This window comes from Gobio gobio, assembly GCF_949357685.1.
Source record: "Gobio gobio genome assembly, chromosome: 15".
In the NCBI taxonomy this organism is placed as follows: Eukaryota; Metazoa; Chordata; class Actinopteri; order Cypriniformes; family Gobionidae; genus Gobio; species Gobio gobio.
The window spans coordinates 9,410,999-9,528,014 of NC_137108.1; the positions used below are offsets into that span (position 1 = coordinate 9,410,999).

Genomic DNA, 117,016 nt, shown 5'->3' on the forward strand with positions numbered 1-117,016 from the left:
CGCATATTACACAGACACTTGCTATTTAATCTCATTAGATGATTATTTAACTGCATTTGATAGATTTTAATTTCAATAAAACGTTTGGCGTGTGTTTGTAAACGGGGTTTTATGCACGTTTGGCATGAGTTTTGTTGCATTTCTACTGTTCTGACCAGCAGGTGTCGCCAGCATGTGGCGTTTCGAAAGCTTCGAAACAGTGAATCATTTTGCGAAGCAATTGGTTCAATTGATTCGAAGCTTTAAAAAGCTTCGTTTCTCCAGTCTGAGGTATGGATTATGGAAGCCTATTTTAGAGAGAGAAAAAAAACATCCTCTGGTAAATCTCAATTATGACATATAAAGTCAAAATTATGACATACCGAAGTCACAATTATCGGTTTTAAATGTTTATTGTAAAGACTTATGACAGTTCTCTCGTTTGAGGGAAGGGGTTAAGTGAAAAGTGCTCAAAGAGTGTTTATGTTTTGATAACAGATCAATATTTAAGTATTATTATTTTAATTATTGCATTAAAAAGCAAATATTATCACTCAGATTTTATGTTGACTTCAAAGTAAGTTTAACGGTACTTGTAAATATAAAAAAGTAACCAGTAACCAATCGCAGTAGCCCCTGGAGGTCACATGACTCCACGCGGAAGAGACTCTCGAGTGGCATTCCTTCCATTCTTTGAAAATGTCTTTGCGTGAAATTCTCGATCTGCATTCCGATTCAGAGGGTCCCTTCCCTTCCCACCACACGGGGCTGAAGTTCACTGGCTTTGACAGCTTTCAATGGTCCACTATCCGCCGGATTATGTGGAATTATGAATTATGTGGATAAATACACTTTAGCATACTTAGAAAAAGAGTAGCCTACTTACTAATTAGGGACACTGTCAACATGTATTGTTTTTGAACACTTAATTACATGTATTGCAATTAAATTAAAATGTATTATAATTTAAATGTATGTTATATGGAATTAGCTGAATTTTAGTTGGATAAGTTCACTTTAAAATGAAAATAAGCACATGATTTACTCACCCTCAAGCCATCCTATGTGTATATGACTTTTCTTCTTTTTGATGATCACAACCGGAGTTATATTAATACATATCCTGATGTTTCCAAGCTTTATAATGCCAGTGAACAGGGCTCACGAGTTTGAAGCTCAAAAAAGTGCATCCATCCATTATAAACATAGACTACTCCACGCGGCTCTGCTGAGTTAATAAAGACCTTCTAAAGCAAATGAATTTTTGTAAGAAAAATATCCATATTTAACACATTATGTAAAATATCTAGCTTCTGCCAGACCGCCTCCCATATTCAACTTGCACAGAAAGTGTATCTGGCGCAACGTATGACATTGAACGTAGGCTACGTAGCGTAAGCGTTTTGAACTGCGAAAATCATAATCAAATCTTTTTCTTGTGCTTTAGTATGAAGGTGAAATCAGACAAACACATCAGGTGTGACTCGCATTATTTTATTGTTAACATTCTCCACAACAATATCATCATATTACAAAACACAGGAAAATAAAAATAAAGATAACACTGTAATCTGAATTTGAAACAATGTACAGAGGACAATGGGAGGAATGATGAAATCAGAGAAAGACAAAGAAATGCAATGTGAATGAGATGCTCAGAATAAAGCAGGTTAGTCGGAGGTGTTGACAGAGCGTTGTCCATGATTGAATCTGTACACAAATGTAGAGAATACTGGCCGCTTTGAGTGAGAAGAACCTCTCAAAAGCTGCACCACAGAGAACTGAGAAGTAGTTCATCTTAAGAAAGCACAAAGTTTCAAGGGCAGCAAACAGCTCAACCTCACACACTTTCTCGTTCTTTCTATCTTTGGTTTGCGGCTTGTGAATATTCAGAATCTGTGAGACATCGAACATGCTACAACTTTATCCAATATGTGTTTGGAATAATAATAAATATGGGTGTAATATCATAAATTGGGGAGTTGCTTAATGGTAGTGGCTTGCTATATTATGGCAGTGTACGCATGGTTTTCCTTTGGTTTACACTGTTTGTGTGTAACATTTGGCACAATAGCCATATTTAAAGGTGCACTCAGTAATCTTTTGTTTATAATGTGCTGGCTGATATGGCAGTCGTCTTTGGGTTATACTGACACTTTGTGAAATGCAATGAGGAAAACATACTGAGAGCACTTTTAAATGACATAGAACATGGATGGAAGTATTTATAGAAGTCTCACTGTCACATTTACTGTTGTACGGCAATTGCTTTTTGCTTTGTGGGTGAAATCCAGTCATTTCAATAGGAATCCATGCGGTCGGGAGTTTCGCATGAGGGTGAGAGATTTCAATATTGAACATGGATGTTGACCAAAAGAAATCTGCTTGATTTAAAAGTGACTTCTGCGTGAGCTGTTCATAAATCACTACGCTATTGACAATAGACAACGGAGCTATTTTTGCCAGCAAAATTTCGCTAGTGTGAAAGCACCTTAAAGCTAAAACGTGTCCACTTGGTATGTGCTTCAGTTGTGACTGAAAGCGATGTAGATACATAGTCATACTCTAGAAAGTATGTAAGCTTGTTTCCACCACAGAATATACAAATGTTTGTTAATATCTCATAATGGAGTGCAGCAGTCTGGTTCCGGAAGGGAAAACTCCATTCATTTTCTCCATAGGGAAACAGATTCTGAACAATAAACCTTTAAAGACAGCCCTACTGTGAGCTACGAGGTTGTTAATCGATGGTATTTGATTAAGTTGAAGCCGTCAGTCTGCATTATTTCAACTTAGTTTTAAAAAAAATCATGTTTAACAGTGGAATCTGTGATGAAAACTACATTTCCCATGATGCTGTACAGAAAGTGCCACCAATCAAAGCAAAACAGGTCAATAGAGCTCTTTAGCTCACTCCAAATGATGCAATCGAATCTCCATACAATCAATACTTAAATATTTGTATATATGTATACACATATTTTGCATATTAATATATATATATTATATATGTTTATTAGTGCTGTCAAACGATTAATTGTGAATAATCAGGTCCAAAATAAAAATGTATGTTTACAATATATATATGTGTGTGTACTGTGTATAATTATGTATTTTTGAATACACACAAATGTATATATTTAATAAATATTTGCATGTATATACTGTATACATATTTATATCATTTATATTATATATAAATATTTTATATATAAATATAAATATTTTTTCTTAGATATATGCATGCATGTGTGTATTTATATATACATAATAATTATACACAGTACACACAGATATTATGTAAACACGCTTTGCGATTAATCGTTTGATAGCACTAATATATAAAATCAACATTTGTAAATGAGTACATGTAAATTTGTACATGATTTGTAAATGTATATTTCTCTGTCATTTTTAATTTGATTATGCTGTTCGCAATGCTTCATGGGATTGTAGTTCTTTCTGTCACTAAAGCTGTGAAGTACACAGTCTTATACCTTTGCATTTTTGTCCGATATTCAAAAACGTTTGTGCTTAAAATGAATGTGTGTAATGTTATTTTTCACCCCATAGCTGATTGGCTTGGTTACAATAAGCGCTTATAGCGCTTTAACAAAGACATTTTGGGAATGAATGGAAACAATATTTCCGGAACCAGCGCTGCTATTCTGAGAAAACATAATTTGCAACTGAAAGTTTATGTCTCATAATTCTGAGAGAAAAAAGACATTGTGAGATATAAACTCGCAGTTCTAACTTTATTTCTCGCAATTTATAAAAAAGTCAAAATTGCGAGATACAAACTTGCAATTGGGAGGAAAAAAAAGACAGAAATGCAAGTTTATATCCCGCAATTCTGATTTGTTTTTCCTTTTTAATTGTTTTTATTCCATAGGAAAGAAGAAAAAAGAGAAAACAAGGCACGAAAAAGAGCAAACGATAGCAAAATAAGGCACTGTTTAAAGGGACAGGTCACCTAAAATAAGTGTTCTGTCATCATGTTGTCCACAACCCATATGGCTTTTATATTTAGGACATCAAAAGAAAAGTTCAGCATAATGTCTGAGCTGCTCTCTACCATACAATAAAATTAGCTCTAGAATGCGCCATAAAAGAAGTCCGCACGTTATGAGCGCTTCATTTCAAGTCGTAGAACAGCTTCGAGACTACTGTGGTCACCACTGACTTTCATTCTATAGGCGAGAGCAGTTTGGACGTTCTGCTATAAATAACATCAAGAAAGTCATAGAGGTTTGGAACAACATCAGTGAATGATATAGATTTTTAGGTGATCTGCTCCTAAGGCAGCATTGCTCCCTGTTTGGCACTTGTGACCGATGTGCCTGTGTTCATGTGATGACTCTTACTGTATATGTGTGCGTGTGTTTGTCTGTACTCTGTAGTGTACAAAGCGATTATCTGTTCGTAAAACTGGGGTCGATCCTCTGTTCTTCACTCCTCTCTGATCTGCTTCAGGAGAGTCTGTGTGTTTTTTGAGCATTTCTCCTTCCTGTCCCCTCAGGACGTCACTCTGTTTTAGAGTGGTTGTTGTTATACGTAGCGTGACCATTCTGAGCGGGTCCGTTTTTCTTTATCTCGCCATTTTTCATCTCCCCTTCCTCCTCTGATTCATCCGTCTCATCTCTGTCGGACCTCTCGTCTTCTACCGACGACTGTTGAGTAAGAACAGGAGAGAATCTCTTCAAAATCACAATCAAAGGCAACCGATTTAACCCCTTACCAGACACCCCATTTTGCCATTTTGGCAAGTGGGGCATTTTGACACACCCAAAATAAAAAGGCTGTTGCTCATAAGTCATTCTGAATAGACACATAACCAACATATATTTAGAAAGCCAACACTTGAGAGTTTACAGCTGAAGACTCAGAATTATTATTCATATGGATTTATATAAATATATAGGCTCAAACATAAAAACGAAAATAAAAAATGAAAATGAAATGTATAAAAATATTATGTGGATGTAGTATAACAACTTATAACCACAACTAAAGTGAAGCCATGAGTGTGGTCATGCTTAATTTCAAATCTGAGGATGATATCTATAAAATTATGCCTTCTACGAATAATATTGTAAGACCTTGTCGGGAGTTTTTACATAGGGCTGATAAAGATGCTAATGCAATATGTTATTGCCCTGTAAACACCCATTTACAGTCTTTTGTCTAATGTCTGGCGAGGAGAACTGCTCAATTAATGCTCTATTGTTCTCAAGCGACGAACATTTTACACCTTTGTCGGTATGAGACTTAATCCTCATTATTCTTTTATCGTTATTCTTTTATTTGTATTGAGCCATTAGCCTTTTTTTTCTGGCATGAAGGCTTGCCCATTAAAACCACATACAGTAATCCACATATTTTCTGAAGTCTTTCTAGAAAACAAACCAACTAAAAAGCATATTCTTGAGACCTTATGTGAATTATTGTCACAAAACAGATTGTGAAATAGATATAGCTCCTGGCGCAACAGGTGCATTAGAGCTACAGTAAGCATCAAGCTACATAACACAATTTAAAAGATTAAAATTACACTTTCACTCAAAATTTCACTTTAGACCACCATTGAGTGTTTGTATTAGCTTCCAGTCGCAATCTAATGGGGATTTTATTCATATGGTGATGCATTTTATATGGAGCTAATCGCTACATCTGCTTAGCATTTATATTATTTTGTATTCCTGACATAAATTAATCAATTATTGTCACTGCAACCCAGTTTTATCATAAACTGTTCAAATATCGAAGCTGGAGTCTTTAATCTTTCTACTGATACTCAGTTTGTCCAGATAAAGTTAGAGTGTGATGTTTTTACGAGCAGTGAATGTTGAACAACAGTAATCTGGGGCCGTCGACGATCTTTGACACTAAAGGGGTTAAATGGATAGTTCCCCCCATAGAAACTTCTGTCATCAGTTACTCACCTTCATGTTGTTGCAAACCTGCGATGCGTTTGTGCAAGAAAAATATTCATATTTAAAACTTTACAGACGAAAATAGCTAACATCCGGCGGTCAGCGGTGCGTGAGTCGACTTGCGCTAAAAGAGTAACCCCTGACGCTATGTTTTGTTTTGCTCATTTAATCCGATAACTGCACTTTATTATGCATTAGATCGCATTATCACAGAGAATTCAAATGTGGTAGGGTTTAAACTTTTATTTTGAAATCGCGATTCGCATATTTAGAAACATAGTGATGTATTCTCCTGTGTCGGCGTAGGTTTATTAAAAAAATTACATTACAAATCTGGTGAAATTACACATTTTGCATTTCCAGATGAATGTTATAAGCAACCCAAACTCACACCATATACAGATATAGTTTTTAGCCGAGCTGCTGAGACATTTTCTAAGCATTTTTCAAGATTCAAGAGTTTTATTTGTCACATACACAGTTATATACACAATATACAACTGGCAGTGAAATGTAAACAGGTCCGCTCCATGGACAGTGCAAATAACAGTTACAAGAAACACAAGGGGAAATTAAAATAGAAATAGAATAAAATTAGAATAAAAAGTATTAACATAAGTAGAATTATAAATAAATCAAGTAAAGATAAAAAAATAGGAAATAAGATAAAAATAAAAATATAAAAAATATAAAAATATGTGGATATGATAAGTGAGATAAACTGTAGACTTAAAAATAAGTGGTTAACATAAATATATATATATATATATATATATAAGAAGTATGTGTGTAAGCAATAGGTATAATTGCAAACAGGAGTATGATGTGCGAACAGGTTTATTACAGGTTGTTACACAGTAACAATAGGAACGTAAAGTGCAGTGCAATGGCAGTATGTGGATGTTAATGTTTAAACTGGATGTTTATGCGTGTGCGGGGTGAAGTGAAGTCATGTGACTGAGTTCAGGAGTCTGATGACCTGGGGGAAAAAACTCCTCCTGAGTCTTTCAGTCTTTGCCATCAGGCTACGGAAGCGCTTACCAGATGGCAGCAGGGTGAAGTGAGAGTTTGCAGGGTGATTAATGTCTCTGATGATTTTAGTAGCTCTACCTCTGCAGCGTTTGGTGTAGATGTCCTGCAGAGACGGGAGAGCTGAGCCTGAGATGCGCTCGGATAAGCGCACCACTCTTTGCAGGGCTTTGCAGTCGTGACTGGTGCTGTTCCCGTACCACGCTGTGATGCACTGAGTCAGGACACTTTCTATCGCCCCTCGATAGAAAGTTTTCAGGATGGCTGGTGAAACCCTGAATTTCCTCAGCTGGCGCAGGTGGTACAGTCTTTGCCTGGCTTTTTTCACCTGTGTCTGGATGTGTGTAGTCCAGGTCAGATCCTCGGAGATGTTCACACCCAGGTATTTGAAGCTGCTCACTCTCTCTACCGGTGTCCCGCTGATCATGAGAGGGGAGTATGACCGATGCTGTCTCTTCCTGAAGTCCACAATCAGTTATTTGGTCTTGTTAACATTCAGAGAGAGACAGTTGTCCTGGCACCATGATGTCAGTTGCTCCACTTCGTCCAAGTATGCCGTCTCATTGTTGTTGGAGATGAGACCCAGGACAACAGTATCATCAGCAAACTTGATGATAGAGGTGGAGCTGTGTGTGGACAAACAGTCATGGGTGTAGAGAGAGTAGAGCAGGGGACTCAGCACACAGCCCTGTGGAGCTCCAACACTCAGGGTGATGGAGGTGGAGGTGAACTGGCCTACTCTCACCGCCTGGGGTCTGCCAGTGAGGAAATCTTCAATCCAGAGGCAGAGAGAAGAATTCAGGCCTAGATCCAGGAGTTTGTGTGTTAGCTTAATGGGAACTATGGTGTTAAAGGCTGAGCTATAGTCAATAAATAGCAGCCTGACATAGTTCCCACTTTTGCTGTCGATGTGAGTGAGGCAGGAGTGAAGGACGTGAGAGATGGCATCTTCAGTCGATCTATTGGGACGATAGGCAAACTGAAGAGGGTCCAAAGTGTCAGGAATGGAGGAGCAAATGTTGTTTTTAATAAGTCTCTCAAAGACCTTCATGACTAAAGATGTGAGAGCCACTGGACGATAGTCATTTAGGCAAGAGGGTTTACTGATCTTAGGTACAGGGATGATGGAGGATCGTTTGAAGGAGGTGGGGACAACAGATGTAGCAAGGGACTCGTTAAATATGGATGTAAAGAGCCCTGCGAGCTGATCAGCACAGGACCGCAGAACACGACCAGAAATACCATCCGTCCCAGCAGCTTTCCTGACATCCACACGTTTGAGTGCCCTCCGAACCTCGTCCTCCGAGACAGAGATCACGTGACCGTTGCTGCTCTGAGGGACTCTCTCTGACGCGTCACTCGCCGGAGTCGCGCTGCCGCGATTACCATCAAAGCGAGCGTAGAAAGAGTTTAACTCGTTCACCAGCAACGGATCAGCTCTCACCTCTGCAGAGGATTTAGTTCCAAAAGCACAGATGGTCCTCAGTCCCTGCCACATCCGCCGGGAGTCGTTGAGTTGGAAATGAGATTCCACTCGGTCTTTATATCGGAGTTTTGCGGCTTTAACGGCGCGCCGGAGGGCGTAACATGAAGCTTTGTACTCCCTCATATCCCCCGTTAGGAGACCGGCATTGTACGCGATAGTGCGCGTGTTTACTGCAGTGCGGATTGAACTGTCCACCCACGGTTTCTGATTAGGGAAGGACGTTATAGTTACTGTTTGAGTGGCTTGCTCTGTCAGTGTGTTGATAAAGCAGAGCGCCACTTCTGTGAACTCGCTGACGTCTTCAGAACTCGCGCGGAACATGTCCCAGTCGACGTCATCAAGAGCTGCCTGTAGCGTGATCTCTGAATGGGATGACCAGCGTTTGACTTCCCTCCTCACCGGGGGCTCTTGAACGAGCCTTTGTTTGTATTCCGGTGTGAGAAAAATGGCGGCATGGTCCGATTTGCCAAAAGCTGGCTGTGAACGAGCTTTGTAGGCGTTCTTAAACGGAGAGTAGCAATGATCCAGTGTGTTTGCTCCTCGTGTGGGACAGGAGACATGCTGGTGAAAGTTTGGCAATACTTTCTTTAGGTTTGCTTTGTTAAAATCACCCGCGACGATGAAAGCAGCGTCGGGGTGTTTGTTTATGAAGCCGCTGGTCACATCATGGAGGGCAGATAAAGCCAGCCCCGTGTCTGCCTGTGGTGGAATATAAACGGCAGTGGCGATGACCGAGGAAAACTCCCTCGGTAGGTAGAAAGGCCGGCACATGAGAGTTAAGTGTTCCAAGTGAGGCGAGCAGGATCGCGAAAGAATGGAGATGTTCCTAGGATCGCACCATTTCTTGTTTATCATGAAACACACTCCACCGCCTTTAGATTTCCCGGCCTCGGCTGTTCTGTCCATCCGAAAAACAGAGAAGTTCTCGGACGGCGTCACGGCTGTATCCGGGACCGCTGGCGTGAGCCATGTTTCGGACAGACAATAGATGTTGCAGTCTCTCATGTCCCGTTGAAAACTTATCCTGGCTCTAAGATCGTCCATCTTATTCTCCAAGGATTGGACATTTGCGAGCAAAATGCTCGGGAGAGGAGGACTGAATGCTCTTTTTCTCAGTCTGTTGCGGATCCCAGCGCGTTTCCCGCGGCGTTTTTTGAATCTTCGCCGTCGACTCGAGTGGCCATTGTTCAACTCGGCGTCCCGGCGAATCTCAGATGGAAGATTGGAGAAAGTGTCCTGAAACAGGTCAGTGTAGCGGTAACCAATTTCCAGAAGTGTTTTGCTTTCGTAACAGATCAAAGCAGATGATCCGTTGGAAAAAATAGAGAGTAAAAGAGAGTAGAATAATAAATAAAAGCAAAGTCTTAGCGGAGCGACCTGAATGGCGACCGAGCACGGCGGCGCCATCGTAACGATTCGCCATCGTAACGATTCATGTAAATGATAACACTCTGATATGAAACACAAAGTGTGTCAGACTTTATGCGTTCCCAAATGCACTTTATTGGAAACCTAAACAAACTGCACATGCAGAGACTGAGTGTGTGTGGAGCAGCATTTACTGTGAACAGAGCCGTTTTGAGACACTAAAGCACTCTTCAGACGGTAATTGTTTCTCACGTGGAAGTCCGTAAAAATAAATATGATTGCCACCTCAGTGATAAAACATTCGGATGGTGATTTATTCACGGTGGAGGAGCGAGTTTTGTGATCCTGCGCAGCTGGGAACGCGGCTCACGTGGTCAATAACATGATTGTCTGCTGTACATAAAATGTCATATGCTTGGTATAATGAGAATAAATTAATATTTGATTTAATAATAGGAAAATAATATCCGAATTATTATTTAATTATTTAAATCTGTTTAAAAATAGGGAGATATATAGACGCACATAACAGTAAAAATGGTTTTCTGTCTTGTATTTTATCTAAAAATAAAGGATGTCATTTTATTCCGCATGGAAATGAGCAGAAATAAGGGAATACAGCCTCTTATTTACATGAGGTAAACATAATGCTGCAGTTATTTTAACATATATAATTGCTGCCCTAATAACGGCCCGTTTCAAACGTGTACGTGCTTTTCTTCCTTTTATTTTTTGAGCAGTGATGAAATATTGCTCTTGTAAATACTTGAATTTCAGTCATAAAAGTCTAGATCCTTAAAATGCATCCAAATTAGCTCACAGTCGGGGGTAATTTCCTCTATTGTCTTTAGATGCTTTGATTAAGCGGTCACCTCTGAGCAACACCTTTAAAGACTGCCCACTGAATGCCGATAAAATACAACGCATGCCTGCCTTAGTTGCACTTGATGATTGCAACACGTTCAACAACACAGCACGTTCTCAATAAAGAATCCTCCTGAAGGGTCCCACTTTATGTGAAGTGTCTTTATTATGTATTAACATTTGAATTATTATTGTGTACATACATGTTTTTACTTTGTACTTATATTTAAATAATACTTGCATCTAATTACAGCTGTAATAAATGACTAATTACATTTATAATTAAACTGTTGACTGTTCCCTACACCTTAACCCTCCCTTAAACCTATCCAAAACACCAAACCGGTCCCTAACATTACCCATATCCCACCTCACTAGCAGCACAAGTGATTGCAATACAACATCAACACAATAAGTACATTGATTGTACCCATTGCCGAACTTTGTTTTAAAAAGTGGGTGGGACAGGAGTGTATAATGTTTCGAATACAAGGCTATTTCAGAAATGTACAATAAGTACATAGTAGTTAAAGAGACCTAATATAAAGTGGGACCAAACTGGTCATTGTCAGTCATACTTTACCAAGCATTTGTCTTTCTCAAATTTGTATTTAGTCACCCCTGGTCTCCCATGGGATGTGTACAACCTTATACTATTCTCAAGAGATAAAATGGAAAAACTGTTTATCTGTTACTTGTAAAAATATGTGTAAAAGTGAATATGAATTCACACAGACGTACGTTATTGCTCAAGAAGCGGAAGGCCAAGCGTATGATCAGCGCGGCCCAGAAGATGTGCAGACACAGCAGGACCATCAGCAGCCCGTTAAAGAAGTAATATCCAAAGAAAGGAGGGTACAGGGTCACGGGATACACCCACGTACAATACATGATCCTGTGAGAAAGACAGAAACACGTGAGTTATATGCAGGGCTTGACATAATGTTTTTTGCTCACCAGCCACTGTGGCTAGTGGTTTTCCAAAGTCACAAGCCACTCAGCATTTTCACTGGCCACAATTTTGGCTGTTGGAAAATTACATTTTATTAGGGGTGTGACGATATACTTACGAGACGATACACACGAGAATGAGATGAGATATGATATTTTAACGTTTTCTTTTACAGAAATCTTCAATGACAAAATATTACTGGAAAAAAAATATTTTATTCAACTAATTGTTACCAAATGAAAAAACAATGCAGGTGCATTTTAAATGTTTTAACTAATCTAGGGCTGTCACTAATGATTATTTTGGTAATTGAGTGATCAGTTGATTAATTTGCAGATTAATTGAGCAATCAGATACTATTTTTTGTGTGGTAATAAAAATAGACCAATGAACCATTGCCTTTAAAATGCCCACAGAGAGCTGCATTTGTTCTAATAATTTAGCAGCTGGCTTTACTTATATAAAGTATAATCTAGCTTATAGCCACAGAAACACATCACAACTGTATCATAATCGAAACTGGTGATGGCAACGTGTGTGGAGAGAAACAGAGACAGAGAGACAGATGAGATGTACCGGAAAGGGAAGATGATGAGGCGTGTGACGATGAAGATCGCAGCAAACAGGATGAAGATGTAGTCGCATGCGTTCTTCCATCTTGCGTAGTTAAACATCTTTGCTGACTGAGAGAGAGAGAGATGATATGAGGGAGAGAAACTGATGTGTATAGAGGAGAGACAGAAATGGTTTTTCTACTGATATACATCATGTCATGGTTTCTTGCACCCAAATTCACATCATCTGTACTGTACAGCATGCAAGATTACAGCACTGGATGGTATATTATTCCTGGTGGATTTTTGAATTGTGCATTTGTGCTGGATTTTAGGGCAATTGTTGCTCACATTCCCTAAAGTTATGATAGAAGTTTGTTCCCTTTCAGCCATTTCTATTCGGAAGCTGGAGCTGCTTTTAAATGTATAAACATAAACATTTTCAAATAAATAGGGGAACTGAATTTGAATGACAACTGATAGATCAATTATTTTATATTTTTCTTACTACTTTAGCAGAAATGTTTAAATTTACAAGTGTAAATAGCGATAGATGCTATTTACTAAGTGAAAATAGTGATATATTCTATTTACACCATCACCATATAAAAGTACCAGTTCTTTGCAATATGTGTAAATAGTAATTACATGCAATTTATACTTTATTTTGACAGATACATACTATTTGCACCTCAGTATTGTTGTACATAAACAGGATGCAATAATAACAGTGTAAATTATTATATTTATTACAATTATTAAATGAATGCCGCCTTGATGTGTCAATAAAAGCCCTCCCTACACCGACCCCTAACCCTACCCAATAAATGCTTTTATTATTATTAAACATTTTTGGTTAGGCACTTTATTTCCACATTTAGAACATTTTCTTAATTTGTATTAAAAGTAAATGCCTTTCCGATGCGATGGGAAAAGGGATAAGAGCGAACTCTGCAAAAGGCGGATTCGAACCTGGGTTTGATCGCGTCAAAACCAAGATCCTTAAGCCTTAATCTTTATTGATTGGGTCACTGAAGCCGTTGATATAGGAGTGTCTTTTTTATTATCTTGTTTGGCCCAACCAGGCATTGTTAGGCGGAGCTAGTGCGTATAGCACTTGCCAACAAGGCACAGTATTTGCATTGGTGTGATTAAAAGTGTAATAAAGTGTAATTTATTCCTGTGATCAAAGCTGAATTTCCAGCATCATTAATCCAGTCTTCAGTGTCACATGATCCCTCAGAAATCATACTAATACACTGATTTGCACAATTAATCTTTAGATTTACACAACATCTATACTAGTCCACTCTCTTGAAAATATCACATAGACGTCCCGTTGTGGCTCGATCTCTGGTTGTTCTTCTCACCTCTAGTAGATAGTCAGCTGAATCGTGCATGAACATGATGAGTGTTCCCGCTCTGATGTAATTAACACACCAGGAGAAACTGATCAGCATGATGGTTGCCACATGATGAATGATCTGCTCTTTGAAGTCCTGGAAGAGAGCGTAAGATAACGCTAATATCATTATACCATTATGAGATATTTTTTACAACGCCTCCCATTCTATTGTGATTCATTATAAAGAAAACAATGCAATGAAAAGGAATTCAAACATGATCCCTCACTGAAAAAACAGGAAAATACATTTTACACCAATTTACTCAATCATATTATTTGCTATTTACGCGACAAAATTGTGTTTCTCTTCTAAACTTGATTTCTTTGCTTTCGATTAATGTAATTATTTAAAATGATCTACTAGGTTAAATTATTTAGGGTGAATGTGAACCAATCAAGTACTTGAAAATTCTTTTTGCTGAAACGAGTTTCCTAGGTAAGAATTGCACATAAACGCCCTCTTATATCGTGTTTACCACTGGGAAGTTCGGAAATAATTTTAATACCCAAATTCCTGAGATGGGCGTGCCATAAACTTTAAACATGTGTGTCAGGTAGGATTTATCAGTTTTTCCCCCAAAACCGCCAGATCGTCTTGTCTTGTCATTAATGTAGGGCATATTTACATATAGGAGTAATCATCACATTTAGGAGTAATCATCAAGTGTATTGTATGTTTTATACACAACGAAAAATAGCCTGCATTTAACCGAAATCAAAAATAACTTTTTTCGAATGAACAAATTATGTTTGTTTGATTTAATTGATTTATGTGGAGCCGATGTACAAGATTAAATCTTGTAAATCCAACACGCTTTTTTTTCAATGCTGACTCACCAGTTCATATTACACACAGCGAATACATTCCATGTGTTTAAACACAGTCATTTAATTGGTTTATAATTTATTCCCTTTCCCATGAGGTCCAGTTATAATGTTAGTCAAGATATCTTTTATAATTTGGTTTATAGTGACCCTTTCCCACCCTCCTTGTGTGAATTTTAACATATAGTTGAACATTATTTGAAAGAACTCAATTGACTCTGTTTTCCAGCACTTTAGACATTATTGCACATTATTGTTCCTAAAAAGAGGAAGGAATATAGTCCGACACCATGGTATAATGAGCAGCCCTCAACAAAGCAGCCCAAAAATGGAGCGCAGCTGGAAGAAAAACTAAAAAAAAGAGGTATTTCGCATTTTGTGGAAGGAAAGTGTTATTGCATTCAGAAAGGCCTCAAAAGCGGCTAGATCTGCTTACTTTTCAACTCTCTTAGAAGAGAACCTATACATCCCTAGGTATTTATTTGACACAGTGGCTAAATTAACGAGAAATAAAGGTTCAACTTCTGACGTTTCCAAACAGCACAGCAGTAATGACTTGCAAGAATGATACTATTAGAGAGAAAATCATTACCGTCTACAACATTATCGCATCAGACATCATGCTATAGACCCCTGAGGAACAATTACATTCCTTCTTTGCTATGGCTTTAGCCTTGTCTATGAAACCATAGCGGTCATAGCCATAAATGGTTTAGTACCTAAGTACTTGAGCAAGCTCTTAACGCATTATAGTCTTTCACGTCTATTGCAATCTCAAAATTCTGGCCAGAATATCAAAATCAACTGCAGGCGGTAGATCATTTTCCTATTTAGCACCCAAACTCTGGAATAGCCTTCCTAGCCTTGTTCAGGAAGCAGACACACAGACAGTTTAAATCTAGACTAAAATCACATCTCTTTAACCTGGCACACACATAACACTATGAATTTCAACTGAACCAGGAATACTTCCTGTAATACTTGGTTACTTCCTGTAACACCCAATGTACTTGTTACATTGTAAGAAGAATGGCATCTACGCTAATATTAGTCTATTTCATCCTTATCCCGAGGTTATACCATAGTCAGCCGGACTCCATATCCAGATCAGATGGTGGACCTACTCCTAGACACGACCAAAACGCAGCCCTGAATGTCAGCAGAGACAATCCCTAGACAATCCCCTGTGAAGGCTTCGTCTACATGGCAGTCGACAGCACAGATCCTCAGCAGAGACCACAAGAACCAGACAGGTCCTCCGCACAGACCCTATTGCCAGCTTCCGCTCCATACTGGCGTGATGAATCAATCTTCAAGCAAAAGGAACTAGATGAATGCAGCCTAAATCATAATGACACACGTGTTCATTCGTTGGCCCGTGGAGAACCCCCCATTATGTAATATCTCCATTATGTCACCTGAATGGAGTTTGGGTTCTTTGCCACTGTCGCCTCTGGCTTGCTTAGTTGGGGACACTTAATATTAAACAATATTATTGGTCTGACTGTACTGATGCTGTTGTATGTGAGCTAAACTGAACTGAGCTGAACATTGACATAATTTTCTGCAGAAGTGCTTTATAGATTAAATGAACTAAATTAATAATTGATGATCTTTACAAAGGAACTGAATCAACATTGAATCAACTTCAGCTGAGCATGAATCATTTTCCTGTTATTACTATAAAGCTGCATTTGAAACAATCTGTATTGTATAAAGCACGGTGTAAGTAAAAGTGACTTGACACTATAATGAACCCTTAAAAGCAAAGGTGGTGGTCTATAAGTCCCAGTTTTTAACTGCCATATGGAAGTAAAATAATGACAAATGTCTTTGAAAAAAAAAAAAAAAAAAACGAACAACTTGCATCATTTTCGAATCCATTGAGCCGATCCCATGTCTGGTGGTAGCACTTTTAACATAGCTTAGCATAGTTCATTGAATCTGATTAGACCGTTAGCATCTCGCTCATAGGAACTATACTCTCACTCCTGCGTAATAATCGAGGAACTTTGCTGCCGTACCATGGGTGCAGCAGGCTCTATGATATTACGCAGCGCCTGAAAATAGTCCCCAGTTAGGTAGCTTCCAACATGACCAACATTAAGTTTGTGTAGTTGCAGCCAGCAAATTAGGTAGTGTATTTACCTGTGCGATTAGCCATGGTTCTGCGTGTTGTAAAGGGCTGTGATAGTAAGTAGAAGCTGTACTCTACCATCATGTTTCACAGAATACCAACGAAAAACAAGAAATGAAAGAATCAATGGTTGGCTGCTCTGAACATAGATCTCAAAACACCGGTTGAATCAATCAAGAAATGGTGTGTTGGCTTAATTTGCAGCATTTTGGACCAGATGACTATTTGGAAAACATGGACAGTGTTACCCGTACCACGGTACGGCGTCTAAAGGATATGGCCATCCCAACAATCTTCGGAGTACAGACAGGACCCATCACCCATGGTTGTAAGTATAACATGTCTCCAAGTTATAATATAATTTCGCCGCTGCACCCATGGTACGTCAGTAAAGTTAATTGATTATTACACAGGAATGAGAGCATAGTTCCTAGCCATATCGGCCTAGAAAATCACAAAATTTCATTTTCTTGTCTTAGTACACAATGTAACTACAGAAGAGTCAAGTTTTAAATAGGAAAAATATCAAAACTCTTTGGTCATTTTTTGAGCGAGATGCTAACGGTCTAATCAGATTCAATGATCTACGCTAAGCTATGCTAAAAGTGCTACCGCCAGACCCGGAGATCGGCTGAATGGATTTAAAAACGGTAAAACTCAACTGTTTAACTCTAGGGGAGTTGGAAAGTAAGCCTATTTTCAAAAACAGTGGCGTGTTCCTTTAATGTGTATAAATGTTTTCATCATTCGGATTTCAGAGAGTGGCAGAGGAATAAAAAAATATTTTGCAGCTACTTTTTTTAATAAAAGTTAACTTCCACAAATTAACTTCCACAAATTCAGGTTCAAATGTTAAAGGAACACGCCACTATTTTTGAAAATATGCTTGTTTTCCTAAAATGTAAATTTTTACTAAAAGTAGCACATGGAAACATATTCTAAACATGTCATCAACCCCACCGCAAAAAACAAAACAGCCTGCAGTGATTCCCATAAAATGCTGCTTTGAATAATGTGCTGCTCAAAAAACAAAGTTCACATCAACTAGGTGTTTGAATAAAACGATTCATTGAGATGCAAAGATGAGGTTTGGAGTGTGATATGACCACGGTATGACTGATGGTAGACTTACTTTACGTTTGACATCAGACGCCACACTGAAAAGAAGTGAGGTGTAGAAGCCCAGTTCCAGCATGTAGTACCAGTACTGAGACGGCAGGAGGGTCTGAATGAGAGAGAAACGGTACACTGACTCAGAACTTTCAGCAATCTGTCATTGGATGACATGAGCTTTACAAATAATGTGTAAATAATCCTTATCTAATTGCTTATGAACATACTTTATTGTTATTACTTGGCTGCACATTCAATTAGATGCAAAACATATTACTTGAGTAGAAGTGGGTGGTTACACTTACATGACTATGTTTCTTAACACACTTAACCCTCTAGTGCTCTTCGGTCATTTCTGACCGGAAAATTTTCTGTTTTGAAATGTTCAAAATCACAGCTTCATCAGAATGATATGAAACTTGGTGACTTTTCTAGCATTAGGTATGTAAACGCACTAAAAAATTGGGGTCATGATTCGAGCATGCTAATTGGTCGTAAAAAAAAAAGTACCGTTCATTGTCTTTGAAATGAAGGAAATTAATGGGAAATCGGCAAAAACACAAAAATTCACTGAATATTTGTGTGCACAATCTACAAATCGGCCACGATGCTGAAAAAAAGTACACAAGCAGTAAAGGGGTGACACTCTAAAACATCAAGAGTGTAATATTGACACATCCACTCACACACACACTCACACTTATACACACATACACCTATGAAAAACTGAACCTATGAACCACATTTTGATTTTTTTTTTAAATCACAGCTTCATCGGAAAAATATGAAACTTGGTGACTTTTCTAGCATTAGGTATGTTAACACAAAAAAAATTGAGGGCATGATTCGAGAATGCTAAGTGGTCGTAAAAAAATACTCCCACTTGTGCTCTTCGGTCAAAAATGACCACCATATGAAATGAATGGGAAATCTGCAAAAACACAAAAATTCACAGAATATTTGTGTGTACAATCTACAAATCGGCCACAATGCTGAAAAAAGTACACAGCAGTGAAGGGGTGACACTCTAAAACATCAAGAGTGTGATATTGACACATCCACTCACACACACACGCACACCTATACACACACACCTATGAAAAACTGAACCTATGAACCACATTTGGAATTTTTAAAAATCACTGCTTCATCGGAATGATATGAAACTTGGTGACTTTTCTAGCATTAGGTATGTAAACACACAAAAACAAAAAATTGAGGGCATGATTCAAGCATGCTAAGTGGTCGTAAAAAAAAATACTCCCACTTGTGCTCTTCGGTCAAAACCATAGGAAATGAATGGGAAATCTCCAAAAACAGAAATTCACAGAAAAAAATCTATATTTCTAACAAAAAAAAAAAATCTAAAACTTTATAGTAAATAGTCAAGTTTACATAGTCAGTAAATTGCATTGGTTTTTCTGGGGTGGAGGAAGTTTAATTTTTAAGTGTCCGGTCACTTATGACTGGGAAGACAACCAATGCAACCCCTAAACAAAGAGCACCAGAGGGTTAAATGCATTTTTAAAAAGTCCACTTTGCAATAAATGTGAAATTAAATGTTTTCATTTAAAGCACATTTTTAACATGTTCTAATAATCTTTTGTCATGCTTTAAAGACGTAGCTACACTTATTTTGATGTGTTGACTAACATACAAAAGCATGGTGGCATGATGGCATGTAGAGTACTTTATAATTTTAACTGCAGTGTGTTATTCAAGGTTTAAGGTTAATATATTTTAAATGTACTAATTTACATACTTCACAATTAACTATGTTCTTTTAAAGTATATTATTTCCACAATAAGTACGCTTTTTAAAAGTATGCTAAAGCGAACTTCTTTTTCACAAGGGTTTTTCTCTTTATTTTGAACTTATAATAAATGATCTAATAATTGCCTCATCGACACGACATCTTCAATAAACCCGTCTCTGGCATCATGACTTAGAATATTCCGATCAAATCTGACTTCTGACCTGTAATGTTGCCAGAATCATAATTATAAACTGATTGTTTGTTAGCCAGAGGAGAACTGGCACCCCGACTGAGCCTGGTTTCTCCCAAGGTTTTTTTCTCCATTCTGTCACCTGATGGGAGTTTTGGTTCCTTGCCACCGTCGCCTCTGTCGCCTTTGGCTTGCTCAGTTGAGGACACTAAATTTTCAACTTTATTACTGATCAGCTCATTTAAATTATCATAAAGTCATTATTAAGAGATACAATGTTGCAAATATGATTTTAAATGTCCTCATTATTATAAAAAGTCAAAAATATGACATGCTAAGTCATTGTGAGATGAACAGTTGAAATTAGGACTTCTAAAAATTCAAAATTTTGGATTTAAAGAATCAAATCTAAATTATGATTAAAAGTCCTAATTATTTGATTAAAAAGCTGAAATTAGATTTAAAAAAAGTCTAAATGATGGCCAAAACACACAGACATTTAAGAGATGAAATCATGCTTGTTTTTTTTTTAAATGCACACTTATAATAATATTTGTTATAATAATAAATGTTTTCATTTTGTGCAATATATTTTTTTACATGTGTTTTTACATTTTGAAATCAGTTTGTACAACAGAAATTAATCAATAAAAAACTTACTTTAGCTTTTCATCTAAAACTAAATTAATTTCCTATCATCACTGTAAAACTGCTTTGAAGCATCTGTGTATAGAAATAAAGGTGACTTGACTTGAACTTCATGGATGCTAACAAAAAGATCAAAAAGATCCTATTCAAAGTTATTTGCCTACAGTATGTAAATGCTTGGTTCTTATTCACCAAATTTGCAGTATGTGCTCTAAGTATGTTTCCAATCGTTGTACATTGTCTACATTATATTCTATTAGCTGGAAATGACAAGTTGCCCTTTAGAAAATGAGCAGCTCTACATGATGTCTGTCTTTGGTGCGTCATGTTTTTAAAGGAGACATAACTCACCAGAGTGGGGAAACCTTTCCACATCTCCTGTAGATCATACAACCAGGGTTTCTAGAGAAAGAGACAGAGGAAGGATTGTGTTATGCAATAAATCAACAGAGGAAATCAAATCAGAGGGTTAAAACAGGCTGAAACGGCAAATGACTTACATCTATTAGAGCAGCAAGACCACCAATGAAAGCGAGAAGATAAAAGGCGAATCTCCAGCTACAAAAGAACAAAAGGGTAAAGGTTTAGTTAGTTAGTACGGCTCAGTTATTCGCTGCTGGAAGATGCTGTGACTACACCATTGTGGGGTCCTTTTTTCCATTTATAGTCAAAAGAACTTTAAAAGAAAAGCTGTGTATACATTTTCTTCAAGTAACATATAAGCACAATATTTCATTATATAACAAGTTAGTGATGCACCGAAATTTTGATAACTGGAAATATTTGGCTGAAAATGTATACTTAGTTTTGGAGGGATGAAATCATTCACTGAAATTAGGACGTTTACAGTTTGTTTTTGTTTTTTACGATCACTAGGACTTGTTTCAGCAGTTCAGAATCGGTTCTTATTTTTAGGAGACAAGAACTTTTTTTTTTGTGAACTTTGATCTTTAAAACTTTGCAGACCATTTACATTCACAAACCGATATATTACAAACTGCATGGAAGGTAATATTCGAAAACCATAACAGGGTCACTTTAAAAGTTTATATACAACTCAGCTTTAATTTGAGTGTTGATTATTAAATAAATGGGTTTTAAAACTTTAATTTAATTTTCGGTGCTTCTTTAAAAAAAAAAAAATGTCAGTGCATCACAAGATTTTTTCTCCACTACGTGATCAGTGACATTATCTAGGGTGTTCCCACACTATTGAGATGAATGTGAATGCTACGCATAGAGAACATCCTTGGTTACTATGCTCATCCTGAATGCACTGTTTCTTGCCATAGAGTTCAATGCATTGGTCTTTAAAACCTGAGCTGGGTGTGTCAGAAAAATGTACAGTGCTGTGGGCCTCCGGGACCAGGATTGAAAACCACTGCATGCAAAAGAGCCTTTAAAAGTTAAAAGTAAACATATGAATAATTGAATAAGTGGGATCAAACACCAGTGCCTTTTATTCAGAACAGACTTAAGCTTTTAATCTCGCACATTAGCAGCTCATCTCATTGGAAATGGTCCATGGTAACAGGACTATAGAAAGGGCATGTGAAGAACAGGGAACACTGTGTTGTGTTTGTACCTGGCCTCACAAAACTTCTTGAGAAGGTTGGGTCTGTCCTGATTCCTGCGCCGCCTGAACCAGCGCTGGACCTGTCGCTCTGTCCATCCCGTCTGCTTGCACAGTTTCTCTACTGAACTCTGGGTAGTAAAAACAAAATAATAGCTGTTGTGGTAGTGTGGGGCAATTTGTGATTCATTTCTAAGGGCAGATAGCAGTGTACGCACCTGTGGAGGGTTTTTAGTTGTTTTGCAATAGTAGGACTCCAGTGTTAGGTTGTGTGTAACTCGCCTTCTGACCGTTTCCTTAACGCCCAGCAGAGAGGCTAGTGGTGTAGCAACATATCTGAACATACAGGGAGATTTAAAAGAAAAAGAAATTAATACTTTCATTCAGGAAAGATGCATTAAATTGATTAAAAAAATAAAAAATAATTATATATATATATATATATATATATATATATATATATATATATATATATATATATATATATATATATATATATATATATATATATATATATATATATATATATTTGAACTTTCTATTCAACAAAAACAACAGTCCAACAAAGGAGGGAGGGTGAGGGCTCTGGAGGAGGACGTGGAGCTGGAGAGAGGCGTGACCAACGGGGGGCTGACAGAGGGAACCACCACAGAGGAGATGATGGAGGGAGGAGCCAGAAAGGAAACAAAGACAGTAGGAGCCAGGAGGGAACTTATAGAATAGCCAGGATGAATGCCCACAGCAGAACCGATGGTGGGAGGAGCCAGGGTGGAGTCAGAAATCGGACCACCAGCAGTGGAGCCAGGAGAGTTGGAGACCCAGGCGAAGCCATGGTGACGAATGGCCGAGGTGGAGCCAGGGTGTCGGAGGACTGAAGCAGAGCCAGGGAGACTGAGGACCAAGGCGTAGCCTGACGGAGCCAAAGGGGTGGAGGAACGAGGCGCATCCGAAGCCCCGGAAGTCAGAGACGTACGCAGAGCGACAACTGACCAAGGCAGAGCTGGAGTGAGCTGGAGGGAAGAGCCAAGGTGGAGCCGGCTGGTCGAAGGGCCATGGTGGAGTGACGGGCTCAGTGGCTAGTGGCAGAGACAGGGGATCCAAAATGCCAAGGCGAACCTGGAGACTGGAAGACCCGAGGCGTGTCAGCTCTGGCATGGGCTTTGTGGTGGGCTCAGGCTCCGGGTCTGTGGTGGGCTCTGGCTTACTGTTGTTTGCGGGCTCAGGCTCTAGGTCCGTGGAGGATTTGGGTGAGGGCCTGAGGAGGACTGGAGTAGACAATTGCAACCAGAAAAGGGGCTGGATAGTCTCAAGCATGTTCCTCATCCATTTCCTCCACAACAAAATCAGAACCATCCAGCCATAGAACATAATTGATGTACTGGGTTACTGATATTCTATCATTTCCTGGTGATAATGTAGTAACTGCACATAATGTAAGAACTGCACATAATTTAATAAGTACTACACTATTATTGTACAATAATAATGTAATACTTATTACATTATGTGCAGTTATTACATTATGAGTTGCTACAAGCTGAGTTGCTATGAGTTGCTACCTTTGAGTATGTCTACTCCAAAAATTCCTCCACGTACCTCTCCAAGGGGACAACCATTTTGACCATTTAAATTGTAATATTTTTTTTTATACAATATTCCTGTTTTTGCTGTATTTTCATCAAATAAACGCAGCCTTGGTGAGCAAAACAGACCAACTCTAAACCTTTGAATGGCAGTGTAGTATCTGTGTATAGATCACTTAATTATCCATATTTATAGTCTATGGACCATTGTTTTCTGTTGCTCCTGTATTGTTTTTTGGACTATGTATTTTAAATGACATTGCCCTTTTGACCCTCATTTGATTAATACATAGTGACTTGTGACTTTGGCTCGGTTTCAAATTTGATTGAGCTCTTATGTGTTTCTGTGTATTTTAGTGCATGGATCCTAATTCAGTCTCTTATTCCTTAACTTTGATACTCACAATAATAAAAAACGAATTACAGGATTAATGAGAAAGCAATGAGATGATGCAAAGACAGCTTAGGATAAGAGAGACAGGGATGGGAGAGTAAAACGAAGGGAGTGACGCAAGACATAAAAGAAAAAGCATGTTGACACAAATAGAACTGAAGACCTATTTATAAACAAGTCAGACAGAGGCAGAGAGAGAAAGAGACCAAAATGAAAGGCATGTAGTACATACAGTTAAACAGAGAGCAAAAGAAAGACGTGTGTAGAGATGTAGCTTTGGACCCACCTCTCAAAGACCTGTCGAATAGTCATAAACAGGATGGCGATTGGCAATGCCACCCACAAATCCCGTGCCTTCGCGTAGACCCGCCCATCACGGTCCTCCAGGTCAGCCCATCCCAAACCCTCTGGGAACCACAGACGCTCCTGCCAGAACACTTCACTCAACCACTGCAACATCCTGTAGAACACAAAGATGATGAGAAAGATGTGCGGGTGTGTCTGTCTGTCCATCTATCCAATTATCCATTTAATTATCCATCTATCCAATTATCCATCCATTTATCCATCCATCCATCCATACGGTCTCGGACAAAGTGGGGCCTTGGAGTCAAAAAGGTTGAGAACTACTTCTCTAGATATGGCTCATATCTTTCCCCCCATTTTTTTGCTACAGCAAGTGAAAATAGAGCACTTTTTATCATTTGTGTCTGGAGCACAAACACTGCAGGACGACACACACATTGAATGTTGTTTGTTCTAAAACTCTATCCCTCAGTATGAACAAAAATAGTAGTGTTGCCTTAGCAAACACAACTGTGTTATAAAATCTGATATGGGTACATGTACTGGGCCATGTTAAACAGTGACATATGTCACAAAACCAGTCAACAATACATTGTATGGATCAAAATTATTGATTTTTCTTTTATGCCAAAAATCAGTACTGTAAAAAAAAAAAAATATTGTTGGTTTAACTTAAAAAAGGTAAGTAACCTGGTTGCCTTAAATTTTTGAGTTCATTGAAATTAAACATTTTTTTTTTTTTTTTTTTTTTTTTTTTTTGACAAAAAACAGCAAAATACAAAACTCTCGTAGGGGAAAGAGAGTATACACATACCAAAATGTAGTCAAAATACAAAAGTGAATAACTAAACAGAAAACAACAGAACAAAAAACAAACAAAAAACAAAACAAAAAAAAAAGGAACGGGGCTATTTATAAACACAAGTCATTGTCAAAAAGGCAAAACATTTTCCCCTTTTCCATTTTTTCTCTTTTTTTTTTTTTGACTTTGTACACATAATTCTGACTTTATACACACAATTCTGACTTTATACACACAATTCTGGCTGTATATCACACAATTCTGACTTTATATCACACAATTCAAATCCGACTATCACACAATTCTGACTTTATACACACAATTCTGACTTTATACACAGTTCAAATCTGACTATCACACAATTCTGACTTTATACACACAATTTTGACTTTATACACACAATTCTGACTTTATACACAGTTCAAATCTGACTATCACACAATTCTGACTTTATACACACAATTCTGACTTTATACACGCAATTCTGACTTTATATACACAATTCTGAATATATATATACACTATATATTCTGAAATTAAACATTTGAGTTAATACAATGAAGGAAATTGGTTTAATAAATAGAAACTCAAAATATTATTGTATCTGAACCACATAAAAAAAGTGCTAAATCATGAAAATAGCACAATTTTGCAGTTTCACTGCATTATTACAAATAAAACACAATTACGTAATATGCTTACAAATTTTTTTCAATAATATTTGAATAAATGGTGATGTCGATTCTCAAATGTTCATATTAACTCAAATTTTAAATTTCAATGAACTTTATTCAATGAAAATTAAGGCAACCAGGTAACTTACTTTTTAAATATTTTTTTCTACAGTGTAGGATATTAAGTAACGATCATGTTCCATGAAGATATTTTATAAATTTTGTACCGTAAATATGTCAAAAATGTATTATTAGTAGTAGTAATATGCATTGCTAAGGACTTCATTTGGACAACTTTAACCATGATTTTTTTTTGCAGATTTTCAAATAGCTGTATTTTGGCCAAATATTGTCCTATCCTAACACACCATACATCAATGGAAAGCTATTTATTCAGAAGCTATATACATCTCAATTAAAAAAAAAATACCCTTATTACTGGTGGTACTTTGTGGTCTAGGGTCACATATGACATTACTTCGTACAATGCTGTTTTAAAACATCTTTTAAACATACAGCAGCTTACAGATGTTTTTGGCTCCTAGACAATTATACTGATGGATTTACACTCGACTTGCAGATTATCCACAGGCTTCAACTAAGTGGGTGGAGTGACTGGTTAAGTTACAACCTCAGAACAGACCACAGTTGATCTAGATAAGCTAAATGTTGAGTTAGAGTGCTTATTTTCATTTTAAGAGAAAGAGCATGTGTGCTTTATGACAGGGCAAGGGGGATTTTAAGGCAGATGTGTTGTGTGTGATCTGCCCAGATGCACCTGAGGTTTGTGTGATGCGGTGACCAGTGGTCTCCTAATTATTACTGGTGCATACTAAAGACATGATCTAAGGGGGCAAACTCATTTTAAACGAATTTTCAAAGTCACATTTAAAATCCACCTGTGCTTTTGAATGTACACGATGCTTCTGGGTATTACTCATATTAAGGGTTAACAATTTTTCAAAAGCTCAAATAGAAAGTTTTAAAGTTCGTCATCCTGCAGCGTTTGAGCTCCAGATATGAATGATTCCTCGAATCACACGTCTATAGTCTGAGCTTCAACCGCAGACCGTCACCGCATTAACACATATAGTCTAATTAAAAACTGTGAAACTACATTTAATGTTTTACGTATTTCAGGGCTGAGTCTGAAACTGCACTCAACGAATTTACCAAACGGAGAACTAAGATGGAGAACAAAGAGTGGAAGGATGTGGTCACTGATGCAACTGACTGAAGCACTGAGGGTTGTAAAAGACACAGCTGGGAGGATTTGTTGCTCCTGAAAACACCAGGTTTGAAGTGTCATAGTAACAGACCACTCAGGCAGGAAAATGCAGCTGGACCAAAGCATTAAAACAACCTATCGCAGTTAATTGTTTGGGTTACACTTTATTTTAAGGTGTCATTGTTATAGTGTACTTATATGTTTAAGTATTGAGTAATATTAATTAACAACATGTACATACTTTAGGGTTAGGGTAGGAGTAGGGATTGGTTGAGGGTTAGTTGCATGATGTGATCATGCATAATTTACTGTTATTACTATGATAAGTACATGTAACATATGTAACAAGGACACTATAAAATAAAGCATTTTGTTACATAATAGTGCAGCAGTTTCTGCAAAGGGTTGCACATTGGAAAGAAGCAGAAACATGATTGGGAAATGTGCATTTGTAGTCAGATGTGGAAATATCTCAGCAGTAAATGTAATAGTTGATGACGTCTTATGGCAACCACATAAACGAGTTCTTCCTCAGAAATGCTAATTATAGCAGCCTGGTTTTTCCCCTATTGTTTTCTGATAGATTGATGGAATCTGTGAATCTGACCATCTGATGCATATTGCACAAATAAACTGAAAAGCATCGACTGGCTTTAAAGGGTTAGTTCACCCAAAAATGAAAATTCTGTCATTAATTACTCACCCTCATGTCGTTCGACACCCGTAAGACCTCCGTTCATATTCGGAACACAAATGAAGATATTTTTGTTGAAAGCTGATGGCTGAGAAAGGCTTCAGATAGGCCTCCATTGGCATTCAGTACATTTACACTCCCAAGACCCATAAAAGGCACTAAAAACGTCGTTACAAAGTCCATCTCACCACAGTGACTCTACAATAATTTTACGATGCGACGACAATAGTTTTTGTGCGCAAAAAAAAATCAAAATAACACCTTTATCCAACTTGTTCTTGTCTCCTGTGTGTGCATCCACGACGCATGCGCGAGAATATGACGTAGCGCCAGCGTTCGGGAATCCATTAAATGCACACTTAAGCCCCATTTTGAGAACTACGCCGAGACCTAAAGCACGATCAATGTAGAATTCAACAGCTTAGATACGCGCGTCTTCCTCTGCTTGTAAACAAATCGCTTCTGGGTCATGTGTCCGAACGCCGGATCTGCGTCATATTCTCGTGCATGCGTCGTGGAGGCACACACGGAAGACCTGAAATAGTACCTGAAAATAGTCCCCAGCACGCTCCTTGTGCAAGCAGGTTGTCACGTTGGTTCATTGATTATTACGCAGGAATGAGAGTAAAGTTCCTAGCCATATCGACCTAGAAAATCACAACTTTTCATTTTCCGTCGGTCTTAGAACACGATGTAACTACAGAAGAGTCAAGTTTTAAATAGGAAAAATATCTAAACTCTATCAAAACATTTTTTTGAGCGAGATGCTAACGGTCTAATCAGATTTAATGATCTATGCTAAGCTATGCTAAAAGTTCTACCACCAGACCCGGAGATCGGCTGAATGGATTCGAAAACGGTAAAACACAACTGTTAAACTCTAGGGGAGTTGGAAAATGAGCCTATTTACAAAAAACATGGTGTGTTCCTTTAAGTTCGCACTCAAGTATGTTCTTTTAGTCTGCTTAAATCCCGCCACTAATTCAATTTTGAGTGCCACGCCCACATTTCAAAAACCAATCAACAACCAATGGTATCAATCAAAGAGGTTTAGCATTATTTTTGGAGCCAATCACCAGAGCAGTAAATGACATGTGACTGATCCCCCTACACTAGAGCTCCATGCACTGTACAGCGAGACAGACACTGATCTGTGTTTCACTGACTGTATTTCCTCTCGCTGACCCCTCTGAGAGGGCAAGCTCAACCAGATGTGGCCTTCATTGTTATTCTCCACTCACACACCCCATCACAGAATAATAATACGACACCGCTCAGGAGATGAGGAATGAATTCACAGAATTCAGACAAACGTAATGAGGTTCTTTTAAGAAAATTAGTGTCGAATTTTCCAAATGTTTACTGCTCATTTAAAGGGATAGTTCACCCAAAAATGAAAATTCTGTCATCATTTACTCACCATCAAGTTGTTCCAAACCTGTATGAGTTTCTTTGTTCTGCTGAACACAAAAGAAGATATTTAGAAGAATGCAAAGCAGAAAGAGCAACCGTTGACTACCATAGTATTTTTTTCCCTACTATGGTAGTCAATGGTTGCTCTATCTGCTTGGTTACAAACATTCTTCTAAATATCTCCTTTTGTGTTCAGCAGAACAAAGAAACTCATACAGGTTTGGAACAACGGAGAGCAGGCGGACTTTTGTGGCTGTTTGAACACATTCACATGAGAGTTCACACTACGAAAAGCAATCCGTTTGAATGCGTTATCAACTACTTCTGGAAGAGATCGAAAGTGAACAAGCTCAAAACGTTTTCGACCCCGTTTACACCTGTATTTAGTGTCGTCCACATGTGATCCGATCGACCAAAATGCATCTTAATACCAGGTGTAATCGACCTAAAGATGCCATGTTTCATTTGAGAGCTGCAGCAGAGAGAAAGATGTTCAATTGTAACAACTTAAATTTCTGTGTTCTTCATCCCTCATACTTTGGCTACTTTAAATACATTTATGATGCTTTATGGAGATAGTAGGTTCATAAAGGCTAATTTATACTTCTGCGTCGGACCAACGCCGTATCCTCTACGCCGCAAGTTACGCGTTGGTTTTCATTTATACTTCTGCGTTGTTGTCAGCGTCAATGTGCAATTCCACATGCAGACCACTAGTAGGCAGTGTCCACGGGCATGTTGATGGTGTAATCCAGTATCAAGGCAAAAGCCGAAGAAGAAGCAGCTTGTTTGTGTACATTGTCGGAGTAAGCGACTTTTCTTGCATCTTGAGTTGTTGTATCTAATACAAATGAAGCATCTCTGGTTGATTAGTAGAGTTACATAAGAGGCGATCTGGCGCTGGAATGCGTTTCTGAAATCATGCCGAGTGCTCGTGGCCGCTGTTTTCAGTATCGGTGGCTCGTGCACAGACAAGCACTTCAATCGATTGCTGTTGCGGCGACTTTATTCGTTCCGTTGAAATCACAAAACGAACGGCACCCAAATGTGTCCCTGTTCTTGATATACAATCACTGATTAACATCTTTGGTTTTAATGAGAAAATAAATAAACTATACACAGCGGATCTATGTATTTATTCACTGGACTACAAAATATTGTGTTATATAGCAGATGTAAGGATGAAACTATCATCCCATTTCTGGACACACACACATAAGAGTTATATTTTTTTATTTATTTATTGACCTGAGGGAGGGGTCCTGGCAGACCAATCACAGCGCTTGCGGTCCGCGTAAAAGTGACGCGTTGTTACATTTTTGGAGAGGTGCACGTCAGGGTACGTCGTAGGCTACGTGTGCAACACAGAGCCTACGATGTAGAAGTATAAATTGGGCTTAAGTCACTATGAACTATGAACTTACTGTCATAAATTCTTCCAAATTTCTCACTTTTGTGTTCCACAGCAGAAAATAACAACATACTGGTCTGTAATGATATTAGAGTGAATAAATGAACAGAATGTTAATTTGGCTGAACTTTTCCTTTAAATCCCATGAGTTACATTTAAAGGAACACGCCACTTTTATGTAAATAGGCTCATTTTCCAACTCCCCTAGAGTTTAACAGTTGTGTTTTACCGTTTTCAAATCCATTCAGCCGATCTCCGGGTCTGGCGGTAGCACTTTTAACATAGCTTAGCATAGATCATTAAATCTGATTAGACCGTTAGCATCTCGCTCAAACAAAATGACCAAAGAGTCTCGATATTTTACTAAGACCGTGTACTAAGACCGACGGAAAATTAAAAGTTAAGATTTTCTACCACCAGACCCGGAGATCGGCTGAATCGATTCGAAAACGGTAAAACTGTTTAACTCTAGGGGAGTTGGAAAATTAGCCTATTTTTTTTTTAAAAAGTGGCGTGTTCCTTTAAGAGATGTCAGTTTTACAAGAAATTGAACCATTATCACTGTAACACACTTCTATTTTAAAGTTTGGGTGCTGTTTTATGGCCAACACTTTTACACAAACACTGATCAAAATCTCGCTCGTCATCTATAGGATTGAAGAACAGAGCGCTGCAATTCAGTTCCCTGTGCCTCACTTCAAATTGTGCCTGTAATATATGTAGCAGAGAGTGCCCTTGTGAAAAATAAGTGCACTTAATTGTATTTATTTAATGTGCACTTGTAGTGTACATCAAATCTTAAATGTTCTTTTTTAAAACACTGTACTTACAGATAATATATTAATTAAATAAAAGGCCACTTAAAGGTATGGTTCACCCGAAAAATGAAAATGTGCCGTTAATTTACTCACTCAGGCCATCCAAGATGTAAGTGTCTTTTTTCTTCTTCAGTAGAAGATTTTTAGCTGAAACTGTAGTCCTTGTTGATTCATATAATGCCATATTTGCCACAAAGTCATGTTTGAGAGTCAAAAAATATATATACAGGTAAAACAAAATGAATACCTGTGGCTCCTGACGAAACATTGAGGTTTTTTCTGTACATGTTAGTATTTTTTACTCTCAAAGTGACGGTAGCCATTAACTTATTATATTGACTGCATTATATGAATCACCAAGGACCACAGTTTCAGCTAAAAATCTTTTTTGCAATTCTACAGAAGAAAAAAAGACAGCTACATCTTGGATGGCCTGAGGGTGAGAAAATTAACAGCCAATGTTCATTTTTGGGTGAACTATCCCTTTAAGTGCACTTAAAGAGAGTACACTTTCAGGACTGTTTAACACACTTATGTACACTTTAAAGGGATAGTTCACCCAAAAACGAATATTTGATGTTTTTCTGCTTACCCCTAAGGCATCCAAGATGTAGGTGTCTTCGTTTCTTCAGTAGAACACAAATGAAGATTTTTAACTCCAACCGTTGCTGTGTGTCACTCATATAATGCTTGTCAATGGAGTCTAATTTTATTAGAGTAAAAAAAACATGGACAGACAACTTCAAATTAAACCCAGCGGCTCGTGACGACACATTGATGTCTTAAGACACGAAACGATCGGTTTCTGAGAGAAACCGAACGGTATTTATGCAATTAATTTCACCTCATATCAGACGAACGCTTCAGCTCTGCAGACTGCCATCACTTCCTGTGTGTGAGGTCAAAATTCCGGCCGGGTCATAGATATGTATACGTAGATTCCTCATTCGAGCGATCCACGCCATGATCCACGCAGGCACTAATGAGGTCTCTATGTATATATCTATGACCCGGCCGCAATTTTGACCTCACTCACAGGAAGTGATGGCAGTCTGGATTAAAATGTTGTCATAATTTACTCACTCTCAAGTTGTTCCAAACCTGCATGAGTTTATTTCTTCTGCTGAACACAAAAAAAGATATTTTGAAGATTATGGTTAACCAAACAGTTGACAGCAGCCACTGACTTAATGACATTCTTCAAAATATATTTGTTTGTATTCAGCAGAAGAAAGAAATTCATACAAGCCTGGAAGGAACAACTTGGGGGTGAGTAAATGATGACATTTTCCTTTTTGGGTGAAGTATGCCTTTAAGTGGGTCAAAAAAAGCACTCTGAAGTTCAGCTAATTGCATTTAATATGAATTATAAAACATTTATTTGCAGAAAACATTACATTCAGTTCACACTTAAGCATGTTATTTTAAAGTATATAATTTCCGTAACCAGTGACTCTTTTTAAAAGTATAGAAAAGTGTGTTTAGAAGTGAAACGCATCAATAGTGTGCCAACATGCCATGAGTCATGCCTATGGTCAGATAAAGTTCAGCTTAACGCTTTTGCTGTGTTGATTCAGAACTTGTGTTAATGCAAGCATTCCTTTTCAGCAGTCAGACACGCCTGTGAGGGTCAGACGCCCTGTCCCGCTCATGGCAGCTAAACCCTCATTGGCTGCTCAGGTCATGTGACTCCACTCTGGCCATTCTCTGCTGAACCTATCAGTGCATTGTGTGTGTGTCTAGCAGGAGCCTGAGGAAGTATGTAAAGCGTTTTGTGAGGAACATGGTTTTGTTGATCGCTGGAAACTCGGCGGAGTGAGTGTGTGAATGATATACTATGTGTGTGCCTGTGCATGTGTGTTGATTCTCAAGGGTGTTTAATACCTTAGCAGAGCTATCCATTGACATTCCCATTCATCTCAGAGCACTTGCTCAACTACAATATAATTAAATAATTCAATATAGCAGTTTTAAAAGGAGAGTATGTTTTATTTGTATGTTTGTGTCGTTTGGAAAAGAGTGTACTGTGTATTTTACAGCACCAAAGACTACTTATAGTCTATTTATAGAGCACTAATGATGCCTAATGCCACTCGTTTGACTCATCAGACAATCTCAGATATGCGTCAGACATTATAAATTATTTATTCAACTAAGTCAAATGCTCTGACACTGGCCGTCCTCTGAAATTACACCAGCTGATTGGACAAGATTAAGATAAGCACTGATTATATTATCAGTTGATCGGATAGATGAGAAAGAATCTAAACTGTGTTCCTCTCACCAAGAAACAATCACAGGGCATGAAATCGATCGAACAATAAGTATTGATTTGTAAAATCTGAAAAAAAAAAAAAACCCTGAGCTAAATCCAGCCTAAGTTGGTTGGCTGGTCTTAGCTGGTTTTTAATCTAGATGTATCTGGTTTAAGCTGGTCTCCCAGGCTGGTTTTAGAGGGGTTTGGACACTTTTTTCAAGCTGGGAGACCAGCTAAAAAACCAGCTGAACACTAGCTTGGCCAGCCTGGGAGACAAGACCATCTTAGCCTAGGCTGGTTTTAGCTGTTTTTTTTTAGGCAGGGATATCAATTGAATAAACTTCAAATTGCACGACTCTTGTGAACATGCTTTTCTAAGCGAGTATACTCGTGATTTTGTGTGGTAGAGAATAAAAAAAGCTTTAAAAAAATCCCCCGGATTTCCACTGAAAGAGGGAGCTGAGTCATGTATAGAGACCAGAAGTTTCAGACAGCAAGAAACCACCTAGCAACTGCATAGCAACATGTCAACAACCACTCAGAACATCACAGTAACACATAGCGATGACCTGCAAACTACTCACAACACCTTACCATTGAGGCACTGGGGTTTGCACAGACAAGCGCCACATCATTTGCTTTAGAAATACAAAGATTACTATTGCTTATGAATTTACATAATTATATTCCTGGCACATTAACATCACTTGTGTCGTAATCAGTGGAATCACAGCTGGTTTAACAAACTCAGTGATGGACGAGTCCAGGTGGAGGAGCTGTCAAATTTCCACTGGTTGAGGTTTTGCTTAGTAATGCTGTGGTGGGTTGTTTGTCATTCGTGCCGGGCGGTCAATGACAAGCCAAGAACTGAAAACGTGTAAACGATTCAACAGCAGCATGTGCAGTCTGGTCAGTGTTTGTAAAGACAGCAACAAATATTTGGGAGTCAAATGTCTATCAGTGGCCTTGTGTAAACGGGTTTGTTGTGTGTAGTAATTACATTGCCTGTGTTGCGGGATGCTTTTTGCTGATGAGATGTCTGTTCGGGCAGCTGAACCAACACCAGTGTGTCTGTATAATAGCATGCCCAATGTCAATCAATTAAATCATCGGTTTCTAATTCTATAGTCCACAAGGATCCTGTGTCAAAGAGTTTTTGTTCCTGTTCTGAAGAATCAAACCCAATTTCACCATTATACAAATGCATTAGAGCTCAGTTAAAAAAAATTAGAATACATGTTATATGGCAAGCCGTTTTGACATTTATTCATTCCTAGAATATGAATTCTTGATATCAACCATTCACTTATCACTATTTCACTTTTGATATTAGGAATTGGATAACAATGGATATTTTTGATCTCAGGAATTACATCTCCACTAGTAAAAACGTGAATTCCTGATATAAAAAAATAACGTCATTACCTGCAGAAATATGAATTCTTGATATCAAAAATGTATTCTCACTAGTTAAATATCACCATAGGCTGCCATTCAAATTCAATCTTTGATATCAATTGATTTCTTGTAATTATTGATTTAAAAACATTATGATTTTTACTGGTAAGAATCATAATTTTTTTAATCAATAATTACATTGTTACTAGTAAAAATAGTGATTCCTGATATCAAGAACTCAACTTTCACTAGTTGAAATGTTAATTCTTGATAATGTAACTGTAATTATATTTCAACATGTTACATTTGTTATTTCTGATATCTGAAAATGTATTTCTGATATTAATAATTAGGAGAGTAATTTCAGATATATAAAAAGGCTTTCTTACTAGTAACACTCGCATTCATGATTTCAGAAATTAACTGTCATATAGTGACAATCAAAATATTGATATCAAATATTGCACTAGTAACCACAATTATTGATATCAAAAATAAAGTTTTTTACTAGTAAGAATTGTATTTCTGATATGTGAATTTCAACTAGTAAGAAACATCATTAATAATATTAACAATTGAATCTGAATGGCAGCCTATGGTGATTTTAACCAGTGAAATACACAGATAAATAGTTTAGTATAGTAGTATAGTTTTTCCTAGTTGAAATTCAATTCTTGATATCAAGAATTCGTATTTCTGCGACTGATGACGTCATTGTTGACATCAAAAATTAAAGTTTTTACTAGTGGAAATGTAATTCCTGAGATAAAAAATTGCCATTATTACAAGTAAAAATCCAATTTCTGATATCAAGAATTAGTATTTTAGCTAGTGGAAATACAATTTTTGCTATCTAGAATTCATATCCTGGGAATTAATAAAAGTCAAAACAGCTTGCAATATTTAATAACTTGCAGAAATACGAATTCTTCACATCAAAAATTAGATTTCAACTAGTAAAAACGATAATTTTGATATCAGTAATTGTATTTTCACAAGTTCAGAGGCGGAAATTCAAATAAAATTTTTGATATCAAGAATTGATTTCTTAAGGCTGATTTATACATCTTCTTCGGACCTGCGCCGTAGCCTCTATGCCGTGGGCTATGCGTCAATTTTCATTTATACTTCTGCATTGTTGTCTGTGTCGACGTGCAGTTACACATGCAGAGGGAGTGTGTGTACCCCTGAGGGAGGGGTTCTGGCAGACCAATCACAGCGCTTGCGGTTTCACATATCAGACATACAATTCTTACTAGTAAAATATAATAATTTTTGATATCAATAATTACGTGGTTGGTTACTCACATTTTTACTAGTGGAAATGAAATTCCTGACATCAAGAATTAGCATTTTAACTAATGAAAACTGAATAGTTGATATCAATAATTCATATCCTGGGAATTAATAAAAGTCAAAATGGCTTGCCATACAAGTTCAACTCAGTTGATACAAAGTTTGGTGAACTCTGATCTGCAAATCTGTATTAGGTGAAGACGTGTTAACAATTGAAGATTGATTTGTCACGTTGTGACCACAGAGTTAGACTTAAAAGAACGCAAACTTTTACTCTGTTTGCATGTTCAAAGACTAAACTTTGAACTACTTTAGAATAATAACACTGCACAGATTGAATGTATAACTTTGTTGACATTGCAAGCCTTAGTACTCAAGTCTGATTTACTGCTCAGATGTGCTCAGATTTTATTTGTTTGGGTGTGTATTTTTTTTAATTGAGAGTTTGAACAGATCATGGTCTCGAACTGACCCGCATTCACAAAAGAACAATAACAGACGTAAAGATGGAGGACACTGAAATCAGTGTTTACGTGTTCATTTATAAGCTGATGTGCCGCAGAAGCTCGTGAATTTGTGAACGTAGCCTTTTTAAACTCTGAATACTGCTGTAATTGAATCAGACATTGGCAGTCCTTCATATCAGGAGGTGGTTGAAGTGATCATGTTGAAAACACAACACACACACAACAAAAAATGCTCCTATCGGATTTTTATCAGCCAATGATCATTTTAAATACTCTATAAAAGCTCATCAGAAGAAGCAAAACTTTTCTAAGTGTAGCTAAAATTAATTCACTACATTCACCGGTCTGGCAGTTCTACCAGATGTCTGAAAAAGACGATCAATTTGCATTTTGAAGGTTTGTCACATAAAGGAATATGAGCAGTTTTCAAAGTACTAACGTTTAGCAATTCAACTGTCAGTAACGGAGACACTGCAATGACAGCAAGAAACTAGGGCTGTGCGATTAATTGAATTCTATTATCGATCTTGGCATGTAACGATTATGGAAATAGGATAATCGAGGTAAAACGATTTTTGTGCCACATTCCGTCTAGTGGACATTTCTTTCCTTCACAGCGGTGCACTTTTGTTCCTCCCTAAAAGCCCAAAATGAATGCACAAATCAGTGATAGACGTAAAATGCAGTCTACTGCTGCTAAACTACGAGATATGCTTGATAATCAGAAGAGTTAGGTTACACTTCATTAGGTAACCATTTATTTTAGTGTCCTTGTTACATATGTTACATGTACTTACCATAGTAAAAACAGTAAATCATGCATAATTACATGCAACTATGCCTCAACCAAACCCTAACCCTATCAATCAATCAAACTTTATTTATAAAGCACTTTAAAACAACTGAAGTGGACCAAAAAGCTGTACAGCAAAAAATCCATAACTCATAATACATAAAATACAAATAAAACATATTCGAGACAAACCACAATACCATAGAAACAATACAATGAAACTAAATGTCAAGGTCAGGTGTCAAAGGCCAAGGAGTAAAGGTGGGTTTTAAGATGCAGTTTAAAAATAGACAGCGAAGAGGCCTGTCTAATGGGCAGTGGCAGATCTTTCCACAGTTTAGGAGCTGCCACAGCAAAGGCACGATCCCCTCTGAGCTTACGCTTTGTTTTGGACAAATTCAGGAGCAGTTGATCAGTAAGTACGTCGTAAATGAATATTACTAAGTACTTAAATGTATAATCACACTGTAACAATGACACCTTCAAATAAAGTATAACCCTTAAAGGGTTAGTTCACCCAAAAATGAAAATTCTGTCATTAATTACTCACCCTCATGTCGTTCGACACCCGTAAGACCTCCGTTCATCTTCGGAACACAAATGAAGATATTTTTGTTGAAAGCTGATGGCTGAGAAAGGCTTCAGATAGGCCTCCATTGGCATTCAGTACATTTACACTCACAAGACCCATAAAAGGCACTAAAAACGTCGTTACAAAGTCTATCTCACCACAGTGGCTCTAAAATAATTTTACGGAGCGACGACAATAGTTTTTGTGCGCAAAAAAAAAATCAAAGTAATGACTTTATTCAACCTCTTCTTGTCTTCCGTGTGTGCCTCCACGACGCATGCGCGAGAATATGACGTAGCTGCGGCGTTCGGGAATCCATGAAATGCACACTTTAAAGGCCAATAGCCCCATTTTGAACACTTCGCCGAGACCTAAAGCACGATCAATGTAGAATCCAACAGCTTAGATATATGCGCGTCTTTCTCTGCTTGTAAACAAATCGCTTCTGGGTCATGTGTCCAAACGCCGGATCTGCGTCATATTCTCGCGCATGCGTCGTGGAGGCACACACGGAAGACAAGAACAAGTTGGATAAAGGCGTTCTATTGATTTTTTTTGCGCACAAAAACTATTGTCGTCGCATCGTAAAATTATTTTAGAGTCACTGTGGTGAGATGGACTTTGTAACAACGTTTTTAGTGCCTTTTATGGGTCTTGGGAGTGTAAATGTACTGAATGCCAATGGAGGCCAATCTGAAGCCTTTCTCAGCCATCAGCTTTACACTAAAATATCTTCATTTGTGTTCCGAAGATGAACGGAGGTCTTACAGGTGTCGAACGACATGAGGGTGAGTAATTAATGACAGAATTTTAATTCTTGGGTGAACTAACCCTTTCAGAGCGGTCATAGTTAATGATATGCTAATCCCCGCCCACACGTTAACGTGATTGGATACAAGGTAGTTTGTGACGTAAGAAACACCACTGATTTCAAACCGTGTTTTTGAGACTGTCTTTGGTTCACTGGACTTTTTAGGAGAGAGTATTTTCAATGCAATGGGGTTGATATGATTTTGCACATGATTTGTCTTAAAGTATATTAAAAACACCACATAGACATATAAACAACATTAAAAACTTGATTTGCACCACACGGGGTCTTTAAAACTCTGAAAGAGATACTGTTACCCAAGAGGCTTTATGTGCACACTAGGGCTGCACGATATGAGGAAAAGCTGCGATGTGCGATAACATTGTTTAATATTGCGATGACGATATGACTTGCGATAAATATTCAAATGTGAATATAGCTATAGCCTACTGTTCCCATGTCTTAGTGCTTTAATAGGTCGTGTTCAGTGTTGGCAGTAACGAAATACATGTATTCAAACAGCATTTCATATTAAAGAAAAAAAGAGAATGGAGAACGAAATATAACACGGCAGTGCAACTGTGCAGTGGCGCGGTGGCGGATACACACGCACGCACGCCTAGGCCAATATATATTTTTAGCCTATATTATAAATTCGTTATATATTCGTTAAATATATTATTCGTTTATATTTTTTCTTTTCAAAATGTAGGCTATTTAATTGAGATTGAGGTGTATATATATATATATATATATATATATATATATATATATATATATATATATATATATATATCTCAATTAAATAGCCAACATTTTGAAAATAAAAAATATAAGGCTCAAACATGCGTGTTTATTTTAGTAGGCCTACTTCCGTCAGTGAAACAACATAGCCTACTACAGCCTGTAAAACATTTAAATAAATATCTGTAAATAATCGAAATATAAATAATATATGTTAAATATTAGTTAAAGAAAAAAATAGTTTATATTTCCCCACAGACGTGCGTCATATGCCTTTGCGCTGAAAGGGATGACACGAGCAGGAAAGAAGCATCGTTTTCTAATATCTTCATGTTTTCTTCTGATGTTCCAAAACTGATAGGCTACTTGTAGTAAAATGTGAAGAACGAAATTATCTTCCACAGGGTCAAGAACGTAGGCTTTGTTTGATTATGCGCTGTGAGAGAAAGCGAAACGAAAAATCTCCGGCGTGTATGAAATGCGCTATACACAAAATCTCACAAAACCAAGTCTAATAGCAGCACAAACTGTGTTAAATAAAGTCAAGTTTGAAGTAAAATGTATCTGTCCTACCTTTTCTACTTTACCACAGTAAATGATGCGAATATAGCCTACTCCTAAATAAATCAAACAAGGAAGAAATGTTTAATCCCCTGCCAGAGACGTAAATGAGGATTTGGGAAAATAAATAAGAGATTCCATGTCCAGTAGAATAAAATGGAGTAAGCCTATTGTTAAATTCGGGGAAAATCGTGTGACCAGATAGCAAAACGCAAGCAAACTTAAATTTGGCTCACCACATAAAACCTCGATCGGCATGAATCCATATGTTTCCATGGCTGTGATGTAACATTTAACTGCGAACCTATTATTTATTTTGTAAATAAAACTTTGTGCTTCACTCGTGTCTTAATATTCACGTAAAACAGCTTCACATACAAAAAAAAAAAAAAGTATTTTGGCCGACCACCGCCGGTGCTCCTGCTTAGTTGACGTGCAACGGCTCTTGGGCTAGTAAATCAGCACATAATGTTCTCCTATGCGCTGATTTACAAGCCCAAGAGCCGTTGGCCCCGTTTGACGTTAGCTAAATATTTTATAATAGTAAGCAGGATTTGATGGCCGCATTCCTACACTTATAAAATGCAATTCAATGTGGAAGTAATCCAAGTATTCATAATACGTTACTCAGATTGGCGCATGTAATAAACTGTATTCCCTTATTCATTGTGTCAGGCTGTCTGTTGCGATGTGTTCATCGCGCGAGTTCATATCGCGATGACGATGAAAATTAGATGTATCGTTCAGCCCTAGTGCACACCCTCCAAAACGGACAACCAAAGTATGGTCAAAATGCCCGGCGTGGTGAGTACCAGGCTGAAAAATTCAGCATACACTTTCTCATAATCAATAATAATATATATAAAAGAAAAGCTGAATAAATAAATAATACTACATGAAAAATAGAAGGCTTCAAATAGTCACGAATGACACTGCTTCAAGTGGTCAGTGGTCAGTGATCAGATCGGAGCAGCCTTAACTTCAAACAGCAAACCATGAAACCAGAGGTGATTAATGGAAGATTTAAAACAGCATTTACTCCATGAGAACTGATGAAAGATATGCTTCACAGATCACTGGCTGTAGGAAAAAATGTGTAAAACCCATCTGAACATCTAACAGCAGATGCTCTACCATGAAGATGGAACATTTTTGCATTGCTGTTGGCTTCATTTGGGTATTAAAATCAGACTCATTTCAGTGTGGCTGTGAATTCATTTTAATGCTTCACAAATGTTTTATAGCTCACATTATGCTTTTAAACGGAAAACATTGGAGCCAAATAATGGCAGGCATTTGAATTCAGAGCTGACGTTTAACAGCTCTGGCACTGCGATCTTCATAATGATGGGTTATTAGTAATAAACTATAGACAAGAGTTGGTAACACTTTACAATAAGGTTAGTTCATGCATATATGTTATTAATAAAAAGACTGTTTGTTGTTAGTTAATGTCAGCTCAGGTCCATCAAATTTGGTTTAAATTATGTATTAGTAATTGTTGAAACGTTTATGTGAACTAATAAATGTAACCCACAAGTTGTCATATTTAGAGCTTGTGAATGATGAGACTTAATGAAGACTTTTGCCTTTTCATAAATGTTGTATTATTATTTTTGTACACTATATATTTGGTTAGACTTCATTTGAAGGTGTCTTTGTTACACTGTAATTACACATTTACGTACTGAGTAATATTAATTAACAACATGTACTTACTATAGGGTTAGGATTAGGGTTTGGTTTGGTTTAGTTGCATGTAATTATGCATCATTTATAGTTATTGCTATAGTAACTACATGTAACATATGTAACAATGACACTAAAATAAAGTGTTGCCATATATTTATTTAGCAAGATCCCATTGTGACAACATACCCCATGCAGTGTGCCAAAATGCCCTGCTATAACCTAGCCTGAGAATCATTCTCTGGGGTAAAGTGTGACAACTAGCCCCGGCCTTTTTTTGTATTTGTCACTTCTAATCAGGTCAAAGGTAAGAGGAGATGTTTAAAGTTATGACGTGTCGTGCTGGTCTTTAGCTGGTGGTTTATTAGTCACATCATTAGTCACATGTTTAAGTCTTTTTTTTCCACTTTCCACTTTAAGATGAAATCTCAGCGCAAACGTGTGCTGCAGCCTCATGAACTGAAAATGTTGGGTAAATGTTTCATAGCAGATGGACAGAAAGAGCTGACAAAAGGAAAACACATGGACTCTTGAACTGGGGTCCATCATACGATCCAGCTCAGTGGACATGAATGCTCACACATGCACGTGTCTATCTGGCTGTCTAAACGGGGATTCCCATTGAATTCCCTTTAAAGTCACTGTGAAATCAAAATGGACAATTATAATTTTTTTTATGGAATATTGCAGTATTAATTATAAATGATTCCCCTCGTAATCTTTAAAGGGGGGTTACACTGCCATTTCATGCATTTTTTACACTGTTAAAGACTTGGATTCCCATGCTAAACAGGGACAAAGTTTCAAAAAGTAAGTTGGACGTTTGATGGAGTATTTCTGTGCCAAAAATACTCCTGGTTTCTCACAAGTTTTTGTTCGAGTATGGGCCGAAGTGACGTCAACAAGGGCGGAATTTCCTTGTACGGGCACTTCTCCTGGAAGGGGGCGGGCACATGTCGACCAGGGGTGCGTTTCCCGTAAAACGACGTAACTCACTGCTTAACTACCATAGTGCATCGTTGAAGAAATCAACTAGCTAGACACAACTGTTTCCCGAAACCGTATTAACGCAAATCTGTCGTTCAACCACATTGGTTAATGATGTCACTATGTTGATAACAACGGAACTTGCGACTATAGTTGGCTAACGATGCGTTTGGGAAACGCACCCCAGAGCGAGAGAGCAAACGCACGCCCATCAACGTGCTCGGCTTTAGGGAAGTCGTCAGCTGCGCTGCACAGGTCACAGGACTTCACGAAATCAACAAAGTCACCAAAGAAGTGTGTTTTTGGTTGTCAGGGCAAGACAACCCTGTTCAGCTTCCCAAAGAACCCAGTGTTAAGGGGACAGTGGATGGAGTTTGTTTTTGTTTGTTCCCTGCATTTCGGCGATGATAGTTTTATAAACAAGGCCCAGTTCAGCTTCGGATTTGCAGATCGTCTAATGCTGAAAGATGCAGCGGTCTCAACGATAAATGTTCACGGTCATGCGTTGGAACCGCAGGCGGTGAGTAAAACTTCTTCAAATGTTTGTGTGTTGTTGTCTATCGGCGCAAGTGCACATCAAGTAAACAACATGAACGTATAGTTAATTTATCAATGGAGCATACGATGTATGGTGTGTGTTTAAATACATTTGTTTAGCTGACCACTATAGGTGTCTGTTTGTTTGTTGTAAAACCACTCCTAACAACAATACACAAAGAGAGGGAAAATATGTTGAATTATTTCATATTAAACCTAGGAGCCGTTCACACAAAGTGCACTTCTTCATTCAAATGCGCTACTATTCCATTGTTTTTCTATAGAGACAGAGCTCATTTAGGCCACGCCCACACCGGGGGGGGGGAAAACAATCCAACGCTCGCCATTGACTTTGCATTGCGTGAAGCAGCCTCCTTGTCATTTCTGACTTTTAATAAAAAATAGAACAATGTTTAAAAGCTGATATGTGACAGGGTGTACAGCCAACAAGCTAAAGAAACACAGAAGTACGTTTTTATAAGCTGTCAACCCAAAAAAACGAGCGTTTAAGGACACAAAAGTGGATATAGGCAATTTAGGCAGAGCGCCACATGTTATATTACACTGAGAACTACGCCCACTAGAGGGGACCATGATCAGCGGCAGGAAATATAATATATAAAACTGACATTTGGATATTTGACTTAAAGGGGCTATATGCAACTTTTCACCCAAAATAAACGTAACAATAGCCTTTTTATTTGACCATTTATGACTCAGACATCTCCTGATGAGCATACTGACACCTTGTCCGCTCACAGTGGGTGCACCTATAAGCCTGTATCCTATTTTTCCTATTTTCTGGCGGGTAGGTTTTTCCCGCGCTGTCTGCGGATGTGACGTCACCACCGCTGCGAGAGCGAGCAGAAAATAAGAGCAGTTCTATTTTTTTTGGCCACAGGTGTCAGTGGTGTCTCGAGTTTAAATTTCAGAAAAACGCATATAGCCCCTTTAACAGTGACAAAATGTTTACTGCACACGTAGGCATACTGAGTGCCAGGATCCCAAAATGTACCCATTATTCCTGCTGATGCTTCACGTCTTATTGCCATTGCAACAGCTTATAAAAACTTCTGGGTTTTTGGTTCTGTGTTTTTTAGCTTGTTTGCTGTACACCTTGTCACATATCAGCTTTTATACGTTGTTCTGTTTTTTGTTACAAGTCAAAAATGACAAGGAGGCTGCTTCCCGCAATACAAAGTCAATGGAGACGGTTTGATTGTTTTCCCCCTGGTGGGCGTGGTCTTCAGATTATGACGCGTGTCGCTCTGTCTCTATGTAAACACGCACTGCACGTGCTCCTGACTCTTTAGCTCTTTAGCTCCGCCCACACGATACGCCTCCAGCCGCACTTTTTTTTTTCCGGAAAGACTCAGTACAGCATATCTGTCTTTTATAAATATGATAAAACTAAAGACTTTTCGGAGCTATGAAGGATGCAATGCTACTCTATGGGTACTCAAGATAAACATGAGATTGACAGAAACTGTGTGTGATCCCCCCCCCCCCCCCCCCCTTTAATCAAAATAACTTCTCCCTCTTGCAGCATTATCTCATCTCTTCTCTGATGATGTGTTTACTGGCACAAGGGCGGGGCAACCTGTCAATCACATGAGATCCACCAATAGCAAACCACAACCATCCAATCAATTCCTAATGGACAAAATCAAGCCCCGCCCTACATATTTTTCCTGTTCCAGAAGCCGTTTCACTCAGATATACGTCACAATAGGGCAGAAAAGACAATCACAACTTCCTTTTCATGTCAACTTTAAATTACTATAACTATAATATCAGTTCATTATTTAAATTAAAAATACATATTTTATTACATTTTTAACTGTAAGGTACACCTAAAGGCCTCATGTAGTAAACTGCCCTTTATTTTCCCACCACCAAACACCATCACAGCACTCCTGGACACCTGGAGATTTTGAGACAGAAGCCTTATTGATGTTGGGAGTAAAGACACACCAATCTAAAGGCACAAGCACCAAAATAAAATGAGAACCAAAATCACCAAAATCATGCACGAGGGAAGATTGATTATCTGTGGAGGCTGAGAAAGTGGACTCATACTGACTGATAATATCACAGTGATTCATTTAGGAAATATGCATGGGCGTCGGAACCATTGTATGTGGGTGGGACTATTATATCTTTCTATTATATTATTAATTTTTATTGGAAATAAATGCCTTTCCGATCTGTGATGGGAAAAGGGAGTAGAGTGAGTTCGGCAAAAGGCGGATTCGAACCTCGGATTGATTCGCGTCAAAACTTGATGCCATGCGTCTTACCCCTACACTATAACAGCTGTAAAGGACTTTGTGTTTTCCCTAATTTTGTCTGGCCCAAGCAGAGGTTTAGTGAACAAGGGAATATATTTGTACTTAATGTAAATGGCATCTACTCCAGTAAGATTTTTCTGGGAGAGGACCCACCCACATTTTTTTTGCTTCCGACGCCCATGGAAATATGCAGAGAGAAATTGTTGCTTGAAGATGTACACCGTTCATATACTAAAAACAGAATATTATGTGAGTTCTTAGAAAATACTAGATATGATACAATCGCAAAAGTGATTAAATAAAGAGGAAAAATTGGTCACACTTTATATCATGTGTCTTTATCTACTATGTACATCGATTTAAAAAAAATATATTGTTAGATACAATGCACTTATTGTGTTGATACAAAACACATTTGCTGCTATTGAGGTGGGATACGGGTAATGTAAGGGCAGGTTTGGTGTTTTGGGTAGGTTAAGGTGTAGGAACGGTCACCAGTGTAATTATAGATGTAATTACAGCTGTAATAACATGAAGTATTTTTAAATATAAGTACACTGTTAAAAGAAAATATGTGTACACAATGAGTGCATTGTATCAAATGATTAATTTACATGTTAGTACATTAAAGACAATTAATATAAAGTGGGACCAAAATTGATTCACAATTTTGCTTCCATTATATTTACATGTTGTTGAAACTAACTTTATTCACTATTTATGTTTACATAAATTATGTTCAGCTCATCCATATTCAATATAAAATGAGTTTTGAGTCATTGAGGCCAATACAAAATCTAATTTGCCTTAAAGGAGGCATTTAGCCCCATTGTCCCCTCATAGTCCCTTTAAGGGGTCGTTTAACTAAAATCGTAAAACATTTTATGCGTTTTGGCTGTTTTTTTAAATGACAACGCCGTTTTGGGGGCCTGAAAACGCAAACTTTTGAAAACGGGATTCAAAGAACAAGTTTTTGAAAACAATACGTTATTGTCTTTGCGTAAACTACAAAAATTTGAGTTTGTGCAGTCTATAGGCGTGTAAGTGACATTGCCAACTACTGGCCTGGCAGCATTTTTACGGATCCGTGTGAACGAGGATAGTTTTGACAACGTTGTCGTCTGTTCACGAAAAATGCAAAGAAGTAGCGCAGGTAAAGGATGAATGGGACATAAAGTCAAATGGGACAGTATATCTATACAGAGTTTATTTTCTCGCCTATTGAGTGAAAATACAAATTTTTTTGCTGAGCCCTAGCTGTGAGACCACATCATCAAAATTGGATGCCCTCATTGGTGTGACATCATGTAGGTGGGCGGGGCAGGCATCAAACAGGAAGTTGAGAGCTTTTGCTGGTTTTCTTAATAAGATCATAAAAATGTCATAAATACTTTTTTACACAAACCTTTGATTGAAACATGAATATGATGCACAGCTGCAGCAAAATCAGTAAAAATGTGTTCATTTAATGTTTCGATTTTCAGAATTTTATTTTGTCCCATCCACCCAAACACAGATAGGACAGCATGATTTCGGGTGATTTGGACACTGCTCAAAGGCTTAGCTAATTCAAAAGACAGCTGAAAACCCATCTCTTCCGAGAGCAGTCTTTATCTTTAAAAAAAAAACTATTTTCCTCATTTCCCTCCCCATTCTAGCTTATGCTAAGTAATATCCAAAACTTAGTATTTCGGGCACTTTTTGTGATTTTTCGCCCCTTCTTGACGGATTGCTTCCTGTATTCCTCAGTTGTAAGTCGCTTTGGATAAAAGCGTCTGCTAAATGAATAAATGTAAATTAAGAAAATGATTAACCTTGCAATAGAGGATCATTGCGTATGTCCGTTTAAATTGGTTGTTCTAAATTGGTGTTTCCCAAACTTTTCATTTGTGCAACCCCTAATCAACCACAAACATGTTCATGAACTTGCTGGATTATGCTCTTTTTTACTGTTTTTGTTGCATTAATAAACCATATTCATGTTTCCATTAAAGGTTTGTGCTGGATAAATGTGTTGTGCTTCATCCAAATGTTACCAAAAGTAAAAAAAAAAATTTAGATTCATTTTGGACCTGAATTTTTAGTTTTGACTTGTTTACACCTCAATTACATGTGTTTTACTGTATGAATTGAGGATAAATGTATAAACATTGAGGAATAAGGTTGAACAGAAATATACATGGACTCTTACATGACACCGTTTTCAACTAAAAACTGAAAACTTATGCGTTTTGGCCATTCATGACAACAGTGTTTTGGGGCCTGAAAACGTTAACTTTTGGAAACGGGTACCATTATCATCTCCGTTAAACTAGAAAAAAAAAACGACTAAAAAAAAACAGAATTTGTGCAAACGGACTATAGGCGTGTAGTGTTTCTTTACGTGTGAACGAGGATCGTTTTGATTGTAGTCTGTACACGAAAAATACAAAGGACATTTTTTCCGTTTTTAGTACATCATCTTAATAATGATAGAAAAGGGAAATCTTGCATATGAAATTAGCCAACATCAAAGTATGAACTAACTTATGTAACAATATGCTTACACTAGCCTAAATCAGTGATACAATGTTTTGTCCCAAATGTTACCAAAAAAGGGGTTTTGGCTTAGTTTACAGTGTCACACTATGTTTCATTATAATAAACATGTTTCCTGTTCAAATGGATATAGGTAACATTTAATTACAGAAATGTTTAATGTGTTAGGCTGATGTTTTTAATTCATGGCAAGAAAACTTAAACAAGGTGGAAAGTCAAAAACTGCACCAGTCACCCTTAATTCACGTCTAGTTTACACACACAAACTTATTCTTAACTTTCTAGATGGGGACATTCCATAGAGTTATATTGTTTTTATATAGCCTACAGCTAAGGATGTTTTGTCAGGTAGGTTTAGCTCACTTCTGGGTACACCTTTGTCCTCATACATATGGTTAAGAACACACACACACACACAACTGGTTTTTATAGACTACTGTCCAAACATATTCTCTCCCCTTACACTGACCCTACCCCTTAACCTACCAGTCACAGTAAACTTTCTGCATGTTTCATATGATTTATAAGCTGTTTTCCTAACGGGGAACTCAAAATGTCCCCACAAGGGGACTTTTGGTCCCCGTAACGTGTACACACACACACACGCGCGCACGCACACACACAAAGTAATTTCAGTAATAAACGTTACACACTGTTATAAGAACAGACGAGAGACTCACTTCAGTCGGTGAACAGAAACAGCGGACCGTGATGATGTTTGTCGCTCCAGAAGCGCTTTTCTCTGTGCTGGTTTTTGGGCTCCGTTAGTGGGTTTGCGGTTCGGCCAGACTGTTTACCACCCACATTTCTTCTCTCAAGACAAAAAAGTTTTCTACTTGGTAGGAATCGGTTTAATGGAGAAAGTGCTCAACAAAGCAGCAGCTGTGGCGAGTTTGAATGGTATTTCCTGATTGTGGGATATCACAGCCGTTTCAGAGAATTTCTTCCGCTTGGCTCCGGTGATGAGCGCACGGGACTGGGACAGGCGTCGGTAAAGAGAGAGCGGAATAACGGAACGGGCGGGACTTAAACATCGTGACGAGAGAGAGAGAGAGAGAGAGAGAGAGAGAGAGAGAGAGAGAGAGAGAGAGAGAGAGAGAGAGAGAGAGAGAGAGAGATATCTTCCGTATTCGGAAAAGCTGCCCACCTAACAAAAACATGTTGACGTTCTCTGCTCTCTTGGTTGTGCGAAACATTAATTTTGTCATTCTGCATAACATTTGGGAACTATATGAACATTCTGAAACAATTGGTAACATTTAAAAAATGTTAGTTCAACACTTAAAACATTTCAGAAAAAAAGTTAAATTAACAATGTATTGATGTTTTTGAAGGCCTACTATTTTAAGAACAAAGGGGTCCTTATGATTTCCTTTTTTTTTTTTTTTTTTTTACTTTAGTATGTAGCCTAATGTTGCTGTTTGATCATAAACAACATCTGCAAAGTTACGATGCACGAAGAGTTTTTTTTTAATTACTGAAATAGCTTTTTAAGGACTACAAAAAACGGCTAGGACTACAACAAGCTTCTTCCCGGGTTGGTGACATCACTAACACCAACATCACTAACACCGTTTACACTGAAGTCTCACAGCAGCCAATCACAGCAGTGGGCGTTGACACTGAAGTCTCGCAGCAGCCAATCACAGCAGTGGGCGTTTACACTCTGCGTCCCAATTCGCCTACTTATACTACGACCTAAAAGTGAAGAAAAAGTACATACTTTTGAGTGTGTAGCAGAGCTTAGGGACATACTACTTCGTCATCTTTAACGGACTCTGTTGCTTAGTTACGTGCATTTATCCGCGTTTGTAGTTTTAATCGAATCCTCGTCCATCTCGCAATTGGTTGTGGGCAATATCAGCCGTTAGAGTGCGCATCGATCTGCACTTAGAATTCTGACAGGAAATAATAGACCATCTGGGAATCTTTGGAATACTCTTTCCAACATACTACGATTTGGGACATACTAATTCTTTTTTCGAATACTATTTAGTACGGATAGTATGGGAATTGGGACGCAGCATCACAGTTCACAGCAGTGGGCATTTACACTCTAGTCTCACATCAGACACGCCCCCCTTCAAACAGAGCGTTCAAATCAGAGACTAAAATCAGGGTAGGTCTTTTATTTCTAAATTATGACAACTTTTGATGGAAAAATCATACTAAAATTATAAGTGAACGTTCACTGTTAGCTGGGTGTGTTTATATGACACAGACCGAAAACATCTTCTGCCAGATAGCCTTTGTGTTCCCCACACTTTCTGACCATGATCTGAGTTAAACATTTAATGAAATGGTCTCATACATAAATATTGAATGATTGTATTTTTGTGTTTAAATGGCATTTACACGATGCACTATGTACTCAACCATCTAGTGTATGAGGTTTAAAAGGGTTTCGTTTTCATCCAACATCAGAGTCTGACAGCTGCGTCTGAAATCGCTGAATCGTTCTGAGTGTATGAATCTGGACGTTAGCCATTAGCCATGTTGTCATTGTCCAGCGCCAGTTACGTCACTTCACTGACATTCATAAATCCTCTCCCGTGGCCTCATGGGATAGTAAAGTGTCCATCGTTTGCACACTTCAGAATCTCGGCAGAAGAAGTAGGTCATCTGGGTATTTTTTTCCTACTTTTTTATGAGTAATGTGAATTCAGAGATATTTCTTTTGTCACACAGGCCGACTGTTTTTTGCTTATAGGGAAGTATGATTCGGACACAGCCCATTCCCTTTTGGCTAAGTAAGAAAGCTGCGACAGTTCAGTGTCTGACATTCCACACTTCATCCAGGAATTTAAAGTGTTAACAAATTACAAGCACAGTTTATTTCAGGGGTTTTCAAACTTTATCATGGCAAGGACCCCCAAATATGATGAACCTTTTATGAGGGACCCCCTTCCTAAAATCCATCTATATATTTGTACGTATGAAAAAACATAGCGATAAATAGTAAGCGTGACATTATAAATACAACATATTGTTTCCAAACTTAAATTGGCTATACTTAATGTTGGATGTATAAACTTGAAGAAGAACATTTTTCAATTAAAACTTATTTTTATACGCATCTTTCCCAATAAATGTATGTAAGCAGCTTACACGATAAAGGGACTATAGTGAGAAAAACGCACTAGAAAGATACAAAGCAAACATATACAATTCTGGAAAGTGTACGGCAAGAAAGGAGAGAAACATTTAGAAATGAAACAGGTAGAATGTTCGGTAGACTTTTTTTTACTTTGTCTTTGTATTCTCTGAAATTCCTGATGGAGGACCCCTGGGGGTCCCCGGACCCCATTTTGAAAACCCCTGGTTTATACTACAAATGGATTAGAAGAGTGCATAAGTACTGGGAATACTTAAGAATTGGGAAGCCATTAATTGATTGCACACATGGTTAACCCCGCTCCAAACTCACTGGTTGAGATTAGGAAGAGCTGCCTTCAGGTTTTCTCATAGACCCACCAATGCAAATTTATGACATCTGCTATTTATTTGTATAAAGCATAATGAAACAGAACAGTGAATGAAATTCTAGGTCTAATTCTAGTAATCATTTTGGGACTATTTGTAGATAATATTTGCATTAATAATGCAAAGACTCTATCATTAGTCTCGAGATTCTTCCCGTTAGTAAATGAACATTTGAATTCCCTAGTGGTCTGGTGGTAGAATTTTTGTAAACCGTATCGAAGGTTACAGGTTCAAATCCGCCCTCATATGTTTTTCTCTTCTTCGTTAAATTAAACTAATGTTCAATGATTGTATATTAAGAGCATGGACATGTTTGTGTGAATTTTGTTTTGTGATTTCACCGGAAAGAAGAGAGTCTCTCTCCGCAATGACATTAAGCGATAGGAAGCGCTCGTCTGTGTGAAGCCTGTGCACGATCCAAAAGAGAATATAAACCCCGCCTACTTTGATTTGATTGGCCATCTCGATCATTTTGACATTGACGAGCGCCGTTAGACCTGGGGCAGACCAGACTAAAAATGTAACTTTTAAAACATTTTGTCATTCTAACATATAGAGCGCCATCTAATGGAGTGCAGGATTGGGGGGGGGGGGGGGGGCAATTTGGCCTTTTCTAATGTCTATGGCCCTGCGTTAAAGCTATAATGGGATTGGTTTATGAGGCACACGTGATCCAGGTTCATCCTGGTTTTCTAGGCACACATTATGGTTTCTCCAACTGTTCTGTCAGGGACAAATTTTGTGTTTCGCAAAGTATTTTTTCGCAAAAGTAATGCATTACAATTCTGTTACTCCCTTAAAAAGTAGCTAATTGAGTTACTTAAAACAAAAAAAGTTACATTACTTTTGCGTTACTTTTTCTCACCTGGGCTGGGCTGGGCTTGCTTGTTTGTTTAGTTTTTTTTTTTTTTTTACAAAAAAGTTATATTTTTTTGCAAATGTAAAGACCCTCATACACCAAAAATTAAATAATAAGCCTCAGGCTGAGGTAAAAATGCAAATTCACGGGTGTACAGTAGAGGGTGGAGCTCAAACAAACCTTTCGGCTGTGCTGCGATGCTGGAAGAATTGTGGATAATGGAACAATAGGCTGCAGGAGAAGAAAGTTTTACACTTACACCAATAAAAACTAAAAAATCTAAAGTAATTTTTGCTCATGGTTTAACTGAATCATAGAAGGTCAGCAGCAAGACATTGGTCAATAAAGTGAGATTAAATGCATAAAATATTTGTTTTATTTCTTATTTAATTATTGCAGATTTGCATTGATTCTGATTTTGCATTTGACTGATTTTATTCATTTTGAGGAATACTGAATCTTTTCTGTTGAAGTGAGATTAGTAAATGCTCACATTTAGTCTAGAACTACAAAAACATGTTTACACACAACGCCTCTGCACTTACTCTCGATTTTTCTCAACATGGGGACAGGAGAGCTGTCAGTCAAATAAAATGTGAAAAAGTAACTCATGATATTTTGTTGTAAATTTGAAAAGTAATGCGTTACTTAACTTTACTAGTTATTTGTAAAAGTAATCAGTTTACGTAATCTGTAATCTGATTACGTAACTCAAGATACTTGTAATGCGTTACCCCCAACACTGGTCACCGCATAAGTTTCCAGGCGGAAACAAAGAACACAACACACAAGCGTGTCTCCTGGACATACTGTAGAATTCAAACAACCATATGACGACTTAAAAAATCTTGAAGCATTTCCAGTTAGGTGTGCCTTATGCATCAGACGTTCAGCCAATAGCCTGTGGGTGTGACGTCTGAGACTGAGACTACACCTACACCTACCCCAACTCCACCCCCTGGATCTGGATCCAACCCCGCCCCCTGGATCTCATGTTCTGCAGTAAGGAGCTACTGGGCTTCTGGGGTGAATCCTGACAAATTGTGATCCATTCTTACCTTATTAGTGCTTGGAGTTTATCACAATTTGTGTTTTTTTCCACTCTGCATTTGAGGACTGACCACAGGTTCTCTATGAGATTAAGAGCCAGGGAGTTACCTGTTCATGCATCCAAAATCTCTGAGCCACTTCATTATCACTCTTGCCTTGTGACATGGTGCTCCATCATAATAGAAAATGCACATATCATCACCAAATTGCGTTGGGTGAAGTTGCTCTTGCAGGATATTTTGATACCTCTCTTTATTCATGGCAGTGTTTTGGGGCAGAATTGTGAGAGAGCCCACTCCCTTTGACTAAAAGCAACCCCACACATGGATGGTCTCAGAGATGCTTCACTGTTAGCACGAGACAGGACTCTTTCTTCTCTGGACAATCAATTTTCCTGACGCCTCAAACAGTCGGAAGGAAATATTGCCCTTCGAGACACCAGGCCGTCGTCCAAAAGTCTTGGCTTCGCTTTGTGTGAAGATGCACTCACACATACCTGCAAGATTATTAAAGTATTTCTGATTCTGATTCTTTTGCAAGTCTACTGTTGTGTATTTTCACAACAGAGTTTTGACTTATTTTCTGTGTTCCGAGTGTGTTTTTATACTTTTCTAGTATCACTCATTTAAATTGGAAGCCTTTAATACCTTGTATGTTATACCTTTTGTACCCTTCTGTCATTGTATTCATCGTTTTTATTATTAACAAACATACCACCGTCACCATCCCCCGCACTTTTGAACCTACACAATCATGGGGGAAGACTGCTGACTTGACAGTTGTCCAAAAGACAACCATTGACACCTTGCACAAGGAGGGCAAGACACAAAAGGTCATTGCAAAAGAGGCTGGCTGTTCACAGAGCTCTGTGTCCAAGCACATTAATAGAGAGGCGAAGGGAAGGAAAAGATGGGGAAGAAAAAAGTGTACACGCTATAGGGATAACCGTACCCTGGAGAGGATTGTGAAACAAAACCCATTAAAATATGTGGGGGAGATTCACAAAGAGTGGACTGCAGTTGGAGTCAGTGCTTCAAGAACCACTACGCACAGACATATGCAATACATGGGTTTCAGCTGTCGCATTCCTTGTGTCAAGCCACTCTTGAACAACAGACAGCGTCAGAAGCGCCTCGCCTGGGCTAAAGACAAAAAGGACTGGACTGCTGCTGAGTGGTCCAAAGTTATGTTCTCTGATGAAAGTAAATGTTGCATTTCCTTTGGAAATCAGGGTCCCAGAGTCTGGAGGAAGAGAGGAGAGGCACACAATCCACGTTGCTTGAGGTCCAGTGTAAAGTTTCCACAGTCAGTGATGGTTTGGGGTGCCATGTCATCTGCTGGTGTTGGTCCACTGTGTTTTCTGAGGTCCAAGGTCAATGCAGCTGTGTACCAGGAAGTTTTAAAGCACCTGCACACAGTGCCAAAGCAACCAGTACCTGGTTTAAGGACCATGGTATCCCTGTTCTTAATTGGCCAGCAAACTCTCCTGACCTTAACCCGATAGAAAATCTATGGGGTATTGTGAAGAGGAAGATGTGATATGCCAGGCCCAACAGTGCAGAAGAGCTGAAGGCCACTATCAGAGCAACCTGGGCTCTCATAACACCTGAGCAGTGCCACAGACTGATCGACTCCATGCCACACCGCATTGCTGCAGTAATTCAGGCAAAAGGAGCCCCAACTAAGTATTGAGAGCTGTACATGCTCATCATTTTCATGTTCATACTTTTCAGTTGGCCAAGATTTCTAAAAATCCTTTCTTTGTATTGGTCTTAAGTAATATTCTCATTTTCTGAGATACTGAATTTGGGATTTTCCTTAGTTGTCAGTTCTAATCATCAAAATAAAAAAAAAAAATAACATTTGAAATATATCAGTCTGTGTGTAATGAATGAATATAATATACAAGTTTCACTTTTTGAATGGAATTAGTGAAATAAATCAACTTTTTGATGATATATTATATGACCAGCACCTGTATAGGCCTAATTTCATATAATAACCCATAAACTGTTACAGAATGTATAATATTATTCTTATTACCATTTATATATCTTTTAAAGTGTCATTAATGTAAAATACTAAAAATATTCTACTTAAAATTTTGTCAATTTAGTAGAATAATTGAATAACTGATAACAGAAAAATCTGAATCCCATTAACAATCATCTGAAAGGTACATTTTTTGTGTACAAAAATTATGTACAAGCATATCAATGTTTACTTATTTAATTGTCCATATTTTAATTGAAGATATTTAATAATAATAATAATAATAATAATAATAATAATAATAATAATAATAATAATAATAATAATAATAAACATAATAGTCTTTTGTCATAATAGAATTCAATCAATTAACCTATAGGTTTTAATGAAAGTGAAGATGCCTGAAATGTACATCTAATTCATGAAAATATTAAATAATAGCCCCATTAATTACAATAAGTATTACATTTTAAAACAATAACACCATTAACAACATGCCACTTGGGGCTTTCTGTGCCAAATATGGCTGGGTCCTCTTACCCCAAGAGTCTAATTTTATCTTTTTACTTCACAATAAAAGAACATTTTCTCCACAAATCCCTCATTAACAAATAGACACAAAAACTTAATATTCAACAACTTTGAGTTAAACTAATTAAACCTAATTAAACATTAAATTACAGTGGGTTGTAGTGGGAGGTGCAGTTTGCATGAACATGAGGTTTTCAGCACGTGCACAGACAAATAGACTGATACACTTCCAGGAAAATCAGAGCAGGTTTCAGCAAATGTTTTGTCACTACTTAATTGTATTGTGTTCAGTCCACTTGCACTTTATCCTTTTGTGTTGGGACTGCTTGAATCATTTTTGTTGCATTAACTGATACTGGGTTGTGGATTTTAGTTCCTACCATAGGACTGGATCAAGAGAGTAAACCTATTCTCAAAATGTGTGTGTGAGTCCTGAACATGGAAGGGATTAGTCAAGTCAAGTCACCTTCATTTATATAGCGCTTTCTACAACACAGATTGCTTCAAAGCAGCTTTACAGTGATTATAGGAAATTCATTTTGTTTTAGAAGAAAAGTTTTTGACTGATGAATTTCTGTAAAAACTGATTAGTTATTTAATTTGGTGCCACTTAAATCTTCAACTAAAACAGAAAACCCACAATGCGTTCCGGGCGCCCATCCGCATGGCAACAGCATTTGGTGGCCCGACAACGCAAACCATGAAATAAGTTTGAAATAGTTTTGAAACTATACCACCACCATCCCCGCGCAAACCCCAAAAAAGGTGAATCCGTGAAAACGGCATGTACGCAAGCATCACGTGTTCAGCCTATAGGCAAGCACGTTTGAATATGTATGTGTGCATGTGTTTTTATCTGTTCACAGGGGAAGGGAAGGAGGCCTTCACAGGGGTGAGTCTAGTTGACACGGTCTCTGCAGACACTCCAGGGCTGCGTGGGTCATGTCTAGGCGCAGGTCCACCATCTGATCTGAGTCCGGCACACTACAGTAAACCTCGGGATGAACAGAGAGACTAACATTAGCATAGATGCCATTCTTCTTATGATGTAACGAGTACATCAGGTGTTATGGGAAGTGTAACCCGTTCCGGCTGACCTAGTTAATGCAGCCTAACAATCATTTAACTGATTTGAATAACAGAAATTGATAATGTTCCATAGTAAAGAGATGTGTTTTTAGTCTAGATTTAAACTGACAGTGTGTCTGCTTCCCGAACAATAGGAAGACTGTTCCAGAGTTTAGGTGCTAAATAGGAGAAGGATCGACCGCCAGCAATTGATTTTGATATTCTAGGTATCATCAACTGGCCAGAGTTTTGAGACCACAATAGACGTGAAGGACTATAATGCGATGAGTGTTTGCTCAAGTACTGGGGAGCTAAACCAGTACTTAGTGCTTTGTAAGTAATAAACAAGATTTTAAAATGCATACGATGTTTAATAGGGAGCCAATGTAGTGTTGACAGAACCGGGCTAATATGGTCATTCTTCCTGGTTCTAGTAAGAACTCGGGCTGCTGCGTTTTGGACCAGCTGCAGTTTATTTATTAAGCAGGACAACCACCCAGTAGAGCATTACAATAATCTAGCCTTGAGGTCATGAACGCATGAACTAACTGTTCAGCATTTTGCATTGAAAGCATGTGCCATATATTTTTAAGATTACATGCAATGCATTTGCAGCTGTAATGTGCTGTGTTGCAAATGTGTGTCAGACTGTCAGAGCATGGACAGTGGATCCCTCTAGTGGTGAAGCTTTGTGTCTTTTCCACTTTGAAGGGTCCTAACTCTAACCTTAGTATGTGGTTCATGCCTTCAAATATAAGAATCTCAGTATCTGCAGCTCATACGAAATGTAGTCTCGCCCTCAGTATGACACACGCTTTCTCACTGTGAAACACAGACCTCAATCCACGTATAAAAACACATAAAAAAGTGACACATAATTTTTTTAAAACCTTTATTTTATTTAAATTAGAAACAGAAGTTTGATCAAAAAAGTTAAGACATAAATATCATCATTGTAATTCATATTTTGATAAGTTACAAAGTTTTACAATTGCTTTGATGTATTTCTTTAAAAAACATAAAAACCAAAACACCTCACCCCAAACCATGTTTTCAAATATGAATACACAGATAAATAAAAAGATAAAATATTAAAACTTGCCCAGAAGTTCCTGAGTCCCCTTGTGTCTCATTTATAATGAAAAAGTAGAAATCTTACGATGTTTTTTCTTACAATAATAATAATGATAATAATAATAATAATAATACTGAATAAAGATAACTACCATCATTGCTTTAATGCAAACTATTCTTATTTTCTTTTTTAAATAGATTATTTTAAGCTTAATAATTTGAACCTGATTATGGTAATTTACTGTGGCTGGTCTTCTCTTTTATTTAATTTTTAATGTTTTTTAAATTTTGTATGAAAAATGATACTGTTTTATCCATAGAGCTAAGAAGGTCCGTAGGAAGTAGCATGTTTTTTGTGTTAATACTATTGACATCTTTCCGTAACTGTGTGTGCATGTGTGTTTGAATGCATGTGTAATTTATGTACATGATCTTTTACTTGTCTTTTGCATATACACATGTGTGTGTGTGCAAGATAACAAACATCTCACGTTAACAATTTAACCTGTGCAGCTCAACACCTGGAGTCTGTCTCCAATGTGAATGCTTCAGTAATCTCCATCCTATGAGAAGAGAGAGAGGGAGAGAGAGAGAGAGAGAGAGAGAGAGAGAGAGAGAGAGATTTATTGCATTACACTGATGTTAGTATTTGTTAAATGTTCACTTTGGTGTCTGTCTGCTTGCTGGATCACAGGCAAAAAAAAACCCCTCTGTCAAGGAGCAGACAGTGATTCAGCTCTCAGGGTTCATCAGTTACCATAAATTACAGAATTACAGCATCCTCAAATCATCTCCCACAGCTTCTCGGCCATGTTGGATGACCCACCAAAGTACTCTCACTCTTTCCAGGCAAGTGACTCCTGTGATGGTCTTTAAAATGAATCAAAAAGATTCAAATCATATCGGTTTGAATTATTCAAATGAATCAACTAAAACGCACTGAATTCATCAGAGCGAAATACTGAACGTTGTTTGTTATGTGTCACATTTCTATGTCATAAACTTTTTATTTAAAAGCATTACAGAAATATTTCAGTTTTGAAAAAATGTGAATGCAAGAATAGCAAGTTGAAGTTTTAGAGTGAAGCGTGTAATTTTGTCACCAAACGTAAAAGCAAAAGGATTTCAAAAGATTTTTCCAAACAAACAGTTGGTTCCACCCCAAATTCACAGCATTGGCTGCTAAGTCATTGTTGCCGTGCCGGGTTGGTTACAATGATCAATGTTCAACAGAGACATTGGGCCCTATTTGAACGATTTAAGCACATCTAAAGCGCACGGCTCAAGTGCACTTAGGGCGTGTCCGAATCCACTTTGGCTAGTTTAATGACGGGGAAAAATGGCCCGTGCATGGTCTAAAAGGTTTGTACCTAGTCTCTTAATGAGTCATGGGTGTGTTTTGTGCGTAACGTGTAATAAACAAATCAGAGTCTCATCTCCCATTCCCTTTAAAAGCCAGTGGCGCTTGCTATTTACATGGCGGAATTTGCAAGCGGAAAAACTGAATGCTTCTCCTAGTGAGGAAACGGATCCATCTACAGGACAAGCCGTATTCCACCGGAATCATGTAGGAATTTTTATATTTATATACACAATAATAATCTTTTACAATGGAATCCTTTAATTTTCCATTTTTAAAAATGTTTGTGTGCTGCTGTGTGTGTAATAAGCAGAGTACACAGGTTGTGCACCCGCCTTTAGTCACATATTACTAACGCACCCTTTAAAATAACAAAAAATACTGCGCTATTGACTTTAGCAGGTTTTTGTTGGTCGATGGCACAGTCGTTTTCAGTTCCTCGCCAACAATGCTCCTGAACACACCTGGTTTTCAGACCAGACCAGCACGCAATGCAAATGCATTTGCTATTTAAACAACGTGGCGCAGGACCTGAAAATGATACTGCGTCAGGCCGAAACTAGCAAAAAACACTTGCGTCACGCCTGGTGCCGGGTGTATGATAGGGCCCATAGTGTTCAATATACAAATGTCTCTTCATATTAATCTGAGATATGAGAAAGTATTAAGACTGATAAAATTACACACTTCAGCACTGAGGAGGTGAAAGGGCCAAAAACCTGACCTAAAACCTAAATAAATCTACTCACAACCTCAGAAGACCAGCCGTCAAACATCTCAGATATGCCATATCAAATGTGCTTTTACACACGCAAACACATACACACTGTCCATGCAAGTCACAAGCTCAAGCCTGCTGCACGAGTGCTCTGAAGATCATGACTAACTCTATTACCTTCATAATTACCTTCGTATTATCTTGCAATGTTGGTATGATTATGTGCATGTGTTTGAATGTGTGTGTGTGTGTGTGTGCGTTTAGATTTACTTATGTGTGCTTCTCATTGCAGCCAACATGCATCACTCTCAGGCTAAGTTGCAACAGGAATTCTGGGAACTTGCTGAAGAACTGAACAGCTTTTTTTGAAGTACAAACACAATGACTATAAAAATTTGGTTCACTGATCTGTGATATTTATTGCATTATCCCCAGAATTCCTGTATTGATCGTGTTTCCTCCATTCAGCACCAGGCACTGTACTTACTGTAACCATCACTGTCAAAAACTCAGGCAGACTCGCAATGAAGAATATTATACAGTACTTTACCCAAAAAGAAAAATTAATGTGTGAAAATCCCTTTAATCACAGCTGCATTTACCAGTTATGCTCTTATGTTATATGATATCCATTCTGAATATTGTTTAGATTAATGTCTTACACTCAAATGAAAAGCACACTAATGTCTATAAGAACACTATTTACAGCACACATTAGAACACTTTATAAACCGATCAATAGCAAACTGCAGTCACAATGTTCACTACTAGTTCACTACAGGAATCATCATAGAAAGAGTGAGAGGGTTACTAAGGGTGTAGCATTTCCAATCAAACTGAAAAATTAGCACTCAAATGTCACACACAGTAAGTGATCAGAAAGGTCAAAGTCACAAATGCATCAAACAGTCCATCAAAGCCATGGCAAACCGACATGCAGCCTACCTCATGGCCAAACACAGGCAATTGCCAACAGCAACCAGACAGGCCAATCAACTTACTACAACTTCAGAGGTAGTGGATTATGGTTTCTAGGTTAACCGTAGCCAGGGTCTCCCGTCATTAATGATTGGCCTTTTGGACCTTGTTGTGCGGTTTGTGATTTTCATAGAGAGAATACAAAGAGAGAATACCATGTCTACCACTGTTCAGACAAACAGATAGTCGGCCCCAAACTCAGGCTGATCGTGATGATCAAACAAAAAGATTTTTCGAAAGCGCAAAAAAAGTGTTACAATTTTTAGGGAAATCAACCTAAACATGCTTTATTTATAGTGACTCTACATATTAGACTGAGACACAAGAAAGTATTTTAACAAATTATACAAAAAATATACAGCTTTAGTAGGTGTTATTTTTGTAGGAGTTTTTTTCACTCATTCATTGATCATTCAATACATGATCAATTTATTCTGTAATATCCCAGGTTTTAAAGCCTATTGGTCCTCATCTATGGTACATTCAAGACATGCCTTGTGAAAAAGAAGTGTGCTGAACTGTGCTGAATTTATGTCTATGGCGAGTCATTCAGGGACTGTGCTCCTCCGCAGCGGTTCCTACCAGACCGCTCTGAAATAGTCCAAATATAAACACTTATTATAAGGGTACCATAATGATTCAGGGTAAGACAAAAACACGTTTTGGAAAATGGATTCATGTTGTACATTCTCATTATAAAATTTTTGTAAATCTTAAACACAAAAACAGTTACGGACAGCAGCTTTAAGTGTTGATAAAAAAGGAATGCATGAAGCTAGAATAAAACTTTTTTTGTTTTCGTTTAAAAGACTAAACATAAGATTTATGTATTTGAATTGCATATACATTTTCCATGCATTTGGATTACATAATTTTAACATAAACAAATTAATAAACTTAATGTGATTCATATATTTAAGTCATACATAAATGTAACAGGTAAGATTTATGTAATTGTATTGATAAACTGAATGTGATTCCAACAAGAGCCCAACTAAAGCAGACACTGATCTCCAGCATGGTGACTTCCAATGGAACTATTATTTTCATTAAAACAGAAATTACAGAAATAAAGTCAATCTGGTAAGTAATTTGTGATGCTGGTAATGCTGTTTGTGGAGTTGTTTAATCCTCATCTGCTGAGATATTAAGAGATGTAATGTCTTTTATCTTCAGTTGATTTCATCTAAGGCTGTGGCTGAAGTCAGTTGTAGTTCTTGTGTTTCTCTTTCCTTCAGCGATTCTGCTCATTATCATCAGGTGTTCATCATTAATGCTCAACCATCACTCAATTATCTCATTACTTTAACACTGCTTCAATGGTACTTAAACCCAGTAGTGAGCACACACATGAACACTAAGAAGTGTTAATTTAACATGGGCATTTTTTCTGTGTACTATTACATAAATCTCACCTGTTTCATTCACATATAACTGGCATATTTGAGAGGAATCTTTTATTTTTCATATTTAAAATTGTTTGTGTGCTGCTGCGTCTGCGCGTCCCAGTGTGTGAGACAAGCAGAGTGTACCCGTCTATAGGCACATCTAGTTTTCAGACCAGCACGCCCATTTGCTATGTAAACAACGTGGTGCAGGACGTGAAAAAATGCGTTGGGCTGAAACTAGCAAAAAACACTTGCGTTGCATCTGGTGTCGCATTGAGCAGGGTGTATGATAGCGCCCGTAATATGCATGCACTTGACGTCACCATTTCACGTTTTTGTAGTTTACACAGAGATGATAACGGTAACGTTTTCAAAAATGTGCACTTTGAATCCCGTTTTCAAAAGTTTATTGTGTTAATGAACGGCCAAAACACATAAAAAGGTTTCCATTTTTAGTTCAATTATCATGCAATTAAATGTCCGAAAACACTAAAATAATATTACTTAAAGCTGCAGTCCGTAAGTTTTGCCTCTGTGTCGCCATCTCTGTATTTGTGGAGTTATCATCTGTACGTGAGATGTGCATCGTCACAGCTCCCCAGCGCGGATGAATCTAATGTTTTGAGGAGTTTGTGCGGCTGTCACTCACCGCACTGGTGTGGATACTGTACTTCAGAATCACAGATTCTACGTCTTGGAGTATGACCTAAATAAGAATTTTCACCGGAAAATATCATCTGAACAAGTAAGTAACATGTCTGCCACTTTTGGGAACAAAACATTACAATAAATCACGCTACCAACGGTGATTAAATCTAACGATCGCTCGTATAACAAATGATTATTATTGTTATACTTTGTTCTCAAATTGCTAATGTTAACAGCATTAGCATTGCGTGACTACGTGTATTTAGTGTTTATTAGCGTTACCTTTAGATTTCAATTTCCGTACAGTCTATTCTTTTGCTTTTGACTACGGGTGAATCTCCAGTTTCCTGCAAAAATCCACCATACCACTCTAATTATAACATTATTACAAGCTTACTGTTGTGAATGGGGCTACGGTAAGGAGATCGTTTTTAAAACTGGCTTGTTGTGTACTTGTAAATTGTTTTATTTTGGATAATTTTTAATCAAAAAAAGTTATGGACTGCAGCTTTAAGTGCAAACTGAATGTAAAGTATATTATTTCCCTAATGAGTACTCTTTTTAAATGTGTGATCAAGTGTACTTCTTTTTCACAAGGGATAATGAATCATTTTATTCCTATTCACCTTTATAAGTATGTGTTTAGCATCATTATTCAGACAAAGCCCTGCAGAACTCAAACCTCTTATCCCCTCCTCGTCTCCCTTTATAAAACAATTTTGTTTCTCTTTCATTTCATCTTCTTTGTTATTCTTCCCTCATTTTGCATGTTCACTTTCAATAAACAGTAGATCTCTTTCGCTAAAGGTTTCCCCTCCTGTCCTCTCTTACCGGTCTCGGTCTCAGTAGGGTCTGTTGGCATCTTTTGGCCTTTTCAGCTGCACTTTAAGTCTTTTCATGCCGATCTGAAATCCGTTCATGGCCTGGATGGCCGTCTGAGCACTCGCTGGGTTATCAAAGCTCACAAATCCTGAGAGAAAAAGTAAAGACAAATAGGAAAACTGTTCAGTTTCCATGTAAAACTCACCACCGTGATGCAAGAGTACTGTGGGTGTTCACCAGAGTGTTGCTATGCAGTTGCTTAAATGTGGTACTCAAGTCACATTTATTAATGTAGTGCTTTAAACAATACAGATTGTTTCAAAGCAGCTTCACATTAATAAACAGGAAAAAAAAACTGGAAAAAAACACTTTATTTTACAGTGTCCTTGTTACATATAGCTACTATAGTAATTACTATAAATTATGCATAATTACATGCTAAACCACACCCTAACCCTAGAACATGTAGTTCATTAATAATACTCTGTACTTAAATGTATGATTACACTGTAACATGGACACCTTAAAATAAAGTGTAACCAATAACTGTCAATGTTGCAAAGTTCATCAATTATGAAACAGATCTTATTCTGCTGTAAAGCAGCTGTACAGAAGGCAATAGTGTCATTATTCAGCTCAATTCAGTTCAGGCTTTGTTCTTATCCGATAGTGCAGTCAAATCGTTCTATTGTGCACCAGAGTTTGAAAACATAGGTTTTCTCATTCTTACCGAAGCACTTGCTTTGATTGGTGGCTCGATCGACAAAAACTTTTGCAGAAATGACGTTACCAAATGGTAGAAACATCTGGAGCATTTCAGAGTCAGTGAACTCTTGAGGTAAATGGTAAATGAAGATGTTACACCCCTCAGGACCTGCATCACACACATTAGACTCAATGTAAGCTTCATAGACAGATATAATCATAATGAGAAACAGCTCATATTGCAATGATTTATACAATATTGAATAAACCAATGGTTTGCCTCCATGCCCTTGTGAAAAATAAGTGTAATTGTAGTGTACTTCAAATCTTAAAAGTATATTTAAAATGAAAAAACGTCCTTGCAGATATTATAATATTAATGAAAATAAGGCCACTTAAGCGCACTTAAAGAGAGTTTTTTAACATACTTAAGGGCACTTTTGTAATAATATCAAATTAAACGTTTTTCTTTAAAGTACATTTTTAATGTTTTAATAATGTTTGGTCATGATTCTCAAGTACACTTATTTTAATGTGTTGACTAACATTCTAAAGTACTTGATTATAAATGTATCTGTAGTGTAAAGTTATTACATTTTAAATATACTAAATTACTACTTCACCATTACAAATATACTTAAATACTTGACAAGTAGAAAATACATTACAATAGATTTAAGTGTCAGTAAATCCAGCACTACACTTTAACCATATTTCAATTGATAGAAGTAGTTAATTATGAAATTACATATAAATATGTACTTTATTACATATCCTCCTAGGGTGCCATTGCCCATATATTTTAGTGAATTTCATCACTCTGACAGAATTTCTCTGACAGTTTTAAGTCTGGATGTCCAGTAAAGAGCAAATTCAGGGCTTTTCAGAGATACCATTTGTTTTGAGGTTTCACCAGGAGAACAACTTCTCCTTGGTCTTTTGAAAATGACTGAATGATCAAATTTAGCACTCTCATGGAACTATGATAATATTTTGTAATTATAATTTAAATCTGACACATTTTAAAATAGTTTGATATAAATCAACATCTTAGGAAAATGTTCTGGGGTTTCTAATCAAAATATGACTTTCTGTTACAAAAAGATGCATTGATTTGATACATGTCCTCAATAGAGGACAGCAGGACTTAAATCATGTTTATCAGGCATTTTAGGAGACACAACAAGTGAATAGGGAAAGAAATTACATATCAATGTTCCTATAAAATATTAGATAATATTATGAAATGTTGCCAACTATTACTCCCATTACACTTATTTTTTCATTACATGTTGCTCCAAGAACACATTAATATGCAAATTAGAGACAGTGTATCGATACATCGCATTGAATGGGAAAACCCATGTATGGCCATTTTACCCAAATGTTGCAAAAAGTGAAATGGCATATCAATTCATTTTGTTATATCTTGCATAACATATCTGAGAAGCATCTTTAAACAAAGTTTGGTTAAACAAAATCCTGAAATCTCATGTAATTTTATTTTTTTTAACAACTGAGTCCCGGTGTCCACTTACGAGGACATAGCATAAAATATGAATAAAATATAATTTTTCAACAAAAATCCATTTGTTTCTTATGTTCTAAACAATGTAATGCCACGAAAACATTCTAAATTCAAAATCTCAAGTTTTCATGGGTCTTAGGAGGTTAAATGGGTCAAGCACTCTAATTTCCAGGTAACTGCATTTAATATAAACTGAAACTGTAATATGCTTTTATTCATATGTATGTATTCATAAAACAGTAGGCAAAAAGTACCCGGATGACTGCAGGGATTCATTGGACTTTACTATCCCATGAGGCCACGGAAGAGAATATGTGAATGACGGTAAAGTGACGCAACTGACGCTGTAAGTCACATGAAAATGACAACATGGCGGATGTAGTGCACCCGAATTTCATTCAAACGACACACATTCATACTATATAGAACGTATTTTTCAACAGTGTAAGAAGTACGTTTTTAAACCAAATGAAGTACGTACTATACAGTATGCAATTTGGAACGCAGCGAGTGTGCTCTTTTTTAACAGGAAATTAAATCACCTTCTCTCTGTTGCTGGGGTTGTTGCTGGGCAACCAGGGTGGGTTGCTGTAGAAACGGCTGGCTGACCAGTCCATATGCAGTCGGGTAGGCTGCTGTGAAACACAGAGAGTTTGACACACGCTGATACAGAAGGACAAAGCATTGTGCATGAGAGATGCAGCTGCTCAGTCACCTGTATAATGCTGCATGCCCGCATACGCCTGCTGGAGCGGATCTAACTGAAGAACTGGACTCTGGGCTGGAGAGACAAATTGCATTTTGCATTTTTGGAATACATGTGACAGGTTCCTGTCCATGCAAAACTCACCACCATGATGTAAGAGGATTGTGGGTGGTTGATATGCAGTTGCTAGGCTGTTGTTAGTTCAAGCATTAGGGATTCTCACCTTGATATGGATGAAGACCATTGGTGTAGATTTCCGATGCTGGCTGTCCATTGTTTGTTGCCGGGATGTGACTATAGCCGTTCACTCCAATTGCTGGAGGCAGAGCCGACACAGGAGTTGCCGCAAGAGTGGGTGGAGTGTTTGCACCTGTAGCCAATCACAGAGCAGTGAGGAGTTTAGACTAACAAGAGCGTTAAACACTGGCCGTGTCCCAAATTAAACCCTAAGCCCTCGCATTCTTCTCTCAGAGTCCACACTTTCGTAATGGAATATCACTTTGACTGGTAGAAGTTCACAGCAGAGCTTGCATCAAGGGCGCATATCAGATGCAAAGGGTGCGCTCTTTTTAGGCACTCTTCTGAAAGCTAAAAACTCTTGGTTCTAGACCTGAGCCGTTGGTGTGTGTGTGTGTGTGTGTGTTTGTGTGTGTGTATGTGTGTGCTGTGGCGGTGTGCGCGAAACTAACGTGAAACCAGACTTCATTCGCCTCAACTGAAAGCATTACATGTCTGAATCGTTTCCAATCTTATATATAGGGCCCTATGTGCCATTCACCATGTAGAAAATAGTACAACCCCAAATCAGAAAAAGTTGGGACAGTATGGAAAATGCCAAAAAAAAAAAAAGAAGTGATTTCTAAATTTACTTTGACTTGTATTTCATTGCAGACAATATGAACACAAAATATTTCATGTTTTGTCTGGTCAACTTCATGTCATTTGTAAATATACATCCTTTCCTGTCATTCAGACCTGCAACACATTTAAAAAAAAGTTGGGACAGGAGCAATTTAGGGCTAGTAATGAGGTAAAATGGTTAAATAATTATGTGATTTGAAACAAGTGATGTCAACAGGTGATTCTAATTATGATTTGGTACAAAAGCAGCATCCAAGAAAGGTCTAAACCTTTAGGAGCAAAGATGGGCCGAGGATCGCCAGTTTGCCAACAAATACGTGAGAAATTATTGAAATGTTTAAAAACAATGTTCCTCAAAGAAAGATAGGAAGAGATTTGGATATTTCACATTAAACAGTGCATAACATAATTAAAACATTCAAGGAATCTGGAGGAATTTCAGTGCGTAAAGGACAAGGGCGCAAGCCTAAGCTGAACAACCGTGATCTCCGATCCCTCAGGCGGCACTGCATCAAGAATCGTCATTCATCTATAAGCGATATCACCACATGGGCTCAGGACTACTTTGGCAAACCTTTGTCAAGTACCACAATACGTAGTTACATCCACAAATGCCAGTTAAAACTTTACTGTGCCAAAAGGAAGCCCTATGTTAACAGTGTCCAGAAGCGCTGTCGACTTCTCTGGGCTCGGAGGCATCTGGGATGGACCATCACACAGTGGAAACGTGTACTGTGGTCAGATGAATCAGTATTTGAGGTATTTTTTGGGAGGAATGGACGCCGTGTGCTCCGGACCAAAGAAGAAAAGGATCATCCAGACTGTTACCAGCAACAAGTCCAAAAGCCAGGGTCTGTCATGGTATGGGGTTGTGTCAGTGCCCTTGGCAAAGGTAACTTGCACTTCTGTGAAGGCACCATTAATGCTGAAAAGTACATAGAGATTTTGGAGCATAATATGCTGCCTTCAAGAAGACATCTTTTCCAGGGACGTCCATGCATATTTCAACAAGACAATGCAAAACCACATTCTGCACACATTACAAAGTCCTGGCTGCGGAGGAAGAGGGTACGGGTACTTGACTGGCCTGCCTGCAGTCCCGACCTGTCTCCAATAGAGAATGTGTAGGCGCATTTTGAAGCGCAAAATGCGACAACGAAGACCCCGTACTGTTGCCCACCTTAAGACTTGTTTGCAGGAAGAATGGGACAAAATTAAACCTGAAACACTTCATCACTTGGCGTCTTCAGTCCCTAAACGTCTTTTAAGTGTTGTGAAAAGGAATGGCAACATTACAAAGTGGTAAATGCTTTACTGTCCCAACTTTTTTTGAAATGTGTTGCAGGTCTGAATGACAGGAAAGGATGCATATTTACAAGTGACATGAAGTTGACCAGAAAAAACATGAAATATTTTTTGTTCATATTGTCTGCAATGAAATACAAGTCAAAGTAAATTTATAAATCACTTTTTTTTTTTTTTTGCGTTTTCCATACTGTCCCAACTTTTTCTGATTTGGGGTTGTACATTTGTGAACCAGCCACAGCTTCAGCCTCTATTTATAGTGTAGGGGGCGGGGATTCAGATTCTAGAGAGCATTTGATTGGACAGAAGCTGAAGTCCGCGGTGATGTCATTAAAATGTGATCCATTTTAACGAAAGTGAGAGACTGTAAGTTTTGAATGCTTATATCTCCTAAATGCAAATTTTGTCATTGTTTCGGACACACCAGCTTATTCATAACCTTAAGGCTAACATAGTCATACTAAAAGCTAAAATCTTCCATTTTGATTTCAGGGGGCCTTTAAGTTCTTCATAAGTGGGTAAACAAGGCACTCTAAAGTTCAGATAATTGCCTTTTATATCAATTTAAACTATAATACATTATTTAATTGTTAATATTGCAAAGTAACATTATATTAGAAATGGCATTCTGATCTATTTCCTCAAACTCAAGTCGTTCTGCTGTAATGCTGCGCATGGTAATTACCAGAAGAGGGTGTCATTGAGGTGAGTGGCGTGGCTATGAGGCCATTTGCATTGAGTGCTGCCATCTGCTGCATCTGCACCGCTGCTACTGTTGCGGCGGGTGACAAGTAGGCGGACTGTGCCGCCAGAGCCTGCTGCTGGACCAGCTGCGACAGAGAGAGAGGAAAGAGTTAACACTGTCCAACGTGTGCTCAGTCTTCAGTTCACTTGCAAGCTAAATCCACAGTTAATAATGGAAAGGAAATACAAACAACAGTATAACGGTGTACAGTATTTTGCAGGGATTGATTAAAGCATACGTGAAATACTGGATAAAGGGCTTGAGCCATGAAAATCCATCATAATAATAGCATTACTATTATTTGCAAAGAGAGTAGTCCAAAGCGTAAAATAAACAAACCATTTGAATATGTGCGTGTTTGATGGCACTTTTGACTAAAAAATATGTCTGTTCAAACACACTCAAATTAAGTTTATAACAATGTCCAGAACATACAAGGGAATAAATATAAACAATTTCAATAATTACTGTTTTTAATTATGTATTAATTATTATTGTTATAAAGGAAAAGGCATATATATACCTTTTAAAAGTTTAATGTTTTCGATCGAAGTATCTTATACTCACCATGGCAGCATTTATATGATGAAAAATACAATAAAAACAGTAATATTGTGAAATATTACTACAGTTTAAAATAACTGTCTATTTTATGTAAATATATTTTATGTAAGTAATTTATTCCTGTGATTTAAAGCTGAATTTTCAACATCATTACTCCAGTCTTCAGTGTCACATGATCCTTCAGAAATCATTCTAATATGATTTGATGCTCATGAAAATGTTCTCATTATTACCAATGTTGAAAACAGTTGTGCTGCTCCATATTTTTGTGGGAGCTATGATACATTTTATTTTTCAGGATATATTTTTTATACTATATTTATATACTGTATATATATATTTAATATTTTTTCTTTACTGTCACTTTTGTGTCTTTGATGAATAATAGTAAAACTATTAATAAATGAATAAATACAAAACTCAATTTAGCCCCTTAACTGTCATCCCCCTTTTTTGCATAGCATGCACTATCCAAACCTAAATGGTTGTAATTCAAGAATGCTTTGGTATACAGACCTAAGGTCGGTCTTGTTTTAAAGAAACTTGGCAGATTATTGTAAAAGTGAAATAAATGATAAAAGTGATATAAAATGTTATAGAAGTTTAATCCTTGTGCGTCAATTTAAAAAAAAGTTACACATAGCAGGTCCATAGAGGACAAAAATGTCCAAAAGTGGAACCAAAAAAAAAAAGTTTAAGTTTATGAAAATGATTTATGAATGTTATTTTATATACAATATATATTTTATGAAACATGTTGAACTCTTACACTGGTAGAAAAACAAAGCCATACATCGAGGTTGCATGCACGCACACACGCACACACAATAATAGCTGCATAATTTATCTAATTGGCTCTATAATATGCAGAAGCAGAAAACAGGAATAAAGTTAGTATTTGCTTTTTAGACCAAACCTGAAAAAAATTGTACATTTTAAATTTTTAATAAATAGTAAGAATTGCCAACAGAATAAATGCCTCTTATCAAAGATTGCATAATTGTATAGTTCAATGGCCCTGGGATTGCAGTTTTAATGGGTTTCATATTTTTGAAAGTTTTTTGTGTAACTAGTGCAAGAACATTTATGCAGTTGGCATTAACACAGGCAAAATGATCAAAAAAACTAAACTGAAAAAGACAAACATGTCCATTAGGTCGCACAAGGGTTAAGTTTATGAAAATAATTGTTTATATTTTATATGAAATACCTCCATTTACATTCATGATTTGAGTGATTTGAACCAAATATTTCCATAATTTTCAAACAATTTCTGAAGTAGACATCCTATTTAGAAGTAGTATGGGCAGTTTGCCAGTATTTGATTTGAATTCAACCTCTAATAAACTTTATAGCTCGCCGCCGCATCACACAAGGCGAATATATATATTTTTTCTTCATATTTAAAACGTTTTCAGACCTTTAAAAAATTAATTTGAATGAATGTTATCTTTTGAACTCTTGGCATGAAAACAAACTGAGGTTTCTACCAATCTTTCATGATTTTTCATGTCCATCGCCATTTCAAAATAAAGGTAAAATAAAGGTAAAATATTCTTGTTGCAAATGAATAAATTACTGCTCCTCTGTAGAGAGTGTAAGCTTTAAAATGATATATAGTTTGTCAATATAACTTAAGGTTTTTACCTAGATATTATTGGTTTAAATACAGCTCTGGAAAAAATTAGGAGACCACTTAACATTGATTTCTGAATTTGGAGTTGACTCTTAATTTTTTCCAGAGCTGTATATAATGGCAAACGTCCCACTTGTGTGACGTGACGGTTAAAACTAACACCATTTTGCTAATTCTATCATAATTAATATGAATTTAGCTTTTATGTGCTCATCTTACTACATGGTGAGACTGCATGAAACATTAATACTTTAAAATGTTTTTGTCACTGGCACCTTCACAACTAGTGAAGGAAAAGATTTATTAAAAACCGATTTAAACAAAAAATGTCACTGCTGTGTGTGTGTGTGTGTGTGTTTACTCACTGCTTGTGTGTAGGCATTATATGCGTTAAAGTTGAGCGTCACTGGACTGAAGATGCTGAGCTGCGAGGCCACCTGCTGCATGCGCCGGACACCTCGCTCCTTCTCTGTGTCTGCAAACTTCACCACCAGACTGGAGGAGGCGCCCTGTCAACAGACAGACAGACAGACAGAGATAACAGCTGAGGGGACAGGAGGAGGAGACAATGAGAGGAGAGAGGAGAGAGAAGCACACACTCACAGGCAGAGTCCGGCTCCCGTGAAGACTGTTAATGGCAGACTGGGCTTCCGAGTGATTCTGGAACTTCACAAACGCACATCCTGTGAAAACAACATAAACATCAGTTTGAGTGAACATGTTAACAAACACATACATGCATGTGCGCGTGTTTGTTAACCCTTGTGCACTGTTCGATTTCTGGTTACACTCGTTATGGTCCGGGTCAAATTGACCCTAATTGGATTCAATACAATTCCCCAAAAATCACACTATGAAAAAAACTTACAATCAGGTACAAACAATTCACTTTTAATATCAATACTTTTCACACATTACAAAGAATAAATATCTGAATTTACGATTTATAAAAATACTTTTAACCAGTTTTATTTTTAAGATTGGCCCTTAGGACACTTGCCTTTATACATTTAGAACAATAATATCTTAGTCTAAACCTAAAGTATTCTCGACAAACTATATAGCATTTTAAAGCTTTCAGACTCTAATTTTCATATTTGGTGACTGATTTTCAAAAGAGATGACAGAGCAATAGATAAATAGCGATAGATTCGTCATTTGTGATGCGGTGCCAAACCATAACGCACGTTTTGACTCTTTCCATATGTTTTTTTTATATGCATTTTAGAGATTGAATTCAAATCAAATATTAACATTACTGCCCAAACTACTTCTCAATAGAATGTCTACTTCATAGATATTTTGAAAAGTATGAAATTATAATGTTCAGATCACTCAAACCATATATGGAAATCAAAGAGTCTACATGTCATCTAGTGGAAAACGTTGGTACTGCGCACAAAAACATGTTTTTTTTTTGTGGAGATATCAACCTAAATTTTGGTACAGAATTTGTTCAGATATTTAGCTTTGATTTTCTTGAGGTTTTACAATTGAACATGTTTTGTAAAATGTATATTTTATATAAAATATAAAAATATATATATGTTATATATTTTCATGATCATAAACTTCTATAACTTGTTTTAAACTTTACTTTTACGACTTATACAGTGATGGCCGATTTCAAAACACTGCTTCATGAAGTTGTTAATAGTTGAAGAGCTCTGAGATGCACAAAGTGTTTTGTATTTTGTGTCTGTACAGTTGCTTTTGAATGGCTGTCCTATATGGGTCAAATTGACCCACAAACAGCAAGAGTGTATACAATTTTGATATGCACATTTCACAACGCATCAGCATGTTGAAACTTTGGATGCATGTTAATGACTCTAAATGAGAAAAGGTCACACAATTTCAATAAAAACAATGTAGGTTAGATAGTATTTCAGATAGATTGAAAAAATATATAGCTCATTATTACCATTTGTGGCATACAAAAATTATTTCTGTATTGAAAAAAATGGGGAAAAGCTATTTTTTTTAGCTTCATAGGTTAGTAAAAAAACTAAAATAATAAAATATAACCAAGAAATGTTATTATTTTGGGTCTCTACAATTGCCTTAGAACATTAAAATATGCTGGTCAAATTGACCCGTGAACATCACGAACGTAACAGTATTTTTGTGTGCAAAAATGTATGTCAAAACACATCAGCGTGTTGAAACTTTGCATGCATGTTCATGACCCTAAATGAGAAAAAGTCACAAAATTTTAAGAAAAAAAACATAGGTTAACTGTTATTTCTGGCAAAGTAAAAATCTAAACGGGTCAAATTGACCCGCAACATAACACAAGGGTTAACAAACCTTTGCTGGTGCCGTCAGGTCCTCTCAGCACTGTGCACTCATCGATGCTGCCGAACGGCTCAAACAGCTTCTTCACGTCCTCATCAGACTGCTGCTTTCCCAGCATCCCCACAAACAGCTTTCTGTCCTCTGAAAAGAACGAGAGAGAGAAATGGTCATTTACTCAACATCATGTATCTGACTTTATTTCAATGCAACACAAGTGCATTTTTATTTTATTATCTGCCAATGGGGTAAGGAAAATAATCTTGTTTCCGTTTGCATTAGGATTCTTTTTCTTACCCCACTGGCATATCATTTTACTTTGTTTTAAGTAAAATGTGCTTACTTTTGAAGATTCAGAAACAAGCGATATCATATGTAAGCATATACATACGCAAAATAACTCAATCATCAACATTAAACAGCAAATAAATAAAAACTGCCTAATGTTACTGAGTGAAATATCGACCCAGGACGAGCTCTAGGACTGTGAAGTTTTGAGGGTGTTGGTGGACCCGATTTACTTCCTCTATATTTTGCTCATTATTCTAAATCCAATCTGGATGTAGTCTTTGACAAAAACGTGATTTTCTCAGCTTTTTTGCTTAAAATTTTGCTTTTTTTTTTTTAAATTAAACTTAAAAAATGCATGAAGCTAGAATAAACCTTATTTTTCCATGTTCTTTTGAAATATTGCATGTTCAGATATTCATACATCAAAATATACTTGGGGGCATGAAAATTTCAAGAAAATGATCAATGCTGGTGGGAAAAGAGTAAGGGATTCTATCAATCAGATAAAAAAAGTCAGGTTAGTGTTAAACAATACATGTTTAAATGGCTTGCCATAGCTGTCTGATGGGATAAGGCCTCTCTCTCTTTGGACGTGTGCCTAAAGGCCTGTACACACCGGGACGAATATCGCGCGCGCTTATCGCCAGCGTTTTTCGTGCCGTTTTTCGGCGCGTCTTGAGTGTTCACACCCAAGCGATTTTCACTGGCGCTGCGCCGAGTGAACGTGCACATTCAGTCGATGCGCTCCCGGTACACAAGATGGTGCTGCGGCACTTCAAGCTTCTGACACTCGCTTGTCACACAGAAGGAGAAGAGAGACAGTATTTACGTGCTTGCCAAAACCATAGACATATTATGTATATGGACAAAACCATTCACACACTTTTTGCTAACTGGCAAGCAGCATTAGCAGTTCATCTTCTTCTTTGTCTACTTACTACTTCTTCGTCGTATCAATGTGTGCTCGGTAAGACCGTTTTGTGCTTGAGCGCCACCAAGTCGTGTTTTACTGTCACTTCAGCAGCTCCAGGCACGTGAACAAAAGCGCCGATCTCATTGGTCGGACAGTTTTTTACGCGCCGCGTCAAAATAAAAAAACGAACCCGAGGCGTTTTTTTAAAAATGACGCTTTTACGCCTGGCGTTTTGCGCGTCGGTGTGAACACTCACATTGGCGCCCATTGTTTAGTCCCGAGGCGTTAAACGTCGGCGATAAACGCGTGCGAAAATCGTCCCGGTGTGAACAGGCCTTAACTGCTGGAGTTCCTCAACATCACTACGTTATTCTCTACTCTTACATAGGCATTATCTTTAATGAGACAATAAAGATTGCTGGATAAAGAGAACAATTATTATTGATTATACTATTATCAGATGGCCGATCTTCAAAAGGAAAGCTCAACGTAATTTCGTACGAATTTCAATTTGCCCATCAGTTCCTGTCAGTTGGTGAACAGAAGTGTGGAGCCACTAATATGGATGTGCATCAAAATAGAGCTTTGCAGTTTTATACATTTATTCTGATGGGGAAAAAACATCCATTAAGCTCTACAAACTTTCTTTGTTGATTGTGTGTGTGTGTGTGTGTGTGTGTGTGTGTGTGTGTGTGTGTGTGTGTGTGTGTGTGTGTGTGTGTGTGTGTGTGTGTGTGTGTGTGTGTATGTGTGTGCTGATGAACTGAATGCTCTGTCATCTGTCAGTTATGATTGTTTTAACCCCATCAGCTTCAGATCATCATGCAAAAAATGCATTTACCAAATATGTAATGTTTTTCATTAAAATCATTAGATTTAGTAGATGCAGTGATGAATCTTATAAACCTGTGGTTAAACCTGTCAGCCCATACATATGTGATCATCATATCATGTGTGATATAAATCAATGTACTGTGTTGATTGTCTTTGAAGCAGAGCAGCATGACTGATATATAACAATACTTGCTTATGTGTTGTTAAGTTTTGTTTATGTTATGTTTGAACTGACGTCTTTTGTTGTCATGTCTTTTATTTTGAAGTTTACTTAGTCTATTACCGTTAGTCTATTACCATTTCCTGTTACGCATTTCCTTGTTTTTCCCTTCATGCTGTTTCGTTCCGTGTCTAAAACAAGCCTGTAGTGCTCCAGTCAGAAATTGAAGCTTTCGCGCCTCGATCGCCCCCCGGTGGCCGGTCCCAGTATAGCTCCTAAACCCCGCCTCTCCATGTATTAGAATGGGCGCGAGACACACTAAACAATTTAATTACACTTCAAATAATTGTTTCCTAAAGATGGTTTCTGTCATTTTAGGCAGTTTTTATTACAATAATTTCATTTCAAGTGTTCGTTTTTTAAATAAGTTTAGTTTTAGTGAGTTATTTGATGCTATAAAAACGGGGGGTGTGACGTCATGATTGACAGCTGAGATTGACGGCTTCTCTGAGTGAAGTTGTCACTGAGGCACTAACAGACTTTTTTCTGGATTTTTGGGAGGAGATTGGAGCTTTAGCTTTCATTTCTACACTTCCATAACTGTTTATTTCACACCAACATAATGAATTGTTCTGCATCTGCGAGAGTGTGGGCGGGCTTTTGATAATCGCGCCTCTACTTCCTGCTCTCTACTGCGCAACTCCGGTCCCGAGATGTCAGCGCCGTGAGCGGGCCTATGAAAGCTTCAACTTTGGTCAGCGGAAGTCAATGGAGTCGCGTCGTCCATATTTTTTTACGGTCTATGGTCTAAAACTGTTGCTAATTTTGAATGTTTTAAGTCATTAATCTAAATAAACGGCTCTAGGATACGTGCCAAAAACTCAATCTGGGTGGAAGATCATGTTTCAGCGGAATGCCATAATGATGGCGGCTCTTAAAATTGCTCTCATACTTATGAGTTTGGTTGGTAGGTCATTTCCACACACACACGCACGCACGCACGAATGCACACAGGTTTGTTTTGCTATCTAAGTGAGGACATACCATAGGTGTAATGGTTTTTATTCTGTACAAACTGTTCGTTCTATCCCCCTACACCACCCCTAAACCTACCCATCACGGGAAACATTCTGCATTTTTACATTTTTTTTTATAATTTTGTATGTTTTTAAAGCTATTTTAAATATGAAATGTCCTCATATTTCATGTTTACATTGTAATACCAGTGTAATGCCTGTGTCATTATACAAATTTGTGTCGTCATAAGTCTCACACACACACACACACACACACACACACACACACACACACACACACACACACACACACACACACACACACACACACACCAGATTATTAAATCTGTCTCTTGTATGGTCTTTGTTTCAGAAGCATCTTCCGAGGGCATTAAATCTGACTTTGTGTTACTTAAAACACAATACACATTCCCTGGTAATGCCAGCACCTGTGAGAGAGCTGAATGGAGAAAGAAGAATGCCTCCACATATGTAACTATTGCTTCATACCAAAACCAGATCTGCACAACTAAAAACGGATATCATGAAGAATTCACATGTAAAGAAAACCACCTGCTTCTCAACTCAGCCAAATACACTGACCAGGAGGTCTATGTGTTCGTCTGTGATGAAGTTGAAACACCACTTAGACTGGATGTTTTATGTAAGTATTCACTGTATCTTACTTGATTGGGTGTGTGCACATGATCAGCATCTGATTTTGATTTAAAATATTCTCCTACAGATGCACTAAATGTGTATGCGGCAGTGATGGACAACATCACCAAAAGACGTGACGTGGATCCGTAACACTGAAAAAGTTTTGTACTATAAGACAGATGACTTACACTTACACGAAGACTACAAGGGAAGAGCTTCACTGGAGAAGAACTTCTTAAAAACTGGTGATTTTTCTTTGACCATCACTGGATTTCGCAAAACCGATGCCGGAATATACCGTTGCTTTCTGAATGATGAAGGGACTAAAGGATACCCACACGTCTATCATGTGAGCGGTAAGACTGGATTCAAATCTAATTTTTAACTTGCATCATAGGGTCAAATATTACTGCACCTTATTTTCACCCTAAAAAGCAATCTGCTCTTTGATTCACACAGAGAAACCCTCCGGTCAAGGAGACCAAACAGACACCAACTACAAAGAAGCACAAACTCTCACTATTTATAAGACGGCCACCATAGTTCTTGGCATTATCTCTTTCATCCTTCTTGTAGTTGTTGTGATCCTTCTTTATAAGCTGTATTTCACCTCCAAACCACTCAAAGGTCAATCCGCACCAGCTCCAGCCACTTATCATGTGCAGAAGAGTGCCGATGACACCACCGAAAACACCCCTGTGTTGTTGGGTAACACTGAAAGTCAGTCAATGGTCAATCATCCTGTTCAGGAGAGCGACACCACAGGAAATAAGCCTTCCAACACCAGGCCTTTTTAATCTGGCATATTTATATGTCGATTAAAAAAAATTGGCTAATTTCCATTAAAGGGGTGGTAAAACACATTCTTTTGAAGGCTTGATTGTGTTTGTGGGGTGCACTGTAACGTGTTCATGCTTCGTTTAAAAAAAAAAAATCATTATTTTTCATATATTTGACCTTTATTCTACACTGCTCTGTCATGATGCCACGTATGTTGGGTTTATGTATATCCCAGCCACCGCACTGGCCGTTATTATTAATGGAAGGAGACGTAGGCGTGTTATCCAAGCATAAATGGCAAGGAAAGCCCCTTATAGCCTACTTGAGTGGCACGGTATGAGGTGTTTGTGGGTGTTTCTCCCTCATATATGCTACAAGGTCTTCATGATAACGTGGCATTTCTTTGTTTAGAATTCTATCATCTTTTATGAGTTTATAATAAAGAACGCTGTATAAATATGAAGGAATTTTGCGTATTGGTTTTTGACAGATGTTTTACCTGTATTTTGAATTACATATTGCATTAGTTTGTGTTTTAAGGGTTAACAGACATTTCCGTAAAATTACTGGATAATGACCAGTACATTTTCAGTTTTTATTTTTTACAGTGTAGTGTTACTACTACACCAGTCTCGTGTTGAGCTTTCACAGCATTTCTACTGTGAAATGAACTGCCTCTCATTGAAAAGGTAATGTGCTTTTATTGATTAAAGGTTAGTGGGGCCTTTAAGAACTGTTACACATTTGTAATGTAATTTATATGAGGAGCGGAACCACATTTACATCTAAATGGTAATAGTGTACATGATCAACCCACCATTCAACAATAAGTGTGCTTCACTCCAGCATTTTCTGTTGCCTTACTGGAAAATATTCCTGATGAATAGGTTTACAGTGTGTTTTTATACTATTAAATGTGCATTGAATGTTACCTAGGCCTTGTTATTCCTTACATCTTTTTGTCTTTTACAGTATAGTGCCAGTTTTGGTAATGTAGTTCATTGTGCTGCCATAAAGATAGTTTCACTTTGGAGATATAAAAGGAGACTTTCAAATCAAAAGTATATTTATTTCCTTTTTACAAAGCTTGTATTGTTAATTTATTGTGTGTTTTGGAAGGAAGGAAATCGTTGTAATGCGTATAGTGCATTAATACTGTTGTCCACAAAAGCACTTATATAACCTTAAATAAATATATAAAATATGTTTTATCTTGAGCAAATGGTATTATTTACACACACACACACACACACACACACACACACACACACACACACACACACACACACACACACACACACACACACACACACACACACACACACACACACACACACACACACAAATCGTTGTAATGTGTATAGTGCATTATTACTGTTGTCCACAAAAACACTTATATAACCTTAAATAAATATATAAAATATGTTTTATCTTGAGCAAATGGTATTATTTACACACACACACACACACACACACACACACACACACACACACACACACACACACACACACACACACACACACACACACACACACACACACACACACACACACACACACACACACACACACACACACACACACACACACACACACACACACACACACACACAAATCGTTGTAATGTGTATAGTGCATTATTACTGTTGTCCACAAAAACACTTATATAACCTTAAATAAATATATAAAATATGTTTTATCTTGAGCAAATGGTATTATTTACACACACGCACACGCACACGCACACACACACACACACACACACACACACACACACACACACACACACACACACACACACACACACACACACACACACACACACACAAATCGTTGTAATGTGTATAGTGTATTATTACTGTTGTCCACAAAAACACTTATATAACCTTAAATAAATATATAAAATATGTTTTATCTTGAGCAAATGGTATTATTTACATGCGCACACACACACACACACACACACACACACACACACACACACACACACACACACACACACACACACACACACACACACACACACACACACACACACACACACACACACACACACACACACACACACACACACACACACACACACACACACACACACTATGATTTATAAGATGTTGTTCTTTCATGGGGACAAAAAATGCCACCTGAAGAATTTCAGACATTGCCATCTTTGTGGGGATCTGTTATCCTCATAACATAGAGTATATATGAACGCACACACTTTAACTTTACATAACTTTCACATAGTAAAAAGTTATTTTGTGTATATAAATAAACATGTGAATAACAGATGATTTACCTCCTTTCCCCTCACTGTCTGCAGGCTTCACTTGAATGGGCCGATTCATCTGAAAAACAAAAGCAAAAGTTAATGGATAAAATGTCTAAATAATTAAAATTACAGAACACACATACTCTCATACTCCATACACACCTGACAATTCTACCAATGGATTAAAACTTTCCATACACAGCATTTTATGTCAGTGTTTTTCTCAGGGTGGCTTTGCTTTTGAAATCAAATTTCTGTATAGACCCAAACCTTGATGTTGTGGATACAAACTGAAAAAAACATTATTATGAGTCCCTGCAGACTAACTCATAAACACAGTTATTTGTCGCCCTCTGCTGGTGTATCATACCTTGCTAGAAAGAGTCACTAACACTGATTGACAGTCTGTAAGGAACAAACACAGACAACTGGAGTGATGCAAACAATGAAAAGCGGCAGTGCTTTTGGTCTGTTATATCAGCTCTCTTGAAAAGCTTGATTGACCCTATAGAGGGGCATGTTGTCTCTACACTATATGAGGTGGATCATGATGCAAACAATTGCTGGAGAAGAATATATTACTAATTGGAAAAAAAAAGTACTATCAGGAAAATACTTATGGCTTCCCTAATATTTCACAACATTAATGTCTTCTCAGTGAAATTTTAACAGTAAAACAAATAAAAAACACAATTCACAAAACAGCAAACATTTTTAAAGGTAAATATATCTTATTTGTAACAATTGTCCTGTAATGAAGTAATGAAATGAGCTTAATTTTAAACACTTGACCTCTGTAGAGTTACTGAATCATGTGTGTCCTGTAAGCCAATCATATAATGACCCTGACACCTGCAAATCAAATCATACAAGCTTTTTGCTCATAGTAAAAGCAGTTTATTCAGCATAAGCTGCTCCATTGACTTCCATTCATACAGAACTGCTTCACGTTACACGTTTTTAAGATAATCTTGATGACTGCTGCACCACTTATATATATATATTATATATATATATATCAGGCATAACATTATGACCATCCTCCTAATAATGTGTTGGTCCCCACTTTTCTGCCAAAACAGCCCTGACCCGTCGAGGCATGGACTCCACTAGACCCCTGAAGGTGTGCTATGGTATATGGCACCAAGATGTTAGCAGCAGATCCTTTAAGTCCTGTAAGTTGCGAGGTGGGGCCTCCATGGATTGGACTTGTTAGTTCAGCACATCACACAGATGCTCGGCTGGACTGAGATCTGGGAAATTTGGAGGCCAGGTCAACACCTCAAAACTCGTTGTGCTGCCTAATATATCACACCCACTAACAGGTGGCGTGCTGCGTGATGAAGAGATAATCACCTGTCAATGGTCATAATGTTATGCCTGATCTGTGTATATATATATATATATATATATGTGTGTGTGTAACCTTTTGACCCTGTTGCCCCTGCACTTAAACTAATGTGCACAGGATTGTAAAGAGATCAGCTTTAGAGTGATGGCCATCTGATCAGGATTACGGAGACACGCTGGATTACACTGAAGAGCATGTGTGTGTGAAAGAGAGAATGTGTGAAATCCTGCCAGCGAGATGTTTGGAATCAGAGTGTTGCTGAGTGGTTTAAAATGCGTTGCCATGGCGTGTTCTGTGATGTTCTGGGATGTTGCTTAATGGCTCAATACAAAACCACCATGACTGATTCCACTAATAAGCCTGCTTTCAGGGAGGGGATACAAAAACACTGGAAGACAAAGAACTGCAAAATATAAAAAGAAAGAATCTGTTTGTATCTTGACATAAACAAAGTGTAAGAAAAATACAAAGAGATGAAAGTAAATACTGTGCTGTTAGTCCTACAGAGGCCAAGCACCCATACAATTAAAATCAACCAAATTATTAACTAATGTATTAATTGGTTGACATTGTGTGTGTATAACTCAGACATATGTTTTATTAGCATTAGTAACAGTCCATAGATGCCCTCCAAATGTACTGTCCTCTTCATTTACTATACTGGCAAGTGTTGAGTTGACTAAAAATCATAAAATCTGCTTAAAATACACTGATATCCACCATATAACGAAGATATAAAAATACAAAATGTAACTCATAAATCAACATACACTATATTGCCAAAAGTTTTGGGACGTCTGCCTTTACATGCACATGAAGTTTAATAACATCCCATTCTTAATCCGTATGGTTTAATGTTGGCCCCCCTTTTGCAGCTATAACAGCTTCAACTCTTCTGGGAAGGCTTTCCACAAGGTTTAGGAGTGTGTTTATGGGAATTTTTGACCATTCTTCTATAGAAGAACATTTGTGAAGTCAGGCACTGATGTTGGACGAGAAGGCCTGGCTCGCAGTCTCCGCTCTAATTCATCCCAAAAGTATTCTATCGGGTTGAGGTCAGGACTCGCAAGTTCCTCCACAGCAAACTTGCTCATCCATGTCTTTATTGACTTTGCTTTGTGCACTGGTGCACAGTCACGTTGGAACAGGAAGGGGCCATCCCCAAACTGTTCCCACAAAGCTGGGAGCATAAAATTGTCCAAAATGTCTTGTCTATGCTGAAGCATTAAGAGTTCCTTTCACTGGAACTAAGGGGCCAAGCCGAACCCCTGAAAAACAACCCCCAGGCCATAATCCCCCCTCCACCAAACTTTACACTTGGCACAATGCAGTCAGGCAAGTACCGTTCGTCACTGGTTCGTCACTCCAGAGAACACGTCTCCACTGCCATGAAAACCCATTCCTTGAAGCTCTCTACGCACTGTTCTTGAGCTATTCTGAAGGCCACACAAAGTCTGGAGGTCTGTAGCTATTGACTCTGCAGAAAGTTGGTGACTTCTGCACATTGTGCGCCTCAGTATGCGCTGACCCCGCTCTGTGATTTTACGTGGCCTACCACTTCGAGTTGTCGTTGTTCCCAATTGCTTCAACTTTGTTATATAATACCACACTTGAACCATGTACGAAAAGTATCTGTACACATGACAGGCGGCAAAATTGCAAGAAAAGTTGACGTGTCGTGTACTGTAAACATTATTTAACCGTATTTTCTTACTGTAGGATGTTGATATAGCAACTGTTCAAGTGTAATTTTAATTCATAATGTTTCTCCTTTAATCTAATATAAAATGTAATACTGCATTGTCCATCATAAAACAAGTTTAAGCGAACTTAATTGTTACTAGTTTGACCTGAAATACAGTAGAAAACAGTAAAGTTTTGTGTAAACTTGCAAAATCCTCTCTCACCTTTCTCATCTTCCAAGTAGACATTTCTCTGAACCCGCAGCAAGCGCGATTTTGTTTTGCTGCAGATGTACACTTTTCAAATGAATACAGTGGCAAAAAAAAGTATGTGAACCATGCATTAAGAGCTGGGGGGTGAAAACTTATTGAATTTGAAGATCAAGGTAAATTGTACTCAATTTGTCTTCTGGGAAACATGCAAGCATCTTCTGTTGCTTCTGAAGGGCAGTACTAAATACAAAAAAAAAGATATTTAAACAAAATAAACATTTGGACATCTTCATCCTGCTCAAAAGTTTTCACCCCCATCGTGTTTCCTTCTGGAGCATCAGTGAATGTTTGAACCTTTTTTAGTAGTTGTGTTTGAGTCCCTCAATTGTCTTCAGTGTGAAAAGATGGATCTCAAAATCATACAGTCCCTGCTGGAGAGGGTTCAAATATGCAAAAGATGCTGGAAAACTGAAGAATGTGCAGGACCTGGAGGATTTTTCTGAAGAACATTGGGCAGTTTAACTGCTCAAGACAAACAAGAGACTCATGAGAAACCATCACAAAACAGAAAAACAGCCGTGGATCATCCCGGGAACAACACTCAGTATTGAGAAATGGTTCATAAACTTTTGAACGTGGTTATTTTAATAAATTCAGCTATTTTTTTGTCTTGTGGACTATATGTAAAAAAAAAAATTATTCACATTTTCACAGATTCTGCAAGTGGTTCACATACTCTTGCCACTGTGTATTAATTTTAAGTTGTAACATTAACATGACGGCAATTTAAATGTAGCGTTTGTAAGAATATACACTGAAAAAACAGGAAAACACATGTTGTCTAATTTACTTAATCGTATTATTTGTGATCTACGCAACAAATTTGTGTTTCTCTTCTAAACATGATTTCATTTAATGTAATTCTCTAAAATGTGCAATCTACTAGATTAAATTATTTGGGGTGAATGTGAACCAATTAAGTACTCGAAAATTATTTTTACTGAAACAGTAGTTCCCAGCATGCTTTGCTTGGGACTTGACGACTAGAGTAAAATTGTTGAAATGAAGTGTTATTTTATGTGTTTTTGGGCAAAATGAGAAAAGGGAGAGGCTTTATATTGTTTATTAGTGTTTAATGGTTAATTATAGTGGAATTATTAGAACCATTTAAATTATACTGGGTTACCGTAGTGGAGAAGAGCGGAGCGATTGCTTAGGCTGTGGAATGACTGTGCTATTGCTGGCAAATATAATGAAAGCTACTGAGCACTGCGTTATAGTTCAGTCAAATGACAACAAAAATATACAAAAATAAACTTGTGTGTTTTGATTAAAGAGGCAGGGTCTCAAGCCCCCGCGTGCACCACTGTTGTTAGGGAGCCATATTAAAATCATTGTGAGACTACTCAATTCGGTTACTTAAAAATTACTTCATTCCATTATGTTGAAATTATGTGAACAAATTATGTTTGTTTTACTTAATTGATTCATGTGGAACCAATGTACATGATAAAATCATGTAAATCCAACACACCATTTTTTTCAGTGTATAGCAAAATATTAAATGTGCACAAAAAAACAACAACTAGTACTTTCCAAGTCGACTATCAGCAGCACTATCGTTTAATCGACTAGTCGGCTAGTCTCGCACATCTCTAGTGTTCACCTATCACGGTTGAATTCACGGAGCTCCTGAGAGCGACCCATTCTTTCACAAATGTTTGTAGAAGCGTCTGCATGTGCTTGATTTTATACATGTGTGTCCCAATACTTTGGCAATATAGTGTACATATTTGATAATGAATATAAGAAAAATAACTTTTTAAATAAAATACACTCCTTAAATATGATGAGAAGCTCTGGGAATGATATTTTAGTTTTTCCACTTTTTTTTTATTATTGTAAAACTGCATGCATTGTCTTATATAGATTTTCACCTTAAATTATAATTCATACTTTACAAATTTTTTAGTTGAATTTACTGTCCTCATAAATCTAATGTAATTGTTTAAAATGATATATTGCAGGGTAGCTTACAGTTAACTGGTTTAATAGCATTCTACATTTTTTTCTGCTGAAATGACAAACATTTTTGACAGTGTAAGAGTGAAAGAGAGAGAGAGGGAGAGAAGAGACACGTTCTAGTTTTCTGGAGGAGAGTCTCGAAGCTCGTTTGTAAAATGTCACGAGCACAGTGATGTGCTTAGTCATGGAGAGAGATAGTGATACTGAGAATACAAGAATAGCGGGGAGGACCGTGCAACTGTGAAGGGCAAAATTCAAATAGACAACACAATGAAGACATGAATGAGGAATAAGGGAGAGAGAGAGAGAGAAAAGCACACTATGAGGAGTGAGGAAGAAATACATTGAGGGTGCATTGAGGGTCTCCAGGACCATGATTGAGAAATACTGATCTCCAACATTCAATTATGATGCATCACATCTTAAATTAAATCTTTAAAAATGTTAGTTTGCTATTACCACATTTTAGTTGCCAGCCCGAGGTCCACTTGCACTACCATTACAAAATATACTAGATGTTGCATGAATCGCCACAATGTTACAACGTAGACACTACTAAATATTAGTGCACAGCACCTCTAAACATACACAAAACCTCATGCATAAACTAAACATTTACATTTGAAATAAATGGATCCTGTTTTGACCGGCTGACTTCAGTGCTTTAGATCTGGAGCCAGTTGGATAAGCATAGCCGCTAAGACTGTGTCTCAAGAATTAGTCTGATGAACTAGCAATTAGTTAAGACTCATCAGTCTTTCTTTTCTGATTCAAATTAGACCAATCTACCTTTTCATGTAACTAACTTAAAATAGTTATGACCAGTCTTGAAGAACAAAATCAGATGACTAACTTGTCTAGGCAGTTAATGCAATCGCCTCTGACTTTCCACAAGCCAATCCACTGCATGAAAATTCAGACAAGATCTTTTACTAGCCCATTATATTAACTGCTGTACTTGAGCATTTCACACAAACATACAATTTTATATATAAAATTAAATATACACCGATTAGTATAACATTATGACCTAATATTGTGTTGGACCCCTTTTGCTTTCAAAACAGCCCTGAGCCATCGAGGCATGGACTCCACTAGACCCCTGAAGGTGTGCTGTGGTGTCTGGCACCAAGATGTTAGCAGCAGATCCTTTAAGTCCTGTAAGTTGCGAGGTGGGGCCTCCATGGATCGGACTTGTTTGTTCAGCACATCCCACAGATGCTCGATTGGATTGAGATCTGGGGAATTTGGAGGCCAAGTCAACACCTCAAACTCGTTGTTGTGCTCCTCAAACCATTCCTGAACCATTTTTGTTTTGTGGCAGGGCACATTATCTGCTGAAAGAGCCACAGCCACCAGGGAATACCATTTACATGAAAGGGTGTACATGGTCTGACTGCAACAATGCTTAGGATGGTACATGTCAAAGTAACATCCACATGGATGGCAGGACCCAAGGTTTCCCAGCAGAACATTGCCCAAAGCATCACTGCCTCCGCCGGCTTGCCTTCTTCCCATAGTGCATCCACTGCAGACCGGGAACATCCCACAAGAGCTGCAGTTTTGGAGATGCTCTGACCCAGTCGTCTAGCCATCACAATTTGGCCCTTGTCAAACTCGCTCAAATCCTTACGCTTGCCCATTTTTCATATATCCCACCCACTTACACACACACCACACACACACACACACAGGATTATGATGATAACTTATTTTATGGCCCAGCAGTTGAAAATGGTGGTCTGATCCAGGGTTATTATTACCGTTAACTAAAAATAAATCCATATTTAAAAAATTAACATTAACTGAAATAAAATAAAAACTTTCCATATACATTTCTCATTTGAAGTATACTAAAATAACTAAAATTAAATAAACTGAAACTTAAAACTAAAACTTAATAAAAAAAAACTACATCTAAATTTTTAAAACAAAACGAATAAAAAATAACAAAAACACACAAAACATTTTCTTACAGCTTTAAAATTAAAAAGGAAACTAGTAAAACTATAAAACAAAAATATAAAAACAAAATCTAATTCAAAATATTAACAAAAAACTATAATAGTATCAATTTAGAATTCAGTATCATTGCTGCTAAAATAACACTGGTCTGATCTCTAAGTAAAGCTGCCCTGACCTTTAATATAGAGTGCTTTGATCACATGACTAACACTACACTTTTCCCCTGCCCTTAGAAAGATGGATTGGTGGAGGGGTTAGTCTTCGCTGTATGATTAAAATGCCCTTGAGAGGGAAAAAGGGATGTACTGAAAAAAGCTTCCAAAACACTAGGTTAAATATTCCTTTGAGTCATATTCCTGTAACAGACTTATTAAATAAAGCATATCTACACACACACACACACACACACACACACACACACATGCATGCCGAATCCTCAGGCACAGAAACTGTCAACACCTCATCATAATCCTGCTATGAGGGTTTCATTTAAACACATCTGTAGGGTTTATATTAAGTCTCTCTCACTCACACATAAATAGATTTTTATGCACTCTCTCACTCTCTCACACACACCTCCGGTAGTTTACAAAACACACACAGCAAGATGCACACACTCTGTAAATCTCAACCCCTGCAGTAATTCTGAAAGGATTTTTCATGGATTATGGAGTATTAAATCCATGGATTATTCAAACAAATTGCATTTTACCCTCCATCCCCAGCCATCATGAAGTCATCGGATCAAACCATCTCACTGTGGGGGAGTACAGCACACACACACACACACACACACACACACACACACACACACACACACACACACACACACACACACACACACACACACACACACACACACACACACACGCACACACACACACACACACACACACATACAGCTTTGTTTTGCTATCTAAGTTTAGTATGTTTTTAAAGCTATTTTAAATATGAGGATATCTGAAATGTCCACATATTTCATGTTTACGTCGTAATACCAGTGTAATACCTGTGTCATTATACAAATTTGTGTCCTCATAAATCACAAACACACACACACACACACACACACACACACACACGGGGCAGTTGCAACACAAACATTTCCATTCCATATTAGTCACTTATTGCATCATTCATGTTACCTAGCAACCTGCCATCTCCTAGCCAACCGTATCTTAGCAATGATCTCCCCCCTCCCGATAGTTTCTCTTCTAGCTTGTGATTGTGTGTCTGCTTTGGCAAAGTATCTGCCTGTCATACAAATAATCCCATCATCTCTACATTTTTACAGACCGACCGTACATATTAAACTATGCAAATATGAGCGGTTGGTACTTGCTGATGCAATACTCAATATCACGATGCTACGGTTTTGTTGGTGGTTGCCAGGGCGTTGCTATGTGTATGTGGTTGCTAGGGTGTTCTGAATTGTTGCTAGGTGGCTGCTTACTGGTTAAAAAAGGGTCCACTTTCAAGTCTTTACAGTGTTGTTGACTAAATAGAAATATTCCATTTCAAGAGAATTGCTGCACAGATGAAGCTGCTGTTGTTCAGATCCTCAGTAACAAAAGCTGCCAAAAAGAGATTCAGAAAGCCGTTGTGTAGCTCCTCTGAAAGAACTTTGCCCTGTGGGTCACGTCAGTTGAACCCTGTCAGATGCGTCAGTGTAGATTGACAGCTGTATTTCTCTCATTAAGGCAAGGTTTATTTCTGATCCCTCGTTTCCCATCCTCCCACAGCCTGGCCCTATTCATCTCTTCATTCTCCTTCATCTCATCTCATGTCTCCTTACTCCCCCAATCCCTTTATCCTTCAGATGATGACCAGAGAAATAGAGATGATCAATTAATAATTAGAAAATAAACATTATAAACAACAATATGACTGCAATTTAACCTTTGGATTTCCATGGAGGATTTCAAATGTATACTTTTAGCAAATGTGTGTATTTATACTGTTCAAAATGTTGTGGTTGTTTAGATTTTTTAATACGAAGTCTTGGTCACACTTTAAAATACTGCTCCATCAGTGAGTGCATTTACAAGCACGTTCTTAAGCCGATTATGCTTAATAAGCCGACAACGAACATGGTCATGTAAACACGGTAACCCATTTTCTTTTATCGGAGTAAGGTCATAAATGGCTTAGGCATAAACCGGTTGGAAAAGGTAGTTTTTTGCCTCTTATCCTGATTTTGCGCGGCATGTAAACGCATTAACCTGCTTTCTGCCGACTGTGTGATAGGTGACAGAAACGCATACTTAGAGCAGATTTAAACACATCTGGACACACTGTCAAAAAAAAAAGAGTACAACATTTTACCTTTTAAAGGGTAACTAAACCCTAAACCAACCTTTTTTAGTTAATGATCTGCAAGACTCTAGGGCTTTATAAGGGCTTTATTAATGCTGTTCATTGATTCGAGTAAATGTTTTGACATTTGGGTATAAAGTGTTGTAATTCTATATGGTGTAAAACCGTGTGCCCTCTTAAGGTTGAACGGTGGCTACTGCAGTTGAATTTTCCTATTGGACGTTGTGGGTCATCGTGACGTAGGATGGTTCTTCCAATGGCTCATTACACACGCCCCAGGCACAGGCTCACCACGCCCTCAGAAATGTTTCCCCCAATCACATGATGAGAACGGCTTCACTCCAGTATGAACTGTCATATTACATGAAGTGGAAACATTATGAATGAAACTGACTTGACACTTGCTTTAACATTGTAATGAAGACAATGCGGTTAAATAATGCAGTTGTCAGTACACGTCAGGCTTTTCTTGCGATATTATTGCCGCCCGTCATATGTACAGATAATTTTCATACATGAGACGCACTTTCAAACCCTGACACACAAAAGTGGTTGCCGCGGTAACGAACAACAAAACCATAACGTGCTGGCATATAGTCTTTTATTTGAGGAAATTTGTTTATAATAGTCTATTAGGTTTGAACTTATTGGTCCTGCGCTGCTTATTGATTCAGTTAATTTGAATGAAAATACATTGTATGTATATCAGATATCTGATCTATTTTTAGTGGCATTCAGTGTAAGGATTTGACTGTTCATAGATTAGGTCAGTTCTCTTGCGCTTCTGCTTCGCTAGTATCGTCGGCATTGGGAGTTAACACAGTTTGAGCAGCGGCTCACATTGATAAGGCTCTGGGTCTGTGTCTACAGACAATCCACCCTCCTCCACTTCAGGTGAAGGTGGGGGAGAATGACCGCTCTGTTGCAAAGCTACTGGCGTCACTCCAGTCATTTTCCATCTTTGCGACTCGCAAGTCAGACAGCTGTCAATCAATCCGTCACTGTGGGTCTGAGGCACTCACGCCCTCCGCTCAGTCCCGCCCTCGGTTCGTCCCCTCTGGGCTCTGCCCACTTTTCCAGCATTTTTCAAAAATTGCCAGTGGGTGGAGTTAAGCTCTGAGCTGGGGTTTAGTTACCCTTTAAGGTACAAGTGACCGTCACTGGGGTGGTACCCTTAAGGGTACATTTTTGTACCTCTAAGTCAGGGGTAGGCAAGTTCGGTCCTAGAGAGCTGATGTCCAGCAGAGTTTAGCTCCAACCCTACTAAGCCACCACAGTATAAAACTCATGGCTCCCAGCATGCATTGCAGCATTGAGTATGTCACCATTGTTGAGATTCATATGCTGATTCTTGATATCTGTATGCGTCTAAACTTTTTTCCCCCTAGAATCTAGATCTGTGGCAAGGAAGTATTGTTGGTGAATATTATTTATTAACATTTTCAGCCAGTGATGAGTTTAGTCAAATGTTTTTCTTCATGGTCATTTTTGTTTTTGGCTTCTTTTGATTTGAACAGATTATGTGTTTTGTTAACACTGTAACAAAAACCACAAACTCACATAAAAAGGCAAGAGTCCAACTGGCCAACGAAATGAAACAATGATCACCATAATGGTGACTAAATATTTCCAATAAAACATCAACTTCTAAACCTCTGTTAATTCTCAATAAGAGCTTCTATAGATGTATTTCAGGGTTGGAGCCAAACTCTGTAGGACAGCAGCTCTCTAGGACCGAACTTGCGAACAATTGTTTAATTGTACTCTAAGGACCAAATTGTGTACCTTTAAAGGTACAGTTATACGTTTTGTTCCCCAAGGAACAAAATTGTACCTCCACTGTACCTTTTTTTCTGAGAGTGCAGAGCGAGCGTTTTTCATGAAAGAAAGAAGGAAATATATCACAGACGCAGACTCTTTTAAGACCCAGAAAATTGTAAAAATGTGTTCTCATCTCTCGTGCAGTAGAAGTGGTTCAGTCAAAACGCTGCATCTGTAATTGCATGAGAGAGTATATATGAGCCGTAAGTTTCCAGCTGACACATTGTAAGCTTTTATTTAACATCACAACTGACATAACATATGGATTACTCTGAGTCAGATACGGAAATTATTACTGTTGACGTCACTACAAGGAGATAATCTGATTTATTAATAAACTGCGTTGTCAGTTTACTGGTTTGCATGTAAACTGGGAAAACTGGTTATTTCAATAAGAGGATATTTGTGAGTTATCAGCTTACTGGTGTGCTCGTAAACGTGCTCACTAATGAATAATTACACAGGAACAAATGAGTAACACACTATTGATACTCTAGTAACTACCATTAACTGACAAGAAACTTTGAACTAATTAGTAAGTAATAGTGCTTAGTCAAATGAGGTAGTTCACTATTAGCTAATCAATAACTACTATGTTTTCATATCTCCCAGAGGACAACTAAGCACTAATATATGCAGGTTTGCAATTAACATGAATAATGTATTAATGTATAATTAATTCTAAAGTGAAGGTCACAGTAACCCACTAGTAATGACTCAAGTGTAAATCCTTCAGAAGGAATTGGATCAGTATTCTAAAGTGAAAAACACGATAACTCTGATAACTCTTTGAGGTTTTTGTAAGGTTTTGGGTAGTAATTCCTTCTGATGGATTTGGTAACACTTGAGTCATTACTAGTGATCTTCACTTTAGAATACTGATCCAAATAATTAGTAATTCCTTTAGAAGGATGTAGTGACACTTGAGTCATTATTGTCTAAGGCCCCGTCCACACGGAGACGTGTTTAGCTGTATACGTAAACATTTTGTATCATATCAGCATTTCGTCCACACGGATCCGGCGTTTTGGGAGCCTGAAACCGATATTTTTTTAAACTGGGTCCCAGAGTGGATAAATCTGAAACCGACACCCTTGCGTTTTCATGTGTACAGCCAATCCGTATATTTTGTGAAACGGTGATGTCATCACACCACGTCCAGCACGGTAAAGACTAAAAGGAATACAACTATACAGCCAATGGCCAAGCCCACATCAATATTGCGTTATTTAATGACTGTATTTGCATTATTGTAAGGGTAGGTTTAGGGTTGGGGTAGGTGTAGGCGTTAATAAAACACAATCTGTTAAGTAGCAAATGTATTTATTGTTATTTTATCGTGAGATTTTGCCTCACTTCCTATTGCTGTACCCCTTCTACCCACAACTCTTCTTTTCCGTTTTTAGTGTATTCTCTGTGGAAGAATTACAGCTCCACATACTGGTCTGGCATGTATACTACATCGTTTTGAGTCGGTTTCAGTGGTTTCGTGTGTACGCAGATATTTCTTGAGACGAGGGGGAAAAAAAGATTGGATAGGGAAAGCTCTGGCCTAAAGCAAAAAAAATCAAAAGCATACAATGACTTCAGCCATTACCAGTGAGTTACCGTAATCTTCACTTTAGAATTATACATTAATGCACTATTCATGTTAATTGTGAACTTGTATATAGTAGTCCTTAGTAGTCCTCAGGGAGGTGTGAAAACAGTAGTTACTGATTAGCTAATAGTGAACTACCTCATTCAGCTGAGCATTATTACTTATTTATTAGTTAATCAGAGTTTCTTGTTAGTAAATGGTCATTGCTAGAATGCTAATAGTGCTTTACTCATTTGTTCCTGTGTAATTGTTAATTAATAACAGAACAGTATTCTAAAGTGTTACTGAAGTCTCTTCTGCTCACCATGGATGCATTTATTTGATCAAAAAATCCAATAAAAGCTTTTATTACAATTGAAAAGTTTTGTTTTTATATGTGATAATATATGGTCTTTTATTTGAATATACGGTTTGTTATTCTGTCTTGTTTCCTTTAGTTCCCATTTCCCTGCTCTGTTTAGATTCGTTGTCCTTGGCTGAATTCGAAATCGCCCCTTAAATAGGGCACAATTTGAAGGCACAGCCATTTGTAGTGGTGTCCGAAACCATAGTGGATGTTATTGAGTGCACTATCCCACATTGCACCGCAATAATGAGTGTACAGCCGATGTACACACAGCACCTGTCCGAATTCACTCCCGGCGTTTGTCCGAATTCACTAACTTGTGTTCATTCACTCCTTCAAGTGAACTGTATTAGTGGACTAAAGAAGGGAATAGTGAATGAGGGTTTAGGGGGCGATTTCGGATTCAGCCCTTGGTTACTGATTAATTCCTCATTTGTTTTCATGATTTGCACCTGTCTCTCATTATGTTCGTCTCCCTGTTGTAATTAGTTGTGGTGGTGTTGCTCCTATGCTCATAATAGCTGAGACTGTGCTCTTGAATCTTCTTTTTGTCTATCGTTACAATATTTTAAAATGTAATTTATTCCTGTGATACAAAGCTGAATTTTCAGCATCATTACTCCAGTCATCAGAGTCACATGATCGCTCAGATCATTCTAATATGATGATTTGATGCTCAAGAAACATTTATGATTATTGTCAATGTTGAAAACAGTTGTGCTGCTTCATATTTTTGTGGAAACCGCAATACATTTTTTTTATAAATAGAAAGTTTAAACAAACAGTATTTATCTGAAACAGAAATATTTTGTGGTATTAAAAAATGACTTTACTGTCAATTTCATTTGTCTTTGCTGAATAAAAGTAATCATTACATTGCGTCTTGTGCAATACGTGGTTTGGCAAGGCTTAAAGTACTACAGACTCTCAAAAACATGAACGTGGTACTTCTAGATTGTATTGCTCCTTATTCCAAAATGTATTTGGGTCAGGGAGCATGATTAAATGTGTTTTTTTAAAGAATTAACTACGAAAAATGAACAGGCTAAACTGACAGCTTCTAACAGTCTTTTTATTCCACGCTCTAGTTGGGGTAGCACTTTATTTTTACAGTCCTGTTCCCCATGTACATACTATGTATTTATCATAGATAGTTATTACAATAACCGGGTAATAACTAGGTACTAACCATGAACCTACACCTAAACCTAACCTTAACCCATGTAGTAAGCAGTACTTTCTTAGGTAAGTACACTGTAAGTACACGTAAGTGCGCATACTGTAAAATTAAGTGCAACACCAGTTTGTACGACTTTAGATAACTGTATCATTGCTCAATCAGAATTCCCCACACAACCCATCTCAAACTCAGCTGCGTGACTCCGCCTTGACCTCTACAAATCCTCCTGGCTTTGCTCTGGACTCTACATTAACTGCCAGCAGCTGCTGCCTTTGAATTCATGTCACTGTTTCTGTGTACTGTAACAGCACAGCCTCTGCCCCACCCCCCTGCTACCCACAATCCATTACAGTCCATTATCAGACTGTATGTGTCCCAGCACAATCACTGCGAGCAGAGACATGAGCCTCCCCGTCTCTCCACTCAAAGAGACACCGCCTTAGTCACTTTAGGAAGAAAGTGTCTGCCAAGAATATAACTAATTTCAGGATTGAATAGTGCATGCAAGTTGTTCCCTTTCGAAAGGGAACTCGCGCTGCGTCAGCTTCGACGCTACGGGGAACGCCTCCAGCGTGACTGGTGCCTGAAATCACATTGAATCACGTCAATCCTATTGACCGGCGACAGCCTATGATGTCATCAAGGTGCGACCAGGAAGTATATAAGGGCGCCTTGCCAACATGACAGTATCTTTTCGTCTTCAGGGACTGTTTTGCCTGTCTTCACGTGAAACGTCTACAAGAAGGATAACAATGAAGTGTGCTGAGAACGCCACTTCTGCAGGTGTGTTTTGAATGTGTATCTTGCGCTTTGGATACACACACACTTTGCGTTTACTGTCTGGGAGAAGAGCATACATGAGAGGTTTGCGAACCTCTTGTGAAAGTACTTGTGAAAGTATTTGTGAGCGTTGTCCTCTGGAAACGCTCCGCTCTCGGTGGGACCTCTTCTCGAGAGGAGAGGTTTCAGCATCTGGGAACGGCCACGCTCGAGCTGAGGCTGAGCGGCGTCCAAATACCAAAAGCGCTTCCCAGATGGATCGGGCTCGTCGCTTGGAGACAGTTATGGCTCTTGAGGACGATCCAGATCGCGAGAGGCGGACCTCGGAGGAAGGAGCTGGATTTATGTTCCTCCTCCTCGTCTGCTGCTCTTCCACTCGAGCAGAGGATGGGTGAGTCAGTTAAAAATGCTGAAGCTTTTCTTACCATCCTGTCCCATGTACGGGAGTTGCTGGAAGTCATGGAACGCGCTGCGGGTAGACTGCAGCTGCCTTTGCGGTGCGTGAGGAGAAAGGCTGAGCGTCCAAACAGTTCGGACGATCGGTTTCTCTCCGCCCATGACCTCCCAACTCCTGGGAGTCTTCCATTCCTTCCAGATCTCCATCAGCAGACCTCGAGGGAATGGAAGAAACCTTACTCAGCCCTGCATCTGTCGACATCGGCGAGCTAGATGTCGCTGATGTCTAGGGACTGCCTGGCTGGGTATGTGTCGATGCCGCCCGTGGACGAGATGTTATGTTAATCTCGCCTTTGGGCGGCCGGCGACACTGTGGCTCCCACCCTGCCGGTCTAAACGCTGAATGGCAGGGCGTACATGTCAGTGGGTCGCGCTGCAGCAGCTTTGCACACCACAGCTGTGTTGCAGGCAGACCTGCTGAGGGACCTCGATCAGGGGGGAGGGACCCCCTGAGGCGGTAGTCGAGTCGCGCCGGACCGCGGTTTTTGCTCTCCGGGCCACCGTTCAGATAGCGCCGAGGGTGGCCACGGAGAGACATCTGTGGTTAAACCGTTTGGACATCGGGGAGAAGGAAAAAATCCTTTCTCCCTGATGCCCCGGTTTCGCCATCTGAACTTCTCGGCACCTCCGTAGAGGCGGTGGTGGGGAGGTTCGGAGAGGCGAAGGCGCGCTCGGCGGCATTCAGATGCATTCCGCTGAGGTCCGGGACCGCGCCCAGGCAGTCGGGTGTCCCCGGCCCGTCCCAGTCTGAGGGCTGGAGACGGGAATAGCGAGCCAACGTCGCCTCTCGAGCGCCCCGCCGTGGAGGACTGGGGCGCAGGGGAGGCGGGACACCTGCGACAGGAAGAGGAAGGAAGCCGGGGCTGGTAACCGGAACCAGCGCAGGCAGCAGACTCCACCCCCCGAGGAGCGCGGAGATGAACGCTGCCTTTTTTCCCTTCCTCTGGTTTTTCCCCCGGGCGCTTTTACATCAGGCCGGTGGCCTATGATGAGCAGAAAATGTAAGATTCTGCCGGCTCGCCTGGCTTGTTTGGTGAAAGCGCCCCCCTCAGGATGGCGGGCGGATACTAGCCTTATGGCTGGCTGGAAGCACCGCTGGGAGCGATCGGTGAGTCCCCCTCTCTGAGGGTGAAACATTTTCAAAACTATGTTTTTCAGAACTCCTATACCTTCGCTCGCCTGAGAGGTTTTCTGGGGAAATTTGGATCGCCGCTGGATCTTCGCAGGGCCTGCAGCTCCCCGTGAGTAAGCTAAGAACGATCTTCTTTGCAACATTATGATGGTTGTGTGTGAATACTTCACTTTCTGCTAGAGAGTTTGCTGCCTCTCCGTGCTATATTTTTTTTCCCCATTGTTTGGGTAACTGAATCGCGCTCTCGCCTGAGGGCTTGTAGTGTAAGGGGTGAGCTGTGTTTTTTTCCTAGCGTAAAGTGAAAAGTAGCTGAAGACCGGGTACGCGCTAATGCACGAGCTGTAGTGAGATCTGCGCCCAGCTCTGCGGAGCTTTGAAAAAGGGGTTTTTTAGAGGTGATAATATTTCTTTCCCGGGCCCTGAGTAGATCTAGTGCGGACTTATGTCGCACCACTTGGCCTAGGCTTTGTCAAGGATGGGGGCGTTTCCCTTTTAATAAAGGTGTTCGCCCCTGGCCTGTCTTTTCATTTAAAAACATGGCGTTGTTTATGCATCCTTGTTTCAGCCTCCTCTGTTACAGAGTCGTCAGGCCAAGGCCCGCCCCCTTCTCTGCGTTCTGGGGTCACGTGCAATGCAGACGAGGATGTTGCAGGAGACAGCGACTTTGTCAGTAGTCGTGGGGTGGAATTAAGCGTCTTTCGCCGGTTTGCGGTTAGACTTTATCTGCTGTTTCCGCCTTTCGGAGCTTGGTGGCCGCCATCTGCTGGCGGCCCCCGGCCTCTTCCTGGAGGATGGTACGGCCGGTGGTTTTTCACATTTCTGTGATATTGTTCCTTTGCTTTATGTCTCTGCTTCACCTCCTTTAGGGCCCGGGTTGAGCAGAACATCGGATAATCCTTCTGTGGGTATGGTTCTGGTCGGATGCTCCCCTGAGGCCCGAGCATTGCCAATGACTGACGCCCTCGCAATCAAGGTTGGCCGCTGCATGGAAAGAAAGACAGCCGCCCCGATGCAGGTGACGTAAGTTGTACTCCCCTCGCTTTAGAGGGTCTTTGCTGAGCACTTCTGCTGAGTACACTGCTGTTGGCAATGTGATTAGGTCCATGTTTGTAGGCCCTGCCCAAGAGACTGCGCCGTCCTGGGGGCCCTAGGACACGACGAAGCAGGTTGTCCCTAGCTGCCTCTGGGATGGAGCCAGCCCCAGGTGCGGGCATAGGAGCCAGCTGGCTCTGAGGGGCCAGCTTGGACGGTCTGGGCAGTTGGACTTCAGGACAGGTAGTAGGCGCTAACCGGCCTCCTTGCAGGAAAGTCCCGACACTATGGCCCACGAGTGGGCCTCGGAGGCTCTTCTCCACTGGTGTCGACGTCAGCAGTGACCCGTCATTGGCCCTGAGGATGAGTCCCCAGGTGTTAACTGGTTTTCCAGGCCTTCGTCAGCAGTAGACAGCTGCCGTCAGCCCAGGTAGCAGCAGCCAGCATTCTTAGAGTAAGGCTCCCAGTCTGGGTTTCCTTCGCTCAGGAGTTAGGCCCTGTTTGGCCTCCCTGAGAGCCTGCTGTGGTCAGCAGGCACTGTTTGGTCTCCCCTGAGGGGGCACCATAGGCATTAAGTCCCTCGACGGCTGGTACGAGCTGCTGAATAGGTGGTAGGCGCTACTGGGCCTCCCTATGGGCCTGCTGTGGGGTAAGCAGGCCCACTTGACCTCCTCTGCGGGTGGCGTTCCTGGGCCCCAGTCACTGGATGGCTAGCACGAGTGTTAGCAGGTAGTAGGCCTCATCCGGCCTCCCTGAGTGACCTCCCTGGAGGCAAACTCCCGGAAATGAAGTACTATGAGTAGCAGCTTCTGCTATCAGGTGGTAGGCATGGTGGCCTCCCTGACGATGAGCTCACGGTTCCGGTTCCCAGTCACTGTGGTAATGAGCGTGATGTGCGAAGCACGACGGACGGCATGCTCTGCTACCAGGTGGAGGCATTGCGCCTCCCTGGAATCGTTCCCCGGTCCCCAGTTTTGGTAACGGATCGTAGCATGGGTTGCTATCAGGCAAAGCTGCACGGGCTTCCCTGAGGGGATTCGCTTTGGAGTAGTAGGCCCACGTGGCCTCCTCTGAGGGCACGCTCTGGTCTCGTGGTTCCTGGATAAATCCAGTCAATGAGCAGAGGCCGGCTCCCCGGCCGCTGTGGTGTGCATAAAGTGCTTTAAGTGGCACTTTTTTGCTATCAGGTGGTAGGCATGGTACCTCCCTGAAAGCGAGCTCCCGGTCCCCAGCCGCTGTGGTGAGCTTGAGGCGCTATGAGTAGCACACTCAGTTTGGCTATGAGTGCCCGATGTCTTGCAGTTGGTAGGTCCGCTTGGCCTTCCTGATTAAGCGAGTCCCTGGTCTTCCCAGCTACCTCGAGGGCTAGCACGACTGCGATCAGGTATCAGGCCCGTTGGCCTTCCTGAGGACGAGCGCTGCTTTGGATGCGCGAGCGGTCTATCAGGTTACCAGGTGGAGGCCTCTCTCGGCCTTCCTGGGGGACGAGTTCCCTAGGCGGGAACACACAACTGGCTTTTTTGCTGACAGCTAGTGGCTACCCGCTATCAGGCACCGGCCTCTGGCCGTTTGCGAGACCTGAAGGCGGTGTTCTTACCCTAGCACGACGAAGTGTCACTGCGGCTATGTGGTCCCGACAGGACGGGACCTTCATAGTAGGCCTACGGCATGGTTGCCTACCGGGCAGGCTTATGAGCTCCTCTCAAACGAGGGTCTATTGTGAGCTTACAGCCTCCTGGGGCTGTTCTATTGGTGGTAGGTCCCGAGGGGCCCCTCCCGATATATTCAGCCTATAAGGCCTTTGGCCTCCTAAGCACGTTTTAAAATAAGTGCTTGGTAGATCCGAGGATCGAGCGGCCCCTCGCTAGCAAAGGTTTGAAAAGCACTTCGCTGAGCGCTGCTCTCCGGGATAACCCGTCCCTGAGGTTCGGCTAGTCGGTGATGCTGCCCTTTCTTGCAGCACCCTAGCGGGATGTCTCTTCGGAGGCGAGTACCAGAGGCTCTGTACTGTACAGACAGGGTTGACCGTATTACGTGTCCCATACTAGACTGGGTCACCTGGTCAGGTCTCCCTGGTGGCATTCGGTGATAATCTCCCGAATAGTGACTGGCATAGGGTTCCCTCGTAGTTCCCTTGCCACGTTCCCTTAAAGGAACCCCTTCTGAGTCGAATGGGTTGGTTCCAGGCCTTTGAGCAAGGCCTGGGAAGGAACTCATACGTGTGAAGTTTTCCTTCTCAGGCGATAAGCTTGGGCTTTGACCGTAGGGAGCGCTGTCACTGACAGCCTAACGTGACCAGAAGGGGAGTGGTTCAGGCTTTTCAGCAAGATTTGCTTGTCTTGACAGTTGTCACTGCCAGTGGGCATGCACTCCCGTCGGCATGGCGGCGTTGGTATATCGTTCCCCGTAGCGTCGAAGCTGACGCAGCGCGAGTTCCCTTTCGAAAGGGAACGTCTCAGGTTACGAATGTAACCATTGTTCCCTGAGAACAGGGAACGAGACGCTGCGTCGCTGTGCCATGCCGCAGGGCCTGCCTGCCGAAACAGTCCCTTCAGACGATAGATACTGTCATGTTGGCAAGGCGCCCTTATATACTTCCTGGTCGCACCTTGATGACATCATAGGCTGTCGCCGGTCAATAGGATTGACGTGATTCAATGTGATTTCAGGCACCAGTCACGCTGGAGGCGTTCCCCGTAGCGTCGAAGCTGACGCAGCGTCTCGTTCCCTGTTCTCAGGGAACAATGGTTACATTCGTAACCTGAGACGTTTTCTATAAGCAGTGTGTGCATGGTTTGGGTATACCCTATGTTATGGGATAAAATTTCCCTACAATGATGGGAATATCCAAAATCCTTGTCCTTGTGGGGAAAACAGCTTATAACTCATGCTAAGTAAGTTTTTTTGAAAATCTAAAAATGCAGAAAATGGGTAGGTTTAGGGTTAGGGGCAAGAATATACCGTTTGTACAGTAAACAAATTAATTAAATGAAATGAATTATGCCTGTGGAAAGTCCCCATTAAACATGTGTGTGTGCTTAATAGCCACTAATTACATTTAGACTAATGTGTTTGTGATTTATGTCCTTACTACTACACACACACCCAAAGTGTAATTAGCAAGTGATATATGCCTTCATAAAAACATAAACCTTCTCCACCACACACACACACACACACACACACACACACACACACACACACACACACACACACACACACACACACACACACACACACACACACACACACACACACACACACACACACACACACACACACACACACACACACACACACACACACACACACACACACACACACACACACACACGTTTGTTTCACTATATCAGTGAGGACATTGCATAGACTTCCATTGATTTTATATCAGGTTAATGACCCAACCCCTACCCCTAAACCTTCCCAGTCCCTTCCTCAGTCAAATGTCCTCACTAGTTGGTTGTCATCATATTTTACTATATAAATGAGGACATTTGGCCCTCACAAGTATAGCCAATCCTGTACAAATGTTGTGTTTTCATGTTTTTGGGTACTTTCCATATACAATGATTTTAATGTCCTGTATATTATTGCCGCTAACCCTACCCCTACCCCTACCCCTAAACCTACCCATCAAAACCAGAAAACGCCTTAGGGTTACATGTGTAATCCCGATTGCCTGAGAAGGGAACGAGAGGCTGCATCATGGCGTTGATGCTATGGGAACACATTGAACGCAACGAACATGCACGGTATTGTTATCGTGGACACTGTAAAATACTGTGAATAATTATTTATTAAGAATTATTCCGATTTTAAGAAAGCATTTAGGAATTTTCCCATCAGCCATTTAAAATGCACAACACTGCGTGTGTGCTGCGTCAAAGAGGCATACGTGCACTCCGATGTAAACAAGCCCAACACGCATGAGCAGCGTATGGCGGAACGAGTAAAGGAGCTGAATGAAAATGCGCTGATGGAACAGCAGATTGGTAACCCCCGTAAACAAACAGCTGTGCTACTTTCTGTTTCTGAACAGTATTTAAATGTTTCAAACAGCCATTCAGATTTTTGTATATTTATAAATTCTAACAATGCATGAACATGAACAAACATGAACGATGCTTGGGACAGTTGACGGGACAGTGCTGCATCGTCGCAAAAGTTTAAGCCTTGAAAATGTATATATTCAAGTGCAAGAAGACACGAAAGGGAGCTCATTTCATTACTAGTGCACTGTGAGGAAAGTGAGCTCTCTTTCACCTCATTTTGCACTTGAGCGGATAAATTGACAAAATTATGTACAAAAATGACAAGTATCCCAGTAAACGTAGTTGTTTATGTCTTAAGTGAACGTAAACAGTTGAGAAAGTAAATGCCTGTGTACAGTATGAGTATATTAGATGCGTGCATTCACTCTTAAAGTGACAGCAGCCTAATATTCCTGCTGTCTGTGTTTTTAATGTTAATCAAACAAAGAAAAAATCACTCACTTCTGTTGACTGAATAACTTTTGTCATTTTAATAAGGATTCATTAATAAGGATGTTTAATTTACAGTGAAAACTATGCAGTGATATTTTACATTTGCTTACTTTGTTAAGTGTCTGTACCTGAAAACTATGTGAGACCTACCTGAAAAGCACTGTTCATTTCATTTGTATCTTTATTATATTGTATTTATTTGTGCTTTTGCTTGATTATTCATTCTGATTTTATTACTGACTTTTTATTTGTCTTTAATAATGTCTTAAATTTATATTAGTTAGGCTAGTAGTTTTATTTGTGGTATCGAAATTGGAATAGATAATTGTGAATCTTTACTGGTATCTAATATCTAAATCATTATTGTCTGTGTTTGCAAATTTCATGGCTGTTAAATTTTTTTTATGACTGGTAGATTTTCGGCCCTGACGTCCTCATACTCAGATTCTAGTCAGAATATGAGTCTGATACTGCTCTATTGGGCTGTGATTATGGGGCGAAAATGCCTCTGCACTCAATTGGATGGACCTGCAACCAATCAGAGCGACACATAGTTATATATATATTTATGCATTTGGCAGACGCTTTTATCCAAAGCGACTTACAGTCCCTTATTACAGGGACAATCCCCCTGGAGCAACATGGAGTAAAATGCCTTGCTCAAGGACACACTGGTGGTGACCGCTGGGATCAAACCAGCAACCTTCTGCATATCAGTTCCATGGTTTAACCCACTGGGCCACCATCTCCATACTTGTTGACCTAGTTGTCAACAGAACTCAACTGCATACACGCTGGAAGAAGTAGAAGAAGAAGAAGAAGATGAGAGTAAACGATCTTTGCTAGTGTTGTAAAAATAATTTAAGGATACACTGAGTACTTACCAACACGATCATCATTTTTGACCGAACTTCCCTACCTCAAATGTTGTGGGCGGAGCTAAGTTCGGCTGGCATCCAGGCTATAGCGCATGCTTATAATACACATAACATTATCGTTTGTTGGTGTGGACGCTAATATAGTTATCCTTACGGTTATCTTTATAGGTATAATTATAGTTATCATCTGTTGGTGTGGATGATACTATACAGTAGTTGCCATTATATCGATTATTACAGTTATCGTTATAGTTATAGTCATCGTTATAGTTATTGTTAGTGTGGACAATCATTTAGTCATCGGCATAGTTATTGTACGTTGATGTGGACACTATAGTTATCTTTATAGATATTGTTCTTGGTGTGAACGTGCCTTTACTCCTAAAACGTACACAAAGAGCATGTACCAATGTACCAGTGATGTATATACACCCGAAACTGCACCCAGAGAGATGTTATCATCAGTACTGCTGACCACAGTGAACTACTAAACACACAAATGCAAATGTCCTGTTGTGGAGAAAACACACACACACACACACACACACACACACACACGCGCACATTCTCTGAGTTACACCACAGAAGCATTACAGAGTGAACTGCTCATAATAGCACTTCCCAGAGGAGAGCGAGGCCATGACACACATAAACACAAACACACTCCTCTCTAATATTATGCTTACACACAAGAGAGAGGGGAATGAAGAGACAGAGACAAAGGGGAGGGACAGGAAAAAGCATGGAGGAAAGGAAAAGATGCGAGCAGTATAACGTCTGTCTTTGGCTGCCCTCAGTTATTGCCCATTGTCTTTTCTTTCTCTCCTGAAATTAAACCAGTGTTTGTGCTTCAGTGATGATCAGAAAGGGCCATCTGTCACCCCAGCCACCAATACTGCAGGGATAACGTTTATATTTCAATATAAAATCTGATAAACCAATATCACATGCATCATTTAGTAGTATCACATATTTTTCGATGTGGCGTGCATTATAGGGCAAACATATGAAAATTCAAAAGGAAAAGGACAGAAAAGAATAGGGAGACAGAGTTTGAGAAAAATAAAGAGGACGAAGAGACGAAAGAAAAAGAAGAAAGGATTTAACTATCCATCCTAAGACTGTCAGAGGGAAGGATTGACAGCAGAAGGAGGCAGAGAGAGAAGATTGTCGGAGCGATCTTCAACGAAAGGTCAGCCTGGTGTCACGCTGGTAATAGGATTAATTACTGCATTTGCACCCCACCAACCCTCCATCCCATTGTGATCACTCTCCAATCCCGTTCTGTGACAAACAGCCACCCTCGGGCTCTTCTCTGCATCATGTTTACATTTTAATGCCATATTTCTGAGAGTCTGCAGCTTGAAAAGGTGTGGGGAATAATCCAAATAATCTCCACGGCTACATACAGCTCGTCATAATCCAGATGGCACACACCCTCTCTGAGATGAGACGAGTCTTGCTGTGTGTACAGGTCACACACACATACTCAGAGATGGCAGAACATGAAAGGGGATAAAACACTGCCAGACCCCAGTCATGCCCTCTACACGCACATACGCACGCACACACACACACACACACACACACACACACACACACACACACACACACACACACACACACACACACACACACACACACACACACACACACACACACACACACACACACACACACACACACACACACACACACACACACACACACACACACACACACACACACACACACACACACACACACACACACACACACACAGAGAAAGGACTCACCCCTGGCAGGGTTTTCTGTTCATGAAGAGCACTTTGTGCTTTAACGGCCGACTCTCGTGCACAATACGTCAGAAAGGCACATCCTGAAAGACCAGAAAGACAGACAGTTAATATTTGCAATGTTTTTTTTCTTTTAATTAATATAAATGGACATCATTTTAATTCATGCTAAATGATTATTAGTATTGTTGTTGTTGTTATCAATCATAATAATATATTATTAATTATATAAATGTATTATAAGTAATGACCTACATTTTAAATTGAAATCCAGTTTCGACGTTTTATTTTATTCTGTACTTTTTATAGAATCATGAATATTCAGCATCATTACACATGAGGAGTGACAGAAATGTAATTTCACACTCATTACATTTTCCCAGTGAGCCTTCTGGGATGGCTTACACTGAACGCACACACACACACACACACACACACACACACACACACACACACACACACACACACACACACACACACACACACACACACACACACACACACACACACACACACACACACACACACACACACACACACACACACACACACACACACACACACACACACACACACACACACACACACACACACTACAAAGAAAGCAGGCAGCAGCAGCTTATGCCTCCATTTCTCTGATTGAAAACTCAATGTGTAGAATTGAGTAGTAGAGTACATAAGCACATGCAAACATGAGCAGCGCAACAAACAGCAGAACTGTGTGTGTCCCTAGTAAACCCTATATTATGAGGAAAAAATGTCTCTGCAATATCCAAAATCTTTGTCTTTGTGGTGACATTTTTGGTCCCCATATAAGGAAAAGAGCTTATAAATTATACTAAGTGATGTTTTTGGAAAATGTAAAAATGCAGGAAGTTGTTTGTGTGATGGGTAGATTTGGGGGGGATAGAATTTGAAAACCATTATGTCTATGCAATGTCCCCATAAAACACTCCAACCCAACATGTGTGTGTGTGTGTGTGTGTGTGTGTTTGAGCCAGTGTTACTTTAGTATCATTGATATACTATTATAGTGTTAATATATTCATTTTAATTTGAGTTTGTTTTTTAAATAATTGTGTCTCTTATTAAGTTTTAGTTTTGTTATTTTAGCACTTCATCTTAAACTAAATTAAAATGAGTAATATTGCCTTTGCAACAAGCTGAAATAAAATACTGTAATTCTATCTCTATTATGCTTTTTTACATTTTCATCTTTCTTTAGTGTGTAATGTTGCTGTTTGAACATGAAAAGCTCTGTAAAGTCCCAAAGCTCAAAGTCACTGCAAAAGCAGTTATTCTCCATATCAGTGTCACTGTTTCTGAACTCCTTTAAACGCCTCCATTGTAGTCTTGAGTTTTCTTCCGGGAATGAACATATTCACAATATTTTTCAATTAATCAATTTGTCCCAAAGGCATACGTAAAATAAAGGGGTGGTGGGGCCTGGTTGATTTAGATAGTAATGTGTTGTCACCATGTCCAAGCGACCATGTTTTTTCATAGATGTCATATTAGATGTCATACATACATAGATCCCAGCAAGCAATAGTCGTCATTTCACCGTCTTAGTTAAGACCCAATATAGTCCGGCTATGAGTAACCCACTTCTAGCCAAAATAACCTTGAATTTGGTTACATGTCATTTTTGCCAAAATAACTTGTCAACAGTGATTACAAGGTGATTCATTTCTTTGACATGTTCTAGATGACTAGTCTATCCTTGGGCTATGGTTAGACGTCTATTAAATTTTCACTGACAGCCCAAATTTGGCCTTGTTTTAGCCTAGACATCAGGGCTGTGTTTGGACGGCTATTAGACGTCTTTTAAACGCAAAATTGCTTGCTGGGATGTCTCATTAGCGGCTGTTTCTATGGGCCGTTATGCTGTACATAAGCCGTCTGTGACTTTGCATTTTCCATGGAACACAAAAGAATCGTTTTTGAAGAATACCTCAGCTATTCTTTTCCATATAATAAAAATCAATGGCGACTATAGGGTGTTAAAGCTCCAAAATGTCAAAAGAAACAGAGCCACCTTAACATTAGTCAATCCCAGACAGCAACAAAGTGTCGGCCCATATCCGGCCCACATCTGGTACACGTGAAATCCACACGTACCAGATGTGGGCCGGATCTGGGCCGACACTTTGCTGTCTGGGATATGACTTGTGCATTCTATTTCATGTTAAGTCATATGATGTGGTAAGAACAGAATTAAATCTGTATGACATTTCTCTTCACTGGAGTATAAAATAATTATTTTTTTTGGTCAATGGAAGTCAATGGTCACCAAAACTGGCTACACCAACATTCTTATTTCATCTCATTTTATGTTTCACAGACGAAAGAACGTCATATAGGTTTGGGTTGATGAAATGAGGAAAGAACTTCCCCGCCAAAAAATTCAAAATTTTACCAAAAGTCATTTGAATACTATTGTTTTTGTTGTTGTTTTTTTTAATGTATTTTGCAACCAAATGTCACTGACATCAATCTTATTGCAACACATCCAATGCCACCACATGTGAGTGTAACCCCTTCTGTTCAAACCGCCCGCTCCAAGCGGGACTCAAACTCGGGTCCACCGGCATGAGAGTCGGACGCTCTAACAAGGAGGCTAAAGGCTGCAACCTCTAGCATCAGTCGCTAGAATGTCTCGAGATCAGAGGAGTGAGGTTTACTTGCACAGCAACTACTAGCTGGCCTCAGTTAAACTAACCCCCCAAAACCTCACTCCCATCCGGGTCACGGCACCAATGTAACCCCTCCTGTTCAAACCGCCCACTCCAAGCGGGACTCAAACTCGTGTCCACCGGCATGAGAGTCGGACGCTCTAACAAGAAGGCTAAAGGCTGCAACCTCTAGCATCAGTCGCTAGAATGTCTCGAGATCAGAGCAGTGAGGTTTACTTGCACAGCAACTACTAGCTGGCCTCCGTTACATGAGCATTCTAAAAAATGGTGCTAAATAGCACTAAAAGTGGTTCATTGTCTTAAAGTTGTTCTAGGGGAACCAGCACCTGTGTCAAATGGTGCTATGTAGAACCATAGAACCACCCCATTCTCCTCCTTAGATTTTAGATCTGTTGCTCCACTATTATATGTTTGCTATGAATGGGAATTTACTACAATGGCAAAAACCTTATAGGGGGGCCTTGGGGGCAAAATGTTGAGAACCACGTTATCTTCAGGAAATACACTGTATTTTAATGTAGTTTTTTAACAGACTGTCCTCCAAAAAAAGGTTTTCAAGCACCTTATTACCACCTTTATTTACATTTTAAAGTCATGCACCCTCTAGCTGGCGTAAAAATAATGACGGCGTGTTACGTCTGTCGGCATGAAATAACTTATGACTGTCGTTACCAATCAAAATGCGTGTTCATTTAAATGCAATGTTTGGACTTTTAACCACCATTTGTCATATTTCTATTTAGCAAAAATCTTTTTTTATTAACAACTACACCGACCCCACCCTTAAACCTACCCAGTGATTTATAGTGCATATACACTTTATGAGCACATGCTTTCCCTGGGATTGAACCCACGATTGCATGATCACATGATGTTGTATTTTGCAATGCTCTATCAATTGAGCTACACAAAACCCGAAATATGACGCAAACAAAAGGAAACAAAGCATTCAAATGAAAGTGTCCTTTTGTCGATAGGGTCGCAACTTTAGTAAACGCTCCTATGGGTCGAATTTCATGAATTAAAATGAAATTGTCCTGTTGTCGATAGGGGCGCAACTTTAGTAAACGCGGGTCGTATTTCAGGGAAGTGACAAATGACCTATACAGGTGTATTGGTTGGAGGACATGTTGTTTTTTTAATCCTTTCCCCAACTAAACTAAGAGACTAAGAGAGAGTTATACCCCTTTTCCACCAAAGCAGTGCTGGTGCTAGTTCGGAGCCAGAGCCTAGTTTCAAATCGGTTCTTTGTCTTTCCACACCCAAAGCACAAGCACCGAACCAGGAAAAGTGGTTCTTAAGTAGCACCAAATCATTGCTGGTCTAGAAGTAAGAACCGCTTGTGTCAGGGGCTGGGGGCGGGGTTACCGTGACCAACAAGACCAACACAAACTTGTGACCGCCATTTTTTAAATAGCTGTTAATCGAGCTAATAGCTGCTAGATTGTAATCTCCGTCTATACAATTTACGGTGAGTTGCATGAATGCATTGGATTCACTGTGTTTTGATGCCGATGTAGGATCGTAAAGCCATGTGCATCAATAGTAATGCAACGTTCGCCATTGTTGATGGAAGGCTTGTTCGAGATGCATCGGCGCTGTGCAGACCGATCGCCGTATGACATCAAAGTACAGCGAGAGCATGCGACTCCTTATGCTTTTGACTTGCTCATGCGGTATTTTGATATCATATGCTGATTGGTCTGCGTTGGTCCTAACCCTGAACTAGCACCCGGTTCATTCTGGTGGAAAAGGGGTATTTGAGAACTTTTAAAAAACTATACAGGGGCCTAACAGGTTCTTTGTATGGCAGTGGTGCTATATTGCTTCGTAACCACCCCAAAGAACCGCTGAGGAACCACTGGACAACTATACTGGACATAACAGGTTCTTCATGGTAACAGTGCTATACAGCACCTCAACCACCCCAAAGAACCGCTGAGGAACCACTGGAGAACCATAATGGGCTTAACAGGTTCTTCATGGTAACAGTGGTATATAGCACCTCAACCACCCAAAGAACCGCTGAGGAACCACTGGACAACTATACTGGACTTAACTGGTTCTTCATGGTAACAGTGGTATATAGCACCTCAACCACCCAAAGAACCGCTGAGGAACCACTGGACAACTATACTGGACATAACAGGTTCTTCATAGTAACGGTGCTATACAGCACCTCAACCACCCCAAAGAACCGCTGAGGAACCACTGGAGAACCATAATGGGCTTAACAGGTTCTTCATGGTAACTGTGCTATACAGCACCTCAACCACCCAAAGAACCGCTGAGGAACCACTGGACAACTATACTGGACATAACAGGTTCTTCATGGTAACAGTGCTATATAGCACCTCAACCACCCCAAAGAACCGCTGAGGAACCACTGGACAACTATACTGGACTTAACTGGTTCTTCATGGTAAAGGTGCTATACAGCACCTCAACCACCCCAAAGAACCGCTGAGGAACCACTGGACAACTATACTGGACTTAACTGGTTCTTCATGGTAACGGTGCTATATAGCACCTCAACCACCCGAAAGAACCGCTGAGGAACCACTGGACAACTATACTGGACTTAATAATGTTTTATAAACATAGTTCGGGAGGAGCACGTCAGATAATTGACACAGGTGGAGAGCACTCAGCTAATCAACAGTAAGAGGTATATATATACACGCAGCAGTCTTACCTCCATTCATTGACAGTTTCTAGCTTCCCTCCACCACCCCTTCTCCACACTTTTATTTTATCAACCACTTTCATATACGGGGGTACTCTGGGTTCGGGCCAAATTCCGAGCTCGAAGCCCTCCCCCGGACAGCACGCCAAATACGCAGTTAAACTTCTCTCCATAAATTATATGTAAGTGTGAACTCGTGAAACTGGTTCTTCATGGTAACGGTGCTATATAGCACCTCAACCACCCGAAAGAAACGCTGAGGAACGACTGGACAACTATACTGGACTTAACTGGTTCTTCATGGTAACGGTGCTATATAGCACCTCAACCAACCCAAAGAACCGCTGAGGAACCACTGGACAACTATACTGGACTTAACAGGTTCTTCATGGTAACTGTGCTATATAGCACCTCAACCACCCCAAAGAACCGCTGAGGAACCACTGGACAACTATACTGGACTTAACTGGTTCTTCATGGTAACGGTGCTATATAGCACCTCAACCAACCCAAAGAACCGCTGAGGAACCACTGGACAACTATACTGGACTTAACAGGTTCTTCATGGTAACGGTGCTATATAGCACCGCAACCACCCCAAAGAACCGCTGAGGAACCACTGGACAACTATACTGGACTTAACTGGTTCTTCATGGTAACGGTGCTATATAGAACCTCAACCAACCCAAAGAACCGCTGAGGAACCACTGGAGAACCATAATGGGCTTAACAGGTTCTTCATGGTAACGGTGCTATACAGCACCTCAACCACCCAAAGAACCGCTGAGGAACCACTGGACAACTATACTGGACTTAACTGGTTCTTCATGGTAACGGTGCTATATAGCACCTCAACCACCCCAAAGAACCGCTGAGGAACCACTGGACAACTATACTGGACTTAACAGATTCTTCATGGTAACGGTGCTATACAGCACCTCAACCACTCCAAAGAACCGCTGAGGAACCACTGGAGAACCATACTGGGCTTAACAGGTTCTTCATGGTAACGGTGCTATATAGCACCTCAACCACCCGAAAGAACCGCTGAGGAACCACTGGAGAACCATAATGGGCTTAACAGGTTCTTCATGGTAACGGTGCTATACAGCACCTCAACCACCCAAAGAACCGCTGAGGAACCACTGGACAACTATACTGGACTTAACTGGTTCTTCATGGTAACGGTGCTATATAGCACCTCAACCACCCCAAAGAACCGCTGAGGAACCACTGGACAACTATACTGGACTTAACAGATTCTTCATGGTAACGGTGCTATACAGCACCTCAACCACCCGAAAGAACCGCTGAGGAACCACTGGACAACTATACTGGACTTAACAGGTTCTTCATGGTAACGGTGCTATATAGCACCTCACCCACCCCAAAGAACCGCTGAGGAACCACTGGAGAACCATACTGGGCTTAACTGGTTCTTCATGGTAACGGTGCTATATAGCACCTCAACCACCCCAAAGAACCGCTGAGGAACCACTGGAGAACCATACTGGGCTTAACTGGTTCTTCATGGTAATGGTGCTATACTGCACCTCAACCACCCCAAAGAACCGTTGAAGAACCAATTATATTTATGTGTGTACAGCAGAAACAAAGAATTTGGTAACACTTTAGTATGGGGAACACATATTCACTATTAACTACGACTTGCCTCAATAAACTCCTAATTTACTGCATATTAATAGTTAGTAAGGTAGTTTTGGTAGCGTTTAAGTTTAGGTATTGGGTAGGATTAAGGGATGTTAGGTCATGCAGAATTAAGCATTAATATGTGCTTTATAAGTACTAATAAACAGCCAATATCCTAGTAATATATATGCTAATAACTTGTTAATAGCGAGAATTGAACCATAAAATAAAATGTGAACAAGAATTGAATTGAGTAACTACTTAAATCATCCTATTACTTCAGGACTTGGACTATAGTGCATGAATGATGACCACTTTTTGTCATAATGCAGCTTTACTGGCCCTAATTAGAAAATGAGTGAAAAACAAAATCGCCTTTTGTGTTCCAAGGAAAGAAAAGAAATATGCAGGTTTGAGGGTGCTGATGGCATATTGGGTGAACTATTCCTTTAAGGTCTTTGTTCGTTTATCACCTCAGTGACTTAAACCGCTGAGAAAATCCACATGATTAAATCCCGGTCAAGCCCCCAAACAGGGTTCATTCAACCCTGGAAGAAACGAGTGTAAGCAAACACTCAGAACAGAGTTACACAGCAGAGTGGAAACCTAATATCCAACCGCAAGGCACAGAAAGCAAAGAAAGAAGATCATAAAGATGACAACAGAGAGTTTTCCTGGTATATAAAATGTCCCTTTTTATAGTAATACAGAACTCGTGCTGTGCACTGTCACGTTTGAAGCTCCTGCAGGAGTGTGCCATCACACCAGCCCATGACCAAACACAGACACATCGCTGATATACAGACATGTATATTTGACAGGAAAATGCCTTCTCATGCCCCCCTGTTTGCAGGTGATGATTTCATGACAAACACTTCAGAAGCCAGAAGGAGTCAAACGAGCATGCACATGAACACTATTGTAAAGAGAGGGTTAAATAACAGTTTATTTAAATACACACCACACGTGTGAGTCGTGACTGGGAGGCGTTCAGCCCCCGTCCCCTCCACACAGTGCTGAAGCGTGAAACTCGTCCCCGTCTCCTTACCTTTGTGCATGCCCGTGTACTTGTCCTTGATCACAGTCAGCTCGTAGATCTTGCCGAACTGCTCAAAAATGGGCTTCAGGTCCTTCTCCTCCAGATTGCGTGGGATCTGCCCGATGAAGAGTTTGATGGCGTCGGGCTCCTTCATTGGGTCGATGATGTGGAGAAAGTCAGAGGCACTGCCTGGGTCAGGACGCGAGATGAATGTGCAGAGAGTGAGTGAGAGAGAACGAGAGAGAGAGAGAGAGAGAGAGAGAGAGAGAGAGAGAGAGATAGAGAGAGAGAGAGAGAGAGAGAGAGAGAGAGAGAGAGAGAGAGAAGGATGGAGGTGTGGATGGTGCCTGTGGAGGCGGGGTGTGATCAAAACACAATGAATGAGTGAATGAATCCTCACTTTAAGCATCACTTTAGCTTCATTATAGAGTAATACTTTAGAATTAGGCATCATATGTAAATTCATTCAGTATCATGAGCTTACAAAAACAATACTTTTTATCATATGCAAAAATTAACATTAACCAAGAATAATACATGCTGTAGGGTTTATTGTCAGTTCATGTTTACCATTGTAACTAATTGTTAACATATAAGCCTTGAGTTAGTAAATTATTTTTAAAAAGTATGTGAAAAATACTGTTTTTACCCCACAAATCTGACATTAAAACGAGCTAATCGATGTGAGCTAATGTAGAAAGGTTGATTCAGTCATTTTAACTGATATATTTGATTAAATAAAGCCAATTTTAGGTTACCAGGCAGCGCATTTTAATTCGTTGTTGTTTATTAGCCTAACTGCGTTATGTAGGCTATAGCTAAAATAGAGGCACTGAAATTTAAACGAACAAGTATTTCATAAATAAATGAACAAAAAAGCACAGATTATGCGTTCGAATAGCTCTAAATGCTCAACAATAATTAACGAGAGCTCTTAGTACAGTAATTATACAGCCACTAAAACAATTATGGAATCTTAACGTATTCAATAAATCATTCGCCACAGATAGACTACAACAGCACTGAACAGATAGAGTGCACGAGCGCATCCTTTGTTTAGGCAGCGGAGGCTCTGAAGCTCTTTGTCCGTCACCGTTAACCGGGTCCTCGTTTACACAAGAGGAAAACACACACACACACTGATAAATACTGAAAACAGCTCACCTAGAGGGATGGTTTTATTATCAAAACCTCTGTAAATCCCCGCGCGTGTCGTTCTGCGTCTTGAGATGTCCGCGCGTGACTGTTGCTCACGCTCGCTGTCACTCACTCACACACACACTATTTCATTCAATCTTTTAATATCACAGTGTAGGTCAGTATCTCTGATATATGTCGCGTTGTAGGCCTAAACTATAACATAATCCACTTGAGAGCTTCTTCCCAAACACAAATGTCATTCCCTGTATCTCACCAGCGCGGGTTACTGTGTGTTTGTTCTTGTTTCCACATCTCTAATTAAGACGTGACGTCATGCCGGTGTCTCCCTCTCACGAGCTGTTGACAAGCTCGTGAGTAGCAGTCAGGGACCGTCTGCAATTTACACCTCCGTTAGCAAAAATAAACAATCCAGAGTACCACATTTCAATCGGTATAATTTGAAAATATATTGTTTACGTATCACACACAGTTTCTGCCAATCTCATGTTAAAGGGTTAGTTCAACCAAAAATGAAAATAATGTCATTTTTTACTCACAATCATGCCATTCCACACCCGTAAGACCTCCAGTCTTCTACCTGCGGAGCACAAATTAAGACATTTCTGTTGAAATCCGATGGTTCAGTGAGATCTGCATAGCCAGTAATGACATTTCCTCTCTCAAGATCCATTAATGTACTAAAAACATATTTAAATCAGTTCATGTGAGTACAGTGGTTTAGTATTAATATTATAAAGCGACGAGAATATTTTTGGTGTGCCAAAAAACCCAAATAACGACTTATATAGTGATGGCCGATTTCAAAACACTGCTTCATGAAGCTTGGGAGCGTATCGAATCAGTGTATCGAAGTAAAATCACGTGATTTCAGCAGTTTGGCGGTTTGACACGCGATCCAAAGCTTCATGAAGCAGTGTTTTGAAATCGGCCATCACTATATAAGTCGTTATTTCGTTTTTTTTGGCGCGCCAAAAATATTCTTGTCGCTTTATAATATTAATATTGAACCACTGTACTCACATGAACTGATTTAAATATGTTTTTAGTACATTAATGGATCTTGAGAGAGGAAATGTCATTGCTGGCTATGCAGGCCTCACTGAGCCTTCGGATTTCAACACAAATATCTTCATTTGTGTTCCGAAGATGAACCGAGGTCTTACGGGTGTGGGACGGCATAAGGGATAAATTACATTTAAAATTTTGGGTGAACTAACACTTAAATCTTGAGTATATAGAGCAGTATTGCATCCTTCATATCTCTGAAGAGTCTTTAGTTTTATCATAAGACATATACGCTGAAAACAGCAGAGCTCGTGGAGGCGTGCAGTGGGCGGATCTAAAGAGACACAAGCACACACACACACACACACACACACACGAAATACATCATATCCCTGGATAACTTTCGATTCACTCTACGTTCG

General features: G+C 39.0%; 3 protein-coding genes across 6 annotated transcripts; 1 reads left to right on the top strand and 2 right to left on the bottom strand.

The window, feature by feature from the left end:
* Nucleotides 1-3,494: 3,494 nt before the first annotated feature.
* cers2b (ceramide synthase 2b) lies at nucleotides 3,495-49,078 on the bottom strand. The gene is made up of 11 exons (XM_079837415.1): nucleotides 48,760-49,078; nucleotides 24,080-24,253; nucleotides 22,035-22,152; nucleotides 21,829-21,947; nucleotides 20,744-20,801; nucleotides 20,595-20,645; nucleotides 17,668-17,760; nucleotides 13,539-13,667; nucleotides 12,191-12,297; nucleotides 11,404-11,557; nucleotides 3,495-4,652 (listed from the first exon to the last, which is right to left on the bottom strand). The coding sequence occupies exons 2-11, from the start codon at nucleotides 24,250-24,252 to the stop codon at nucleotides 4,506-4,508; spliced, it is 1,149 nt and encodes a 382-aa protein (XP_079693541.1). The 5' UTR covers nucleotide 24,253; nucleotides 48,760-49,078; the 3' UTR covers nucleotides 3,495-4,505.
* A 9,341-nt stretch (nucleotides 49,079-58,419) lies between these two features.
* On the bottom strand, nucleotides 58,420-115,888 carry celf3b (cugbp, Elav-like family member 3b). Of its 4 annotated transcripts, XM_079836999.1 has the most exons (14): nucleotides 115,593-115,888; nucleotides 114,438-114,775; nucleotides 106,358-106,440; nucleotides 81,349-81,397; nucleotides 74,411-74,539; nucleotides 72,704-72,783; nucleotides 72,466-72,609; nucleotides 69,841-69,985; nucleotides 67,213-67,359; nucleotides 66,999-67,064; nucleotides 66,826-66,918; nucleotides 64,781-64,924; nucleotides 64,060-64,198; nucleotides 58,420-58,699 (listed from the first exon to the last, which is right to left on the bottom strand). In XM_079836999.1, exons 2-13 carry the CDS (start codon nucleotides 114,580-114,582, stop codon nucleotides 64,071-64,073), a joined length of 1,353 nt encoding a protein of 450 aa, XP_079693125.1. In that variant the 5' UTR covers nucleotides 114,583-114,775; nucleotides 115,593-115,888; the 3' UTR covers nucleotides 58,420-58,699; nucleotides 64,060-64,070. The 4 variants fall into 4 exon arrangements, with proteins under 4 accessions (XP_079693125.1, XP_079693128.1, XP_079693127.1 ...); XM_079837002.1 differs by lacking the exon at nucleotides 64,781-64,924 and having other exon boundaries at nucleotides 66,826-66,915; nucleotides 115,593-115,881; XM_079837001.1 differs by lacking the exon at nucleotides 64,781-64,924 and having other exon boundaries at nucleotides 115,593-115,706.
* LOC307138589 (uncharacterized protein) lies at nucleotides 77,278-80,259 on the top strand. Its single transcript, XM_079837004.1, has 4 exons — nucleotides 77,278-77,560; nucleotides 77,983-78,273; nucleotides 78,355-78,625; nucleotides 78,729-80,259. The coding sequence occupies exons 1-3, from the start codon at nucleotides 77,494-77,496 to the stop codon at nucleotides 78,417-78,419; spliced, it is 423 nt and encodes a 140-aa protein (XP_079693130.1). The 5' UTR covers nucleotides 77,278-77,493; the 3' UTR covers nucleotides 78,420-78,625; nucleotides 78,729-80,259.
* Nucleotides 115,889-117,016: the final 1,128 nt, after the last annotated feature.

Bases quoted from the DNA above. Each gene is read 5' to 3' on its own strand.
- LOC307138589 (XM_079837004.1), top strand. From the start codon at position 77,494: ATGTTTCAGCGGAATGCCATAATGATGGCGGCTCTTAAAATTGCTCTC. The intron at 77,561-77,982 runs GTAGGTCATTTC...TCTTTGTTTCAG, and splicing joins CATACTTATGAGTTTGGTTG to AAGCATCTTCCGAGGGCATT. The intron at 78,274-78,354 runs GTAAGTATTCAC...ATTCTCCTACAG, and splicing joins ACTTAGACTGGATGTTTTAT to ATGCACTAAATGTGTATGCG.
- cers2b (XM_079837415.1), bottom strand. From the start codon at position 24,252: ATGTTGCAGTGGTTGAGTGAAGTGTTCTGGCAGGAGCGTCTGTGGTTC. The intron at 20,802-21,828 runs GTACAAACACAA...GTTCTTTTGTAG, and splicing joins AAGAAGTTTTGTGAGGCCAG to CTGGAGATTCGCCTTTTATC. The intron at 11,558-12,190 runs GTACATCTCATC...TCTTTCTCACAG, and splicing joins CTCATCATCTTCCCTTTCCG to GATCATGTATTGTACGTGGG.
- celf3b (XM_079836999.1), bottom strand. From the start codon at position 114,582: ATGAAGGAGCCCGACGCCATCAAACTCTTCATCGGGCAGATCCCACGC. The intron at 69,986-72,465 runs GTGAGTAAACAC...TCTCTGTCGCAG, and splicing joins ATAATGCCTACACACAAGCA to CTGGTCCAGCAGCAGGCTCT. The intron at 64,925-66,825 runs GTGATTTAATTT...TGTGTGATGCAG, and splicing joins ACCCCAGCAACAGAGAGAAG to GTCCTGAGGGGTGTAACATC.